This window comes from Anastrepha ludens, chromosome 6 (genome assembly GCF_028408465.1).
Source record: "Anastrepha ludens isolate Willacy chromosome 6, idAnaLude1.1, whole genome shotgun sequence".
NCBI classification, from domain to species: Eukaryota; Metazoa; Arthropoda; class Insecta; order Diptera; family Tephritidae; genus Anastrepha; species Anastrepha ludens.
Window position 1 is genome coordinate 103,083,801 of NC_071502.1, and position 105,459 is coordinate 103,189,259.

At 36.7% G+C, this 105,459-nt stretch overlaps 3 protein-coding genes across 13 annotated transcripts; 1 reads left to right on the top strand and 2 right to left on the bottom strand.

Annotated features, from left to right (window-relative positions):
* Window positions 1-6,266: 6,266 nt before the first annotated feature.
* Window positions 6,267-74,706, top strand: LOC128868373 (uncharacterized). 10 transcript variants are annotated; one of them, XR_008455107.1, is made up of 10 exons: window positions 33,535-34,274; window positions 42,681-43,187; window positions 48,062-48,307; window positions 51,737-51,873; window positions 51,950-52,193; window positions 52,257-52,371; window positions 55,507-55,648; window positions 56,869-56,942; window positions 62,436-62,786; window positions 67,432-74,706. XR_008455107.1 is itself a non-coding variant. In XM_054110387.1 (10 exons), exons 3-10 carry the CDS (start codon window positions 42,998-43,000, stop codon window positions 62,632-62,634), a joined length of 1,347 nt encoding a protein of 448 aa, XP_053966362.1. In that variant the 5' UTR covers window positions 33,535-34,274; window positions 41,174-41,311; window positions 42,681-42,997; the 3' UTR covers window positions 62,635-63,013. The 10 variants fall into 10 exon arrangements, 9 of the variants coding, with proteins under 9 accessions (XP_053966368.1, XP_053966362.1, XP_053966361.1 ...); XM_054110387.1 differs by lacking the exon at window positions 67,432-74,706 and adding an exon at window positions 41,174-41,311 and having other exon boundaries at window positions 62,436-63,013; XM_054110392.1 differs by lacking the exon at window positions 67,432-74,706 and adding an exon at window positions 41,174-41,311 and having other exon boundaries at window positions 33,537-34,274; window positions 43,019-43,187; window positions 62,436-63,013.
* LOC128868717 (uncharacterized) lies at window positions 22,733-29,436 on the bottom strand. Its single transcript, XM_054111141.1, has 3 exons — window positions 29,330-29,436; window positions 28,769-29,244; window positions 22,733-22,746 (listed from the first exon to the last, which is right to left on the bottom strand). Exons 1-3 carry the CDS (start codon window positions 29,434-29,436, stop codon window positions 22,733-22,735), a joined length of 597 nt encoding a protein of 198 aa, XP_053967116.1.
* Window positions 74,599-95,054, bottom strand: LOC128868372 (sodium-dependent nutrient amino acid transporter 1). Of its 2 annotated transcripts, none has more exons than XM_054110385.1 (11): window positions 94,889-95,054; window positions 84,027-84,181; window positions 83,676-83,964; window positions 78,974-79,202; window positions 78,782-78,897; window positions 78,567-78,721; window positions 78,398-78,501; window positions 75,703-75,932; window positions 75,374-75,610; window positions 75,018-75,289; window positions 74,599-74,943 (listed from the first exon to the last, which is right to left on the bottom strand). In XM_054110385.1, the coding sequence occupies exons 2-11, from the start codon at window positions 84,126-84,128 to the stop codon at window positions 74,797-74,799; spliced, it is 1,881 nt and encodes a 626-aa protein (XP_053966360.1). In that variant the 5' UTR covers window positions 84,129-84,181; window positions 94,889-95,054; the 3' UTR covers window positions 74,599-74,796. The 2 variants fall into 2 exon arrangements, with proteins under 2 accessions (XP_053966360.1, XP_053966359.1); XM_054110384.1 differs by having other exon boundaries at window positions 83,676-83,976.
* Window positions 95,055-105,459: the final 10,405 nt, after the last annotated feature.

Sequence of the window (105,459 nt, forward strand, 5' to 3'; positions counted from 1 at the left end):
TGCAACAGTCAATGCAATCTCGTGTGAAGCCAACGAAAGCTCTACAGCACGCACGGCATGCGAGCTTTCCGTGCATTTAGCAGCTGCATGAACGGCGGTAGGCACGGTGACTGGCTGGCAAATGCAGTTGGCGGCAGAGTGGGCGGTCTTCCTGTTGACTTTGGAGCGCTTTTGCTTTTGGCTTTGCACGTGAGCGATTTTTTGTTCGTTACCGCTTTGGCGACGCTCGTGTCACCAGTCGCAAATTGCCGCTACTGCCACTTTTCAGCCGGGACTCAATGCATAGTTCGCGAGGCTGCTGTCGGCAGTTGGTGATAGGACACCGAGGGCAGCTGTGTGCTTTGAGCGTTTCGAGGGTGCAACGGTTCTACGTTTTGACGCGTTACGTTCGGGTGTTTGAGTGTTTGTTTGTTTATTTATTCGGGCTGTACGTACTTCCTTGTATTCGGATACTGCTAGACACTACCACATATACAGTCACATACATAATGTAGCCATCTATCTATACAATCGCAAAAGGCATACAATATTTATAATACAAATACTAGTTTTTCACTACTCTCGCTTTCTTTCATTTCTTTTTTTCTATTTTCTGCTTTCTGTTTGCTTTGTCAGATGGCTGCTTTGTGGAAGGCCAAATAAAGTGTCGGCAGTTAATGGTGTTAGTGTATTTTAAGCTTCACGGCCAAAAGGATGCAAATAACTGTGCGAATCCTTCCATAGTGTTTTAATAAAACAATCAGACGCGGCAAAACCGTTATTTCGTGGTCTTTTATGTACGTGTGTGCGTGTGCGTTCACCAAGTTCGAGTGCGTGTTCGTACATTCTCGTGCCTTGGCATTGCCTACGTCGCGACGTCTGCACCCGCCACATTTGCCAATCGTGTGAAACGTGTTTCAAATTTGCACGTGTCCTTGCGACGCTGACGCTTCCGTCGCATCTGTTCTCATATATATGAGCACATGGCACGAGTCTGCGTGCGTGTGTGTGTGCATGCTTTGTTATTTCAAATTGCAAGCTAAAATAAAAGTCACCAGAAAGCGGGTAATGTGATGCGATTGAGCGTTTAAAGTGGGAAAGCGTGACATAAAGTGGAGCAGAGTAAAAAACGCACGCGATTTAATTTAGGCTTAAAATAGAAAATCGTGCAGGTGAGCCAACTCCGAACGGTAGATATTTTTTTTTATGAGGAACTGTTTCATGGCAGAAATACACTCGAAGGTTTGCTATTACAAAAAACTTTTTAAACTTTTGCACAGAGATTCATAGCTGTGCACTTCTGAATGCTGCGACCTCCTAAATTCGGTCGGAAATCGAACTTTATACACGCGCGCTCATTTTAATAAAATTTTCTTTGGACTGGATGTTAATTTTCAGAACCAGACAAATTCATCGGTCATGAGAGTTATAACTTGTAGCGTCAGAGGGATCGACAGAAATTAGGTTTTAACATTATTTATATGGGGTCTAAGAGGGATGGGGAGCAATACGTGTGGAGAGCGTATTGAGCAGGTTTTATTTAGTCGTTATCGAGATATACACATTTATCCAAAAGTAGGCGTGGCACCAGCCATTTTCCAAGTATATACCAAAATTTCAGGCCTGATTATTGATCGATTTCCTCAATTTTTAGTAACAAATTATCCTGGACTAGGAGTACCAAGTTTTATTGAAATATAATAATTTTTGCTGGATTTGGTGTGCGCACGGATGGACTGGGACAGCGATACAATAACTAAATCAACTCCACTCGCCATTATGAGCATTTTGGTGGCGCAAAATTAATCATCCAATTTGGTTTGTGAATACTTTTACTAATATAAATAAAAAAAATATTTTGAGACATGGACATCTTTATTCTGACTTCTCGGCGCTCCATTGCTAGTCTGTTTGTGCACTGCAGCTGTCTAGTTCGCAAGTGTCCAAGGATGTACGACGCGATTTGCAAAAATTAGACATTTTTTTCCTATAGAGTGATTAATTTTCACCACCTTGTATATTCCCAAGCATAGAAACAAGAAAAGAAATTACACAAACAACATAAGAATAAATTGTGACGTCACACACACAGCGATTGTGTCCAATTCGCTGAGAGCTAAGAAGCGGTACTACGATCAGCGCGCGCAGGAAATTTATTATACCCTTATACACAAGTGCGCCCGGGTATAAAAGCCGAGTATATACCTGAGTGCATTTTAACATTTCTCATACATTTCTCTCAAAATCTGAGGGACTTATTTATTCGTAATTGAGTAGAGTTCTTGGCAGCATTAATTTTTATTTGCTTTTAATGTCGCGACTTAAGTCGGATACCTTAGGGCTTCGCTTGGGTGTCTGGTATACTTTAATAGCTTATCTTCTGGCCTTATCTCTACTTGGCAGGTTAGGTTAAGTTAGGTTAGGTTAGATTACATAGCTGCTCCATGGAAAATGGGGCGAGGCATATTTAGATGATCGAAAAAGAAGCCATCCGTTGTGATATCATTAAGAAGAATCTAAACATTAGAATTTAATACATGTTAGATATCCGAGGTCTTTCCAAACGTTTGACCTGGCGCGGTACAGTTAGTGTTAACAAAAAAATGCCTGAACGGAATCGACGAAATCAAAATACAGTTTTGCCACCATAAACACCATTCAGTATTGGCATCACAAACACCATTCACAACTTCAGTGGCTTGCATTTTCGACTTTATCAAAGAAAAACTGTGAAATGTGCCGAATTTTCTATTTGTCGACTTCCATTGTCACCACTGAATGGAACAAATATGAAAAGAGCAAAATATTTTTTTAGTGTGAAATGATGCCTTGACAACGAGCATAAACTTTAAATTGCTTGATCGATACTTTGCGAGATATCGAATACTACAACCATCTACCGATTGGATAATGGATTTATTTTTCCCCAAACTCATATTCATCCTCTTGGCTTTTGCTTCTGTTCTTTCCATTGCCCTGTAAATATTGATTGAGCTTAGCGCAATTAACTTCGAAAATATTTTTTTCCTAAAAAGTTGCTCCAATTATGCAGGATTTAACATCATAATGTAAGATATTTGAAGAGATAATAGTACAGACCCAAATAAGCAAATAGTAAATATGCGTCTGCAAATTAACAGTTTTTGAGATATGGCAAGTTATTCGAAATTTTTTTCCGTTCTTTGAAGACAAAGTGAAAACTAAATATGCTTGGAAGGCTCCATCTCCCACACTATTCGTGAACCTAGGTTGGGTTAGGTTAGGTTACAGTGGTAGCCACTCTCCACGAAGATGTGTAGGGAACCATTTAAGCCTGAAGCCGCATTGTGATACCACTTATTTGGGTTCAAATCTGCTCCTCTAATTACCAGTATGGTGATTCTTCTTTTACTACTTTAACTTTTCAGTAAAATTTTTATAACAGGCTCAATTTTGCCCCGATTAGCCATAAATTTCGGGAAATCATTGCGAAAGCGTTAGGCTTTCCAAACATGCAAAAATGATAAAAAATGGTGTTAAAACAACAATAAATGTTGAAATATTGTGGATGATATAGATTCTAAGTCTCTCATAGATCCAAAGAAGTAAGATGTCGCGTTCTGGTAAGAGACGGACAGTAGTTACACCCTCTACTGCGACAGAAGACACTAGACCCCATACGCTTCCGTGTGTTCTCATTAGGCAGTGTCCGATGATTATACTAACTACTGTACCAATGGAAGATCAGTCTAGTGCGATTAGGTAGCTAGTTATGTTCTCATTCATTTGTGCAGGCAGGCTCCGCATTCTGTCTATTTTTAGCCTGCGCGCTGTAGACCGATCAGATACAGAGCTTGCTTGGGGATAAAGGAATGTCCACATAGGATGCCGAGTTTATGGGTTCAAGAGCACTTAGGAAATCAAATGAACATTTAACGCAAATGACATGAGTTTTATTCGCTTCCATAAATCATTTTATTTTTGTGTGTAATCACTTGCGGCCGTCGTAGCCGAATGTGTTGGTGCGTGACTCCCCGAATGGTAGTCGAATTTCCTTGCATGAAACACCAAAATAAAGAAAACGTTTTTTCTAATAGTGGTCGCCCCTCGGCAGGCAATGACAAACATTCGAGTGTATTTCTGCCATGAAAAAGCTCCTCATAAAATATCTGCTGTTCGGAGTCGGCTTAAAACTGTAGGTCTCACCATTTGGAGGAGCTTGGCCAAAAACCTAATAGCCAATTGTTTATTTATTTTTAATCACTTGTGGTGCCAGAAGAAGAGAAGCTCATTGTCCATCTGTCCTAGTTTTTTATTTGTTTGGACCGACGACCCTCAAGTTTACAATAATAATAATGCAAAGCATAATTTTCATAAGCGAATAATGCAGACTAATTTAAAATAATTTTATTTTGAACTTGTGCCCTCTTTTATTCGCCACTAAAAACATTTAAGATCTGTCGGGCAATAAGATAAAAAACGTATCGCATTGTCGACTTGTTGGGCATCGAGCCAACAAGCAATCAGCCACTGCGCTTTGGCTGCCGTTTAACACAGTCATTAAATAATAACTGCTTGAGGATTTTGCTTTCTATTATATTTTTTGTTGCTGCTGTAATTTTTTTCGATTTTATTTTTGCACTTGCACTAACTGCACCTTCCGTCCCATAATGCAGTTGTACTTACACATGGAAGAAAAAGTCTGCGTTCACCCACTGCTATAAAGTATTAAAATAATTTAACGTGTTTATCTTAAAACTCTCAGTTATTTCTTTTCACTTATTTCAAAGAAAATTATTCGTAGAGGGTATGAACAAAATTTTTTGGAGTTTGAGCTGCGTCGTGTTCAGATAACGGGATTGTAGTACAGTTTCTTAAATAAGTTGAGCAGAAAAAGTGTGCGTTCATTTCGAATAGTGACGATTATTTGCATGGCAATTACGTTAAATTTAATTTTAAATCATTCATGTAGTTGACGCGGTTAAGAACAAATCTAAAGAGGGAAAAATTGATATTAGAAATACATTTTTTGTTACTATGGACCAAAGGCGAAAAGAAATAGATATTGGTGAAAGGAAAATCATTGTAAGTTTGTGGCAAAATAGTAAGAGCTATCGGGAAATCGCGAAAATTGTTGGGAGGCAATACTCCTCGGTCCAAAGAGTGATAAACAACTTCAAGCAAACGAATTGTTTGGAGGCTATGTCTCGTTCTGGGCGTCCAAAAAAACTGACGGAAAGAGAAGAACGCAACATAACTATTCTTGTGAAGTCTAATCCACGACTAACAGCAAGCCAAATTTCAAAAGACATAGAAGTAAAACACCAAAAGAACGTACATCCAGATACAGTAAGAAAAATTCTAAAAAGAATCGGATTTCACGGCAGAGTGGCCCGAAAAAAACCCTTCATATCGCGAGTAAATCGACTTAAGCGGATGGCTTTCGCCAAGGAATACGGAAACAAGCCACCAGAGTTTTGGAATAGTGTGATTTTTTCAGATGAGAGCAAGTTTTGCATTTTCGGGATAAAAGGTCGTAAGATTATTTGGAGGAAAAACGGAACGGCACTTGGAAAGCAAAATCTGGTACCTACGGTAAAGCGGGCGTTGGAAATATACAGTTTATTGAGTCGATAATGAACAGACATAATTATATCGCGATATTTTAAAAACGAATTTGAAAGAAAGTGCAATCAAACTGGGACTCGGTGAAAGATTTGTTTTCCAACAGGACAACGACCCGAAACACACAGCAGAGATTGTTAGGTTGTGGTTGTTGTATAATGTTCCAAAACAACTTCGCACACCCCCACAATCACCTGACCTTAACCTCATTGAGCACTTATGGGACGTTCTAGAAAAAAAAAAACACGAGAGCGTACAATAACTAGCAAGGAAATGCTTAAGAACGCGCTTAAAGAGGAATGGGAAGCCATAAGTCCAGAAATAAGAGCCAAACTAGTTGGATCAATGAAAAGACGCCTTCTGGAAGTCATAAAAATGCGTGGATATCCAACTAGCTATTAATTTTAAAACATTTCTATGATCTTAAGCCTTTTATTTTATTATTACTGAAGTGAACGCAAACTTTTTCCGTTTAGTTTGAATGGCTTTTTAATTTTATGTGATCTCATTTTAAATTTGATTTAGTTATTGGTAGCGGTTACGTTTAAGTGAACTAAATAAAACTCATTAAAAAAAATTTCTGAAATATTTATTGTTTTGAACTTTTTCTAATGCAAAGAATATTTGCATAGGTGAACGCAGACTTTTTCTACTATGTGTATATTTTTATGCACTCTCAATAGGTCGAGTATTAATAAGCGGCTTATTTATTAAACAACGAGAGCAACTGCAGAAATGAGTGAACGCGCCTAAAAACGTGCTGCCATTGTGTTTGTGGCTATGTGTTGTATAAATAAAATGTGTAAGTAAGTGTGGCATGAACGCGTATGGCTATGGAATTACGCAGCATCCACATAGTTGTATATGTGGCACAAATAATTCCATTTGGTGCTGTGCGTAGACCAAAATAGACCCGTTCGTGTGTTTGCTATAATCCGCCGAGATGGGTGAACGCATAGCAGCTGCAGCTGCAACGGCGGTGAGTGCTGGTGGACGACACTCGCGTATCAGTCCAACACCTGGACGTGGTAGTAAGGTCGCCTACACCCTGTGCCCGCGCAACGAACCGCCCGATGAGAAGATGCAAGTGCAGAGACGAACGTCGACGTCGAAGGGGGCGCCGCCAAACTGTGTAGCCATACCCATGTCATCAATTCAGACGAATACGAAAGGTGAGTGTGGTATTTAGTTGAAATATTTTAAATATGTGTTTGTTAGTGAGTTAGTAAAGGCTGATCAATTTAGAGCTATCGAATTTTAAATTTTAATAAAAAAAACGAAAATTCAAATTGATTGGGCAATCTTTATTATCATATTTGTGTGTAGTCCCTTTCAAATGCTGTGGCCGCCACTGCGCCGTAATTCGGGCATTCGTAAACACCATTTTTGAATGACTCGCTGAAGGACTTCGGTCGGTATCTTGTGAATAACTTTAGTAATTTTAGCTTCCAATGCCTCAATCGAAGCTACTTTATCCTCGAAGCATTCAGACTTTACATTCCCCCACAAATAAAAGTTCAAAGGGTCCGAGATGAGAGAAACGACGACGCAGTAAGTCCATTGTGTCACAGACTGCATGGCAAGTAGCCCCGTCTTGTTGGAACCAAATGTTGTGGAGATCACGGGCTTCAATTTTCGGCATCAAAAAATCGTTTTTTATGGCGCGATAGCGTTTGCCATTCACTATTACATTAGCACCACCCTCGTTTTTGAAGAAATATGGGCCAATGCGCCCCATAGGCCGCACAAACCGGTTGTTTTCAATGGATGTAATGCCTGTTCTTGAATGGCAAGAAGATTAGAAATCCAATTTTATTATCGTCCTTCACAATCATCTTCTTCTCACACCTACATTTTCGAAAGAATCTCACGAGGTATGGCCAATGTATTGTCGTGGTGCAAGATCCAGTAATTTTCGGCCACTTCAATCCACTGCTAACTTTGATTACGGTTTTCGTGGTCATAATCAAGTATCCAGGTTTCATAACTAGTGACTACCAGACTTATCCAGTCTTTACCGTTGCCAGATTTCATTAAAAATTGGATTATAACAGGTTACTTGTAATATGATGGACTGGATGAACTAATATTTATTTCATCACTAAAAAACGTAGTTTAAGAAAGACTGTCGGTTCATAAAAAGACTTCAGACGATACTCACAGAGGCCCATTGTGGTGGCAGGGAAAGATTTTTTCCATTCCTATCCCATCCCGATCTTCTGAAAAATCCAATCCGTCCCTCCAGGGAGTACAACGCCGATTCTAATATTTTCTGCTTATTTGGATCGGCTTTGCAGAAGTTTGATTTTTAGCTTAATCATCAGTATTGCAGATGAAATCTAGTTCTAGTATTGTTATAGTTAGTTGTACTTAGTGGTTCAACTGCTTCGCGGGCTCCCCACTTTGCTATCAATCTAGTGACCTGTTGGCGTTAATGACTTGATTATTAGTATACCTTTTTTGGGTGTTTGACCGAGCTCCTGCTCCTATTTGTGGCGTGCCTCGAAGGGAGGGGCCTACAGTTTCAAGCCGACTCCGAACGGCAGATATTTTTTATGAGGAGTTTTTCCAGTTCAGAAATACACTCGGAGGTTTGCCATTGTCTGACGAAGGGCGACCGCTATTAGAAAAAAACGTTTTCTTAATTTTTGTGTTTCACCGCGATTCTAATCTACTTTCTCTCTGAATTCCTTGATTCAAACCTACTTTCTCGCTGAACCTATTCGGCTACGGCTTTGATACATTTACTTCGTCAAACTACTTGGACTTGATAATGAATCTACTTTTAAAAGCTTTTTACTGCTGGGTGTCTATTATAAGGCAATGCGAAGCAAGGTTTCATAGTTGATTCAGAACACTTAACATACCCTTTTAATCCCTAGTATATCCTCTTGGGAAAGTGCTAGCAAAATTAGGTTGCCTAAACAAAAGAGAGACATCGAGTTCTTCAAGAAACACCTTTGTCCTTATGCCACTGCCCATTTTGGTACAATCGATGTAGAGAGCAGTGGAATTCTCCAAAATTACTTTAAATCCTCTTAGTTCCTTCTAGAAAGAAGCTGCTTCTGTAATCTAACGAGCGCATTCTTAGTTGCTTTCGAAAACTCTGCGACCGGACACCCATGAACTGGATATGTAAATGCAATTAGTCACATCGTCAAGGGATGCCATCTGTATGAAGGTCATATTCGCGGAAAGAGACAAACTGAGCGCAGCACCTTCAGAAACAAAAAATACACTGCAGACTGAAGCAAGTACAGACGCACAGAAGATCAACAATTTAGACGTTTCACCAACCTAATCTTTCTCTTCTATACTATGCCCCAATCAAACACTCTATTAGTGAAGTTTGAGTGAAGCACGTCAATCGATTTTTTTTCCTATATGAGTTAGCCTAATTGGGATACATCCTTTCTTCGCTCTGCCACTATTGTATGACATTGAAAGTAGTAAATTTTAATCTACCCGAAATACATAGTAGCTCGTGAAGGCGCTGATTGAGAATTTGGGGACTTATTTATGTATGTCGGCCTCATCGAAGAGTAGTAAATTTTCCTAGCCGGCCCTTTAAGGTGTTTTTGGTCGTGCTGGTGATCTTGCTTGAAGTTTCTAAAATTCTCGCTGCAGTTCGTGGCGAGATGTTCATCCACCGGATAGTAGAATTCAGCGGCGTCTAGAAATCACTTCAATAATAATATCCAGTTCACGCTACTGGCTGCATCAGCGTGGTGGTCTAACATTGTCTCATCCAGCTCGTTTAGAGGAAGTGTACAGCCTTCAACTTGCTGCCGGCGACGCGTTTCCTATTGCATGATAAAACCTGAAAAACGCTTACGATATGGTACAAAAAAATCTTATTTTGAGGGAATTTTCATCGAATTTGACGTTCTCATAAGTTCCAATGTCGAAAATCCACTTAAGAAATCCTTGAGTATAAACAAAAAATGCATACTACATTTGCTTTCCGCACTCTAACCGACCATCCTCGAAATCTTCAGTCTTAACATTCTCAAATATGGATATGCACATATTCATATATGTGTGTGTCATCCTTTGTGAATAAATGACAACTGCAACGTTTACTTCAACCGATCCTGACTAAGTCCTTTGCGTTTCCGCTAGCCATTGACGCCACTCAATGCGGTAAAATGTTGCGTTTACAGATGAATTTCAATGCCGCAAAAAATACAAAAGAAACAAATAAATAGCAACACAAGTGTTCCACGCGAAAGTGCCAAGAAATATGTAAATAAAATAGAAAACAAAGACACAAAAAGCCACACAGAACTATTTACCACCACGACTTTCCATTTTTAAGTAACTCACAACCCTTCATTTGTTCGCTTTTCATTAAGTTTCAGCAGCACAGACGAAGTGAGCTGAGTAGGACAGAGGTGATGAGGGATGGTGAGATTTGTTGTGCAATTTAGCTGTGGCTGGCACTATTGTTTACGACTCGGTCGCATCTTGGCCAAAGTCTTAAATGCGCCTTTTGTGTATTTGTGGCTTACCACAAGAGCCAACAGGTATTTATCCTTGTGCTTGTGGCGTGATATATGTGTGAGTGTGTGTAGGCAAATGCTTGGCACAAAAATGATGAATGCATGCAAACTTTCGAGATTAATAATAATACTCGTAGAATATAGTAGGAAGTACAGTTACAGTTGTCAGTAAGTCTTTCATACACACATATTAACACATACATCCACATGTGCTTCATACCGAAAAATAAGACTTTCCCTTAGCGGCCTTCAGATTTGTTCAAAGTGCGCAACTCTCGAAAATATACAATAAATGTAAGTGCTGATAATTATTAAAAAAATAATAAAAAAAGGATTACATTTCTTGTTCTTAATTTAATTTATTTAACAATAAAATATTTTAGTTTTTTTAATATATTATTTTTAGTTTTGGAACATGAAAAACCAAGTCTGCCTATGCTAATTCTAGAAAAAATTACAAAACATAATTAATTCTTTTTTTTTAATTTTATTAATTTTGTTTTTACATTCAAAATATTTTAATTTCTTGGATCTTTTTTAATTTTTAAAGCCTTTGTTGGATTAGAAAAAAAAAATTAACAAATTGAACTTAAAAGACTAGGTAGCCTACTACGTAATTTTCGAGAAAAATAAAAATAAAAATAATAAAATACAATATAATAAATTTTTTTTAGGAATATTTGAAATTTCTTTTAATTTTTTTTACAAAAAAGGATTTATAAATAAATAAAAGAACAAAGGAAACACATTTTTTATTTGTAACTATTTAATTAAAAAAAAAAAAAATTATAAAAAAAAATGTTCATTACCATATCTGTCTCTCGAAAATTTTTAAAATTTTTTTTTAACGTTTAAATCACTTTTTAGATTTGATAAAGAAACGCAGGCTTCATATAAATTCTGTTTAAAGAAAGCAACTCTCGAAAAATAGTTACAAATAATTATAACTTGATTTGTTTAACAATAAAATATTAAGTTTTTTTTTTAATTAGGAAAATTTTAAATTTCTTTCTACAGTTATTTTTTTTACAGCTTTTGTAGATTTGAAAAAAAAAGTTTAAAGTACAACTCTATATATTAATTAATATTTTTTTTATAAAATAATAATTATTTAAAAATTTTTTTAAATTTTAATATTTGAACTAAAAAAAATTTAGATTTTCTTAATTACGAAAATTTAAAGCGTTCTTTAATCGTTTTTTAATTTTTTATAGCTCCTTTTAGATACGAAAAACAAAATATATTAACACATGCTTCATGCCATGTCGGTCCAAAGCACTAAAAAAATATTTTAAATTTAACATTTTAATTTTTAAAGCCGGTTTTAGATTTGAAAAAAGAAAAAAAAAACGCCTGGTTCATATAAATTCTGTTTAAAGTATGCAGCTTTCGAAAAAAATAATTCAAATAATAATTATTTTTTGAATTTGAATTATTTAACAATAAAATATACTATAAATTAGGAAATTAAAATTTTTTTTTTAATTTATTATATCACTTTTTAGATGCGGAAAACAAAATACATGCCACATGCTTCATGCCATGTCTGTTTAAAATACGAAAATTTCGAAAAAATAGTAATTAATGATTTCCATTTTTTAATAAAATATTAATTATTTTTAATTAAAAAAAATTAAACAAATTTCGTAACTTTTTTTTCACTTTTTAAAACCCTTTAGATTTAAAAAATTAACTCCTGCTTCAAATCTAAATATGAGACTTTCCCTGTGCCGTTTCCATGTCTGTTCGAAGTATTCAACTCTTTAAAATGTGCAATAAATTTTGTAAGCCCTGCTAATTAGGTAAAAACAATTCAGTTTTTTATTTAAATTTATTTAAAATATCATATAATATAAATTATTTTTAATTTAAAAAAATTTAAAAATTTTGTAACTATTTTTTACTTAATAAACTCTTTAGAATTAAAAAAAAACTCATGCTTCATAACTAAATATCAGACTTACCCTATGTGGTTTCCATGTATGTTCGAAGTATGCCACTTTCGAAAATATACTATAAACTTTTAAACTGCTAATTAAGTAAAAAACCATTAAGATTTTTTAAAATAAATTTATTGAACAATAAAATATTAGTTATTTTTAATTAAAAAAGTTGAAAAATTTCGAAATTTTTTTTATTTAATATTTAACACATTGACTGCCAAGGCACTTTCAGCAAATAAGATGCTCTGAGGCCACAGCATTTTTTTTTTTAAATCTCATCAGAGACGTCAAAATTGGAATTTAGGGTAGTGCAGGTAATATTTTTTGCTTAGAAACAGGCAGTTTTTAACTAATTAGTATGTCACACACATATGTTCGACGTGGCGCCTACCGACTTTTTTCAACTCAGGGCCATGGCGGACATATATGCACGACAAAAACATTGGCTAAACATCAAAATACATCGTCGTCATACAAGCTCTACTTCGGTTTGCAAAAACAAAACAATTGGGAGTATCTTGTTTTTACAAACAAACACCAAACAACGTTATATGACGACAATGTATTTTGATGTTTGAATCCGTTGACTATCAGTAGTAAATGCTTTTGTAGTGTACAAGAAAGCTACGAAAAAAAATAATGCACAAATACGATGGTTTAGAGAACAAATTACTTCATCACTTCTAAATTTGCAGAAGCCAGGAAAACATATGAAGCCAAAATCAGCCAATATTCATATTTTAAAAATAAAACTAAGTGCAAGTAATACAAAATTACGTCGAACATGTACTTTATGTTATTCCAGAATAAAACAAATGGAAGGAAGGGAGATCGCCAGAAAGAAGGCTAAAAGAGTATACACGTATTGCTCGGATTGACCCCAAGAGCCTGTGTTTAGAATGTTTTGGGAATCACCACAAACAAGTTTAATGGGTTCATTTGTATAACTACTTTGTAAAAATAATATGTAACAAATTTTTTGTTACTGCAATAAAATGAATTTAATTTTTTTTTCCAAACCAATTTTTTCCAATTGTTTTTTGAGCTGCGCCGAAGCCACTATAACAGAAATTTCATGGGAAGCCATATATTTTATTATTGCAATAAAATCATATTTATCGTCAATCGTTGCTGTGTGACATGGCGAGAGAGAATAATAGTCGTGTCGGACATATGTGTCCGACGTGGCGCAAACCGCATAGTACAGTGTCACACATATATGGCCGACGTGGCAGTCAATGTGTTAAAAAAAAATTTTATATTGAAAAAAAAAAAATTAAAACAACTTGTAACTTTCGAAAAAATGTATAAAAAAAGTCCCTTTATTTTTCCAAAATTAATTTTTTTGTAATTAATATTAATTTTTTTTTAATTAAGAAAATTTCGAGGAAAATTCTTAACAACTGTTTTATTTAATTTTTTAAAACTCTTTAGATTCGAAAAAATGTATTAACACATGCTTCTCTTCTAAAAATGACCTCTGCGGTTTCCAGGTCTGTACGTATCCCGGGGGGAAAAGCAAGAAACTGAAATTTAATTTATGCATTTTTTTTGATAATTAGTTCTTTTTTTTAATTTTAAAAAATAATAGGTATATACAATATACATTTTTTTAAATTTTATGAGTTTAATATTAAAATATGTAATTTTAGGAGTTGAAAAAATTGAAAACTTCGATTAAATTTTTATTTTTAATTTTTAAAACATTTTTTTAGATTCGAAAAAAAAAATATATATATATATATTGAAATTAATGAAAACTAAATTAGTTCTCGTTTTCCTCATTTTCGGCAAAAATTTCGCAATCTGCTTTGGCAGTGTCATTGACCCATTTTATCTGGTAGTTAAATAAATAAAATGTCCGTATAAATAAAATGTCTACTTGAAAAATGTGAATTCAATTCATGCAATGGTATTCGAGTTAACAGTCGGCCATATTGCAAAACGTAGTTTTACAAGCGCTTAACTTCATTTCTCAATACCTCCCAGCTGCAAAATAGAGAATTTAATCTTTTAAAAAAATTTTATATTCCTCTACAGGATTTGCTTTTTAGTAGTCATAACTATTGCCTGAGCCAAAAACCATAATTTCCTTCATAATTTTCCAAAATACTAAAAGGGGCTAGCCTTCAAATACTAAGAGCTAATTTTTCGCCCCGTTTTATTTGAGAAAAAATTTATTGTTGCCAACCGAAAATAAGGGATATTAAATAAAAACTTCTGAGTTAAAATTTTCGAGTGACAGAAACTGAATTCGTTGTACAAAATTTATTCAATCGATTTCTATGAATTGTAATTTTTTTCATGAATTAAGAGAAGCATCCTTCCGATAAATGAATTATCTATTTAGTAATTAATTGTTATTAATGGCAAATTTCTTGCTTAAATATACCAACATTTATTTAAGAGCAGTATTCAATTGTCCCCATACTATTTCATAAGCTACTTGTGAGCGTTTTAACTACCCACAATTTCATATACCTGCACGTTCAATGCTTTTGTTTGATTTCCTCCAGTTGATGGCATTGCAAATATTGCGGTCTCATTAATATCGCATCTACATAAATCAAGCCAGTGCTTCCTTTATGCGTTACGAAAATTGTCCGCGTACAACAGTAGATAAACCGTATAGATATATATAATCATGCACATGTGTATATATGTAAATTATATGAATAGGGATGCCAACATTAGCGCTGAAATTTCGGGATATTTTTAATGTAAATCCGGGTTGCCGAAATTACTTTCGGAATATAAAAATTCACTAATTTTCTTAGCTTTTGGTTTTTTGCTGAAAACTGGACGAATTTTTCTTACCATGTGAAGATATTAAAAAAAATGTTTGCTAAAAATTAAGGTCAAAGGTATTGCGCATACTTTGATCAATCCGAACCGAATAAAAAATTCCTAAAGCAGGAGCTAGTTAATAGATTGGATTAATATATCTTTTTAATCGTATTTACTTATGTAAGCTAAATTTACGAACATCTATGATGAAGGCTTTAAATTTTTCGTTGCCTCAAAAAACATTAGAGTGAATTTAAAACACTGGAAACATACTCTAATTTTAAAATGTGGCCATCAGTATGGGAAAGTATTTGAGTTGAGTCATCTAACGGTAATATAAATAATGTAAATTTTTTTTGCACATTTAGGTAGGTAGGTAGGTGAGATGGCTGTCGCAATGGCACACTTAGACCTTTAATAGGTCCATCCTATGAGTTCCTTTTCAAGCGATCCGGTAGCTTTAATAAACGAGCAAAGCTTCATTAGTTTTAGATGCGCTATGTCCGCTACATCAGCTAAAAATACCATGTAAAGAGTGCGGAGCCTCCTTGTCGCTAAGCTTTCACACTCATAAAAGATGTCTGACTGTTTCCTCTTCTTCTGTATTTAGACGAAATCGATATGTATATTATTGAGCTCTTATTAAAATGGAACATTTTATGCTACTGATTTTTAAGGTAATTAATAATATAATTATAGTGATGATTAGATTAAATTTAGATAGTTGTATTTTAAATGAAGACCAATTTGAAACGTAGTTATTCTTTAAAGCAATTTGTCCTTACGCTGATAAAGAATTAAATGTAGGGATAGCAATAATACTTTTTATAGACTAGAAATTTTTGATTTTTCATTTCTGTGGCTATTTCCTAAAATTGAAAAAGCAGAACTTCAGACAGCTGCTCTTAATTTTGTTAAAAAATACCCTTCTGATGTGTCGGAAGAAATCTCAATTGAGATGTGTCACTTGAAGAGTGTGTACAAGGCGAATTTTACTGGAAATTCGGAATGTTGTATGCCTCCGTTCGACTTGTTGAATGCCATCACAGCTAAAAACTTGGATACTCTGTTTCCGAACATCTGCATTGCTTTGCGAATATTCTGCACCCTGCCAGTATCGGTTGCCGGCGCCGAAAGATCGTTCAGCGCTTTATCAAGGATCAAAGACTACCATCGTTCTTGTTCAACTCAGAGTCGAGTAACAGGATTGGCAACTTTGTATTTGGATTCTGAGTTAGCAAGGAAACTCGACTTCGATGATATTATAAGCTCAGCTAAAGCAAGAAAAGCAGTCATTTTCAAATATTTGTAAGGCTCACAAAATGAATAATAAATTTTAACTTTTTTCAGCTGCGTTTTTTATTTCAGATCTGCTGAAGAGTTTTCTAAAACTCATTTTAATCAATATTTCATAATTAATTCTATCAAAAATTTTATCAATGAGTTTTTCAATGTTTAAATGTTATATTTTGATAAATAAAAACATTTTGAAGGGGCCCGCATCTCAAGTTTCCCCCGGGGCCCGAATACTCTCTCCACGGCCCTGAGTACAGGAGTCCTAATGACCAGTTAATACCCCTATCATTTTACTTATAGTTTTTCTGTTAAATCTTAACAAGCTGTTCTATGACTGTTTTTGACGAGTGTGTTTTAGATTCTATTGCTGCTTGCACTGCAATGATCAGGTAGGCGAAAAGATTGGCTAACTCCGAGTTTATCGGAGTAAATCCCTCCACCTACTCTGTTGTCTAGTTTTGAGCTATCTGTATAGATGTTTACATAATTTTTCTTAACAATAATTCCATTATACCATTCCTCATTGGAAGGAAGTACTGTGACGAAGGATTTATCTAAGTTGATATCCTTGGTCATCCTTGATACAGAGGATGTTATTAGGTAGCAATCGGATACTAATGCGCTCCTCGGTTGGTGCAGTAACTCTAGCATCTTTTAAAATATTAATAAATATTTTCATGTTACTTTCGTCAAACCGCATAATTTCTATCAATCATCGTATAGTATTGCTAATATTTTCTATCAATCATGAGTTCAAAGATCTAGGCACGATTTTTGACCCCCCTTTTTTCTCTCAAAAGCCACCATAACTTTGGTGTATCTACGAGTACTTCTTACTCTATCTTGGGGTTTGTATGACCTATTAGCTCTTCTGCTCTGCTCATTTCGTTCTAGACTATACATACATCATTTATCTGGAGACCTTGTCTCCATTGCATTTAAAAGAATTTAATGCGTTCAGAAGGCGTTTCTTAGATATGCTGCCAGTTCGTTAAAATTCTCCAATCCTATCTCTTCCTATGATTCCCGTTTGAATTCACTTAGTTTAAAGTTTTCAGAGAGTGGGAGGTCTACACTCACATTGGTTTTGGGTTTTAGTGAATTAAAGGAGAAATTGATTATTCATCTCTGTTACGGAGCATTCACTTTCATTTTTCTACTAGAACTCTGCATAACACCTCATCTTAAATGGCTTAACACGAATAACGCGCGTAATGCTGCTATTGCCGCGCACTTAAAGAATTTGATGAGATCTCGAGTTTTATTTCGCTTGACCGTTCGGTGTCCAAGAAGGAATTCGCTTCGGTGTCCAAGAAGGAATTTTATGAATTTTTGAACTCTGGTTTTTATTTATTTAATTATCTTTAGTAATTTATTTAAGCTCATATTAGCTGTAAGGTGTCTCTAAAAACTATAACTTATTATGTTTTTGGCTTGAAATAAATGATTTGAAATGAAATAAAACCTGACTTTGAAATCAAAAGCTATTTCTTGAATTGGCAATTTTGCACCTCCTACCATATACTATAGTAAATTTTTATAAAAAGGAAAAAGTCTGTAATTTGGATTAAGGCCAACTTTCATTCAATGATATTTTATTCAAAGCTTAGAGTACTCGTTTAACTTTATTTTTACTCGCAAAATTGATGTTGCTTTTAATAAAATAATATAATACCGCGTATTACGTCAATGGATTCAAAATATTTGACTACATTTCTGTGCGAAAAAATAAAATTCTAGAATGCAACATTTTAACAATCGGTATTATTAGACAATGGAATACAAAACTTCCAAATACCTTTAGTAGAAATTAAAATTGATGAGATCTAATAGCCATCAAAGCCTAATTGTCCCCGAATATTCCTACTTGTCTTCATCAAGTCTGTTCTCATTATTGCTGTGATGTAATTCAAGTGTTGCATCTGTCAAGTCTGTGATCGGTAGGAGTAACTCCAAAGGGGTAATACACGATTACATTAATTCTGTGCAATGAATGTTGTTGTGGTTAAACTGATACCAGTTCTCTGCCACACTCATTTCTACTATTAATAATCTTTTATGTTCCTGCAAGGCCGATAGCCCCAGCTGCTAGCTGCCTCACTACTGTTATGAAATTATTTATAATTATATTTTAATATATATAAAGAAATAAATAAAATATGTTTCTATTTATGCGTCTGGAATAAAATAGCAAATACTTATCTCTAAATTTATTTATTGTATATTTCATTTATACATACATACATTTATAGTTTAAGAGGTTAGGAGTAGTCCGAATTTTCAAAAAATTGGATTTTTTTAATAGGACTATGAATAAGTTCGTGCGGTTTTACAACAGATGGCGTAACTTGATTATTATTCCATCGATCCACATTTCCAAACATTCATTGGAGAGCTACTGTCGTAAGGCACAAACGTCAGTATAAGTTTTTTATTATATATTATTTATATTTTTTATAGTTTTATTTGAAGCGTAAACAACAATATTTTTACCACACTTGAAAATGTCGAATTTCGTGCCAAATAATGTGTTTTTGCGGGGAATTCTTCTTCATTATTTTAATATGAAGAAAAAAGCAGCCGAAAGTCATCGTATCTTGGTGGAAGTTTATGGTGAGCATGCTCTATCTGAGCGAACGTGCCAGAAGTGGTTTGCACGCTTTAAAAGTGGTGATTTTGGCTTGGAAGACGAAGAACGCGAGGGTGCGCCGCCAAAGTTCATGGATACCGAATTGGAGGAATTGCTCGATCAAGATCCGGCTCAAACGCAAGAAGAGGTTGCAAAAACTTTGGGAGTTGATCAATCAACCATTTCCAAACGTTTAAAAGCCATGGGAATGATCCGAAAGGTAGGCCATTGGGTGCCGTATGAATTGAAGCCAAGAGACGTTGAACGCCGTTTTATGGCATGCGAACAACTGCTTCAACGGCACAAAAGAAAGGGTTTTTTGCATCGAATTGTGACTGGCGATGAAAAGTGGGTCCATTACGACAATCCAAAACGTCGGGCAACGTATGGATACCCTGGCCATGCTTCAACATCGACGTCGGCGCAGAATATTCATGGCCTGAAGGTTATGCTGTGTATCTGGTGGGACCAGCTGGGTGTTGTGTATTATGAGCTACTGAAACCGAATGAAACGATTACGGGGGATGTCTACCGACGACAATTGATGCGTTTGAGCCGAGCACTGCGAGAAAAACGGCCGCAATACGCCGATAGACACGACAAAGTTATTTTGCAACATGACAATGCTCGGCCACATGTTGCACAAGTGGTCAAAACATACTTAGAAACGCTCAAATGGGATGTCCTACCCCACCCGCCGTATAGTCCAGACCTTGCGCCATCCGATTACTATCTCTTCCGATCGATGCAACATGGCCTGGCTGACCAGCACTTCCGTAATTACGATGAAGTCAAAAAATGGATCGATTCGTGGATTGCGGCAAAACCGACCGAATTTTTCACAAAGGGAATCCGTGAATTGCCAGAAAGATGGGAAAAAGTAGTAGTAAGCGATGGACAATATTTTGAATATTAAATTTGTAACCATTTTACGTCAATAAAGTTTCAAATTTCGAAAAAAAAACCGCACGAACTTATTCATAGTCCTATTATTAAAGGATAATATCTTAAAAACATTGTGTGAAAATTTGATGTGAATCCGACAAATACTTCTCGAGTTATTTAACAATTAACAAAGGGCGCTCGGGCGCTCCGAAGCGTTCGAGAGCAAGTAGCTAGCATTTAAATGCACTTTTCTCAAAACTATGTTTTTTGAACTGGTGATCACTGTAACTTAAAAACCGTTTGGTAGATTTCAATAAAATTTATACTGCTTTTGAAAAACCTAAAAAATTCGTGACTGATTAAAGGAGTTTTTTTTTCAAAAATTTCGATTTTTTTAACAATTATTTGTCGGGGTTTTTCTCGAAAATCTAAAAAATATTTCCTGAGCCGTTAAAGTGCCGCCTTTAGCTTTTCAATTATTGCTTGCTTATCGACGTACACCTTTTCTTTCAAATAATCCCAAAGAAAGAAGTCCAACGGTGTCAAATCACATGATCTTGGCGGCCAACTGACATCGCCGCGAAGTGAGATTATTCGGTCATGAAATATTTCGCGCAAAAGAGCCATTGTTTCGTTAGCTGTGTTACAAGTGGCACCGTCCTGTTGAAACCACATAACGTGCACATCTATATCTTCCAATTCGGGCTAAAAAAAGATCGTTATCATCTCACGATAGTGAACATTATTCACAGTAACTGCCTGACCGGCCTCATTTTGAAAAAAATACGGCCCAATGATGCCGCCGGCCCATAAACCCCACCAAACAGTCACTCTTTGTGGGTGTATTGGTTTTTCGGCAATCACTCTTGGATTATCATTCGCCCAAATGCGGCAATTCTGCTTATTGACCAATCCACTGAGGTGAAAATGTGCCTCATCACTGAAGATGATTTTCTTCGAAAATTGGTCATTCACTGTTGCCATTTCCTGCCACCATTCTGACCATTGACGGCGCTTGAAATGGTCAAGAGGCTTTAGTTCTTGAGTCAATTGCACCTTGAAAGCATGTAAATGCAAGTCTTTATGCATAATGCTCATCAACGACGAGCGTGAGAGGTGCATTTGTTGGGCATGACGAGGAGTTGAGGTGGACGGCTCTTTAACCACACTATCGCGAACAGCTGCAATATTTTCAGCAGTACGTGCTGTACGAGCAGGCACTGGTGTTTTCACATCTCCTACAGACCCGGTTTGCTCAAGCTTTTGCACAATTTTTCCGATTGTACGCACATTTGGACGATTAAATTGACCGAAAAAATCACGAAGTGCGCGATATGCATTTTGATTTGAACGCCCGTTTTCATAATAAGCCTGAATAACTTTACCGCATAGCTCGATTGTGTATCTTTCTATCGTTCAAATTGAGTTAGTCTGAAATTGAAAAATGTCAAATTAAATGCAGAAAAAAACTTGACGTTTAGGTGTGGCTTACATTCAACATCGGCCCTGGAACCACCCTTTATAAGTAAAATCCTGCTTGACAAGATCATTAACTCTAGTGGGTCCCGATCGCTTAACCTGTTCAGTAAGAAATACAGTTGTCTTGTATCTGAATGTCAGTTCTTAATTTTTGCTGTTCGTCTTTGGGACGCTCTATGACAAAAGATCAAAACCATTCGAAGTACATTGCGCTTAAAAAACGAGCTCCTCCATTATTTTGGCCACTAAGTTGTTGCCATGCAGGTACACGTATATGTTCTTCTAATGCTTACTTGTTCTTCTCCTCCTACTTCCAACCATTTACAACTTACTATATCTCCTTGTCAAAAGTTTTTTCCCAAACACTCCTCTCTTTTTAATGTTATTTTTAATCTCTTAGAAACACAAATACTGTAAAAAAACTTATGGTTGTGTGTTTGATTAATAAAATAAAAGTAGAATAAAATAAATAAATAAATATAAAAATAATTGGTTTTGAATTTTGTAACTTTCAATGGGTTTATGTATAATAAAGGACTAAAAAGTCTAACAGATATAACCCAATTTTTTAACAAAATAAATAATAATACCTACATTCACCTACATTTTAACATGAAGAAAATTAATAAAATATTTTGGTACCCATATCAACCGTTCCCGTGAATTTTATTAACGGAATTAGAATGACAAAAACATTAAAATTCTGTAATCCCGAATTCGTGAAGTCCCGATATCTCAGTATTGACATCTCTAATATAAAATCACATTTTCATATGATTAAATATTTGCACAGGAATTTATTTTTTGCGACCATAACCAAACATAGTTGAGCACAGATGAAATCACATAAACTTGAAAATACAGAGAAACACTCACACATGCATACATTGTTAAAATTTCAGCCTACTTAAAATACCAAAGTATGAGTACTCGTAAGTAGAGTGTACGTGTGGGAAATGGCTTCTTGTTGTTGCACTCAAAATCATAATACAATAAAAAGTCCCAGCATTGTAACAAAATAATTTTGTAGGCCTCTCTCAAAGTTTACAACAGCAGCATAAAATTTGTAAGTCACCTGCTTTTCTGAGGGAAATTGAATAAATTCTTGCTACACGGCTACAAGGACAACCTTTTTATAGTAGTTTTGTACTTTCGTTCTTCTTTTTTATTCTCTTAGCATCCTTTTAATGGCTCTTTGGTTTGGAAAGGCAAGGCGAAATGCCGCAAAATATTATTTCTTTGATACGAACTTGGTGGCATTTTACCAAGGCACGATTTTTACGATTTTATGGGATGAATTATGGGCGATAATTTTTTTATTTTTTATGTATGGTAAATATATTTATTTGTGTGTCTCATTTTTTATATTTATGTGTGTGTGATGTGCGGTGTAATAAATAATGATTTATTGTGGAGGAAATTCAGTTTAAAGTTGAATTTCAAATTCTACTATAAGTGAAATGAGCTGTGTATATTTACATTGTGTATATAAAAGTCTGTATTGTAATCACGTGCTTATAAAAATTATACAATCGACGATAGCACCGACTTGGCGCTCGAAGTGATGACCATAAGCCCGTAGCATACTTCCATGGAATAACCATGTCCTACACCGACCTGATAAAAATTTAACCACCAGATTCTGGAAATAATCCAGATAACAAACTACTTGAATTAGCAATTGAAAGCACACAACCATTCACGATATCTCATCTCAATTTTCAGCGATACTCCTTTTTATTTCGTCGCCAATGTTAACAAACAAAAATGCCGCATATAGGAATTGGAAAACAAGCTCTGAATTATCGAGTGTTTCTTATATCTCTAAAGTGTGAGGGTTTGAAAGCTCTTGGAGACTCTCTCTGTTTTTTAGAAAATGTGCTATGATTTTAGTAGATTAAAATCTAATTCACAGTTTCAGCAAAATGCCACCCAATTCTGATACTAAATTAACTGGCAATTTGAAGCGCTGAGTACGTTAATCCTGCCATATGTTGTCTTTGTGTTTGTGTTGTTAATTGTGAGAATCGAAGCCGTAATTTAATCCCATTAAACTGTTCTCTGTCCGGTATTTCTAAAGATAGATGCCCATGCTTAATTTAGAAACGATTCAGGCTTTTGGTGCGAGTATCAGTTGAGCAAAGAGAGTGCGGAAGAACCAGAAACTATGAAGTGGATCTTAGAAAATTGAGTTTAAAGGAAACTCTATTGGGATGCTTGCCTAAGCAGTCACATGAATTTATGAATTTTTATCAATAATGGGAATATCTACTTTTTCTTAAAAACACATAATTTACCAACAAAAATAAAGATTTGTTAATTTTCCTTGTGCTTTAAAGATAAACTCATATTTGGACTACCCTTTACGAAGAGTTTGGTCTCATGTAAAACCATTTGTGTAATCATTAAAAAGTACACTGACAGTCCAAAGAAAAATTTAGTGGTTCCGATTGCAGTCGGTTCTACTTTATCGGAACGATCCGGATTTATATCCGGTCAAGAACTGTCACTTTAGCAGCATTCCCTGTATATGCATGGGATATCTTGTGGACTTTTTCTTGTTGCTCCTTCGCTGTGACTGAGACGTCGGGTTCGTACGTGACTACCATGAGGTTGATTTTCGGTTTGTTGTCCACTGTGAACATGAAACATCAGTTGAGAGATGGATAAATAAATAATCAGATAGATTTATAGATACATAGATTGATAGAGAATTATTGAGTAGCAGAAATTAAGGTACCTGAATGATCTTTTGTATCTCCTTAAAACGTCTCTAACGCTGGTTACAAGAGACTGTTACCCTCACTAATGAACACAACGAGCTTTAAAAAAAAAAAATAATAATATTAATAATAATAAGAAAAAACAAAATAAAAAAAAAAATATGTAAAGGTGGCGCAAAATTAATCATTCAATTTTGTTTTTCAATGGTGATAGAACTCATTTAAATTCAAAAAAAATAATAATAAGAAAAAATAAATCTAAAAAAAATATGTAAAGGTGGCGCAAAATTAATCATTCAAGATTGTTTTTCAATGGTGATAGAACTCATTTCAATTACAAAAATAATAATAATAATAATAAAAAAGAAAAAAAAATTAGAAAAAAGTATGTAAAGGTGGCGCAAAATTAATCATTTAATTTTGTTTTTCAATGCTTATAGAGTTCATTTCCAAGCTGGTGTTTTGCTTGTTCCCCCATCTATCCCGTATATTTGTGGAGCATTCGCCCGTCCGCAGCCTGATGACGCGTCCGTTGGGATACAATCAACTCTGCACGTTTGATACTCCAAATATTAGTTAAAGGGATCTACAAGGTGAAGTCAAAAATAAGCAAGACTGGGTTCATAAAAATGTTTTTGATGGCGCCATCTTTTTAATGAGTTGGAAGTTGCAGTGGAAGCGAAGTTATTGCGTCTAAAATGCGTTTCGAAAAAAGAGCTAAAATCAAATTTTGTTTTAAAATCGGGTAAAACGTTTACCGAAACATTTGAATTGATGAAAAAAGTTTCTGGCGATGATTGTCCTTCTCGTGCCGGAGTTCATGAGTGGTTTACACGTTTGAGAGATGGCAATGACAATGAACATACGGGCCGCCCAAAATCAGTAATAACCGAAAACTCCATCGAAATTGTTCGTAATTTTATCAGAAATGAACCGAAATCGTCGTTGAAATTGATGAAATTGGAGTTGAATATCTCCAAAATATCGATTTATCGCATTTCAACTGATCATTTGGGCTTACGAAGGGTCTGCGCACGTTTCACTCAGAATTCAACATTCCAAAGACCTCATTAGAGAGGCGAACATCCTTTACAACATTGTAACTGGTGATGAAACGTGGTGTTTTCAACATGAACCTGAAACTAAGTCAAAGTGCCAAAGTGCCGAATGGAAGACCCCAGACGAACCACCACCTAAAAAATCGCATTTAGAGAAGACAAAAATCAAGTCGATGCTCATTTGTTTTTACGTTTCGAAGGGAATTGTGCACAAGGAGTTCGTGCCAACGGGCCAAACCGCAAATGTATTCTCGATCTTGGCATTTTGAAGCATTTGTCGAATGGGCCCTGAATACCTCGAAGGTGCACGATAATGCACCATCTCAACGATCCACTCTTGTGACTGATTTTTTGACTAGAAATCGCATTTTAACCATCATTCACTCATCGTATTCACTTGATATGGCTCCCTGTGCAATTTACCTATTCAGAAAATTGCATTTGGCCATGAAAGGAAAACGTTTTGGGTCCGTAGAGGCCATCCAAAAGTCTTGCACCGACATCCTGAAGGACATTTCGGTCAATGAACGGAAAAATTCTTTCAAAACTCCCTGTATCGAGGCCAGAGGGGAATATTTTGAATAAATGAACAAAGGTTAGGTTAGGTTAAATGGCTGCCCTAGCTAAAGGGCTCACTTGGACAAATGTTAGTAAATTCGTCCGTTGTGGTGCCATACATGGGAGAGGGGAAAGGAGATGGGAAGGAAGAAGGAGCCTTGGGATTAGATACGATGATGACCATACATTTTACGACGGCGCCGACGGGGGCTGATTTGCGTTCATAGTTAGCCGTAACAAGCTACTAATGAACTTCACCAACTTCATGATATCTATAGCGGCTATATCCGCAGGCGTAGCAAAAAAGTGAGAGACCAGATATCTAAGTCTTTGCCAGACGAGAGCAGGGCAGCTGAGAAGAAGGTGTTGAGATGATTCCACCTCGTCCTCCAGACAGTTTCTGCAGAACGGACTTAAGGCAATCCCAAGTCTTACGGCGTGAACACCTAACGGACAGTGTCCGGTAAGGATGCCCACCAAATTTGAGAGCTGGGGTTTTGTTAGCCTTAGGAGTTCCCTTGAGCGTCCCCGATCTACCCGTGGCCAGAAGGATCTCGCTACCTTGCACGTTTGCGCAGTAGCCCAGCGCTCGCTGAGTTGACTCGAGGCCCATCTTTCCAGGAGCAGACCACAGGTTCTCAGGGGAACCCCAATTCTCTCATTTAGCGACGAAACCGTCTCCAAAGTTCCCTGTCTAGCCAGCTCATCAGCCCAGCAGTTTCCCTCTATGCCGCTGTGCCCGGGAACCCAAATGAGCCTGATGATGAAGTATTCGGATGCAATCGAGAGAGAAGCCAGACATTCTCCGACCAATCTCGAGCGCACAAACAGCGAGCCCAAGGCCCTAATTGCCGATTGGCTTTCGGAGTAGATATTTACTTCCTTAACGGTAATTACCGAATTGAGCAACCAGTCCACCGCTTCCTTAATTGCGGATACCTCCGCTTGGAAAGCACTACAGTGGTCCGGGAGCCTAAATTTAAGTTTGATGGGAGGCTCCTTACAGAATACTCCCCCACCAACCCTTCCGTCCAACTTCGAGCCATCCGTGAACATGTTTACCATGCCTTGCCGCCGAATGTTGCACCCCGCCCACTCATCCCTTGAGGGAATGTGGGTAGACAAAGGTCCGCTCGGACTTAGCGTGGGTGTACAGTGGTCCAGCACCATAGGGATGAACTCAAAGTTTTTAAGAATGCTAGAGTGTCCGTAACTTAAGTCTAGCCTATGGCCCGAACACCTTTTTCCTACAATGTCCACGGGCGCCACATTCAGCATAGCGTTAAGCGCTAGAGTAGGAGTGGTACGGAGAGCCCCACTGATTCCAATGAGGGCAGACCTTTGTACCTTTTCCAGCTTCTTAACTGATACCATCCTTTCTAGCGAGTTCCACCAGACAAGGTCTCCGTATAGCAAGATTGGTTTTATAATCGTGTTATAAAGCCAAAAAGTGACTTTAGGCGAGAGGCCTCATCTTTTGCCGATAGCGCCCCTGCAACTATACAAGGCGACTGTTGTTTTACTGATTCTCTCCTCAATGTTTGGCTTCCATGTAAGACCTCTGTCAAGGGTGAGTCCCAGGTACTTCACCTTGTCAGAGAGCGCCAACGGAGCGCCCGATATTGAGGGGAGAAACACTCTTGGTACTTTGTATTTCCTCGTAAATAAGACGAGCTCCGTCTTCAGAGGATTAATCGATAGGCCGCAATTAGCGGTCCAATTTATAACTAGATTCAGATAACCCTGCATCAGTTCCATCAGAGTATCTAGAAACTTGCCTCTGACAATAAGTGCCACGTCATCCGCGTAGGCAATCACCTTACAGCCCCTCCCCTCCAGCTCCTCCAGTAGACCGTTAAGTACGGCAACCCAGAGTAGTGGCGAGAGAACACCGCCTTGCGGAGTGCCTCTGTTCACTTGCCGGCGGAGAGAGGTGTCACCCCATTCTGCCACGACCGTTCTATCGGTAAGCATCGTGTGGATAAGCCTTATGAGTTCGGTTCCGACTCCTAGTTTACCTAGCGACCTGGTGATTGCCTCCGGGAGGACATTATTAAAAGCCCCCTCAATGTCGAGGCAGGCACCCACAGTGAACTCCTTCTGGTGGAGGGACACCTCGATATCCTTAACAATTGTATGCAAAGCAGACTCTACCGATCTGCCTTTACAGTAAGCATGTTGAGCGTACGATAAACGCCCCCGAGGAATTTCACTCCTTTTGTGCAGATCAATCAGCCTCTCCAGGGTTTTTAAGAGGAACGAGGAGAGACTGATTGGTCTGAAATCCTTAGGGGATACATGTGAAATCTTACCTGCCTTGGGTATGAAAGTTACTCTCACAGCCCTCCAAGATCTGGGTATGTAGCCCCTATCTATGCAGCTCGCGTAGATAGGAAGAAGCCAATGACAAGATACCTCAGCAGATTTCTGCAGTTGAGCCGGTATAATGCCATCGGGCCCAGGTGACTTGAAGGGTTTGAAAGAGTCAATCGCCCAAGCCAGGCGTCGCTTATTCAGCCAGCGGTGGTGGGTGTGTAGAGTGCTATGCGTCCTATCCCAGCCGATATTAAGCGAGTCCGGATTTGTCGGAAAATGGGCGTCAAGGAGTAACCATAGTGACTGCTCGTTGCTCATGGTCCAGCACCCGAGCTGTCTTTCAGGTACCCCATAGGTGTGGAATTCCTCGAGAGAATACGCCTGAATCTCGCGGACTCATGACAGCCCTCCACGCTTTCGCAGAATCTCCGCCATGGGTCTCGCTTCGCTTTCCTGATTTCGGACTTGTAAATACCCAGTCCTACTTTGTACAGTTCCCATCCCGAGGGAGACTTAAGTCTTCTGGCTCTGTTAAAGAGCCGCCTACATGAAGCCCTGATTTACGAGAGCTAGGTTGTCCACCAAGGCGGCTTTTCCTTTTTGGGGGGCGGTCTTAGTGGACAAGCGCTCTCGAGGGCTCTGTTGCACGCAGCGGTGAATGTCTCCACCAATACATCTATAAATCCTTCCGAGAGATCCGCGTTTTCTTGCGGTGCTTCCGGAAGGAAAACCTGCAGGTTTCTGCAGTATAGGTCCCAGTCCGTGCTCCTAAGGTTCCTGTAGGAGGATCTATTCGGTTTGGTTTCATTCAGAGAAAACTGGATGTATCTGTGATCCGAAAAGGAATGAGCGCAGAGCACCCTCCAATCAGATATTCGATACCTTAGTGTAGAAGAGGCTAAGGTGAGGTCAGGCACCTCTTCCCTGACCGCCGTAATGAAGGTTGGATCCTTACCTCTATTGCAAATAACTAAGTCTTCGCTTATAATAAAATCAAAAAGTGACTCACCTCTTGAGTTGATATCCGAACTTCCCCAGCAAGTGTGATAGGAATTTGTATCGGTTCCGATAATGACGTCGATTTTCCTCCGCCTCGCCTCGGCTAGGGCCTCCCTTAGCAGCAACGGAGGTGGCTCCACCTCGTCATCGTGCGCCATATAGGCTGAGATCAGCCAGAGTCTCCCGGTGGTGCTCTCCAGGCTTATAGAGACAATGTCCTCATTGCTGAAATTAGGCAAAATGAATGCTTTTAGTTCTTTTCTGATGAGTATGCAGGATCTTGGTTTACCTGCACCACTGTGAACCATCAGTAAATAGTTTTTCGTCCTGATTCCAGAGATACCGCTACTGCTCAGCCACGGCTCCTGGATCAGGACTACGTCGACTCCACCTTGCTCAAGGTGGATTAGTAAGTTGGCGGAAGCTGCCTTAGAGTGCTGGAGATTTATTTGAAGAATCTTCATCTTTAATAATCTTCTCCAACATCTTGAGGTCAGCCTCCTCACTATCCGAGGCCAGAAGCCCCTCCTCCTCCGCCCTGTCGAACAGTTGCCCGATACTGAAGACTGACCCCGCTAGAGAGCGGGCGTCGTCAGCACTGCCCCCATCCGACATGACAGATTCCACATCCATCTCCACGGGAGCTTCCTCTACCGTGGGCCTATCCCCTCCCAGCATTACCGAGTTGCAGAGGCATTACCCCTGGCATCGGTCTGGTAAACCTTCATGGCTACCTTCTCGAAACCATAGGTGATGATCCCTTTAGTTTCAGCAAGAGGTCCGAGGGACTCTGCATTTAGCAGAATCAGCGCTTGCCGAAAATGTCCTTCGGACTTCTCCACCTTGACTACCTTCCAGTTATGCGTGGGAAGTTTCGGGTTACAGTAACGGAGGATTTCCTCCATATCCTCTGGAGCAGAGGGCTCTGAGGGAAGCCAGACCCGGGCGCGCGGACGAAGAGGTAGGTCCTTTTTGTCCACAGCTTCCAGCTTGGCTCCCTTCCAGACCTCCCCCACCAGAGCTACTGCCGCCCTGTACATAGTAGCCGACCGTTCATCGGCCCACACTATCCGCTTAAAGGTGCCGTGGTGCCACCCGGCACTCTCACAGCACGGTGGAGGTCCAGGGTTTTCCCTTACCACCTTCATAAATACCGCAGAGATGGCCGATGCCACTATTTTCCACTCGTCCCTGGAAATGGCGCCATCTTCCCTGCTGTTGTCGACCACCCCCAGAGTGATGTATCGCGCCTGCTTAGCGACTTCGCTAAAAGATTTCGGCGGACCGCCCCCAGTCCTCGGCTTCTTCGGCCGGAGAATTTCCTCCTCTTGAGAGCGTTGCCGCTTCACTGCCGATTCTACTGGCGGTGCTACCGCACCCACCCTTTCCACTCGGCCTTTCTCTGCCCCACTAAGTACCATCCTGGCCCACTCAAGCATCCTTAAATACTTCTCAGGTACCTGCGAAGCATTTTGGCCGCCGTAGCGTTCCAGGATTTTAGCGGCTATGCGTTGGTCAGAGAAGGCTTTCCTGCTCTGTCCTGGCTGCCGTTTAGGCCTAGCAAGGGACCCCTGAAAAGAAGCCCCAGAAACCCCCGGAAAACTTGGGGAAAACCCCTTACTGGTACTGGCCATCCCCTCCAGTCCTACCTCACTACGGGTCGCAGGCGGTTCCGCAAGCGACCGTCTACCTACGTGAAGCGGGTTCCCGCTCACCCCCCCCTGGGATGGTGCTCGAAGTCGATTCCGACTTCCTCCCAGAGCCCCACCCAGATAACGCTTTGAGCGTCGACTCCGACGCCCTTCCGCCCCTACTTGTTTTGTCCCCCTGGGCTGCCTCTCGGTTAGGGCTGGTTAGAGAAGGCGGTTCCGCCCCTCTTTCCTTAAGTGAGGAGACCTTGGGGCTCGGCTCCGAATCCCCACAGCCGCCTAAATTCCTAGGGTTTTTGTAATTGGTTTTGTTTTTGTTGTTGTTGTTGTTTTTGTTGGCGCTGTTGTTCATGTTTATTTAATTGGGTCCCCACTCAGAGCCGCTATCCATAACTCGAAAGTGTAGTCGTCCTTAAGTGATCCCACGGTTATCTGTGCCGAGGCAGGGAGGCCGTGCTAGGGTTGACGCATACCCTTATGAGGCATGCGTTCAGAGCCAGATCGGACGCAAAGCGGGAGTCCTCTCAACTGCAACTACACCACCAACCCAATGGCGACGAGTTTGGAACGTACTCCGAGGCTGGCCAGGGTTTTAACGGGACGGGGGCAGTCACGACATTTGCCCACCAGCCGTTTCGGTTGAGTTTCACCCCAGCGTACTCAGGTGGCAGAATGCCGCAACCACCAGCTCAGGAAACGAAGTTCAGGTCCAGAAAGTCTAGAGAATGCCAAAATAATGCAGGGTCGTCACCGTTCAGGTTTAAGGCCGTTAAGGCCGCAGATCATTTGGCGTTACCCAGGGTGCACCACGCGGAGGCGATCTGCCCTACACCCCATAAATGAACAAAACTCCTGTCGTTTCTATTTTAGTCCAGTCTTGTTTATTTTGGACTTCACCTTGTATATCTTAAGTATATAAATATATATTTTATGGCCTTTACCCGCTCCATTGCTTGTCTGTTTGTATAGTGCAACTGCCCGACGCCATTTGCAAAAATTACAAATCTTCCAATAGGGTGACTAATTTTGCGCCACCTTCTATTTCCATTTCTTATACGTGCGACTGCTCACCAGCGTACGCCAATTAACAATCTTGCTTTTATGAATTTAGTATCCTTGTCCACAATTTGTGATTGAGTTGCAAAGGTAAAAATTCCTTTTCTCTACTTAAAAAAGTTGATGCAAATACCAAACCGGCATTAGCTAACACTCAATTAACATTTTGCCGGCAAACCGTTGCATTGCTAGTGGCTAATGTTTATGCATGGCATCTTCTCACAGTCCCCTCACCAATAGATGCACAAATAAGGAAAGAGCTGAAACACATACAAGCAAACGTACCTTTAGGCAAATATCTACATAAAATTCCGTATGAAAACTGGGTATGGGAGTATGTCTATCAGTTTTAATGAATGCATGTGTGTATGTATGTATGTGTTGATTTTTGTTTGCTTACGTTTAATCGATGTCCTTGTCTTTTGCAGGCGACCTTAAAAAGTAAACAAACAAACTAACGAACAGACGTAGTAGTTCAACATGCCGATGAGTGTGGGTGTGTGTGTGTGTGTGAGTGTGCCAAGTGTTCCGGTGAAAGGCAAGAAGATAATAAAAAAAGAATATAAAATGGGATATTTACGGCAAATGAATGCAGTAAAAGCAGTAAAGGCTTGAAGTACTCGCAAAGGTGGCTTGAAAAAGAAAATGAATAAATTTTAATTAAAAATTAAATAAGAAAAAACAGTACAAATAAATAAAGTCTTAACTCGTGACGACTGTATGTATGACTTGAAATCTGTATATATACATTCATATGCACGGTTTTTGGAACTTGCTGTAATTCTTGATCGTTGAAGATGAAAAGAAAAGCAAATTCAAAACTTTTGTTTGATAAGCAGCACAAGTAACTGGGCTAGAAATAGAATTATGAAAATATTATTAGTTTGGGGGAAGAGAAATGCATTATTTTTGCATAAAATTTGTGCGCAAATGGTTCAAAACTCTTTTATGGTTGAACTTTAGCTCCTGAGCAATGCTGCGTACATACCAGACAAACACTCATACACCCTAGAGCCCCATTATTGTGCCCATGCAAAATATGGGCCAAAAATTAATCTGGCTGAACGGATCGTTCTTCTACAATTTAAAGATTTGAAGTTAAATAAAAGTCATCCAGACTTATTAGGAGATAACGGATCTTGAAAATGCAGAGACAGGTAAATAACAACAATAAAAGCGTGTTGAATACTCTCAAGAGGTTTTATGTAACAATCGTCACCATCAATGCTTTCAAATGAAGAGAGAAGACAGATTTGGAGCTCACTAGAGACATGAAAAACAATTTAAAAGTATAAAAATCAGTGAATACATGGAAAAAATGGCGCATCAAGGCATGCGAATCATAAGACTTTGCGATAATCGATCCCTAGGCAGTCGGTTCTACGTTATGGGAACGACCCGGATTTAGATCGGGCCGAGGACTATCACTCCAGTTTCCCATGCTTTTACGGGTAATGTTTATGCTGCTCCAACAATAACGACAACACCAACACCATAGTGTGAACACATATAAGAATAATTTAGTATCTGTAGTGTGCCCAATGGCTGGCACTCCGACCTAAAATATCTTTTGTGTCCGATAAAATCGTTGAAATGACTATGGAGAAGAAATTTAACATCAAAAACTATGCCGAGATCGGATGCTTCTTTAGGGTTAAATTTTAGGCAGCTTCTTGGAAGCTCAAGTCGTTAATTATAATAGAAATATGCATCAAACTATTTCAATCTCAGCATAGGATCCGATTTCCTCAAGGTTTTACATGCGATGGGTGAAAATAGTTTAGATTATGGCATTCTATAGGTGTACGTGTCGTATGAGTAATATTTCACTGAAGTGGAATTTTAATAAATCTCGAGAGAGTAAAGAGCGCCCACACTCATACAGATTTATGCAGAGTATTTTAATTCAATCGCAAACACTCATTTTTTCTCAAAAAGAAAAAACACTCGAGCACGTCGGTTTTTCACTTCGTTAAACAGAAAACATAAAAAAACGCATGCAAAGCGTCTCTGTTTCTTTTTGCGATTATTTTCGCTAATACGACAAGAGCTCTACAGTTTAGCGTCCACGATCAGCTGTGACAGTTTCACTTCTAGTGCCAAGTGCCTTTGATGATCAAGTGCTTTCAACAATACACAAAACACATTTTCGATTTCGATCTTGCAGGCATTTCGGCCAAACAGCTAAACGGCTAAACGCAGACAAGTGCATACACATACATATGCACACATATGTATGTGTGTATTTATAAAATAGAATTTCAAGGCATACTCTTACGCGCGCGAGTGTCAATGACAGACCTTTAACAATGTCGGCAACGCGTGACGATTTTTCGCTACTCATGCACTTAATATAGTATTTTCTGTAGTACAGCGTGCAGTTGTTTTACACTTCACCAAGTGATTTAGTTATTTAATGTTGCTGCGGAAGTGGTGCGAATATTCAGTTTATGCGAAATAAATGTTAATTTTACATGAGTCGCTCAAAACAATTTATGTGACATGTGAAAAAGTTATAAATTTCTGTTTACCGTGAAATAAAGACGAGTTTAATTGCATAATACGAAAATATTTAAATACAATTAAGACAAAATTTGCAAAAATGTCTTCGATGATTGTTCGCGTGTGGAATAGTAATGAATAAACAACAAGAATTACAAAAAGAAATCATAAAATAAATTATAATAAATGAAAGCGCACCGTTAGTGTAGAGTTGTAGAGATTCGAAAGCGTTGACTATCTATCCAAGCTATTTATCCATCTGTCTGAAAATAAAAAAGAAAAATTCGATTTATGTATAACTACCTATCTGTATGTATTCTTGTGTCCGCTATGCTAATCAAATGCCATTAATCACAAATACATCAACAGACATACAAAATTTATCTGCAATGAAAATTTGCATAATACATTAGACGATTTATCATGAAAATTTCTTAATATTTGAATAGTTTGAAACAATGCAAACAAATAAAAATATGAAAGTATAAATATATAGCCAAAGGCAAATAAATTGGGTTCGAGGAAGGCTTCGAAAAAATTAAAAATTTCATATTAATTCAAAATAACAATTAAATAATTCAATTTATTCAATATCAAAATTATAAGGTTCTATACGCAAATTTTGAATATTTAAAAATTACCTAAATGCATATATTTGCCATTGAATTGTTGCATTACATTTAATGCGGCATTACATTTTCCAAATATATGGGGTATGCAGAATTTCATTCAAAATAAGCATGCATGATTTAATTTATGAAAAACAGTTGTGCTGCCAAGAAATGCATACTTTGTTTTACTTAAAAAGTTGAAATTTAAAATTTACACTTTTCAACGAGTACTTCAGTATCCATTGAATTCGCGCATAAAATATATTACAGAATAGTCAATTGAGCTACAGAAAACATTAAATATATAAAAAATAATAATAATAAATTTATAAAAATAATATAGAAAATATATCGCATTCTATAAAAGAAACCACATAAATCCAATTGTCAAATTTTTTGCAAAATTTTTAAACATCTATCAATCAAAATGTTTAAATATTTATCAATTTTCATCAAAGTTCACACTTTCTATTCAGCAGCTTTGGAGTTTTGAGTATGCAGTCTTATAGCCATTTAATTCTAGTATAATGAAGTGCTAGTTTGAACTGGCTCCGAATTTTCGTTAATTTTTGATGATTTTTTTCTTTGACGGTCTTGCGCATTTTCACTATCGAGCATTTGTTTTATGGAGAATATAGACAACACCGTCAGGAGAAAAATTTATAAAAAAATCAACGGGATTTTGTAACAACATAAAATTTGCACTAAAATTTAATAAACTATAAAATGGTAAAGCAAAAGTTTTTCAGAAATTTTAATTAAAAACTGTGAACTTTATTATTATTAGCATCTCTAGGAATACATGATTTCTTGCGACTACAACTGAAAAGCATAACGATATTAGTTCATACATATATGTCTAAGTAAAGGGGTTTTCAATAACAGAAGTTATCTATCGCTATTGAGAGACGATTTTTCATGGCCGGAATTGGATGGTATTGATCTGGACAACGTTTATTTTCAACAAGATGGTGCTACGTGCCTCACAAGCATTGATCTTTTACGGGAAAAGTTTCTGGACCGTGTTATCTCTCGAAGAGGTGATCACAATTGGCCACCGAGATCTTGTGATTTAACACCTTGTGACTTTTTTCTTTGGGGCCACGTGAAAGAGAAGGTCTACGCCAACAGCCCAGGGTCGATTGAAGATCTCAAAGATGGAATTCGTGATGATATCGAGGACATAGGGCAGCCACTTTGCAATTCGGTTATGGAAAATTTCATGAAAAGGATATTGGTGGTCATATGCCTGATGCTATTTTCCACTATTAACGGCATACCTTCCTCTTTATAATGAAATAAACATCAGTTATATTAAAATAAAATAAATAAATATTTTCGCGTACACTTTTGTTAGGTTTTTGGCCGAGCTCCTCCTCCTATTTGTGGTGTGCGCCTTGATGTTGTTCTACAAATGGAGGGACCTACAGTTTCAAGCCGACTCCGAACGGCAGATATTTTTATGAGGAGCTTTTTCATGGCAGAAATACACTCGGCGGCTTGCCATTGCCTGCGGAGCGATATTAGAAAAAACGTTTTCCTTATTTTGGCGCTTCATGCACGGCGAGAACGAAAAATCAAAATCCAAAGAATTCGAAATTTTACTCAATTCATTCTGTGTTCCATGTTTCGGAATAACCCGCTCTAAAAAGAATAAATCATTACTCCGCAAGATTTTTTGTGGAACGTAGTTAAATTTTTTGATAAATGAACTGAGATGGAAATTTTGTGGAATTTGACTAATTTTTATAAGAAGCTTTTTCTTAAACTACAAGCTATGCTTTTATTGATTATGGACATTCAAAAAAAAATAAATAAATAAACGCTAAATAGTCAAATTGGCGCCCCAACCTTCAATAGGAGTTAAAGAAAAAGCAAAAAAAAAAGAAATAATAAAAAAATATCGTTTTATCGCGGGCTTCATTTTCTATTACTTTTCCCGATGTTTTTCTACTACTAGTGTAATAGCAGCACTGAGTCCGAGAAGATATTACAGCTTTTCTATATTTTAAAATTAATTATCTATAATACATTTCAAAAGTTGCATGAAGCCGCTGAAAATATTAGACGAATGTCTAGTGATTCTGTTACAACAATAAAATCGATTGATAACTCAAATATTTCAGTTCGAGTGTGTATGTTTTGGTAACTGTATATTTGAAATGAGATATTTTACCATGGACATCTTTTGTCTCTAAAAAGTGAAACATTTTCCTAAAACTTTATATTCCATGTTTCAACTGAGCATCAAGATGAAGGTTACTATAGGAGTATGCTTCCCTAAATTGACTCGCGTCGGATTTTTTCCAAATGTTATTTTGGCAAAAAATATAGAGATTGAGCAGCCATATGCTATTTTTCCATCTCGCCACTGTATGCATACAAATTAATACAAGAAAATCAAATATTGCTGTTTGTGTGTGTGTTTTGCTCCCAAATGTGCGAGCGCGTTGGCATTTCTATTTTTGTCGCAATGCGATTTTCAAGTGCCATTTTCAACTGTATAAATATATGTGTATATATGCGCATACAATTCCATCTCGTTATTTATATATTTTTATTTATTTATTATTGTTATTGTTATTGTTTTTGTTTGAGCTTTGTTTTTTCTTGCCGCTTTCGCTTCATTGGAATTGCCAACAGATGAAAATTAGGTATTCTTCGAAAAGAAAAACAAAAACTGCTCGAAGTCTTGACTGCATTTAAATATTGTAATTCTTAGTAGACTCTAGTTTGTGATACATTTTTGAAAATCTTAAATCACTGACGTATGTAGCACTAAATCACCGAAAAATCACCTCAAACTTTTAGTTTTTAAATTTTTATGCCACTGTTGTTAGAGAAATATTTCTAGCGAAGGGGAGGCGCAATCCATTCTTATTTCGTTGCATATTTGCATTTTGCTTTCATATTTTGCATTTTCTTAATATTTGAATATCAACGAGGTATAAAAAATTGTTCAGTAAGCAAGGGGGATAAGTTCATAAAAGACCACTGTGAGGTGTTGATATGTAAGCCTGGATCTCTCACTCATATATTTACACATCATATACAGATTGATTGCGTAGTTCGGGTGAAGAAAGGCGTTCTTAAAGTATTTTTCTTTGTATTTCACCGACGAAATCAACACATTATTATTATTATCTGCATGCGAATGGTTCCGAACACTAGCTTTCTGCCTAAGCTTCCATTCCTGGGCAATGGAAAAAGTTCTCCCATGCCAGCCCGATTCGCCGATTTCAATGATTTTGTCAATAGTTTTGCCAATATTTTTGCAATTTTCGATAATTGACGTACCAGAGTAGAGAGCACCTCATCTTCGACGTTGATATGACCACCACGGAATCAATAGAATCATCGCTTTCCTATTGCATTCGATGCTGTATTGGTCCCATAAACAGAGCACATGTTTTGGCTGCTTGCTCCGACTTTTCATCTTGGCCTTTGTTGCACCGTTATTTTGCAGTGCTGTAGCACAAAACTGATTGCATTAAACACAAAATTGTCAAATTACCTTTTTTTAAACGCGATGCCAGTCTTTTGTATCGCCGTTATAGGTTTCTAACTCTGGTTGCCGCAAGAGATTTTCAGCCTAGCTGTGTCATTGAATGCAACGAACGTTAAGAAAAGAAAACATATAAATATATAGACAGTGTAGTCACCAAAAAAGAATCATCAAATTTTGTTTTTGCAGAACTTTTTTACTAAATAAAGGGAAAAATAATTTTGAGTGAACTTTTTTGCCTGCCTGTTTGTATACTGCAACTGTCTAGTTCATAAGTGTCAGAAATTATTGATGTACGATACCGTTGGCAAAAATTATAAATTTTCCAATAGGGTGATTAATTTTGCTCCAACGTGAATTAATTGTCTCGAAGGTCATCTAGTGGCAAGCATTCAAACAATTTTTGCTTCACCTAATATTTCCTCGGAACCATTAGGTGTGGATACTTATATATGTATATATATAATTGGCGCGTACACCCTTTTTGGGTGTTTGGCCGAGCTCCTCCTCCTATTTGTGGTGTGCGTCTTGATGTTGTGATGATATTTTTTATGAGGAGCTTTTTTCATGGCAAAAATACACTCGGAAGTTTGATATTGCCTGCCGAGCGGCGACCGCTATTAGAAAAATGTTTTTCTTAGTTTTGGTGTTTCACCGAAATTCGAACCAACGTTCTCTCTGTGAATTCCGAATGGTAATCACGCACCAAGCCATTCGGCTACGGCGGCCGCCAATACTTAGATACTTATAATATGGCTTATTTCAAAGGTCTTTACATAAAACACCAGTGCATGAACTAGTAAAATTCTAGTCCCATTCGAACTAGTATAACCTCTTCTATCAAATACCAACATCGAACTAGTACAATCTAGTCTTTTTTGAACTAATATGACCCCTTCTATAAAATACCAATTCACGAACTAGTACAATTACAACAACAGTGGTACAATAATCCCTTTCGAACAAGAATAAATTCGTCCATAAAATACTAGTACGTGAATTAGTACAATTCTAGTTCCCTTCAGACTAGTACATATATAGTCACTTTAGAACTAATATAATTTCCTCCATCAAATACCAAATCACGAACTAGTACAATTCTAGTTACTCTGGAACTAGTATAACTTCCTCTATTAAATACCAATTCCCGAACTAGTACAACACTTCCCTTTCGAGGAAGAATAAGTTCCTACATTAAACACTTGTAAATGAACTAGTAGAAATCCAGTTCCCTTCGGACTAGTACAACTCTAGGCCCTTTCGAACTAGTATAAGTTCGCCATTAAATTCCAATTTTCGAACTAGTACAATTCTAGTCCCTTTCGAACTGGTATCACTTCATCTATCAAGTACCAATTCTCGAACTAGTACAACTCTAGGCCCTTTCGAACTAGTATAAGTTCGTCCGTCAAATACCAGTTCACAAACCCGTACATGTCTAGGCCATTCCGAACTAGTATAAGTCTGTTCATCAAATACCACTTCATGAACTACATACATATGTTATCTCGTATGTAGTTTTTGCTTTTTACTGCAGGGTATTTGCAATATGTATACGCATGTGATTGTGCATGCATACACATAAATCAAACGTATGACCTTTCCATTTTTTCCCCTATAAAATTTTTACTTCTTTCAACACAAAACCCACAACAACCAATCTCAGTAGAGCAAAGGCTCTGCATAAATAACAGATTTATTTACTTGTTGATAGTCACCAAAAATACATACAAGCATACATACGTACATAAACAAATATTATATTTGTATCAAGTGTGATGTATGAATTTGTGGTACTAACCAGGGATTATGGGCATTTATGTGTGAAGTGCCATTGAAGTAGTATTGATTCTCATACTTCTAAGCCCTTCCAGCACGTTATTTCTATAAAAAAATTTCACACTCACAATAATTAAAATGGATTGCGTTAGATTACTCCGAACATAACAGCGGTAATAAATCTCGTGTGCCACTCCTACTAACCTCTAGTGGTGCAGCACCAGTACCATGTAATGAGGTGGCACAAGTCACACATTCGAAAAAAAATGTCCGAAAAAACTAAAAATGAATAAATAAAATTATAAGTAGAAAACATTGTACGATTGCAACGAAAACAAGCAAAGCAATTTATAGTTAATGCATACGCGTGCTAAGATTGCGTGTTTGCGGCGCAGAGCCGGTGCTGCTCAAATGTGCCAATTTGTTATTTCCTCTAACATTACCGTTAGAGCGGATATTTGCTATATCCGCTGTTGGCTAAGTATTGATTGTACTTGAGTGGTGTGTATGTGAGTGAGTAAATGAGCAAATGGGTGGGTGTGAGAAAGCATGCAAGGGAGTGAGTGACTGAGTGAGTGAATGAGTAAGTGAGTGAAAAGTGTGCAACAAAGTGTATATGTGTGTGTGTGCGAGTGAGTATATGATTATTGCCCCCTTTGTTATTAATGACTGATGTCGGCTTACTTGCCCATTTGCCGGTTTGGTATCTTAATTTACCCCCTTCTCTCTCTTCACTATTAGCTTGCTCACAATGCGCGCGCTATTTATTTTTGTTTATTTTTCCCAAAGCGTGCATACAAAGTTTTGTGCCATGCATCATGCTGCCAGCCCCACCAATATCACCCTCGTTATCTCTTGCTCTATCCCCTCTCGATTGACGGCAAGCTGTTACCAACAAAAGTTGGTAGAATTCTACTGTGACGCTGCGGGCAATTTTGGCTCGCCTCCATCGGCTGTGTATAAGTGCTCGAGACTGTTGGTGAAAATGACAGTTGTTTGTGTTAAATTTAATTGGCTGTTTTATTGTTTGATGGGCTGAATGGTTTGCTATTGTTATGGGATTTTTTTAAGCTTCTATACTATTAATAATAAAAAATTAATGGATTGTATGCCAAAATTAATTTCTTTCTGTTACAACGGAAGGCCAAAAAGTTCGCGGAATGGGGAAGAAGTGGTGTGAATTTAAATGTGAAATTAATGTGTGCAATTCTCAGGTGTTTTCTCTAATTATAAAATATATTATGGCCTCAAGTATATTTTATCAAAGTCAAAGTCGCTTGAACGTTTTTGTTTTGTTTATTAATTTTTTACAGAAGTATTTAGTATATGCGTGTACATTCACTATAAACGGATAGCTGAAAGGAAGGAATATTTGTTGGATGGGTACTTTCCGGTAGACCTGCAGTCAAAATATATAGCGCGCAGTGTGGCAACACCGTTGAACACTTTGAGTAAGTGGTCAAACACAGACTACGGCCATCGTAAAATACTGGCTAGCATTTTAGAGCATCCCGGACAGATGGACTATGCACACCCCTCTATACTTACCATTACAACGTTCACACCCCTTCTATCCTCAATGGAAGAGTGGGAAAGGGACGATGTAAGGCAAGGCGAGTCCATCCATGTATACACAGATGAGATAAGGACAACTTTCCCACGCGACACCACAATGGGCTATGAGCCTGAGCGTGCCACACAGTGGACTACCGCTTCAACCTAACCTAACCTACCATAAGGGGTTAAGGGTAGCCAGAGGCCCGAAAAAACTATGATTTTCAATAATTTTTTTTTGCTAGTCAATTGCTTTATTTTACAAAAATAAACACATAGCATTAATACATCATGTTTCGACTTTATTTTAGGAAAATTAAAAAAAAAGTTAATAATTGTAAAAGTTATCGCTGTTTGTGAGGAGCCCGTTTTGCCAGAAGTCCCTTGCGGTGATCATCACAAGTCCTTGGAGATTCATCTAAAATCAATCGGACAAGAGAAATTAGTTTTATTAATAGATAATCTTGTGCTTGACCGAAGCTTTTTTTTTGTTTTTTTTTTTCAAAATTAACAATATGGCGGCCCCAGAAAATATTTTTCAGATTTTCGAGAAAAAAAACCGACAATTGTTAAAAAAAACCGAAATTTTGAAAAAAAAATTATTTGATCAGGCGCGAGTTTTTTATGTTCTGGAGCGCCGAGCGCCCTTTATTAATTGTTGAATAACTCGAAAAGTATTTGTCGGATTCACTTAAAATTTTCACACAATAGTTTTAAGATATTTACTTTAAGGAAATGCAAAACAAAAAAATCCTTTTTTTTTAATTCTGATTACGCCTAACCCCTTAAGAACGTAATTCAATTAGCACTCCACCTTCTTTGAATAGTCTATGCGATTTATAAATTAATGTTTTTTCTTAGGCCAGATTCGCCATACTCTAATCACTTCCCCTTCACAAGGAGCCGGTGTTTCTCTTTGCTTAGTTATTATTAATATTTTTATTAATTGCTTCTGCGCCGGCTTTGGGCGCTTTGGTGCTTAGTGAGACACTTAATCCCCGCGCGAAACTCAGGTTTTCGCCATCGTTGATATTTTCTTCCATTGTTGATATTTTCGATTGACTCTCTTAGCTGGCCGTATCTCAAGAGTTAATGAAATGATTTTACTGTAGTTTGGTAGTTGCGGTCGTCAAGCTCTTTCCTATCTTACGACACTCTTCTCCAAACTTTTTGATTTTTCTTCGTATCTTATCCACAATGCACAAAAAATTATATTTTATGCCGAGCATCATTCATCTGTTTTTTTTTTGTCTTTTTTGTGGCAAGCAACAACATAGCTCGTCACTACAATCACACCACCCAACTGTGCAGTGCTTTTAAAACTGAAAACTTGTCCATAAACGGCAAAATCAGCAACTCAGCAACGACATCAACACCAATAACAAATCACCACTAGAACTGCTAATGCAACGAAACGCCCGGAAATAGGCCGACCCTTTCCGGTAATTAGTTTCAATTGCAATAGTAAACATACGCCACGAAACGACACGCACCTGCCGGTAACACACATACAAGCACACAACTATAGCACAATACAGCAATACACAAACTACTACACATAAATTTGAACTAAAGCACTCAAAATGAATTTGATGTTTCGTAAGCATTTTCGCGAAGGTGGAGGTGGAAAGTCGGGTGGCGGCGGTAGTAAGCTGCAACCGAAGGCCAATCGTACGAAACGATCACGCGACATGGGCGCTCAACAGGAGGATATCCATTATCGGACACATTTATTTTTTGCACCCAGTCGTCCCGGAGTGGAGGTGGGGGAAGGTAGGCGTTTAAAAGATGATTGCTGCACCATTCTGCAATAAGTCGCTTTAAAACCAAAAGAAATACAAAAAAAAAAAAAATTATAAAAAATAGAAACACAAAATTCCAAAATTTCTTAAATTAATAAATAATTAAACGAACCGAGTACATTCCTTTAGATCGAAACAATGCTACACACAGCACTATTAACTCAACTCACAAACTGAGCACCTGTAGATGTTTTTGCTCGCTCGCGCATCGCTACACTGCATATTTTTCTTGTGTTTTTATTTTTATTTTTCTTTCATTCGTCCTCTATGTGTGTCATGCATATTCATCCAGCCATTGCTTAGACAATTAACAACTCGAACATAACCGAACATGAGCCATTGAAATAAGTTATTAATAAAATATCGATCCTTATATGCAATTAATTGAATATCCTGCAAAGGATATCTGCCTTGTACATTTTAGAAGTAATTTAGTACTATGATAATAAAGTGAAAACCAACAGACTATAGTACACTTTAGTATAAAATGCATTTTAGCTTATTTTATATTAGAAATTTATCACATACGTTTATGTACTATTGATCACAATTTAATAGCACCTAATGATAAATGTATCTACAATCATATGTATAAGGTGGCACAAAATTAATCACCTTATCAGAAGATTTATAGTTTTTGCAAATAGCGTCGTACGTCAGTCATATTGGACACTTGTAAAGTAGACAGCTGCAGTATACAAACGTGCGCGTAAAAGTCAAAATAAAGATTTCCAGCAACGAAAATAATTTTTTTTGTATATTATTTCGTTTGAAAGTTATTCAAAATTAAATCTGATGATTAATTTTGCGCCACCACGTAATTAGTGCAAAATACTTATATAAAAAATAGGGCAATTTCACATGAGATTTAGTCCTAACTGGTGACTGCCTATAAAGCTGTTTAAGATGGCTCAAGTTTTACAGGCGATTTGTCGAATGAGTAGATGAATATGAAAAGTTGCCTACCCTGTTTACACCAAGCGAGTTTTAGTCGAACAAGAGTGAGAGAACATAGATTTTATATATACTCGTAGATATATTTTCCCATAGTTCCTAGATGAAACATAGGGCGTCAGGTCGTCATCCATTTTTTGGTATTGTTGTTAGTTTCTTTGTTTATGTGGATTTCTGTAATCCGTTATTTTAAGATGAGTAAGAAATTGACCTTCTGCATCTGATCCTGGATCCGAGGCTACCAGACTGCTTCCAGGCTGGCATGGCGTATGAACTTCCCCTTTGCTTGTAGAGAGGTTATCCCGTCTTTACTCGGTCGTCAGAGCCTCGTTCGTTTTAAACAGGGGATGCCACGTGAAGGAGAGGTTGACATTTGGGAGGGAGAGGCTATGCATTCGTGTCACCATCACCATTTACTCATCTTGAATATTGGATGATTAGCTTCCCCAGAGCGAGATTTTATATACATAGTAAATACATTTATACAGTGATCTGCTTACTCTTAGATGAGAGCTAGCGCTTGAAACCCAAAAATATATTAGAATAGAATAGAAAAGAGGATTGCATTTCGACCTTAAGATCTTTTGAGCCCTTTATACCTCCCAATACCTCATCCAAACTCAGTTCCCTCAATAAACCTAGATTGAAGCTAGGTTGGGTTGAGCATACGAGGGTCGTTTGAAAAGTCTGAACAAAGTCAGAGAAATGAGACTACTGGCGCGTATGCAGGTATCGTTTAGTTAGTGGCATTTTTAGATTTCTTCGTTCAAGTGTGCCCACTCCTTGGGCAACCATTTTAACCTAATGGCATCTCTTGGAAGAACACACACCAAGTTTCAGCAAGATCGGTATAATTCGGGCAGTTGTGGTCGCAAAATTAGGGAACATAGAATTCAAATAAAACTAGCACTCTACAAGGCTCTCATCATGATCGTCCTAACGTATGGCGCAGAAGCTTGGACAATGACAGTATCCGATGAGATGCCACTTGGAGTGTTTGACAAAAAGATTCTGCGGAGTATTTTTGGACCTTTGCACGTTGGCTTCGGTGAATATTACGGGCGATGGGCTTTACGACAACTTAGACATAGCGCAGCGAATAAAGATCCAGCCGCTACGCTGACTGGGCCATGTCGTCCGAATGTATACAAACGCTCCGGCTCTGAAAGTATTCGATGCGGTACCAGCCGGTGGTAGCAGGCGAAAAGCAAGACCTCGTCTGCGTTGGAAAGATCAAGTGGAGAAGAACTTGGCTTCACTTGACGTTTCCAATTGGCGTCGGTTAGCATGAGAAAGAAATGACTGGCGCGCTCTGTTAAACTCGGCCAAGCCCGCGTAAGCGGTTAAGCGCCAACCAAAAAGAGAAGAATGATTCTAACTCGTTTCACATCCCGCCTATTCTTCACATGTTGCTCCCTCGCGGGAAAAAGATTTTTTGCAAGCGAGGAGGTGCTTGAGAAAGGATTGGCTATTTTTCCGACTTGAACAAATCCTATTATTTGGAAAGGATCAAAAACTATAACAGCATTGAACGAAGTAATAGGACTATGAATAAGTTCGTGCGGTTTTACAACAGATGGCGTAACTTGATTATTATTCCATCGATCCACATTTCCAAACATTCATTGGAGAGCTACTGTCGTAAGGCACAAACGTCAGTATAAGTTTTTTATTTGAAGCGTAAACAACAATATTTTTACCACACTTGAAAATGTCGAATTTCGTGCCAAATAATGTGTTTTTGCGGGGAATTCTTCTTCATTATTTTAATATGAAGAAAAAAGCAGCCGAAAGTCATCGTATCTTGGTGGAAGTTTATGGTGAGCATGCTCTATCTGAGCGAACGTGCCAGAAGTGGTTTGCACGCTTTAAAAGTGGTGATTTTGGCTTGGAAGACGAAGAACGCGAGGGTGCGCCGCCAAAGTTCATGGATACCGAATTGGAGGAATTGCTCGATCAAGATCCGGCTCAAACGCAAGAAGAGGTTGCAAAAACTTTGGGAGTTGATCAATCAACCATTTCCAAACGTTTAAAAGCCATGGGAATGATCCGAAAGGTAGGCCATTGGGTGCCGTATGAATTGAAGCCAAGAGACGTTGAACGCCGTTTTATGGCATGCGAACAACTGCTTCAACGGCACAAAAGAAAGGGTTTTTTGCATCGAAATGTGACTGGCGATGAAAAGTGGGTCCATTACGACAATCCAAAACGTCGGGCAACGTATGGATACCCTGGCCATGCTTCAACATCGACGTCGGCGCAGAATATTCATGGCCTGAAGGTTATGCTGTGTATCTGGTGGGACCAGCTGGGTGTTGTGTGTTATGAGCTACTGAAACCGAATGAAACGATTACGGGGGATGTCTACCGACGACAATTGATGCGTTTGAGCCGAGCACTGCGAGAAAAACGGCCGCAATACGCCGATAGACACGACAAAGTTATTTTGCAACATGACAATGCTCGGCCACATGTTGCACAAGTGGTCAAAACATACTTAGAAACGCTCAAATGGGATGTCCTACCCCACCCGCCGTATAGTCCAGACCTTGCGCCATCCGATTACTATCTCTTCCGATCGATGCAACATGGCCTGGCTGACCAGCACTTCCGTAATTACGATGAAGTCAAAAAATGGATCGATTCGTGGATTGCGGCAAAACCGACCGAATTAAAAGTAGTAGTAAGCGATGGACAATATTTTGAATATTAAATTTGTAACCATTTTACGTCAATAAAGTTTCAAATTTCGAAAAAAAACCGCACGAACTTATTCATAGTCCTATTATATAAGTCTATATCGAAAAATAAAAAAAAATGTTTACCACCAAAAAATTTAGTAGTTCTCCTTTGTGCACGGACTTTTTAAAGGACCCTCGCACATGCTTTTCTTCTGGCCGTACCACGTCGAGATGTTCACTCGCAAGTATAGAGCTGTTTTCGGTGATAGGTCGCAAAAACGGCAGAAGCCTGTAAGTCATATTCCGAGCTATGAACCCTAGTAAACCATTAATCTAAATATGACGAGCTGATCTTATGAGGACCAAGCGGTTTTTTAGCAGTCACTCAGAGGAGTGAATTATTTCTAGCCACTTCCAGGTGTGCCAATGTAGTGAGTATCACAGAAAAATGATGCTTAGCTCATAGAAGTTTAGCGGAGATATTTGCGTGGTCTAACGCATGAAACTCTATGGGATCCGCTGACTAGGCTGTGTCGTGCGAATGGTTGCAAATGCTGGTCAGCTGGTAATGGTAGAGGAAAGGTAAGGCCTTCTTTGCTTTTGAGAACCAAGAGAAGAAGAACTTGGGATTTCTTCGGCGGCCTTATTTTGGGTCAGTTAGCACGAGAAAGGAGAAATGTTTTGTTAAGCTTGGCCAACATCACTGCAGTGGCTATAATGCATTTAAAAATGCAGAAGAAGATGTTCCGCAATCACAATTATGAACTCCTTCCATGACGTCTCGCAAGCTTAAAGTAATCTCTTGCCATCAGTCAGGTATGCGAGTTTTATTTTAAGTGTCTTTCTCCTAGCGATTTCTTTCATAGTTCCTATTACGACATTCTAATATTATTGGGAAGGCCCGAAATGTGTTTTATATCTCTACATAAATATTTAATAGTAGTCCAGTTCGGCCACAACCAGAACAATTTAGTGCATTTTTTATCACGCACACACACACTCTCTCTCTTCGTTATTTGTTAATAATTAGTTTTATTACGAGTCAGCATTAACACAAATACATACACGAATACCAACACATTCTAGGTTAAGTATATCACTAAATGACACTCACACTTATTCACTAACACTGAAAAGAAAATCAACCACAAACAGTACACGAAAACAAAATTTAGTGAGTAAAGAAACAAAACATTCTTTAAATCAACAGAACTCATTGCAGAAAGGTGCACTGCCTTTTCGGGTGCGTGCACACAGTTATCGACCACCACAACATCACTTTCACTTCCACCTCAGCCCTATGAAGTGGAGGCACCGCAGCCCCTTGTCGATCGCAAGCCGTCCATATCTCTATTAAGATGGAACAATAGTGTTAGAGTACGGAATGGTCAGGTTGCCACGGTGCTATCGAATGCAGCAGCAACAACAACGGCCCGCTTTCAAGCTGCCAGGCAAGGTTTGAGTTTCCGTTTCCGTTTAATACGACTGACAAAAATTAAAAATTAAAAAAAAAATATGCGAAAAAAAGCACAAAAACAAAAATCAAATAATACATATTAAAAAAAAAATTAAATAAAAAAACAGTAATTTTAGTAAATAATTTTTTTTTTTCGTATTACCAAAAGCCATTGCTGCTAAACTAATTCCTTAGCACAGTTAATAAAATCAAAAGGAAAATTTATAATTAAAAATATATTAACTTGTGTTGAGGTGCGCTCAAATAATTTGCCGACTCCTTGAACAAAAACAAAAAATTTCAATTGGCTTACAACGCCTTTTTTAACCAAACCTATTTCCACCATCCTAGTTCAATACAGCATTCATCTCCCTCCTTTTTCCTACGTCTAACATTTCAATGAAAGCAAGGAAATAAAAAATTGAAAAAGAATATTCCACACAGGGGAACAATGGCCTACAAACGGACACTAGAGAAAACTAGCAATTTCTTACAAGTAACGTGATTTTGTTCTTTTTCGCGGTAAATTTAAAGAAGTGGCTTTAATGACCTTGACCTCAACTCTCTTACTCTGAATGACCTTGAGATTGTCTTAGCTACTGCTTGTGTGGCTTCGCTGTTCATATAATTTGTTTTATAACGTGTTTATGAATTATATAATTTTTGATACTGTGGTTTACGGTCCATAACTCTGCGATGTATTGTTTTGTCGATTTATTGCTTTTGGAATACAGATCTTTATTCATGTTTTTTTATGCTTTCGACCAACAAGAATGGACTCATTTTTCCCCTGTGCTGCTGTAAAAAAAAACTAACTTTATAAAAAATTGTGTCTTTAACTGCTGACTAATATTACCGTAATGCGCCGAATAGAAATCCTGGAACGGAAATGTTTGCGCATAAAAGCAAAAAAGGAATTTTCATGCCACACGGCATACTGACCGAAAAATTGCAAACCTTTTTTAATTTAATTTGGCAAAAAGCACATAGAAACTAAAAAAGATCGTCGTTGCTATAACTTCATCACCAAAACGCTATTGCGCGCATTAAATACATTTGCGCCCAGAAATATGCAATGTCAATACGAGTACACATCTTTTGAACTTGAGAATTGAAATTAAAATTGAGCTTTATTGATTTTTCACATTACATATTTTGAGACGGTCATTTTCAGAGTTTCCAAAAAGCTGTATAAAAAAATCAAAACAAATATTATATATATATAATAGGACTATCAATAAGTTCGTGCGGTTTTTTTTCGAAATTTGAAACTTTATTGACGTAAAATGGTTACAAATTTAATATTCAAAATATTGTCCATCGCTTACTACTACTTTTAATTCGGTCGGTTTTGCCGCAATCCACGAATCGATCCATTTTTTGACTTCATCGTAATTACGGAAGTGCTGGTCAGCCAGGCCATGTTGCATCGATCGGAAGAGATAGTAATCGGATGGCGCAAGGTCTGGACTATACGGCGGGTGGGGTAGGACATCCCATTTGAGCGTTTCTAAGTATGTTTTGACCACTTGTGCAACATGTGGCCGAGCATTGTCATGTTGCAAAATAACTTTGTCGTGTCTATCGGCGTATTGCGGCCGTTTTTCTCGCAGTGCTCAGCTCAAACGCATCAATTGTCGTCGGTAGACATCCCCCGTAATCGTTTCATTCGGTTTCAGTAGCTCATAATACACAACACCCAGCTGGTCCCACCAGATACACAGCATAACCTTCAGGCCATGAATATTCTGCGCCGACGTCGATGTTGAAGCATGGCCAGGGTATCCATACGTTGCCCGACGTTTTGGATTGTCGTAATGGACCCACTTTTCATCGCCAGTCACATTTCGATGCAAAAAACCCTTTCTTTTGTGCCGTTGAAGCAGTTGTTCGCATGCCATAAAACGGCGTTCAACGTCTCTTGGCTTCAATTCATACGGCACCCAATGGCCTACCTTTCGGATCATTCCCATGGCTTTTAAACGTTTGGAAATGGTTGATTGATCAACTCCCAAAGTTTTTGCAACCTCTTCTTGCGTTTGAGCCGGATCTTGATCGAGCAATTCCTCCAATTCGGTATCCATGAACTTTGGCGGCGCACCCTCGCGTTCTTCGTCTTCCAAGCCAAAATCACCACTTTTAAAGCGTGCAAACCACTTCTGGCACGTTCGCTCAGATAGAGCATGCTCACCATAAACTTCCACCAAGATACGATGACTTTCGGCTGCTTTTTTCTTCATATTAAAATAATGAAGAAGAATTCCCCGCAAAAACACATTATTTGGCACGAAATTCGACATTTTCAAGTGTGGTAAAAATATTGTTGTTTACGCTTCAAATAAAAAACTTATACTGACGTTTGTGCCTTACGACAGTAGCTCTCCAATGAATGTTTGGAAATGTGGATCGATGGAATAATAATCAAGTTACGCCATCTGTTGTAAAACCGCACGAACTTATTGATAGTCCTATTATATATATATAATTGGCGCGTACACCCTTTTTTGGGTGTTTGGCCGAGCTCCTCCTCTTATTTGTGGTGTGCGTCTTGATGTTGTTCCACAAATGGAGGGACCTAGAGTTCAAGCCGACTCCGAACGGCAGATATTTTTATGAGGAGCTTTTTCATGGCAGAAATACACTCGGAGGTTTGCCATTGCCTGCCGAGGGGCGACCGCTATTAGAAAAATGTTTTTCTTAATTTTGGTGTTCTCACCGAGATTCGAACCGACCAAAAAAAATATTAGTGACAGAAATTGTAAAATGGCATTAACGGTGCAAGCGATTGAAATACCAAATATGGCCTATTACAGTCCATGCAAGTGAAAGTGGGCAGTTCTTTCAAAGTTTCGACTTATGACACAGCCAATACTTTGGAAGACTGTCTAACCCAGGTTAAGCCTTTAGCATTGAAACGTTGAACATTATTTTCAAGCTTAGTCCTTCAGAAGTTAATCCAAAATGGGTTTGGCAAATTATGCGAATTATTTGAAAATAATGCAGCGGTCTTATCGAAAATATAGTTTTAATATTGCTTTAAAGTTATCAAGTGTCCCCTTAAATCTCTCATTGTAAACATTTGTAATCTCCTTTTGTTGTCAAACTAATTCTAACCGGTACTTACAAAACTGTGAAAGCATCAGCAGAAGTTTAAAAAGCTCACAGAAGCTCGTCCGTCAGCTTAAAAATCATGTGTGTAAGTCTTTTAACAAAAACCTTTCATTCTTCGGGGACCAAGTATGCGTTTAACCAAAAAAATTGTTACCAATTGTCAAAGCTATGTAAATCTTCTAAAAAAGAGAGCTTCATAAAGCTTTGCGCCAACTAAATATTTTCTTTTTTAAATTTTGTCTAACTGTTGTACTAACTCAATGTATGAATTTCCATAACAACTATTAATCAGCCATTTATATGAATTACATTTTCCAGTGAGTTTTGGTGGCGACAATGCTGCTGGCACATCGGGCGCAATCCGTTCCGAACCGATTTCGTTGTCAGCGTTGGATCGTGATTGTTTCATTATACCAGTGCACAGTGTCGATCGTTTTCTGCCAGCGGGTATACCGGTAAGTCTATTAAGCGCATACATTTCATATCTCACAGAAGTATTTGAACAACCCAAAACGCCTGTCTGACATTTAGTTGCCCGCCCCATCTTCCGATGGTAAAACCAATAGTCCTCTTAGCATACTCGAGGTCTCTGATCCCAAATTATGTATACTCGTGCATCTAATGAGCCCTTTGGAACCCATTGATCCAATGCTCGAGTCACCATTGTCACACCCATTGCTGAAGCAACGCGCTGTGGCAGCGGAGCTCGTATCGGAGGTGCAGCAGGCGAATACGGCGGTCGGTGGCATGCTCTTGGCCAATATGGAGAAGAACGGTAAGTGGGAAATTGTAGCTAAATACACTGGAATATATATGATTTTACGTTTACTCCCCGCAGCGGACTTTCCATTCATCTCTTACTATTTAATCAACACTACGCAAACGGATCCATCGCACTTTTACTCAGGCATACGCGTCTCATCACTATCGAAATTCGAGCCGAAAGCACTAAAGTAAGTATTTGAAAGATGTGGCGTAGTTGCGCTAAAGATATTTTAATTTAATATTAGCTAATTTACAAAACAGAATTTTGGGGTTTGCAATCCAGTTCAGAAACCAAATCGTAATGCAGAGAATTCTGTCAGAGCGCCTTCCGGTAGAACATCACAGTTTAGTGCAGGCATCATACCACGAGTCGATCTAAATGCATTTTTATGTCTAATAAGCTGGAAACTTTAATCTATGTGATGAAATGTGATGAAAAGGTGTTTCATTCTGATCAAGCTCAGAATTTTGTTTAAGATAGGGTAAATGCCGTTTACATGCAGCCCGACTACGCTCAGCTCAGCATAAGAGTTGGAAATTGCCCCATACCTATTCATGGTAACAATAGGCGAAGAGTTAATAAGGGATTGGGGGTGGGGTACGATACACTAGGCAAGTCTAGTTGACTGGAGCGGCAGCTCTTAGTCGGCAAAAACCGAATCATTCCGGTAATGTAGATCCGGTTGCCATGGGAATGTCTTTAATGTCTTTCCCCGATGAAATCCACGGCGACCCTCTTCACCACCTGGACAAAGGAGGTCAAATTGCAACTTAAGGTAAAAGTCGATGACACACCAATTCCGACTGTTAAAACCCCCAAAATATTGGCAGTTACCTTCGACAGTTTGCTCTCCTTCTCAGTGCATACAACCGCTATTGCCACTAAAGTCCGAAATCGCAACAAGGTCCTCAAATCGTTTGCCGGCAGAACTTGGGGCAAAGATAAAGAAATGTTGCTATCGACATTTAAGGCAATAGGCCGGCCGGTTTTAAACTATGCTGCGCCTGTCTGGTCATCTGGAACCAGTGATTTGCAGTGAACGAAACTACAGACTTGTCAGAACACTGCCATTAGGACTGTGACAAGACGTCTTCTAATGCCACCACTACAACAGTTACATGACGAGGCCTGTATGCTCCCTATAAAGGAGCATAATGAACTACTCAGCAAACAGTTCCTGTTAGGGTGTTACCGCAGGTGCCACCCATGCAGGCGCCTACTTGAGCCTAAGCCACCTCCCAGCCATGTCCAGAGGCACCTCCTTAACTACGCGGACAAGATCCAGGACAAAACAGACCGACAATTACTGGATCGAACAGAATAAAGACAGACAATTAATGACATTCATCGACTCTTACTACCTTCTTAAGCTCCCGACCACCAAATGCCGTCGTCAGAGTCCAACCACCACCCATTGCAGACGAAGAGCTCCAACTTCCCCGAGAGTCCCGCGTAACCTTGGCACAATTACGTTCTGGATACTGTAGCAGGTTAAACTCCTACCTATCCAGAATCGACTCCTAAACATATGTCCGGCATGTGAAGGCTTCCCGCACGACACTAACCACCTTTTCACGTGTCCCATCAAACCCACTCATCTAACATCCCTCTCCCTCTGGACCCAACCTGCCGAAACAGCAAGTTTCCTGGGCCTACCGTTAGATGAGCTAGACGAAGACGACCGATGATTACACTTCACTGACTGGACAAAGTTACTGCTACAACAACAATTCATGAGGGAGTCAAGCAGGCCCAATCTATTTTGTCTCACAAATGGACCGATATACAATTTTTTACCGCCTCCGAATAGCTAATGGCTTTTACATATGAGAAACTTTTCCATACAGAAATGCCTTCCATGGCCAATGCCAGTCTCTGCGGAGGTGCGAAAAAATCGTTTAATATCTAATGTAGAGTAGATGCAGTGTAGTGTAAAGTAGATGTATTTGTAATATTATCTATTATTTGCTAACGCGCCGGCTGGGTGCGCAAAGTGCCGATACAAATAAATTCCTTTCGGATCGATTTGCAGCTTTTGACTCTATCTGCTGCCGAGTAAGCGACTCGGCAGATGTCGTGACTTCGTCACACAGCTTCGTCTCTATATTCCTTTTGGCCAGAGCCTTGCGGATTCCGGTCTAGGGACATTCTGCTGATGTCAGTCGCCGGTTTACTGATCGTATGGCCTATCCTTTTCCACTTTCGTTCACGTATTTCAATCTCAACCGCTGTTGTTGAATCCGCTGCGGACCACGTTTCGCAGCCATACAGCAGTACAGACTTCACATTCGAACTGAAAATACTTAGTTTTGTTCTGGCGGTTCGCTGCTTATGGTACTTTGCTTTTAGGCATAACGAAGAATGATCTGGCTTTTGTTATTCTGTACATATTGTCAGTATTAACGCCACCGTTAGGGGTGATGTGGCCATCTAAGTAGACAAATTTGTTTATACTTTCAATGGGATGTCCGTGCATTGAGGATGCGCAAGGTCGAGTGTCATTAATGGCCATAGACTTCGTCTTTTCAATGTTAATACCCAACCCAACGCGATCTGCGTAGGTAGCCACAACATCTAGTTGGCGTAGCATGTGTCCCCATTGCTGTGACAGTAAATCAACGCCTTCATTATAATAGAGATCATCAAGAGGTTTCATACTGTTTGGGTTCCAGAGGGTGGAAATTTGGTCCACATACGATTTGTCGGCTCAAATGCAGCTTGTTGTCTACATAACTATCAATTTTACCGCTGATTCGGTTAAGAATGACTTTCCAGAGTACTTTGAGTGTTACATACAACAGCATGATTCCCATCCAGTTACCACATTCAAAGGGGCATCTTTCTTAGGGACGATCAGCCACAATTGCTTAGCCGATGCTTTTTCAAATGCAGATTTTGTCATTAAACTATCAAATTTCATTATTTGTACTAGACTTTTAAGTGGTGTGAGCTTAAGCTGCTACAATTTCCCAAAATAAAATTCCACCTTAATCTGCAAATAGTAAAATCATGCCAACATACATTTACATACAACTACATTTTTTATAGTTAAAGTTTGAACATTGAAGCATTTCCGTATATGTATATATGTTCACGTACTTACCTGCATACATATGTAGATTGCCCTTGGTGATGTCTGAAATAGATCTGCAAACATTAGAGCTAAAGTATACTTTGCTCTTCTTTCAATTCACTATAATCCAGTTTACTCTACGGCTGGATAGAAAACACATCATTTTATTCCTTTAACAATACTCATACTATACATACAATAATTTACTATAATATATTTCACATTCTTTTATTTTCAATTTCCGCTTAGATATACTGCCGCTCATACTCTGGATCTGTACAGCGAAGTAGCTGCCATATGCCGTCCACCGTTGGTGTTGGCGCCCAATGAAAGTGGTGGCTTCAAGAAGACACAAACGCCAGCAACAGGCTATATAATCAGCGTGTTTAAGGTTTGTACATCCATGCATACATACATACATACATACGTACATGCATACATGTACTATACACATATACTTAAGAGAGTGGATGAACAGAAGACTGGAGCGTAATACCCCAATAGGAAATGGTAGATGAACTACTAAGAAAAAATTATTGAAAACTCGAATCACTTCGATTTCAGCAAATGTAGGTATACAGTGGCGACTAGTGTAAGGTGGCATAAAATGAATCACTCTATCGCAAGATTTATAATTTTTACAAATGGTGTCAGTCATATTTGAAAGGAATCCCATAAAGTGTAGATTAGGTTAGGTTACGGTGGTTTCCACTCTCCATAAGGGTGTAGAGGGACTCACTTAGGCCTGAAGACCTATTATGATATCACTTATTTAGGCTCAAGTATTCACCTGTAATTCTCAATGTGGAGAAATCACTTCGTGCCTTTAATAAATGTGGAAATATTGTTGACACCCGCGGATCTTAACTCTACCAGACATCCAAGGAAATATGATGTTGCGTTCTGGTAAGACCGAGACAGTGGCAGAGAAGTGCTCAACACTCGTCACTTCCTCCTCGTGTTTGCAGCTGCGACAGAAACTATTAGAGGGAAACCCATTACGTTTCCATGTGTTCCCTTTTAGCAGTGTCCGGAACTAAAGCAAGGTCGGGCTAGCTTGATTAGGTACTTAGTTCTGTTTCATCATCTATTGTTGACGTGCGCGATGCAGACCGACCTTAATCCAGCGCTTGTGGATAAAGGGATATCCACTTACTAGGCAGAGCTCACTAATTAACGATTAGTTCCTCTCCTAGCCAGCTCATCCCCGATGCAATTTGCACGAATGTCTCTGTACAGGTGTCAAGTGAAATGGTCACCATAAGCTTGCATGCTTGGGTTTTCAATCATGACCTACCAGTTTTCTCAAACTCTTTCATACATCCATGCTTCCGAATACAATTCAACTACACATGTTCAAAGGCACCAAATTTCCCACAGGGTATGCACCAGATAGTATTTGCATAACACTTTACATAGCCATATCAAAGCAACTTGAGTTATCTCTTAATTTAAATATATCAGAAACTAGGTTGTTGCAAGGATTCATTTGTTTTAAGAGAAAACAATATTGAATTATTTTTATATTATTATAATCTTTTTTATATGACGAAGTGTGTGAAATATTTATTTTTCTTGTACGTGTATTGATTGTTCGTTTGTTTGTTTTAGGTTTTCGAAGGTGATGATGGTGAACGGTTCGAGAAGAATTGGCTGTACTGGACGGGGGCACGAATGTTGTATCGGTGAGTGAAAGTCTGTAGATGAACGACTTATAAATTAAAGCGCAATTTTCTCATGCAATCTATAAAGTGCAGTTTACTAAAAAAAAGATAGCTAAGACTAAATCAAATTTTAGTAAAAATTACTATTCTAATTAAGACTTACTTTGGCCACTATCATGGCAAAACAAGGAAAGTAAAAAACGAAAATTGACATACATAAATACTAGAGCTTAGCTTGAGTTGCTACCGGGGTAGTTATTGATAGGCAATGGGTGACCTGCAGACACATAAATATAATTGGCGCGTGTGTGTGTCTTGATGTTGTTCCACAAATGGAGGGACCTACAGTTTCAAGCCGACTCCGAACGGCAAATATTTTTTACGAGGAGCTTTTTCATGGCAGAAATACACTCGGAGGTTTGCCATTGCCTGTCGAGGGGCGACCGCTATTAGAAAAACGTTTTTCTTCACTTTGGTCTTTCGCAGAGATTCGAGACATGTAAAATAGAAATTCGAGACGATTAGTGACAAAGAAGGAGGAGAGGTATGTAATACATGTATATATATATACATATAAGAGCCACAACAATATTCCTCCATTCGATTCCAACAGAATAGATCTTTTTCAGCTCGTTCCAGCTTTTGTCCGTTTTCTTCATCTCTGTTTCTAAACTCCAGGTCAGCGAAGGTCTAACTCTTTGTCGGTTTCCTTGTGGATTCTCTTCAAAGAGTGTGTCCAAGCCAGCCCCATGTCCTTTTCAGGACTTCCCTTTTTATTGGAGTTTATTTGGTATTACTCCACAGGCTGCTGCTTGGTATGGTGTTGGCGCAGAAAATGCGAAGCATTGTCTACGGGCAGCGATTTATAAATACAAGAAGGGCTATGGGGTAGAAGATTCTAAACATCCAAAGTTCATATGGTGACAGGGCAAGTAGCAATCACTCTCAGCACGACAGAATGCTGAAGTGTTTAGCACCACAGCACTACTAGGACGGCTTTAATGCTCATAAAAATGACATAACGAGCAATGATTTGCAACTGTTACGATTTCAACATAAAAACTTAGCTCAATAAGAATTTATCAAGGATATTCAAAAACTAAAAAATACCATATATTTACAATTTTGGGCTGTCGGATATATTAGGCAATCAGAAAATAAGCAAGGAAGCTGCATATTTGGGCTGAAATATGAGGCTTTAAGGGGTCCCGGTGGTCTAGAGCTCGAAAATTTCGGGTATTTTCAGGATTTTTTTCTTACAATAAAAAATAAAAAACAAAATTAAAATTTTTTAGGCTTTTTATTTAACTTCTTTTACATACAAAAAGGGGCCGTTCAAGTATTACGTAAGCACTATGGAAGGGTGGGGGGGTATTTTTTTTGCTTATTTTGGATGACATGGGGGGTAGGGGAGTCTAGATGATGATTACGTCATCAGTAGTTATTTAGTTAATATATTTACACGAATGGCAACCCTCACATTATCTATGCTTGAAAACGAAACGCATTTTCGGGGATTCCCGCAAATATACACGCATACGCGATTCGGGGAATTACCGCGCGCTGTTCACTTGTCTAACTTTCTTCTGTTAGTGTATTGTTTTGTTCGGATACAACTAACTCAACATTTGTGTTACCGTTGATTTCATTAGCCAAAGTTTAACGTTTAAATCAGATGTCGTTTCAAATAGACAAATCCAAGTTATACCAAAAATTGTTTGAAAGTTTTAAAAAATCTAAATATATACAAAAGTTAGTTAACGAAGTGTGGCGAAATTATAAATTACAAGCAAAGTCCGACAAGGAACTAGATATCATTGTATCTAAGAGAATTGAAGAAGAATTGCAAACGGCGACTAAGAATAAATCCAATCTACTACATTTTTTTTCAAGGTGAGTGACGAAATCATTTTAGGTACCTATGAGTACTAGAAATATTAAAAATTTATGCGAATTTTGCAATTTCCCTCTGGGGGGAGTTGATAGACGTAAATGACGGGCTATGGCTTTAAATAATCTTTAAATGCAGTTTTTATTGCATACTTTGTATTTACCTATGTAGCTTAATAAGAGAATCTTTAGCAGAACCAATAGAAAGTTTGTACTTTTCGGCAACGACTACCTGTAAACCTACAGAAAAAACACAAATTATACAGCCAGCTTCAAATATTAAAAAACAGGAAGAAGAGAAATGTGAAAATAATGAAAATGCAGATAAACAGAGAGCAAAACCTTCTCAGGAGGCTATGAAAAATAAGATTGCTCTACTCGAAAAAAATCTGAACGCTTTGTATTCTACCAGAGTTACTATGCCAAGTCGTGCTGAAGTTGATAAACAGATCATTAAGTTGCGTGAGGAAATAAAAACAGCAAAACAGTCTTTAACCAGGAAGATTCAAAACGCAGTTGCCCAGAAGAAACACAGGGATGGTATGAAAAGAAAGTTAGAAGATATTTGTCATGAAAATCCAGAAATAAAAAAAATACTATCTCTGAGGGATTCAGTGGGACGTCCTAATCTTGAAAGCAATCAACCATCACTATTGAAAACAATTGCGGATATAGCTTTATTTGGGAGTGCAGCAGATGTTAGAAGACGAACGGAATCTATTCGCAGCGTAAAAACTCTTAATGAACTCACACAAGAATAACGTAAAAGAGGATTTGACATTAGTCGCAGTGGGACATATCTTCGTTTGATTCCCAGAAAGTCTAATTCTGCAGAAGGACGAAGACATGTATCGACAGTCCCTATTAAGCTTATTCGGGCTCAAACTGATCACCACAAGATCCACTTAGATATGAAGTTCGCTGAAACATCAATCCATTATTTAGAGAACATAGCATCCATACTTGGACCAGATCAAGTATTTTTTATATCTCAAGATGATAAAGCTCGAGTCCCTATTGGCGTAACTGCGGCAAATAAGCAAGCACCTCTTCTAATGCACATGGAATATAGAATCAAATTACCTGACCACGATTGGGTAATCGCTGAGCGTCATAAATTAATATTATCTGTTTACGGTGGTATCAAAATCACTTCCAGTATGCTAAGGCCACCGCAAGCCGTTGGATATTCTGGACCAACATACATCGCTATTCGAAGTGGAAAGCATAGTTCATCTACTGCTAATACTCATGCTCAGGATTTCGAGACCCTTCTCGAACTTGAAGAGTTTCGACCATTAGCTAAAACTGACCATGGACTAGTAAAACCTGTGGTAATCATGACGGTTGATGGAAGACCAAATGAAAATCCGCGTTATGAAAAAGTCATTGTTTTTAGCTACCAATGCTCCTGGAAGAAGTGCGTACAACAGAGTAGAGCGCACAATGGCTCCTCTTAGTCGGGAACTGGCTGGTTTAATATTGCCTCATGACCATTTTGGGTCTCATTTGGATGAACGTGGCGTTACAATTGTTGAACATTTAGAAAGATCTAATTTCGAATTTGCAGGAAATGTATTAGCTGAAGTATGGAGTTCAATGGAAATTGATGGCTATAATGTTACTGCAGGTCAACAAGATGTTCCTGATTTTCCAGACATTAAATGGTATTCAGAACATGTGCGTGAATGCCAATACTTGCTTCAAATTGTAAAATGTAGAAATACAGAATGCTGTCGTCCAAGATGTGGCCTATTCAGATTACTAGATAACAAATTTCTTCCACCACCTGTAAAAATAAAACAAACAGATGATGACTTAGTTTTGGATGAAGGAGGGCAATTTCTTGATCTTCCAGTCAATTTAGCTCTACGCTTAAGTGCTTCACTCAAAGATGTCCTGCAAATGCCCTACGATTTTTTTGTCCGACGGTAAAATTGAGGCTATCAAGTCGAACATGCAAAACATGTAGTCTTTATCATGCTTCCATCAAGTCACTAAATCGTCACATCGAGAAGATCCATAAAAAAGCAAACACGCACACTGATAGGAAAGTAAGACCTGCAAAAGTCGCTGCTCGTCGTGCTAATGAACTGATGTGCATTATTCAAAATTTAGAGCACCATGATGTTGAATGGCTCGATGAGAACGACGAAGACATTCCAAAATCGGATTCAAGTGAGCAGATTCACAACACTGAGCAGCAATCCAAGCAAACCAATGTCATCGAAAACTTAGAATCATGGATTCGGGTTTCATGGGCTGAAGACTGCTAATTTGAATTTAATATGTGTACCAAAAATTTAAAATAAGTTTGTTATGTTCGTAAGATTATAATATTTTTATCCCTTACTCTATGTTGAATAATAAAATCTAATCTCTATTCTAAATCTATTTTCTTATTTTTAAAATTATAATTATAAGATTATAATTATAATACAATATAAAAAAAAATACATTTTTTAATTGAAAAATGTTTACGTAAGCATGGGGGGAGGGGGTAAAAGCTTTGCTTACTTTTGCTGACAAGGGGGATGGGGGGGGTAAATAATTGTAATAAATCTGCTTACGTAATACTTGAACGGCCCCAAATGAAAAAAAATTTAATTTTAATAATTTTAAAAATTGCGCTGAAGTTGACCCTCCCCAAAAATTGGACTTGGATGGTGTTGTCCATTTTAGCTCTTCTATTTATCTGAAAAAAAAAAACCAAACAAATTTTTAATCAGTATGACTGTAGCTATGTCCCGCTACTAGAATAAAAAAAATTGATAAAATGGTGCAATTTTGAATTTGGCACTCAAAAATTCGTTTTTTTCAGTTTTTTAATAAAAAAAATACAAAATAATTGAAATAAAATTATGATTCTAGTACGGGCGATAGCCATTGATGTTATGAACAACATATTAAAATTTCAGACGATTCGGTTGAATAGCCGAAAAAAGGAATTTTGAGATAATTGAGTTTAAAGTTTTGAGAGTGGCCGAGTGACGAATCTGACTCTACCTGCTAAAACGGCTGTAGAATCGGAAATACTGGGAATATCCTTCCAAAAATGTTGCAGTATATTCTTAAAAGCCTATGCTTTTGAAATATAAAAAAAATAGATTTTTTGGAAATTCTAGACCACCGGGCCTGAGGTTCGTTAGGTGGGCTGATCTTTTATGATACCAGGTTCTTTAAAAATTGCCGTATCGCAATTGATACTGGACATGACAAACTAAATATTTTACCCGGTTCTAGTAAATAGCTACGATGTTATAAAATGAGAATCTCAAACTTCCTCGTTGCTAAAATGAAAAGAGCGAGGCGTTTGTAACACACAATAGAGTGAGGTGATCTGATTAGGATACTTAACACTTGTTCCAGAAATGGACAGATCTACAGTTTCAAGCGGACCTCGAACAGCAGAATTTTTTATGAGGAGCTTTTTCATGGCGGAAATACACTCGGAGGTTTGCCATTGCCTGACGAGGGGCGACCGCTATTAGACAATTTTTTTTCTTCATTTCGGTTATTGTAAAAAATTACAATAGTACATACATTTTTGAAATTTATTTAAAAAAAATCAATCGGAGCTTCAGTGGGAATTAACCAAATATTTTCTTTATTTCCCCCCAAAAGATATTTGCCACGTGCTGCTGGCCTACGTCGCATTGCACTGCATAAAAGCACTTCACAAAGAGGTGATAAAATGTATTTGTTGGTATGCGAATGTGCTGACTTGCTCAAGGATATCTCTTCAGCTGCCTTTTTGATTCCTGCATTGCGAGCGCGCCTCTGCGGCTATACAGGACTTTACAAGCCAATACAAGTGTTCTAAGGATAAGCATAAAAAGCAACATCAACAAAAATAGCAACCAACCGAGTATAGCGGCTAGAAAACTGAGGCACAAAACTAATGGATTATGTAATGGACTTATGTAGTATGTAATGTAATAAAACTCGAGGAAGTAACAAAAAAAGTGAAAATCGGTGAGACAAAAAAAAAAAAGAAACAAAAGAAAATGTCAAACGAAATTAAAAAATTATATTTATTGAATAGAACACGGAATTAATATTAAATCAAAAGTGTGCACTAAATCCAGCGAAAAAAAATATCATAAAATATACAAAAAATCCCAGCTAAGAAAGCATCTGCAAAAGTGTAGCAAATTGCAAGATTATAGAAAATGCAAAAATTAAACAAATAAAAAAATTCATTTACGTAGTCTCAAACTTTTTTGAACAATCAGCTGTTAGAATGAAAATAGATGGCAATAATGGTGGTACAATTTTGAGATACATGTGTAGGAATGCATGTAAGTTTAGCAAGAACACGAAGCATATGAAATAAGCATATTTTTTATATACTAAATAATTGAATCAAAATATATAAATAAGAGAATTAAAAAATTTAAAAATTGAAAACTAGCGATCGAAAATGTATGCATGAAAATACGTGTAAATAATACATATTTACATACACATGTATGTATGCCATTTTATATCCGCTTGAGCAAACCAAAACTGTGCAGTAGTAAGAAAAAAATTAAAAAAAAAGCTTTAGTAACAAATTTATAAGCTCTTTCACTATACTAAACACATACAAATACACACACTGTTGTTAGTGCATTTGACGATTCTTATATAATATATGGAAATGTTTCCATTGTGAAAAAATGAAAGACAAATTTGGAAATTTGATATTTCCTGAAAGCGTAAACAATAACAGGTGCCAAGTGACTGGGTAAGGTGAAAGCAGGTGGGCAGAAATTAGTTTAAAGGTATTTCATAAAGGTTAAAATTTTTATTTTATTTTATATTTGAAAATTATTTTATAATTGAAAGCATTTATTTCTGATTTATTTTATTCTGAAGTTTTCATCTTCACGTACACATTTTTTCGACAAATTTTAATGACACTTAAAAATAAAATTTTTAGCGATAACAGCAAATCATATTTCGAAAAGTCGTATGGCTGAAAATGTTTTTTTTTTTAATATATTCTGAGTTTTCGCCACTGATATTTTAATCCTTTGGGGACGAGTGTCGGCATATAGTCGCCCAAGCCGTTTTACCGTTGCGTACGCGTATCGGCATTTAGCCGCCCAAATTAGTTCGTAGCTATAAGGCCCGCGACGTCTGTCGTTCTGAGCGATAAGATACGCATGGGTATAGTAAAAGAGTCACGTTTTCATTCAAAGACATTTAGTCCAGTCAAAAGAGACAAAAAAAATAGCCAACTAAGTAATTTTAGGAGTATGCGAGTTTATGGTTTTATTATGTAAAACTCATCACTGTGAACTTAAATTTGAGTTTTCGGGGTCGGGGGTTGTGTCCGGCGGCCGCCATCTTGGAAATAAGGGTGCAACTGTTTTTTGCGATTATCTCGTGAATTTCGAAAGTTACGAAAATTTTGTTAAATACTTTTTATTGTAAAATTATGTGGATTGTTTTAAAGCGGATGGATGAATTGTTTTAAAGCGTAATAACTAAATTACTAATTTTCTTGAATTGAGTCTTATTTTGCTTAAAATTTTGCCTCACACCATAAGTGTGCTGACTCACCACACCCCTACACTATCTAACCTTTGGACAGAGTCACACACAGCCCTAACCCCTAGAAACCACCCCTATCATACCGCGAGCAGGCTAACCCACTTAACCGCAAGCAGGCTTACCCACAAACTCCATATTTACATACTATTAATCCATATATTTCAGGCCCTCAAATCCAAGAAAATTAGTAATCGACTATATCATGTCTATGTTATCTTAATCGATTTTCAGGTGTAGGAAAATTTCGAAACATGAAAATTTCAAAATGCGATATCTCTGCGAAAAAAAATGATATTTGAGCAGACAAAACGCCATTTGAAAAAAGAAGGCTTGTATTTAAAGATGCCATCCTTTAATTTTGATGAAAGAAAACATCTGCAAGGCTACATAACCTCAAATATGGGCAAAAATGGTGTTTTTTGCACTTTTAGGTTAGGATATCTCGAAAACCTATCAGCTCTGGTAAGCAATTCTGAGGCCAGATTTGGATTCAGCGCATCATAAACCTTCGGAAATATATAGTCTTGCTTCTGGGTCTGAATGTTGGTTAAATTTTGTCGGCCTGTGTAATCATGTACACGCTTCGCTAATGTATTGGTTGCTCCGCTTAGCAGCTCAAAATCATACGACTAAATAAAGATAGCGGAAAAAACTTGTAGACAAAAATGTTCACAAAAGAATGCTCTATAAAAAAGCTCTGATGTATATTTTCCATAAAATCAATAAAAAAAAGTTATTACGCTTTAAAACAATTCATCCCATAATTTTTCGCGTAATTTTGTTTATAACTTTTTTATTATTGTATTAATTTTACAATAAAAAGTTTTGAATGAATGTATTTTACAAAATTTTCGTAACTTTCGAAATTCACGAGATAATCGCAAAAACCAAGATGGCGGCCGCGGGACACAACCCCCGACCACGAAAACTCAAACTTAAGTTCACAGTGATGGGCTTTACATAATAAAACCATAAACTCGCATACTCCTAAAATTACTAAGTTAAATCTTCTTTTGACTGGACTAATTAGGGGCCATTAGCGATGAAGTCTTATCTTTCTTATAATGTAAACTTACGATGTGAGATGATGGTAGAGTCAGAACGAATTTCAGTTCTTCGATTCAGTCTCTTAGGGTCACTGCCAGAGGAACCACCAGGATTTTTATATATTTTATATTTTATCTCACGCACGATGGTTAAGCGATCTAGAGATGATACGTTAGATAGTGACATTACTTGCCGTCATTACAATGCCGGAATAAAAAACGTTTACATAAATACAACCACACTTCTTTTTTTTTTAATTTAATTTGTTTGTTTATAATTATTTTTTGATTTTATGAAAAAATTTTCTTGTGTTAAACAAAGCCTTAGTTTTTATAACGTTCAACGTATTTATTTTCTTTACTGCGTATTCCAATACCTCTCGTCCTCAACGGCGCTCGCTCATCGGGCGGATCTGTCCCCAAAGGGGTTACATATGTACGTACATACATGCATATCCAAGTATCTATCTATCTCTAAGTTGCATCAGTAAATTCGAGTATCGATATTTTTTATCAAATAATATCGATAATATTCGTGAAGTTATCGATATTTATCGATTACGCTATCGGCATTTATCGGCGAAGCAGTAGATATTTATCTATTAAGTTATCGGTCGCTCTATCGATTAAGTTATCGAGTGCGTTATCAATATTTATCGAGTGCGTTATCGATATTTATAGAGTGAGTTATCGATATTTATCGATATTTATCGATTAAGTTATCGATATTTAACGTTGATATTTTTGAGTTTTCGAGTTTATGGATATTTTTATTACTTTACTTATATTATATATTATTATAGGTATATTTTACGAGTATAATATGTTGATATTTTTTCTAAAGTAATTCGATATTTTTTGACAAAGGCATCAATATTTTTGTCGGTAACGACTTTGATCTCAATATCCCGAGGTTATTTTTTATATGAAATCTAGTTTGTTTTTTTCGTCTATGTAACTGCTTCGCGAAATCATGAAAATGCTTCTGTTTGTCTTTTGCTGACAGATTTGAAAATTTTGTTGCCAATAAATACTTTTTAATAGCTTCTGATTATAGATAGAAATACTGATGTGTCGAAATAATTATTCATTGATTCATTTATATATTTCATGTATTTTAAATTTGTTTATGAAATTACAACTTACATTATTTTTAAATACCGCTGCGTTAAACGTAGCTTTTATTTAATTTCGAAACTAAATTAAATTTCTTTTTTAATTATGTTACTAAGTTATTGCGTTTTCTCAACGCTTTTCTCGTCACTTCTTTATCACATTTTGTCAAAATTTGTGACTTGCATAAAAAGTGAAGCTACTCGTATCTCAAAATATATGCATAAATATCGATATTTGTGTAATATAATCGAATATTCTTGGTTAAGTAATCGAAAATTAACTAATAAAATGAAATGATAAACTGCGCTTACATCGTTTCTCGGTTATTACATTAAATTTGTATCAAAAATAGGTACACTTAATGAAATAAAAACTATGGAAAATAAAATTTTGTATCAAGAAAATGAAATCAGGAAAATTTATTATACATAAATATCGATATTTTTGTAGATTAATCGATATTTTTCACAAAGTAATCGAGATTTAACTAAATCGGTGATAGGTGTCACCTTTCAATTGTTACACTAATTTTTTATCAAAAACAGATACCTACATTTCATCATTATCAAGAAAATGAAATCCGGAGCCATTGCTTTGAAACTACTGAAGTGATCTTAGAACCAAGTACAATGTAAACTCAAATTAACGTGGCTGCTGCTGAAAGCCAAGCAAAAAATTTAATTTCATGTTTGAAAAACATATCCATGGAAATTTTTTATTGTTACTTATGAGTTAAGTGATCCTAAGCCTCTTAGGAAAGATTGCCTAATTTGTAGTATTTTTTTATTATTATTTTTACACTAGCGAAGTGCACCCTTTTTGAGCTTTTCTCAAGTTCTGATACCCTTTAGTGCAAATATTTCATAATATTTGAGAATGCCAACTGATACCTTTTAAATTTTTCTTTTTCATTTAAGCGATTTGCATAATTTTTACCCTATTATTTAATGCAACATCGCCTAGAATCTCTAATCTGACCTATGGCAATCAATTCAATTCATTTAAAAAAACTGAATTCATACGAAATATTACAATTAAAAGCTGTGATAACTCAGCCGCCTCAGAGGGGAGAAATACTACATAAATAATCAATCGTATCTAATACTTAAGTAAATATGTAAAAAGAAAATAATTAAACTTAATTTCATACATTTACTGCCACTGAAGGATAGTTTACTGAAAGTTTGTTAATGAATGAAATTGGCCTGAATAATGGTGCTCTTAAATCTACGATACACCCTATACATGCATGCATGGTATGACATGTTCATACAGCTAAAAAATACTTCGATATTAGAATAATGTAAACAAATAAAAATATTAGTGTGAAAGAAATAAAAGATTAAGAAATTAAAACAAAAAGAGAGCAGCAATTTCCCAAACGTTGTCATTAGGGCGAGTTTACAAAGACCGTCAATTAATCGATGGCCATTAGCAAAATTGTTACGCATTCGCGCTCGATTGCCAACCCACTCACTGTTTGGCACTGATTCCCAAATTTACACCTTATCTGCATGCAAACTCGTCTTAAAATTAATATAGAATTTTTAATTAGTTTTTAAAAATTATTAGTAAAAGTTTATGAAGAGTTTTGGGTTATCGATCATCATCAGCAAATATTATATAGTAAAGTAATTTGAGTAAAACATTTGAATTATTAATCATTATTAATTCCTAGAGTTCCAAGTTGGAAAATAGGGCCACGAAATATGAATGGACATTAAGAATGTGAACCGTGAGCATAACTAAATATCGCCAGAAACTATACCAATATAAAAAATAAAATAAATAATCCGCAAGGTGCAAATACCTATTGAGGCAAACTATTTTTTTTTTCTTTATAGAATTAAGGCACTGCGAAGAAGAATAGCTGGACAATTTCTTGTTGAATTGATTAATAAATTAGTAGAGGGAAAAAGGCAATGAGTGTTGCTCACAACCGTTTCGTGACTGTTTTGTTCGGGTTTGACTGTTTTCTTTGAAGCTTTACAGCAAGAATAGTTGATCAGTAAATGATTTTAAGACTTGATGCAGAGAGACTCGGTTGAAAATTTTTTGCTATAGATACGAATAAATTAATTTGGCAAAAACAGAAATTATTTTAATTACTTTCGTGTAATAAATCTACAATTTAGATAAATAAATAAAGAAGTGAACCAGTAAAGGAATTAACAAAAATTAGAAGAGAGTTAGTTTTCACAACAAAGGATTAAATGAAGACTCTCGGAATGGCTTCTTTGTCGTAGAAATAAATTTTGATTCCCTTAACAATTGAAAATTAAAAAAATTAGTGGTTATAAAGAAATAATACTTTCAATAAACAAAAAATATTAATAATTGCGAAAATACAGAATAAGTAAAAACAAAAACAAAAAAAAAATGCTGTGATAAACAAACCAAAAATCAATTACGCAATATATGCGGGCACAAGTGCTATACTCAGAGAAAAACCATTAAGCTGCAATTTCAAATTAAGCAAAGTATATTTAAACTAAGGCGATCAATAGAAAACTACAAATTTAAACAATTTTAAAATTTAAACTTAAAAATTATAAAATATTAATAAAATAAAGCGCTAAGTTTTATAATAAAAATCTGAAGGCGGATAAAATGCAATATATTGAAAAAGCTAGAAAAGTAGCATACACTTACAAATTAAATACAATTTTCTAAAAAAAATCAGTTATGAGAAAATACAATCAATAAGACAACAAAGCTAGAAATAAAAAATAGCTGCTGCATACTTTTTTGAATCAAATTAAAAAATGCTCAAAAACTGTAGGTATTAAAGCAGTATGTGACTATTTCACATTTCACCATACATTTTTATTAGTAACTTTAAAGTAAGCTTTTTTTTAATTTAGTGTGCCCGAAATTGACTTTAAAGCAATGCTCCATTGGACTTTTCTTCTAAGAGCTCTATGTAGAATCCGCGTCTGCTAGGAACGATGTCGAGAGAAACCGTTTCATACAAATTGAGATACCCTAATGCACATCTGTTTGTAAGTTTACAAGTCTATTACGTAATTATTTGTTTAAAAAATGTAAGTAGACTCTTATTAAAACTTGCAGTAATATTCTTTTATCATAAAAGTTTTTTCCTAAATTGGCATTGTTTGATAGTGGCTAATCCAATTGGCCCAAAGTAACAAAAATAATTTAATTAACGCTCTTTATTTTAACTAAGAAAAAGCGTTGATGTCCGGTGCCAATCGAGACTACTCCCAAACTCCTTACGATGATCCCTTCCTTGACCCGGGGTGAAGGGCAAATCACGCAAAAATTATAGGAGGTGGCGTACCCTATTGTTGGCAATGCAGATGTACTAAAAGCTGCGCACATGGCAATGACGATGAGCGAAGTGATAATAGCGAAAACTACAAATAAGCGAAAAGCGAACAAGCGATAAGAAAAATGTGAGCGACAAGCAAGACAGGGAGGATTTTCGAAATGGTGACAAAACAAATGAAAGGGAGTAGGGTGAAAACGTAGAATAATAATCCAGAAATATAGAACCTAATCTTAATATAATCTTAAAAACTGGAAATTAGGTTTGGCTTAGAAAAAAAAAAATGTAATAATAATTAAAATGTTGTAATTTTTTTGAATCATTAGTTATATTTAATTAGTTAATGAACGGATACATTTTATTAAAAGTATGATTTAAAATTGCGCAAAAGTTTTTTTTACCAAGCTCAAGTCATAAAAGTGCAAACCTGTGTACATGAAAAGATGGTGAAAAGATTTTTAAAGATGTACTATCAGCAGCCCGTTATTCGGCTATGAGCGAATTTGACAGATATGCCAACGTCACTCGTTTTGTGTTTCACTAAGCTAAAGCTAAGTTTTGTGAAACACAAAACGAATGACGTAGAATACAAAGTTCCAAAAAAATTTTTTTTTCACCATACCTAACGAGCAAACCTGGTATCTATCACCCTTGCATATAAACCTTAAACTAAAAGTTTTGATTAATTTTAATTAATTTAAAAATCTCAAGTAGTTTCATACTGAAAATTGCAGTAGCAATAAAAATTTATGCACGCAATTTTTTAACAAGGAAGAAGCAGCATATACATATACAGTTTGTCAAGGAAGTGTTTTGACATCTACTAATTAGTGAAATTCGGACATATTGTCATGGGTATCCTTCAATATTTGGTTTTATTTGACTAATATAAATAATTTATAAGTCAATAGCAGAAAAATACAGTTATTTCTTTTAAAAATAACACAAAAATTAAAAACAAAAACCTAGAGAGCTGTGTTAGAAATCTTTTTACATTTGCAGTAAATAGCTTTGAGTTATATTTATATGTTTTAAAAAATGAAATATGAATCAGTACTTTGTATAGGTTAGTCATAGAAGCATGTATCTTCTTATAGGATGTATCAAATTTCGAACATCATAGTTTTGGGGTAACATCGCTCTAAAATAACGTTTTGAGCTCTGCTGGACCTTTGGAGTGTCTTTTTGCAACTTTTTTCTTTAAATATGCTCATAAACTTTGTATTGAATTAATATCCGTGCTTTGAACTGGTGCATCCAATACTTTTTTTCCTTTTTCACTACTCTCGGGAGCATAGGGCCTCGACAAGATTAAGTCTTGCGTTGGTTTCGTTAATCTATTTTGATTTCTGACGGGGTAGGTGATTAGCCTGCCGCTATCAGTCCTAAATAGTGGGAATGCACACCTGTCGTTGCTTAGGAACAACGCCTTCTTACTGCTTTGGAGCGCCATCTGTGTTTCATATTTTTCTCCCAGAAGGATCGCACAGATGTTTGAGAACTTCGCTAAATTTGGTGCGAATACGCTATTTCCGCGGTTGCTCGCTTCCTCTTGCTGGCCCCACTGATGCAATGTGTAACTATGTGTTGTTTTCTTTGTGTTTGCTTACTACAATCCTTTACTGACATAAAAAGAAACCACATTCTGACCATAAGATCCATAAGTTTTTGATCGTTGACCTAGTAGAATTTAAACTGGGACTTGTTGTCAACAATAAAGTCAAATTTTGTTGTACTGTTTGTATTGTCATGCATCCATTTTAACTTCTAAAGAGTGAACAATTTAGAGATATCGGATTTTGAATTGAAATAAAACAAAGAAAATTCAAATTTATTGGACAATCTTTTTTATTATTTTTGTGTAGAACCATTCATGACATTTAAATTTTAATATTCAAATGTTGGCCGCAACTGCACCGTAATTCGGCCATCCCTAAAAAATCCAAATTTGAATGACTCGCTGGAGGACTTTGGTCAGTATCTCGTGAGTAAAAATAGTAATGTTGACTCTCTTGCTGGATATGCCTGCCTACACCATTACTGAAAGTTTGCCATATTTCACTATGGGTGTAATATTCCGCCTTTTCAGTGTTTGTATTGGCTGCCTCCACCTTCTGTTGAGTCCATTGTTGTATTAAAGTATGATTTTAGTCTCATCGCAGAATATCACATCGTTCCAGTTGTTATCTGGTTGAGCTATGTAGGTACATTCTAGCGAAAGATAACCGCTTTTCAATGAGCTGCTCAGAGAGCAAAAACCTCTTTCGAGCAACTCTTCAATTATATTTGTACTTTGGCAAAACTTGGCGGACTGTTTCACGAAAACGTCGGCCCTACACTCGTCTTTAAGCTCACTAGCAAGATTTCTTGTCGATTCCTGCGCGAGTGCGGCAACTTTACTCAGCAGAAAACGTTCGGCGCGGTCGGATATTTGATGTTCTCCACTTGCAGATTTTGTCTGCAACCTATTTTCATTTTTTGCACGATTAATTATGTCAAAAATAGTTAGCTGGGTTAAATAAAACATTTCTGACACCTATTGCTGTTTGTGTATATTTATTATAGGTATGTATATTTTTTGTAATTCACGCACGATTTGATATTTTGATTAAAAATTTACTCAAACGTTTACTTTATGTCTGATTGATGACTAACGCGTGGGCAGCAACTTAGGGAAATAACGGTACATCAAATCATCTTTGCAAACGATGCCAGAAATATATTACTTTGACTAATGGTAATGCTAATGGAGCCAAGAATTCTGTGTCTCCTGTAGCCTAATGCCTCACAGTTGGTGATTAAGTGTTCCATAGACTCCTCTTCATCACAGCAGAAACCGCATAATCTTGTAGTAGGTAATCCTATTGTGTTAAAGTGACCTGCAAGTGCTCCACAGAGTAATCTTAGGCCCTTTTTATCTACAGCTAGAGCAGATTTTGCTCTGTTGGCATTGAAGTTCAAAAACATTTTGGAGTGATTAAGGCCGCTTGTGCCGTTCCAGTGTTCCCTGATTTTATAATAGTTTTGATACATTTTTTGGTTTCCTGTATTATATAATTTTTGTTAAAGCCGAAAAATGGGGTTGGTCCAATTAATAGCCTTTCTGCCCCTTTTTTGGCATAAAAGTCTGCCTTCTCGTTTCCTTCGTGTCTCTCATGCCCTGGTACCCAAATCAGTGAGACCTGATTATGAGTGGCCAGTTTGTTGAGTGCACTGTTACACTCTATAAGGACTTTTGACTTGAATGTGAAGCTATTCAAGGCTTTGAGAACCGATTGGCTCTCCGAAAGTATGTTAATTTTTACTTTCTCAAATCCTCTTTTGGATATGATTTCCACTGTTTCCGTTATGGCGAAGAGCTCCGCATGGAAAATTGTGGTATCTGTATTTAGTGTTAGAGATTTGTGTGCTCTAGGCCCTACTATTCCTGCACCCACTCCTTGGAGCGTTTTGGAACCATCTGTGTACCATTTTTGTGAGTCATCATTTATTCATGGTGGGTTAGTGTTCCACTCTTCTCTATACGGGAGGATAACCTTGTATCTCTTTATAAAATTGAGTACGGGTTCCGTGTGGTCATTCGCCTGGGTTATGCATAGTGCATGTTGAACCCTGCTCAAGTTATTGATGTGTACAGTAAGATGTCCTGGTTTAAGTTTAGGTGTCCTGGTTTTAAAGAGAATGCATGCATAGTAGCTTCCTCTTGTATTGCGAAATATAGCGGTGGTAAATTTAAAACCGCTTCAATGTCAGCAGTTGGTGTAGTTCTCAGGGTCCCTGTTTTGCTTAGGCATGTCAGCCTTTGTAGTTTACACAGTTTTGATATAGCAGTAGTTTGATTGGTTTTAACCCACCATACCAAAGCCCCATATAGTACAATAGATCTTACCATTTTGATGTAGATCCAGAAGGTCATTTTAGCGTTCGAACCTCAGGATTTTCCCAAGAGTTGTTGTGTTGACAAAAGGTTTTTCGTTGTCTTTTATTATTCTATTAATGAGTTGAGGTGGACCTCCCAAGTGAGTTTTTTATCCAAAATAATTCTTAGATATTTAACCGCTTCCTTTAGAGGTACCTCTATTTCATTTATTCCCAAGATGGGCATATTTAGAACCCTTTTTCTGGTAAATGGAGTAATAGTGGTTTTGGAAGGGTTGATTGATAATCGCTCTTTTCTACACCAATCCCAGGTTATATTTAAGGCATCCTGCATTAAGTCCTTAATGGTCCTTTCGTGGTTGCCTCTAATTATTGCAGAAATGTCATCTGCTTACCCTATTGTTTTATACCCTTTATTGTTAGGGGCTAGTACCAAATCGTCAGCCAGGTTAGACCAGAGCAATGGCGATACTAAGTACGTTAATGAAATAATTTTGAAAAGCTCTCCAAGTTCAATAAGAAGTGTTGGCCTGAGTTAAAAAAGTGCAAATAACTTGAGAATTTTAGTATATCAAAACACTTTCTTGATAAACTGTAAAAAGGTGATAACAATACACCCAAAAAAAAAAATTAAAATGCTTGCCTAATTTCTATCGTTAGAAGCAAAATCAAATCCATACCAATTAAAAAAATATAGCAATAATATTGCCGCCTGTCCAGTAATCTGCTTGCCACCACTGTACCGCACCGCCTATCCAAATTAAGTCAGTCACATGCGATTTCTAAAAAACGGTAAATGCACTTTTCCTACTTCTGAGCAACTCTGCATTGTAACTAACGTCAAACAAAACGATTAATGGCGATATCAAATAAATAGCGTATCAAATAAGTCAAATCTACTACTTAGTATGTATTTAGTAGTAATCAAGTACTTTCTTTTATTAGCTATAGAACCATAAAAAAGTGAATTAACAAAACCATTAGCTAAAAACTATGATTGAAAAATAAATTTTAAGCAAAATAAAAGGTGTATTTGTCTGTTGTTATCCTTTTTTTATATTTACAAAGAGGTAAGCACCGGCTCTTTAAGTACTGCAATAATCTTCGATTGAAATCAACCGAAAATGTTGTCATAAAATCGTAATGCCCAGCCGTCTTCTGTGTTGTTCGGGGAGTTCTTCATAAATAAAATATACTTCTCGAATTTCTCCGTTGATGCTGGACCCCAGTTACACTTTGGTTTTATAGCTTGATTGAATTTCTGGCGACGAAATTTAATGAAATAATTTTTGATTAAATATTCATACACTTTTGTGGTGATTAACAAACACTCACCTCCTTAAAAGTAGCGCCAGGCTGCTTGTACACGGTATATAAAGCCCAGAACGGTAGCTGACCCACGCCAATAAACCATATTAACCAGGCGATACTGCATATATAATCTGGATACTCGACACCCTTATATTGCAGCGGCTTATAGTTTATTAACGTATAGATGAGCACGAGAAACATGAGACCGGGCGTGCATATCGCCCAGCAAATGCGCCAATAGAGGCCCGTCTTGATGTTGCACATAAACTCAATGTCCTTGCAGAAGCGTTTGACGCCTGCCGGCAAAGAAATGAAATAACATAGAAGTACATACATATATGCCTACTGGAAAGCATACTACCACGCATCATCATACATACCATAAATCCATGAAATAGTGAAAATCTCACCAATGGCCAAAAAGAGTGCTATAAATGAACAACCAAAGAAGTCTATCAAGTTAAGTAGAAATTGTCCACCCGGTGTCGTATAAATTAGACCACAAAGAAAGCTGAAGATGGCAAAACCGATTGTTATCACCCATTGTGGTATGTGGGCGAAACGATCCTTGAATACTGCTATGACACACGAAGACATACCAATATTGCTGCCAACACCTTGCAGAAACAAGCGCTCAGTTACTCTCAATTCTTTGTAATTCTCTAATTTTCTATCTATAATACCTATAGTAGTTCTGTGCTCTACTTACCCAATACGAAAAGCATAAAGAAAAAGAGTAATGCGAATAATTGCGGGAAATATTTGAATTTAGCAATCGCCTCTGGATATGAGATGAAGGCCAAGCCAGCGCCACCCTTAACCACTTTCGAAATATCTGTGGTATCCGTTTCCAGCGCGAGATTGCCAAGTATACCGAAGATAACACAGCCGGCGAGTATCGAAGTGCACGAATCTATGGTGGTGATAATCAAGACGTCTCTGTGTGAAGAGATATGTATATTGGATGTGATTTAGGGAGTTTCAGTTTAATGATGAAGATTCAAAAAATAATGTTTTAATGATACATACGAGTATATGGGGAATTTGAGATTTTCGATGATTGAGGCGAACGTGGCGATAACATTGGGCGATCAATTGAGAGTGATCAAAAGAGGGATTGAGATTAATTTTTTAGCTCTTAACCTGTTAAGTGCTTATGTCGTATATATGCGTCAATTTCAAAAGTTCATTTTTTAGTTAATGTCGTATATGTGCGTCATACCGAAAAAGGAAATTGCATTTGCTATGAAATTTAAAGTTAAGCAAAAAACGAAAATTTCCCTGTTATTTTGGCATTATAAAGTAAGCATGAACACTGAATTTCCTGATAATCGTTCAGCCAACGCGCACGGTGAATCCAGTATTTGGCTGAAAACCGGTTTTGCATCGACAGTCTTCGCTTGAAATTAATTCAGCACAGTAAATCGAGCTGTCTAAGAAAAACTAATCGCTTATCAGGTTAATACCTTCACAGCTTTCAAGCTACATAGAAAGTAGTGGCGCAAACTTTTTTTAATTAATAAAAACTAAAAAAATTTTGAGTGATGGAAATCTTTATTTTAATCTTTACACCCCTTTGCTTGTAAGTCTGTTTACTGCAGCTGTTAAGCTCACAAGTGTCAAATACAATTGACGTACAACGTCATTTGCAAAAATTATAAATCTTCTGATATGGTGATTTGGTGTCGAAAAATTTCGGAAAGGAAAATTCACCTTTTTTTGCACTGTTGAATAGCATACCGCTTAATCCTAAGGTTAGTTTTCTCATCTAATCAATAAAGTGAACTTTACTAATGGAACCGAGAAACTATTTCTAACATTAAAGTGCCCTTTAACTGCGTTTGTTATTTCAACTGCATAAGAAAAATTGTATAAATTTGAAATGTCAAACCACAAAAGTAATAAACGCTACAAAATTCGAGGTGTATTCAAAAAGTAAGGTCGCTTTTCAAATTCTGCGAGCTATCCACATTCGATTTTCTAATTTTTTAGTTTTGTTGTGGCTGTGCACGTGTACCGAAAATATCATTAGAGGTGTTTTGGCGATTTTCCATTTTCGAAAAAACAAAATTGATCAAAAAAATCGAATCACCGGTTTGGCTCCTTGCGACTTTTTCTTGTTGTTAAAACGGAAAATACGTATGCAAAGGTGGAGATTTGCCACAATTGTTGAGATCAAGTTCGCATGGTTGAAAGAGCCCAGGTTATGGCAAAGTACTTTCTCATTAGAGGAGTCTCGAGGATGGATTGGAAAAAACTGTACCACAGGCATACTCTATCTGAGAGGGTTCATTTTGAAGAGGACAAAATAAATATTAATGAATAAATAAATATTTTTCGAGAAAAAAAATTCCCCTTACTTTTCGAACACACCTAGTGTTTGTGTACATTTTTTGTTGGAGCGAGGTTCCGATAATTTTTAAAGTAAAATGATAAAAGTTTTTAAAAGTAAAACTTTCTGTATGTTTGAAAGTTACCATTTTCATAAAAATTTCGCAACTGATTTGTAGGAGTTCGGAAAATGATTTTTACAGGTAAACGAAAGGCACTCCGGAATTCGGCAAGAATATAATTTTTCAAAACTCAAATTGCTTCTGCAATTCTCAACAAGTTGAACAAAAATGGGCATTTCGGGCACACAGTCCAGAGCTCCCCGGACGTAAGAATCCCCAAATAAGTAATATATTAGCCGTAGTATGCTTACAATCTTCAGTATACTTAAAATGCTAATGTTAAACATTGCGAGCGCTTTCTAACGTTTAACGGGAGCCTGAGTGTGTCCCATAGTGGACAACCGCTTCAACCTAACCTAAACTAAACTTTAACGAGATCGACAGTCAACTATAATTCATACGATTTTCAGCCATACGGAAGTGTGGTGATTGAGACGGATTTTGTGTCTTTCTTAACGTCCCAGGCAGTGCATCAACTGCTAAGCGGCAGCAAAAGCAATCTCAGCACCCCCAAGTTGTCGAGCTCAAATAGTGAAATTCATTTTGAAGGTTTACTGCTCAATACATACTTGTAAGCACTAACTCCTCGGAGAGTAAAAAATTGGATTAATATTTCAATAAACTTTTTCTATTTTTACCAATCTCTGTCCTACTATAAAAACTTGCTCATGGCTCTACTTCTCTATTACAAAATGCGAAGCTTAACAAGACTCAATTCAGTCGACTAAGTAAGTGGTGCTAAACCAGCAATAAGCGGGGTCGGATCCGGGACTTAACCATATATTATAATATAATATTATAATAACGCTTTCTAGAAGCACACACTCGCGTTGGCAGTATACTTCGAAGTCGAGGCACTATACAAGTGCAAACCAATTAGAAAATTTTTATTCTTCCCAATGATTAGATAAATATTTTAAACGATACGAAGCTTTAACGGAAGTTACTTACTTATGAACCCGCTTATGAAAGTTATTATACGAGGCATACATGATCAGCGTGCCAAAGCAAATCGCCAACGAGAAGAACATCTGTGTGATTGCGGCATACCAAACCTGCAGGGACGAGCATTGAAAAAATAAGCTAAAAATATAGATCATAAGTATCTGTCAATACCTACTTCGGGGTTAAGCAACTGATCCCATTGTGGTTTCAGGAAGTAAACTATGCCGTCCCAAGCGCCAGGTAAAGTTAAGGCGCGTCCAAGTAAAATAAAAAGTATCACATAAGGAAATAAAGCTAGAAAATACGCAGCTTTGCCAGAACTTTGAATGCCTTGAAGGAAAGTAAGACTAAATAAATTACTCCAAATATTTGAGCATTTGTAGAACTTACCTTTAATCAGCGTAACCGCAATCATTACCCACACGAGGAATAAATAGATGACTAGATCCAAATTCGGTGCGCCAATACCATCCTCAATATTGTCTTTCTCGCGCAGCACCACTTTGCTAATTGTGCGTAGAAGTAAGTGCATATGTAAGTATGTAAATCATTCGGTAAATCTAAAATGGTATTCTTACTCACGTAAAAAACAACTCGGCCGAGGAGATCAACTTTTCGTGAGTGACATTGGGAGTGAAGCTTGAGTTGTAGGTAGTAATTGAAACACAATTGGCGCCCCATTCAGGCTGACATGTCGCCCAGGGTAGTATTTCCGCAAAGGAAGCAAGTAAGTATTTGATTGTAAGTGCCATAATGGCGGCATAATAAGTGGTCGCTACCGCTGTAGCATAAACTTGGCCATAAGCGATGCCTACGGGTTGAAAAAGAAATGATTGAAGTTGAAGACCTGCTATTTCAATAACAGGAAAGTGTTTTGTAGACTAATTCCACCAAGAACTTAACTGCAGTTAAGAGCTCTCTTAAGAGTCGGATATGTAGGTGCACATGCCCCACAAAGTCTGCGTTCACCCTGCAATAACTTTTTAGTAAATGAAACACACAACCTGATTTTATAATTTTTATAAATTTCTATATATTTATATGTTTATTATATGTTTAAGTTTCAAAAACAAAAATAAATTTGAAGATTCCTCACATAAGTTTTTAGATAACGGTGAATAATGGGTGTAACAAGGAAATAAAGCGACCATAAAGTCTGCGTTCAGTCTTAAAGTCTAATACAAAAACCTGATATGCTATATGCAAAAATTAAATCTAATATTTAGTTGGATATCTACGTGGCTACTCAGCCTATTTGGCATTGAACTTACTAGTTTCTCTGTTTCCTCTGCTGTTATCTTCATCCATTCTGCCTGCATGACACTCCGCAAAACCTCTTTACTAGTAATCACTTGCTGTCGAATTCTTTTTTCCAACAGATCCCACAGATGCTCGATGGGTTTAAGATCTGGGGACTATGTCGGTGTTTTAAGCTGTTTTGGGGCGTTGTACAAGAGCCAAAGCTTAACGATCTCGGCTGTGTGCTTCGGGTCGTTATCTTGTTAAAACCAAAATGATCTTGATAAGCCGAGATTTTCTGCACTTTGCTTTAAATTTCGTTTTAGTATATTCAGGTATTCCCATTTATCCATCGTCGAATCAATAAATTCTAACTGACCCTCCCCATTTGCCGCCATGCAGCCCCAAACCATGACCTCGCCACCTCCGTGCTTAACCGTGCCAACAAGATTTTGCTTTTCAAGAGCAGTTCCAGGTTTTCGCCAAACAATTTGACGACCTTTTATTCCGAATATACAAAATTTACTTTCGTCTGAAAATATTACTTTTTTCCAGAACTCGGGAGGCTTATTTATGTACTCATTAGCAAACTGAAGGCGTTTACGTCTGTTCACAAGATAAATGAAAGGCTTTCTTCGGGCGACTCTACCATGGTATCCAGCTTGACGTATAGTAGATTTTTTCTGGCAGTTTCAGCGCCAATACTTTTTTTATATGTTTGATTTATGTTTTCAACTAATTTTGAGGATGTAATCCGGGGGTTAACCTTTGCCAAGTTGATTATAGAACGCTCTTCCCGGGTCGATAATTTTTTCGGACGCCATGACCTGGGCTCAGATGTAAAAATTCCAGTTTGCCGAAAATTTGTTACAACTCGCTGAATAGAGGAATACGTTCTCCCAATAGATTTTCCAATATTTCGGAAACTTTTTCCGTCTTTCCACATTTTTATAATTATTTTCCTCTCAGAAACGCTTATTTCTTTTCCCTATCCTTCCATGTTCTTTAATGATCTCCAGTTATAAATAAAATGTTCAACTAAGCTTTGTTAACATTCAGTCGAAGTAATGCGCAATGAAAAATTAATGAATTAACGGTATCATTAAAATAAACAGGCTGAACGCAGACTTTTGGTGCCACATTTGCATGCTGCTGAAATTATTTTCCCGTTATCTAATAAGTGAAGTGGGGAATCTTGTTTTTTTTTTGCCCTTGAAAGCTGGGAATGTAGTGAATAAACAAATTGTAAAGATTTCAATTTAATCATAGTATTCTATTTTGTTTTTAATAAATTAAAGAAGGCTATTCGGGTGAACGCAGACTTTGTGGGGCATGTGTATTTATGACAAGTATTCGACCGTAACTGGAAATCAATTTGTGTAGCCGATACTTTTTGATAATTTGATAATTATTTGACGCTCGCCTACGCCAAAAAGTTACAAGACAAAAAAGAAACCGAGAGCGCAAATTTCTGCTTGACAAATTTCTGCAAGTGATAGAAACAGCTGATCAAAAGCAGCTGACTACAATTTATGCAAATCATAAATATTTAATTTGGCATTGAAAGAAGTAAATTAATAATTTATAAAAATATTAAAGAATTTAATATTTAATTAATTTATTAGATGGAAGAAGTAAGTATATGTAACTTAGGCTCTACAAAAAATGACTGGAGAAGATGCATTACAGATGATTACAGAATTTTTCTTATTTCACTTTTAATTTTCAGTGCAAACAAAACATCAGCTGATTGTGAAACTTGCGAGTATTTACTGGTTTTCTGTTAATTTTGAATATTTTCAATAATTTCCTCTTTGAGAGAGATCAGATAGCAATACAAGGCGAGTCTATGAAAGGTGGTAGAAGTAGGCCAGCTGATTTGTTTTTTTTATTTCGCTGCGTATATTCGGATGTCAGACAAAATTAAGTTAGGAAACGTATTACTTACCTTCAAATTTATTATTTCAAAATTGGAATTTTCTAATGAATTTAAATTCAAAAGTTGTTATGGAAATTTTAAATTAATTTTAACACGAGAAATAAATTGATTTTTTTTCTATTTTGCCTTCACAAATAAATCATTTCTTCGTTTTCTACTTTGACGTGACATTCTAATAAACAAAATGTTGTTGTTAACCTAGTGCCACCACCTTTAATGAATTCGCCTTTCGATAGCCAGAATTTTCGCTGCTGGAAAAGTAACTTGGAGTTAACTCAAACAGCTGATCTTTGCTTACATCCGAGATTTGAGCCGTCTGCTGTCTTAAAAAGGGCATAGCTATTTTGGGTATTTAAATGCGAAATTTAGCTGCAATTAATGCTCGATGGAAACAGTCTATTAGTTTTGGAGACTTTCTCCAAAATTTTTGAAATGCTAGACGTATTTAACAGAAAAATTTTGAGTTCAAATAAACGAGATTTCATGTGTTGAGTGCATACAAATAAAGGGTCTTTCAAAAGTAACGCCTAGTCGTACCTAAGCAGTGAATAATTCCTAGATGGTACCTTTTTTATGTCATCCTTGACATTTTTCAAGTAGACAGATGTACAATTTTACGCGGCAGAACAACGTGTTAAAATTATTGAGATTTATTATGAAGCTGGCCGATTTTTATGAGCAACATATCGCAAAATTCGTGATTTTTTTATGGAAATAATAACTCGAATAGATCGACAATTCAACGGTTGGCAAAAAAATTTCAAGAAACTGGGACTCTCGAGGATAGAAAATGGACTGACAGACCAGTCACGGTATTTTTGAAAGATAAAGTCTCTGTAAATAAGCCAACAACTATCCCAGAGCTGAAATACAAGGCTCGGATCGGAATGGCGGAATAAAATTATAATCGAAGTCATGAGCGACTTATTGAATTCTCGTATGAGCAGGATCATTTAAATGATACCATTTTTCATATACATACATACAGGGTGGGCCATATAGCGTTTGCTTTTTGAACCACCTGACATGTCAAATTACATGTCAAATGTGTTCATAATTTACTTAAAGGTTTGACATTTACGAAATGGGACGCTATACGCTTAAACAAAATTGGGAAATATTGAAAACCTATTTCCAAAGTGGTGAGTCTTCTTTTTGTTTTCTGATTTTCAAAATTGTCGGATTTGGGGCTCAGAAAATCCACACGTTACTGTAGAGAAGCAAATGCATCCACAACGAGTTACTGTTTGGTGCGGTTTTTGGTCTGGCGGCATCATCGGGCCATTTTTTTTTTCGAAAATGAGCGAGGAGCCGCAGTTACAGTAAATGGCGAGCGTTACCGTGACATGCTCAACGAGTTGTTTCCAAAAATTGAAGAGGATGACATGGACGACATTTGGTTTCAACAGGACGGTGCGACTTGTTACACTGCCAAAGTTATACTCGAACTTTTGGCAACCGTTTTTGAAAACCGAATAATCAGCCGAAATTCCGATATCAATTGGCCGCCTCGTAGCTGTGATTCAAGCCCGTTGGACTATTTTTTGTGGGGAGCCGTTAAGGATAAGTGCTATGCGAACCATCCAGAGACGATTGATGCTTTAAAACACGAAATCGAAGTTGCCATTCATGAAATTGGAGCCCAAACAATAGAAAATGTGCTTAAAAATTGGGTTGATCGAATGGCCTACTGTAAAGCCAGTCGTGGCAGTCATTTGAACGATATTATTTTTCATTCATAAATGTCAATGTTCAATCTTCGAAATAAAAAAAAGGTTTGAAAAAATATTGATAATTTTTTTTTTTATAGCCGATTAAAAAAGCAAATTTTACATGGCCCACCATACGTCGGCAGCCGCCGTAGCCGAATGGGTTCGAATTTCGGCGAAACACCAAAATGAACAAAATTTTTTTCTAAAAATAGTAAAACCTGGGAGAATCTAAATTTTTACATGCTTTTCAAGGCTCGTCCTGGGTCCGAAAGACTCTTTACTTATAGAGTTTGGTGGAAAGCATATTTTCGACTCCATAAAAGACACATAATTGCGATTTAGTGAACTGAAAAATTAAATAAAAAATGTACCAATTTTTCAAATTCTTACCCACCTTTCATAATGGGCGCCATATCGAATACTTTCACTGCACCACGGCTCGCAAATTGTCCGATCAACACCTCCATATAGTAAATCGGGCGGCCGATAAGTAACAGCACAATGACGTAGGGTATAAGGAAGGCACCACCACCATTCTCCAGCGCTATGAAGGGAAAACGCCACACATTGCCCAGACCCACAGAGAGAGCAATACACGAAAAAAGAAATTCAATCTCACGACTCCATTTTTCGCGTTCACCGCCACTGTCTGCCGCATCGTTCGTTGTGCAAGTGATGACGATCTGCGAAGTGGACTGTAAGATTGTGTTAAAATGTGTTTTAATAGAAATTGATTTCTTCTTACCGCTTCCTCATTTTTCCCCTGCTCATAGTTGATATGTAAACCATTTATGTTTAGAGGATCTGCCTCGTGCGGTGCACATTTGTGGAATTGTGCCTTGGGCATACTGACATTGAATTCTAAAGTTCAAATTGTGAACAACGTGCAACTGATGAAAACTGATAAAAGAGGTAAGTATAAGTGCATTAGTATTTTCAAGGCCTAATGATAGTGAGATTTTAAACGCTGTATCACTCTAACATAGATTATTCTGATGCTGATCTGAACAAAAAAAAAAAAATGCCGTACTTCACTAATTAAGTGCACTTGAAGGTAATGAATATGCCAGCTGCAAAAAAAACAAAACTAATGCATATTCATACAATGTGCATACAAATTTACCGGGTGGTTTTTTAAGAGCTTGAGAACTTAAAATGATAATATAATACAAAACAGAAATATTGTTGGAGTGAATTTTTTTGTTCTATTATAATCTGGTAGATAATTTCATGGCATTCATTTTTTGAATGCGGTATCCGGCATATGCCCGTCGTGGCTACGAGTTACATGGCCCATTCGATCAGTCCAATTTTTGACTATTTTTTCCAATAAATTTGGCCGTATGTCGTCAAATGGTGGCTTGCATATTGTTAAGTTGCAAGTAGCGCCATCGTCGAGGGAACCAAATTTTGGGAAACAAAAATTCGGTCAGTATGGCTTGGTAGCGCTCGCCATTCACTTCCTCATTCGAAATAAATCAGAGCCGATGTCGCTGCCAGTGCTTTATGAACTTCGCGAACAAATTTATTTTACTTTTATTTTTTCAAAGTAAATTTCCATAATTTGGAAGTGTTTTTCTGGCGTTAAACGATTCAGGATGACTTGCCAAACCGTACTGAACAGAAATGCCAACTCAGTTTGCCACTCTCAGCTATCAAACCATAGTTATCGAAATCGATAGTTCTCATGCAGCTAAAAAAGCACCCTATACAATTAAATGTTTAAGAGATTGCGTACACATGAGCGTACATCCGTCTAGAATTTTGATACCTATCAAATACCGGCATCAGTGAATTACGTTGTAGTTATATACTTAGTAGATGAATAAGAACGGAATGTGCGCATTCTTTGTAATCCTACTCGGCGTTTGAAGTCGGCGCCAAATTTTTTTTATTTTATTTTAGATTTTTTTTCGTTTGTTTTTTTTTTTTTTTTTGTTTTGTTTTATTTTTCCTAACAAACTAGAGTCCATACTGCATAGTATTAGGCGTGTAGCAACAGATAGTAAAAATGAAAGTGGTAAGTGTAGCGAAAGGTGTCTCATTATTTTCGCTTTCTAAAAGTAGAATTTAAAAAATAAATATTTTAAAAACTTTATTTTTCAAAAATTACTTGTTTTGTAAGTTGTAATTTTTTATTTTGTCTTTCATTCATTATTTTCTCTCTCATTCACTTATAAATTTCCGTTTCTGAGCTTCAATTAGAAGAAAAGGCATTAAGTGCAAATATAAAAAAAAAACATATGTAAACTTTGATAACAAAAATAATAAAGATAATAATAAAAAACATTAAATAAATAAAGTCCGCACACGCCTGTTATTTAAATATTTAATATTATTTCTCTCTATTTAATACATAACATATTTATATATTTATTTTAATGTATTATTAAATAAAATATTTAAGTAATTTATAAATCGAAGTAATTTCCAGCGGCCGTCGTGGCCGAATGGGTTGATGCGTGACTACCATTCGGAATTCAAAGAGAAAGTATGCTCGAATCTCGGTGAAAGATCAAAAAATTAAGAACAACATTTTTCTGATAGCGGTCGCCCCTCGGCAGGCAATGGCAAACCTCCGAGTGTATTTCTGCCATGAAAAAGCTCCTCGTAAAAAATATTTGCCGTTCGGAGTCGGCTTGAAGCTGTAGGTCCCAGGTCTCTCCATTTGTGGAACAACATCAAGACGCACACCACAAATAGGAGAAGAAGCGCGGCCAAACACCCAAAAAGGGTGTAAGCGCCAATTATATGTAAATGTAGAAGACGACCTTTACATCACTTAATTGGACGAAATCCCTTATGCTGGATTTTCATCAGATGTGAGCTATTTTGGAGTGATAATTGACTTTAATTCCATTGGAAGCATTGAAAATCGAGTAAAGAGGACAAGTATAGCTTTCTACTCCTACAAACCTACTTATATGTTCGGCAAAAAATGGGGACTCAAACCACTGGTCGTGTTTTGGATGTACAACGTAGTGGTTCTGTTAATTTTAACGTATGGACGGTTTGATGGGAAGCTCTTCGGAAGGCCAATAATATCACCAAACTGGGGAGGGTGTAAAGGACTGCATGTATTGGCTTCACCGAAAAATGTAGAATTTGCCGCGGTGCTGCCCCAAATGTCGTTTTGCACTTACTTCCCCTCGACTATTATGTTATTTCCATCGTTGCTCAAAGTGCAATCAGGTTAAAGAAAGTTGGACAGATCTCTCTTTCACAAACTGGGGTTTGAGGGTCGTGCCAGGGCAATCTTTCCAAGTAGGCTGGATTGGAATGAGGGAAAAATCTGCACCGAAGCTGGCATCGTTGTCTTCACTGATGGCTCCAAGATAGAATCTGGAGTCGAAGCAGGGCTTTTCTCTAAATCAGCGAATTTATCTATTTCTTTAAAATTGCCGAACGCTGTTAATCTTTTTCAGGTAAACGTGTTTGCGATCCTGCAGGCATGCAAAATGCTTAGGGAAGCATGGGGTGTGAGCGAGGGAGCATTTTTTCGGTAGTAAAGAAGCGATCAAAGCCTAACGATGGCATGATGCAGATCGTAGGTGAGTTTACCAGTCATTGGACGATCGGTACACACACGCGGAAAAGCTAGGGTTACCATTTAACCCGCATTGCAGAAGCTGTGAGGACCCTTCAGAGAAGGAACACTTTCTCTGTAAATATCCGGGTTTGACAGCTGGACAATTAAGGTCACTGGAAGTTCCTTTTTTCGACAGCCTGGGGCACTGCGTCAACCTCGATTCCATCAATATTCTCCATTACATCAACAGCTCTGGCTGACTGTAAATATCTGCTTGTTGGAGCTCTCATAATGGTATCAAAATGGCGTTTTAGTGTTACTTGGGGAGTGCCAGAGTGATACTCCAACCATTTCACCCACCTACCTTTAGCTGAAAGTACATTCTAGATTTTTCAAAGAGTGCGGCTTTCGAATTTGTTCAGACCTTACTTAATTTCCATGGTTTGCAAATTGGTTGCTTCACAGGATACCTTTCACGCTTGACGTTTCTTTGAATAAACGTACCAATACAAATAATTGTAGAGATGTATAGTAAATATATCATCGATAAACCGAAAAGACAAACAATCGTTTTGTTACATTGACTTCTATTTATAAAAATATATATTCAGCATCAGAAATGAAATCTATTTAGACACCCCCCATAATTTCCATGGTTCTTTGAAGTTCGGTCAGCAGCGATGCTGTGCTACAGTGTTGGTTACAGTGATGATTAAAAGTGAAACGTACTTTTTACTGAGAATAGACGATTGCGTGGTTGCTGAACGTCCTACATACTCGAAGGTAAGGTCTTTTTGCTCAAGTTCAATGCTCTACTTAAAACAAATATTCTGTCTATAATTTATTTTATAATCATCGTGCGACACGGTTTGTATGTATTTTCCAATTAAAAGACCTGCACATAAATATATCGCACTTATTAAAAATAATCAATAAATGTACATGTATATGAATTAAACAACTCATTGCACAGGGTAAAATTCTTCAGCATATGTTGGTTCGAAGCATGAAGAAGAGGTGAATAGTCGCTCTCTGACGTTTATGCAAAACTGGCTCTCGCAGCAGAAAACCGCCTTCAACTTGCACTTTTATCAGTGGTTTGTACATACAAACATACGAGTATGGATGTATAAAAGTAGCCGTTGTGGCGGATAGTGCTTATGCGGGGCATGGCGACTATTGGTCTGAGGTAGGTGTGTTCGAATCCTATTTCGAATATGAGCCACGAGTAGCGATTGGCTCTCGCTAGGCAATGCCAAAGTTGTGAATGCATTTTCTGGCGCTTAAGGAATATTTTTTTATTCCCGAAAGGCATGAAGTTGTACCATTTGTTAAGAAAAATTAGTCCCATTATAGGAGCAGCTTGGCCTCATCCTGTCAAATTTATATGTGCCAAATTTATTGCATTTTTATTTATTGATAACGGAATTTTTTATATATACAAAAGTTATCGAAAATACGCTCCTTATGAACTTTGAATAAACCAAATTGAACAAGTAAAGACTAGAGTTGAAGAGGACCCACAGCGAGACATTATCGGCGTTTTGCGGATTTATTTCAAGTCTTTTACAAACATTTGTTAGATTCTCATTCACTGCTTTTGTGTGTACGTATATTCAGGAACATGCGAGGTGCGTCTATTAAATAACGAGATGAGAAGTGTTTTAGGCCCTCTACTCTTTGTGTTATTATGTCGGCGTATGCTGGCTTCAAGCAGATATAGACACATTTTTTATGTGGTGTCAAAAATCTTAACTTTCTTTAAATGTCGAAAAATGCTGCCATGCCAATTTTTCCAAAATTCCTATTGCCTTTCATACTTCTTATGGCAAACTGTTAATATAGGGTGGTTCGGAAATTAATTGCGCTTTTTTGTGGATATATCGAGCTTCGAGTGAAGTTGAATTCGATAAATTTAACCTCTCACCGATCTCACGTGTTATTATTAGCTAGTTTGCATCAACTAATGCCTTTATCGCGCCTTTATCAGCTTCAACCGACCTTCCGTGGTGCATCTTCGACATCGAAATTGCCGGAACGAAATTTTGCAAACCGGATCGAATTTTTTGCACTGGCGTATTATCAACACATCTTCTCCATACACATCGGTTCATTTCTTTCTGGCTTGAACAACATTTTTACTTTTTCTATAGTAAACAAGTAAAATATCACGAAAATGCTGCTTATTGCTCTCCATATTTAAAAGGGCATCGAACAAAAACTACTACGTAAAATCAATTGAACTTATTCCCACACAAGCTTTGCTATCATATATCAGCTATCAAAACATATAATGACAATGCGACTTAAGTGTGAAGTTAGCTGTGAAAAAATACAATTACAACTTCTGTCGGGAAAAAAGCGAAACTACTTTTAGAACTACCCAATAGAATCTAAAGATTTTGTCGTAATTTTGACAGTTGTTTTGCATTTAATAGCCACATTAATTTCATCTTATCAAACTGATATTCTATCTTAGGCTTTATACGACGGAATGCTCAAATTTTGCGAACCTTTATACCCTAAAATTGCTGTTTACTGTATTCGTGTGCTCTGGGTTGGGATATGCCACGTTTACCACAAATTTTTAATCGCATAGAAAAGGTGTCTCTGAAATTTATACTAGTATCAGTAAAATTTTCTCAACCTATTCCATCTTAGACATCACGTTTGCCTTTGATCAACTTGAAGATCGTTTCCTGCTCTCTCGCTTGTTTTCAATGTTATTAAAAGACCCATTCATTGCCCTTTTCTGCTTCAATGTATTAATTTTCTTATACCACCCAGAATTCTTTGTAATGCTCTTCCTTTCTATCTAACTAAGTCGAACGTACACTTCGTGACTTTAATGAGATCTCCAATTCTAACTTTACAGATTTCTCAATTTCTAAGAAGGAATTTTCTGTACTATCTTTGGTTAGTTAGAGGTAAGGTTGTAATTAGTGCGGCCGCCTTAGCCGAATGGCTTGGTGCTTAACTACCGTTTGAAAGTGTCCGTGTATGAAACACCAAAATGATAGAAAGACAATGAAAAACCTCCGAGTGTATTTCAGCCATGAAGAAGCTCCTCGTAAAAAATATTTGCCGTTCGGAGTCCGCTTGAAACTGTAAGTCCCTCCATGGTTGTGGAACAACATCAAGACGCACACCACAGATAGGAGGAACTCGGGCAAACACTCAAAAAGTGTGTAAGCGCCAATTATGTATGTGTAAATTTGTAATTGAATTATGGATATATTTTTATTATTTTTTAGTTTTAGTAGTCAGTCTGAAATTAAGTTTTCTTGACTTCTTGAAATAAATAAATAACTCTGCTGTGGAGGAAGTACTTCAATGATCGCCAACTACTTAGCTTTCGAATGCAGTACCTCTCGCTTCTGTAAGCAAATCACTATAGCTTAGCATTCGTTTGCATTAGAGTTAAGGTGGTCACACTCACCAACGTTTCGTAGTCCCTTTCCGCAGCCCGTAGAATACACAAAATTGAGCAAAACTTATCCCGTAGAGAACAACTGCGTTCTTTTAGTTACATATTTAGTACACAATACATCGGTTTGTGTGTGTTTGTGTTTAGTTGTATCGAAACAATGTTGCTATTGATATTTTTGCATACACACTTTTTCGCACATCCGCGTTATCAGTTATAATATTTAATTGTATAATAAACCGAAGCTAAAAATCAACAAATGCAAAAAGTTCATTTATCTATAATTAACATTATTCAACATTGTTTTTAAGTTATTTTAATAAAAATTCTAATTTTTCTAAGTTTATTTTGTAAATGATTTCGAAATGTACTGCTTAGCAACACTGTGTGGTGATAGAGCAATCAGCGGACATGATTCTACGGAAACTAACCAAAATCCTACCATTGAATCTACGATACTACGGAACGGAAGGGTACGAGAATTTATTTACCTGGGGCTCTCATTAGTATCAGCTGACACGGGCCTGCGTTTACGTTGGTGACTGTGAGCACCATTAGTTATTTTGTTGCTATGGAAATATTCCAAGTGTGGCAATAGGGCAACGCACGTTAGAACTGCAAGACGTTGGCAAACAATAATTGTACTGGCACGCTGAATGTTCTTGAAAATTACTCATGTCAATCGTTTTGTGAATTTTCTCCATCACTCTTTGAATTGACATTCGGCGTATATTCAAAGAACATTTAAAGGCAAGAAGCTGCAGTTCCGCAGTTATATTGAGACCAACGAACTTCGTTTGCATATTTCGAAAAAAAAAAACGATCTACATTTTACGTAAATGAAAAATTAAATTAAATTAAATGCATTAATCGTTTAATTGCTAGTGATTACACACTAATAATACTTATGAATAACTACTACTGCACACTTAAGAATAAGGGAGATTTGCATTTCACATCATGTAAATATTATCTTAATCTTTACCTTAAGGAATGTTTTAGGGCACTATGAACTTAGTTCAATTTATTGCGAAATAAAATTTACTACTCGTTTCTTTGTTCTTATCAAGTTGTTTTATAGGCGGCTTCTCGTTAGAGGCTTTTAAATTTTGTTTATTAGTGAGACTAATATTAGGCTTTCTGGCACTAAGTGATCATATAAAATATAAAAAAAGTCAAATTGCTTGTTAGTACTATTATTTATTTACTAATTGCAATATTATAACGCCTCTTTAAATTGTAGAAGAAGCTTTAATAAAAACAAAAAAAAAATCATCAATATTATCAAGACTTTATTCATAAAAAGCTAGCTTTAGCTAAGACTCAAAGTTGCTTATTGGCATGCATGAAAATTATTGAGCTAGCTAGTGGTTATAAGCTGCAAAGCGATCTCCAAAATCGAGTTCGAATTCACATGGACAAATGTTTGAAAGCAAGTACTCCTAAATTAAGTCGGCAATAAGTAAGAATTTTTTCGGCAGTTAGAGAGGTGTTAACTCTTAAGAAGTTAGGCAAATGTAGAAATTTCAAAAAACAGGTTTTTTTAACTTGCTTTAATAGCTTCAAAATGAAATACACAAAATATTTATTTCCTTTTTTTTTAATTTAAACTTTTTCTAAGAAACGCTTCTTTTTTTTAATTAAGGGAACCCGGTGGTCTGCTTTTTATAAATACAACAGCGTTCTAAAAAACTATAATTTTAATTTAAACTTAAAAATACGTTTTGTTAGATGTTATGTTCTGTCAGTTTTGTTGTATGACATGGAAACTTGGACGATGAAAGTTTCTGATATGAATCGCATAGAAGCATTTGAAATGTGGATACCAAGAAGAATACTTAAAATTCCGTGGACCGACCGTGTCTCATACTCTGAAGTGCTTCGAAGAATAAATAGCGAAAGAGAGCTTCTACGGTGCATTAAACGCAGAAAAACAGCCTACCTGGGTCATATACATATACCGAAATCATAAGTATAATCTTCTGCAACTTATACTGCAAATTGAAGGAAGACGAGGCATCGGAAGAAAAAAATTATCCTGGTTGCGAAATATACGTCAATGGATCGGAGTCCAAAATATCGGTCATCTTTTGGAATTAGCCCAAAACAGAGACGCTTTTTCAAATATTATAAAAAATTTATAAAAATGTTTTTATTTTTGTCAGCATATTTGTTAAACTTTATTGTATTCATTTAATTTTGTATGCATAGAATTTTATAGTTACATTATATTTTATACATGATCGCTTACATTCGATAACGAATTGCAAATAAAGAAGAAGAAGGTGATCTAGAAATTTCAAAAACTCAATTTGCTTTCGATATTTCAGAAGTAAAGTATCTTAAGAATGTACTGTGAAATTTTTATCCCGAAATGCCCAATGTTACAGCTTACACCCCATTAACTAAGTAGAGAGCGGTCCACGCGCGCCTGTACCTCAAACTTTAAACTCATTTATCTCGAAACGACTTTTTTCGGCCTGGTGTTGTCAAAAACAAAAAAAAAAACAATAATGCAGCCGAATCGTCTGAAATTTGAATATTTTGTTCACAACAGCAATGGCTATCGCGCGTACTAGAATCATGTTATTATTTCACTTATTTCGTATTTTTTTGATAAAAAAACTAAAAAAAAAAATTTTTAGAGTGTAAAATTCAAAATCGCGCCAATTTGTCATTTTTTTAATCTAGTAGCGGGACATAGCTACAGTCATACTGATTAATATTTTTTTGGTTCTTGTGTTCTAGATAAATAGAAGAGTCAAAATGGGCAACACCATCCAGGTTCGATTGTTCGGGAGGGTCAACTTCAGCGTCATTTTTAAAATTAAAAAAAAAAAATTTATTTTTTTAATTTTGGTTTTTTTTTTCGTTTTAATTTTTGTATGTAAAAGAAGTTAATAAAAAGCCTAAAAATTTTAAATATCGCTTTTCATTTTTTTTTTATTGCAAAATACCCAAAATTTTCGTGCCCATTATATATGTCAATAAATCCAACGTACTCTATGCATATTCCATCAAAAGGCGCTACTTAATCGGTCAAGGCAAAACGGTCTCTATGTTAGTTGCTATGACCACAGGCCACTGTCACTTAGATCGAAATGCTCAAAAATTTTACGTACCTCATTTCGACTATTGTAGAAGCTGTAAGTATGAGGACGAGGAAGATTTTGTCAGATATGTCCTCTGTTACTGTCCTGCGAGGCGTGCCAATAGGTTTAGCTACTTTGGCTCATCGTTCTTGAATTATACTGATCACCTTAGGGATATAAGTGTCAACCAAATAGGTTTGCTTTTAAAACAAAATGGCTCAACGGGGAATAGCAGATAAACTGCTACTGTGGTATCACGCTGGATCGGCAACGGCCTAACTAAGTTGGGTTAAGGACCGACTCCCACTTCTACCTACCTACCAACCTGCCATGGATAATCATTCGAAAAATGGAAACAAAATTTCCAGTAATTTTTAGTTTCTTTATAAAAATTTTGAACTTTTTTAAAGCGACTGTTTCCTTGCTAAAAATTAAACTTACGACTAGCATATATTTTTAATTTTAAATCCAACACTTAGTGCGCCTTTTGTTTTTTGTTTTTTTGCTAAAATCGTAATACTAAAAAATGTTTAATCGTTAAAAAAATATTAAATTTTTAGTTTTTTTATTTTGAATTTTTTTTTGAACACGCGCAAAAAATAATACATATGTATATCAAAAAAATCCTAGGTAAATATTTCTCTGTCAACATACATAGAAATCGAAAAAAACGTTCGGAATTTTGATTTATTCCATTGTACCGCACAGAGAAATCCCTAAAATGTCTCAACTTTTTCTATGGCCTCGTAAAATTGTAATTCCCTCTATTTTATGGAAAAATATCAGGGTGTACAGCACAAATAGGAGGAGGAAGAGCGCGGAAAACACCCAATTACAGTGCATGTATACAAGATGGCGCAAAACTAATCATCAATTTTTTTAATAACTTTTTTAGTAAATAAAAAAAATAGTTTTGAGTGTTGGAAACTATTTTTTGTCCTTTATGCGCTCCATCCGTCTATTTGTATATATCCGTCTTATTATATATATTTGTATACTGCAGCTGTCTACTTTACAGGTGTCAAATATGATTGATGTACAACGCAATTTGTAAGAATCATAATTTTGCGCCACCTTGTATATGTGTATATAAGTAAATAATGGCTTAGTCCTTATTTTTCTCCTTTAAAAAAAGTAATGTTTTTTAAATATTGCTTATTATTTAATTTTTTTTCTTTAGCTCCTATTGAAGCATATGGTTTGGTTGAGTGTATTTAAAATCTGTGTCGTCTTTTAAAAATTCGGTTTCACTAAAAAAGTAATTTTTTTTTTTAATATTCAGGCTAAAAAATTTCCCGCTTTTTATAGGAAAATCACTTTTTTTGCAGACAGATTAAATTCAAGTAAAGGGTATTTATTTGTATTGTAAAGGGTATTTATTTTTATTGTTATCAAAAATTTATGAAATACTTAAAAGAAATTTATTTATTAAAAAATTATAATTTAATAATTAAAAAAAATTTGCACCAGCTCATTTCAACACTTCCTTACGCATATATTTTACAAACTGAATAATGCAGCAAAAATTATTAAAATATTTATGAACTTTAACTCTTTACTTTGAGTTCGCCGCTAACGCTGCCAACGGAAATTTCAAAGGATTATTTAAACGTCACGCTTTCACTACGAACACATATGTATGTATGTATGTATATTCGTAGATCAGCGGTAGGATTATTTCCGTCTTCTAGATTGCCTAATCGAAATACAACCGCGCGCCGTCAGTTTAAAATAACGACTGAACTCAACTTAAAATCACGGTGTAACGAAGTGAACGATCTGTGTAGTTATTTTCGTAAAAGTGTGTGTGCATATGTGTCAATTCGTTCATGCATAAACGCGGGCAGGCTCGTTCACTTGTAGGTATGCGCACATGTACGTTTGTATATTAAAAAGTGCATGTATCAATAGATAGATAGGAAGCTAAAGATTTGATGTGAAAAAAGAAATCTCGAAAGAAGTCGAATAATTTACAAAATCCCAGGCATATTTCAACATAACTCAGTAAATATGCACCTATTTGTGTATGTGTGAATGCACGTATGGGATTGCTTGTATTTACTGTACTCACAGGTACTTCTATTATCATCAAACGTAGACAGAAACAATTGTTTAAAAACTTAATACCTTTAATGATAATTAGCCAAAGAAAATACCTCACAATGGTAGAGTTTGGTAGTTTATTTGTATTTAGATTACTCTCGTCACATATTTATATGCACACATACGCAGTTTGCTTAAATCTTTTACAAGATATGGAGAAATGAAGAAGTGCTGAGAGGAATCAGTTGCTGTTGCCTTTACATACTCAACTAAGCATAAAAAATGCAGATAAGATACTCAACATATTTTTAAGCATTTTCCAACTAGAAGAAGATTTAAAAATTTATGGTCACTGAAAAAGTTATTCATTTTAAAACGTCATTGGCTAAAGGCTGCAGAGCATAACCCTAAATAAAAACAAATCTAATTTTTCCGGTAGACGGCGCGGGAGTTTGAAAATTTGTTATTTGAAAATTCCGCCTTTGTGAACTGATCCGACAGATATTTAGAATAACATATGATATTACTTAAAGCACCTTCGATTCGCCACTTGTCTGCTCGCTATCGCTGGGCTCTGCCCATTTGACGAAGAATTTGCAATTTGTGAAAGCAACAATAAAGTTAACGAGCAGCGCTGCCAAGATATGTTTGCTTCGTTTATTCGCCACTTGCTAACGTTTGACGCCAGGAAAACGCCTTATACCGTATAAAACTGGTATAGCTCACTTTTTTTCAATGCTATCAACTCCATTTCAAGAAAGTTTCATTAGAGTCCATTTATACTGGGAGACTTTTATTGTTTCAACATTGCGAAATCTCCTTTGATGTTCCCGACGCGTTCTCACTCCTTGCAAACAGTTAGTTTTTAGTCTACAGTCAACAACAACATTGAGAAGAACGAGAGCACAAAATGTGTTGACAGAGCACGATAATCACAAGTAAGGAGTTGAAGCAATAAAAGTTGCCCTGTATGAAGGCGGTCTTAATAATACGGAATAAGTGCTTCCAAATAAATGAGGTTGATTCCGAACTTTTTTCCAGAGCTGCCAACCTATGGTTTTTATGGACTACTTTGGTCAAAGTCAAATATCTCCGTAAGTATTTGTCTGATTAGCCTGAAATTTTGACACAGTATTAAGGAAAAATTATGCTTTAGAAGAAAATAAAAAAAACCGAATTCGCTGTGCTGAAAATAAATCCATTTCGATATGAAAAGAAATATTTCTCAAAAAAATTGACGATGCAAATTAATTTCATTCCTGGATAATAGGCCCTTTTTGTAACAAGCCTTAACTTAAACTTAAAATGACAATACAAAACAGAGATATTGGTGGAATGATTTTTTTTTATTATAATCTGGTAGATAATCTCATGGCATTCATTTCTTGCAAATGATATCCGGCATATGTCGGCCGCGGCAACGAGTGCATGCAGCGTGGCTATCTATTTTTCCAAAAATGTTAAGCTTTATAGCTCGGTTACTCCGTGATAAAAGTCTTACTTTTATGGGGAGGCACATGGTGTGTAGTGCTTTCAATACAGCATTGTGATGAGCAAACGAAACAATGACCAATAACCAAACATCGCGACTTATTGTGGTGAGAGTAGCATACTTACAGGCGAGAGCATTGATTACCACAGCTCGCTTAAATAGGGGATTTAAAAATAACCGAAAAGCGCATCACTAACGCATAAAATTATCATCTTTATAACACAAAAGTCTACTTATAAATATGTATGTAGGGTAATATTTTTAATTTTAATTTTTTCCTTGTTTTTTAGCCGGATATCACCGCGTTGAACTACTGTGGGCCTGTTGTCGAACTTTTCAACTGACAAGCACTCCAATGCACATAAATAGCATACACATTTATTAAACTATTCTAATAAACATGTACTGTATATAAATTGCTAATTGCAATTTAACAGCACTCACATCGAATCATAACACACAGTGGGACAAATGGGCGAAAAATGAAATTTATCGAGAAAAAGCAATGGATTGAATTTTATTGAGACTTTTATGATAACAGCAGTTAAGCCAAAGTTATTGGCACCTGAATTCAAAAAAAAGTAGTAATAATATTATATTTCAAAAAAGGAATATAGTAAATTTAAATATGTAGTTCACAAATCGGAAAATTGTAGGAAAATATTATTGTACAAAATATATGTATTTCAATAATTTAAATTTTTTGCCAAATGCTGCTAGAGTAATAAAAAATAATAATAATAAACTAAGTAACTTAACACTTTTTTTGGTGTTTGGCTGAGCTCCTCCTCCTATTTGTGATGTGCGTCTCGATGTTGTTCCACAAACTGTAGAAATCGTAAAGTTTTATTCCACCTTCGAGCGGCAGATGGTTTTTTGTGAAGAGCTTTTTCATGGCAGAAATACACCAGGAGGTTTGTCATTGCTTGCTAGAGAGCCGACCGCAGTTAGAAACAAATTTATTGGTATCATTTGGTATTCCCGTGCGCTACCGAGTGCAAGTCTCGCATCAACCCACTGCGGTTACCATTCGAATACTAAACAAAAAAATCTATTCGCTCTTTCTTCGCACTCGAGCCACTGTCGCATACAGCACACCAATATACGCACGCACAAAGTCCCCAGAACAACATAATCCATGCGGCATCGCTTTTTGCACATCATAATTATCATTTGTTTGATCTATGTATTCAAGTAAATCAATGATTTCAATTGATTGTACGCCAATCAATCAACAGATTTATGAAATTCTATTGATGAGAACTTACAGCGGCCAATACCAGTTGTTGCTAGTTTATTTTCTAATATGTACATTTCACATAGAAAAATCTTAATTTCTTATTTTTACTTTTTTTTGTTACATTCTTGTCTATTGGTAACAAAAATCATGCAAATCCAACTTTCAAACTTCATGAAAAGATTAGCACTTTCTTTAAATAAAAAAAAGAAAATGTCTCGCATTCGTCATACGGCGAAATTGGAAGGAACAAAAAAAAAAATAATAGAAAGCAGTGCAATTTTTCAGCAACTTCAAGCTTGCAATTTATAAAAATAATAATAAACTATAAAACTGCATGCTCAAAATCTTTCTAGCAATTCTAATTAAAAATTGTGAAATTGGAATGAAAAGTTTGCAGAATTTTTCTAATTTTTGCATACAATTTTAAAATTTGATTTATATGGTTTTTGTTAGACAATGAGCTTTAATTCTACAGATTTACTTATTTATTTATTTAAGCCTCATTTAAAGACTATTGACAAGCCTCCACTTAAACTACGAGAATTGATGTAACACTAAAATAATTCTTCCGAAGTAAATGCATTTTTACATATTGCATTGTATGGTTCAAATGAACTATAAAATTCGTCTGAGAATATTTTAACTTTAAACTTAGAAGGAAATAAATCAAAGAAAAGCTCTAAAAATTGCAGCATTGACACGGTGGAGAGAATTCAGCAGATGTGGTCAACATCAGACTGTCAACCGGCTCACAGCGATTTTGAAAGGATGAGCTGATTTTCTGGCGTAAAAGACGAAGTGACAGCGAGGTGTTCACCACAAAACGTAGATTATATATAATATTTGGCCGCCGTAGCCGAATGGGTTGGTGCGAGATTACCATTCGGAATTTACAGAGAGAACGTTGGTTCGAATCTCGGTGAAAGCAAAATTAATACAAAAAAGAACATGTGTGCCATGGGGCGCCGTCTTGTTGAAACTAGAAGTTCAATAAATTTTTTTTGCGCATTTCTGGAATCACATAGTGCGCCAAAATCCACCGATAACGGTCGCCATCGACGGTTTCGCCTTCACGAAAGAAAAATGGTCCGATGATGGTTTTAGCGCTAACGCCGGCCCAAACAGTGACTTTCTGGTCATGCAGTGGCTTCTCGTGGATAATGTGAGGATTGTCTGTGCCCCATAATCGACAATTTTGTTTGTTCACTCTGCCAGAGAGATGGAAATGGGCGCGGTATTTTCGACGGTATGCACGTTGAGCAAGCACAATTGGACGACCATTTTCCAAATACATGGTCACAATTTCCGCGCATTCTTTAGGTGTAAAGTTATTCATCGTTAAAATTGTACTGAATTGACGTTTCCAAATTATTTTTTCTCAAGTCCTTCTGACAATGGATAGCAAAGTTATTCAATATTTCCATACCGAAGCTCGAGATGGCGCACCCTGTATATATAAGAAAAACTACATACAGCAATTACTCATGTTACCTCGTAGCCGTCTGAGCAACAACTGATTGGGAGAGCGTAAGAATCGAATGTCCTATGGCGTGGTAGTCGAAGTTAACCTCATAATTTTGCTTCGGATGGCTAAACCTGGCAACCTGTCATCCCTGCCGTCCTTGAGCGTTAATAGCGTCACTATTTCCGACGTATTTCAAGAAAAAAAGAAGGGATGTGAAGATATATGCAGTCTAGAAGAAAGTGCTAATCAATTATTCCCTTAGTAGTACCAAAGACAAGGAAGGACAAATGCAAGAGGGAGAGAATAGCTTTTCTACAAGTTTAGGACTTTAAATTGATTAGCTAACATCTGTCACTATACAATGGGATTGGGTCCACAAAATTCAGAGATCGTAAAGTGAAGCGAGCAAACAGCTTTTGTATTTTAATATGGCAATCAAAATTACAAAAAAAAATAAATAAATAATTGGTGCTTGTATCCTTTTTGGGTGTTCGGCCGAGGAGCTTTTTCATGGCAGAAATACACTCGGAGGTTTACTATTGCCTGGCAAAGGGCGACCACTATTAGGAAAAAATGGTTCGTTTCTCTGTTTCGTGCACTGAGATTCAAACCCACGAACCTCCAAATGGTAGTCACGCACCTTTGGCTTCGTATACCAAAAAAAAGGTATCTAAATGAAGTTCACATATTCAAGCCAGAATCGAACTAGAGACGTATGCAAGAGTTTCAGGGAAAATAGATAGATACTGTACTCGGCGCGCGTTGCTACGCCAACAACTTAAATAAATTTAAGAAAAATAACTTTAAAGAAAAATCAGTACACAAATATTCAATTCATTCTAAACCGTTTTATTGATTTTGGTTATTTCGAAAAAATCGGTTGAACAGGGCAGAAGTTCCTAATCTTCAGCGCCACCTGGTGGCGAGTGGCAGCAATGAGCATATTCTACAGGGTGGGCCATATAGCGTTTGCTTTTTGAACCACCCATTTTTTGAGAATGGTAACACAAGTGACATGTCAAATGTGTTCATAATTTACTTAAAGGTTTGACATTTACGAAATGGGACGCTATACGCTTGAACAAATTTGGGAAATATTGAAAACCTATTTCCAAAGTGGTGAGTCTTCTTCTTCTTCCGCGGTTACAGTAAATGGCGAGCGTTACCGTGACATGCTCAACGAGTTTTTGTTTCCAAAAATTTTAGAGGATGACATGGACGACATTTGGTTTCAACAGGACGGTACAACTTGTCACACTGCCAAAGTTACACTCGAACTTTTGGCTACCGTTTTTGAATTCGGATATCAATTGGCCGCCTCGGAGCTGTGATTTAAGACCGTTGGACTATTTTTTGTGGGTAGCCGTTAAGGACAAATGCTATGCGAACCTCTGGATGGGCAAATGCTATGCGAACCTTGATGCTTTAAAACACGAAATCGAAGTTGCCATTCATGAAATTGGAGCCCAAACAATCGAAAATGTGCTTAAAAATTGGGTTGTTTGAATGGCCTACTGTAAAGCCAGTCGTGGCAGTCATTTGAACGATATTATTTTTTATTCATAAATGACAATGTTCAATCTTCAAAATAAAAAAAAAAGTTTGAAAAAATATTGATTAGTTTTTTTTTATAGCCGATTCAAAAAGCAAATATACACCCATGGAAAAATACATATACATATACCATATTCCAATTTTTATAATAAACGGTACAGGAGTTTCTGAGTTCATCGAGGACATACAGACAAACATTCATTTTTATATATAAAAGAAGATAAATTATAAAATGTAAGAATTTAAGATTTAAAGCAAATAAGATGGTAAAATAAGAAATTAAATGAAAGTTCAAGTAATAAATGTTCTGATCCACCTCAAATTCTCGTCCTTCACGTTTACCCCTCCTGGTCTGTTCTGCACGATGGTCTTCTACCGAATACCACATAAAGATCATTAAAACAACTAAAATGGCGAATGAAAGCTATCAGAGCTTAGGATTTTGTGTTAAAAATAGCACCCAAGTCGGAGATTTGAAAGAGATCTCCGACTTGGGTGCGACGAGAGCTGTCAATAGAATAGGAAGTGGCGATAGGGGAACGAAATGTTGAGGAAGAAACATGGAAACAGCAGGCAGTTTTTAGGACACCACAAAGCAACGTGTTGATCTTAATCGAAACGGAAAGACTACGAATAGTTGAAACGATTTTTTAGTCGTTCCCATAAAAAGGAAATTTGAATATGTAAAGCTTTTGCAATGCCATTATTAAAATTAAGAAAGAGTAAGAGACCCAAAATATACAGTGAAAGATCGCAGCGGTAAGCAGATATGCAGCGAAAGTGGGCTTGAAAATCAATATTACGAAGGCAAAGATGTTGTGCGTCACCACTGCGGGAGCGCAAACCTTTCAGATAAACGGCACTAAGTTCGAAGTAGTAAACGAGTTCTGCTATATCAGAAGCGTCATCAACATAAATGGCGGCTCAGCAGGCGACATTCAAAGCCGAATATTGAAGGGTCGCGCTGTGTTTGGTCTTTTGGACAAAGTGTAAAGATTATCACATATACAGACCATCAAACACTTGGAGGCGACTAGTGGTAGCAGAAGCCCTAAAAGCTGCTCGCAACTGGGAACAAATTAAATTCTTAGATTTGAATAAATCGAATTTTAACTTGTTTATTGAGACCCTTTGTTCCACCCAAAACCCAAAATACTATCTTGGAGAACACCAGGCGAACCTACAAAAGAATATGAGAAAATATTATCACCAAAGACACGAAAGGAGAGGTACGATTTTATCCAATGTTGAACAGTTGAATGAAAACCCCGACTAGCTACTTTGGCCATGAAGTGTGAGTGACTAACTTTGTCAAGTACCTTAGAAAAATCGGTATAGACGGTCTCAACTTGCAGATGACCCTTAAGGGCAGACGTGCAAAACTCAGAAAGAAATAGCAGAGTAAAGCCATGTCAAGTGATCCTCGAAAATTTTACTAAGTCACGGATTTTAGGGCAAGATGTCTCATTGTGTAGTCAAAGTCATGTTAACGCTGTACTATAAATATTTCGCACAAATTCCAATTTTAGCAATAGTTATTAACAATCAAAGTTTTAAGCAAGATTACATTAAAAAAATAATTACTCCGAAACTACAATAGATAATGGCGTGAAATTTTGCATACCATTCAAGTATTATCTGTTCTATTTTTCAAGTGTTAATAACTCTTTTTATTGTGACAAATAGATAAATAAATAATAGCTTTTTGTAATCAGTTGCATTTTTTTATGTTTTCTTCACGCTGTTAATCAATCGGACTTACGGATAATTGTGCGGAAAACGCTTACCTTCAATAATCTGAAAATAGAATTTTGTACTTTTACTCCATTTCCGAGATATTGGCTGTTTTGTAACTTGATGCGCTCGACGGTGGCATTGCTGCCATCGGCTGATCGGTCGCGCGGTGGCTTGAGGACCGCGCAAACTGAAGCAGCGTGCACGTTTGAACATGGACAGGATTTATTGCCTATTGACTGAATTCGAAATTTTCGCAGACACACTGTTTTATCAAATCGCCCATATTCTCCTTGAAATTTACTTTACACTTTTTTAATTCATGCCTGATTTCATAAATTTTCAAAGCCACATTCTGATGCGTTTTACACACGCAAACACTTTGCGTCCCACTTTGCCCAGCGACAATGCATTCGCGAGGCCGAAGTTCTTTGAGTTTTGATACACCAATTAATGTCTCAAGGTATTCTATTCTAAATTGTTCGTGTAGATCATTCAGATTAAAAAGTAACAATTTTTTTTTCTTTTGTTTTCTTACCGTTATTAAAAACAGTTTTGCAGTCTTTTATTCCAGGTAACAGTCTACTTGAAAAATCAGACAAGTAGAAATTACGCACTTTTTCGACATACAAGTCTGAAATTTTTTCCACGTTTTTTAGCTGGCACAGATGCAAAGCCATTTTTTCTTCTCAATTTTTTAGATTTCGATGTATCGCAAACTTTTTTCACGGTCCAATTGTCTGGAATTGTTGTGAGAATTTGAATTTTATGGTTGATACTGTTCTTTTCAAGCTAAGCGTGTTTAATATTTTTCACAAAAGCTGAGTATGGATTTTCTGTTTTTTTCTGATTTTTTAATTCTGCATTTTCTGTTCCTTTTCCGGAATTAATGACGTCTGCAACAATTTCTTTGATTTCCTTATCGCATAAATCAGAATACCTTTTTTTTTAATAGGTGGTTCGCCTAGTTCTTGCAGAATTTTGTTCACTTTATCGAATTTCAAAGAATGATCAATGTTCTTTATTTCGAAATTTTCATCCTCCGAATCGTCGAAAGAATCTATAGAGCTATCCGACGTTTCACTTTCTGTACTTTGAGTAGGATTGAAAAAAGAAACGTGGCGATTTACTCTAGCGGAGTCAGCAATTTTAAATATTTTATTAACTTTCACATTAAAAATTGAAGTGTTTTTATTCATAAGTTATTGTTATAAATTCATTCAATTGTCCTTTGAGGTTAAAAACAGCAATAAAAGACAAAAAATTTGGAAAGTATGTAAATATCTAACGAAATGCACATTATACAAGCAAACATCCATTCACTCTGAAAAGGAATAATTTTCAATCGAAATTCAAATCTTGTTTGCAACAGCAGACAGTTCTGACAATGTTCATCTAGTGCGTTCACAGTAGTTTTTGCACCCTGATATAATTCTTTGCGACACATTTTACAAACATATTGACCAATATATTTTTCAAATTTATCATTCCACTTAGATGTCACCAAAAATAAATTGCGTCGGACACAATTATGGCTCTTTTTCATAAACAGATTAGAGCATACGCTCGGTCGAACCATAATTACAATAATATTGAAATATGCAAATATGCTCTGTCACCAGTCACCACTTAAATCGAACTGTCACAAAGCAGTGTCGAATTCAGTCAATAGGCAATAAATCCTGTCCATGTTCAAACGTGCACGCTGCTTCAGTTTGCGCGGTCCTCAAGCCACCGCGCGACCGATCAGCCGAGCGCATCAAGTTACAAAACAGCCAATATCTCGGAAATGGAGTAAAAGTACAAAATTCTATTTTCAGATTATTGAAGGTAAGCGTTTTCCGCACAATTATCCGTAAGTCCGATTGTTTAACAGCGTGAAGAAAACATAAAAAAATGCAACTGATTACAAAAAGCTATTATTTATTTATCTATTTGTCACAATAAAAAGAGTTATTAACACTTGAAAAATAGTACAGACAATACTTGAACGGTATGCAAAATTTCACGCCATTATCTATTGTAGTTTCGGAGTAATTAATTTTTTAATTTAATCTTGCTTAAAACTTTGATTGTTAATAACTATTGCTAAAATTGGAATTTGTGCGAAATATTTATAGAACAGCGTTAACATGACTTTGACTACACAATGAGACATCTTGCTCTAAAATCCGTGACTTAGTGAAATTTTCGAGGATCACTTGACATGGCTTTACTCAGCAAGATTAGTGACAATGAACCTACCAGTCATGAAGCCATGCTGGTTGTTAGAAATTGGGCGCTTGACTGAAACATACACCCTTTACTTGGCTATGTATTAGACTTATTAGGGTTCTCGGTCACAGCGGCATAGAGGGAAACTGTTGGGTTCATGGGTTGGCTAGACAAGTGATCATGGAGACGGTTGAATCGCAAAATGAGAGGATTGGGGTTTCCTTGCGAACCTGTGGTTTGCTCCTGGTAAGATGGGCCGTGCGTCAACTCAGCGAATGCTGGGCTAATGCGGTGAGACTTCGGATTGCTTCAAGTCTTTTCTGCAGAAGCTGTCTGGAGGACGAAGTGGAATCATCTCAGCACCTTCTTGTCAACTACCCTGCTCTCG

Coding starts and splice junctions, on each gene's coding strand:
- LOC128868373 (XM_054110387.1), top strand. CDS start 42,998: ATGAATTTGATGTTTCGTAAGCATTTTCGCGAAGGTGGAGGTGGAAAG. Junction 55,649..56,868: donor ATATAATCAGCGTGTTTAAG/GTTTGTACATCC, acceptor TGTTTGTTTTAG/GTTTTCGAAGGTGATGATGG. Junction 56,943..62,435: donor GGGGCACGAATGTTGTATCG/GTGAGTGAAAGT, acceptor TCCCCCCAAAAG/ATATTTGCCACGTGCTGCTG.
- LOC128868372 (XM_054110384.1), bottom strand. CDS start 84,128: ATGCCCAAGGCACAATTCCACAAATGTGCACCGCACGAGGCAGATCCT. Junction 79,203..83,675: donor TATGGCGCCCATTATGAAAG/GTGGGTAAGAAT, acceptor TTCAACCCGTAG/GCATCGCTTATGGCCAAGTT. Junction 78,722..78,781: donor TGCGGTTACGCTGATTAAAG/GTAAGTTCTACA, acceptor CTTTCCTTCAAG/GCATTCAAAGTTCTGGCAAA.
- LOC128868717 (XM_054111141.1), bottom strand. CDS start 29,436: ATGCTGGGAGGGGATAGGCCCACGGTAGAGGAAGCTCCCGTGGAGATG. Junction 29,245..29,329: donor GACGCCCGCTCTCTAGCGGG/GTCAGTCTTCAG, acceptor GCTGACCTCAAG/ATGTTGGAGAAGATTATTAA.